The 144,179-nt window shown below is 43.6% G+C and overlaps 1 protein-coding gene across 3 annotated transcripts; it reads left to right on the top strand.

Moving 5' to 3' along the window:
- The first annotated feature begins 44,648 nt into the window (after positions 1-44,648).
- PIP4K2A (phosphatidylinositol-5-phosphate 4-kinase type 2 alpha) lies at positions 44,649-121,082 on the top strand. 3 transcript variants are annotated; one of them, XM_056857002.1, is made up of 10 exons: positions 44,649-44,803; positions 70,140-70,237; positions 71,854-71,950; positions 87,559-87,711; positions 101,517-101,663; positions 107,041-107,079; positions 111,237-111,350; positions 116,107-116,347; positions 118,324-118,427; positions 120,639-121,082. In XM_056857002.1, the coding sequence occupies exons 1-10, from the start codon at positions 44,657-44,659 to the stop codon at positions 120,717-120,719; spliced, it is 1,221 nt and encodes a 406-aa protein (XP_056712980.1). In that variant the 5' UTR covers positions 44,649-44,656; the 3' UTR covers positions 120,720-121,082. The 3 variants fall into 3 exon arrangements, with proteins under 3 accessions (XP_056712980.1, XP_056712982.1, XP_056712981.1); XM_056857004.1 differs by lacking the exon at positions 87,559-87,711; XM_056857003.1 differs by lacking the exon at positions 101,517-101,663.
- The last annotated feature ends 23,097 nt before the right edge of the window (positions 121,083-144,179 follow it).

The following is a 144,179-nucleotide window of genomic DNA, read 5'->3' as shown; positions in this document are numbered from 1 at the left end:
GCCGGCTACCTGAAACTGACTTCCTTTGGGATTGAACTCAGTTCGTGAGCAGAGCTTGGACTGCAATACTGCAGTTTACCACTCTGTGCCACGGGGCTCTTATAGCTATGGTACCCTTATGTTTTACTCTGCGGCACAATAGATGCGTGAGGAAGAGTAACTGAGACTGAGAAAACGGCACAGGGGTTTATCCCTCCTCTCAGCACTTTGTCGTTGATCTAAACCAGTGGTTCCCAAACCTTTTGGGCCACCGCCCCCTTGGTCCCACAGACTCAACCCCAGTGCCCCCTATCCTATCCTATAAAAAGCATTATTCAAAATAGGGGTTTGCATGACTCACTAAAAAAGATAATAACAATAACATTTCAAAACAGTAACAATTGTACATCTATTCAAAATCAAATTAAAACTTTTCAGTTAAAATTTATTCAACGAAACTGATGTACTTGATCCAGTGGTACCAGCACTTCAAAGTCTGGAAAAAAATTCTGATAGTTTCCACCAAATTTGCCAGCATGGTGCTGTAGCTTGATCTATTGTAAATTAGTGAACAACACAGTTGAAGGGGCGCCCCCCTGCTGCCCTCTTGCCTCTTAGTGCCCCCCTAAGTAATCCCACTGCCCCGCAGGGGGTGGTACTGCCCACTTTGGGAACCACTGATCTAAACTAAGCCCTCTACATCTGCCTCCAGCTTAAAAAAAAAACTGTCAAGGATCATAACGATGGGTCTCCAGGACTTTGTTTTTAAACCCTGAATGGTAAGAAGGACAGATGATAGATGACACCATCATCATAGATGGTGAAATTCAAGGGGGCCATATGAGTTACCCGTTGCTTACCTGTTGCTCTAGCTGGGAGTCCAGTCTGTCATGTTTGTTTGCCATTTCCTGAATATAACTTTAGCCTCAGTCACCTTTTAGGACTGTGCAGCACATCACATGATTTTTCATACGCAAGGGAGCAGAAGGTATTCTCTTTTCTCTCCCAGTTATTCTTTAGCCACCCGTTTTGACATTTTTGTTTGCAGCATGGAAATGGTGGGATAGAGCTTTATTCAAGAAGTCCCCTGCTGGGAAAAGTACTGTCTGAATTCAGTTTTTCTGATCTGTTACTCATCTGAAAACTACAGAAACCCAAATTGATACCCAAGAGCATTAGGAGAAACACACACACAGCCCAGATCAAATTGTTGAAACTATAAAGACTGCTTTTACTGCAAACATGTTTCATTGTTTTCTCCAGTTGAATCTGAGACAGCAATGTTTTCTGAAAACAATTATGTTTCCATTTGAATAGAAATGCCTATATTGCATATGCTAGTCCTTTGTAGAGGCAGCAACATAAAAACTGCTTCCACATGGTGAAAATTTTCCATGTTCCTTCTGTTGCCACTGCAAATGTAGAGGCACTTGCAGTAGCAATGAATGGATCACACAGGCACTCTTCATGCCTCAGTCCCCTATATCCACCCTCCCAGCACACACCAATGGAGGACGTTTCTGAGATTTTGAAAGAACATCAGTAATTGACATATCACTATAGTGATATAACAATTAACAATTTTGTAAACGTCTGAAATAGTGGTGTGAGAGATGTCAGCTGTAGCGGACACAAAAAAATGCCTTATATTGAATCCATCAAAGTTAGTATTATCTACACAGACTGGCTTCAGCTCTCCAGGGTCTCAGGATGAGGTGGTTCTCGTCACCAGTACTACCTGATCCTTTTAATTGGAGGTGTCTGGGATTGAACCTGGGGCCTTCTACATGCCAAACTACCTCTGAGCCACGGGCTCACTCCAAACAAGGCAAGGAAAAGGATGATGATGTGGGCAGGAGTTGTGTAGCTGCCCTTCCACATGGCATGCGAAGGCCTTCGACAGCAGTCATTCCCAAAAGAATACCCCAAACCAAGAAAAGATCTTAGCAAAGTAGGAGAAAACATGGAAGTCGGTAAAAAATAGGATGTTGTAGATGATGATTTTTAAAGGAGCACGGCAAAAAAGCTAAGGCAGAGCAAAGCATCTTGTGTGTAAGTAGCCAAAAGCCTTGTGTGGCATAAATGTGTTACCATTTACCAAAACTTTTTCTAGCATTCATGATGTGGTTTCTCTTCTTGTGTTATTTCTCGTAAGTTCATTTTAAAGCAGTTTAAGAGTGCCTTGCATCTTCACTGAATGCCACAACAAAACAGTAGAACTGCTTTGAAAACTGACGTTCCATTGTAAATAACCAAACAGCAGGAGTTCCTTCTTGACATCATTATGAAGGGTAAACAGACATGTTAATCCTGTTTAGGGAATGTTTGGTTGAGGATGAAATAAATCTCCCCCTTATTAATAACATTAATACTCAGCTTTTATGTCATGATTTTCAAAGTGTTCATATACATTATCTTCCTGTAATTCTTTCAACAACCCTAAGGCCTTTTATGCATGGCTGTTTCCCTCGCGGTCACTCCTCCGATGAACTCTGGTCTTTGTTTTGATTATGCATGTCGTTTCTGACCATCAGAGGTCACCTCACTCTCCCCTTGCATTTCCCGGCATTTTGCCTGTGTTTTCAAATTCAAGATAAAACAGGTCTCTGAAAACATGGGCAAAACACGGGGAAATGCAGGGGGAGAGCTAGGTGACCTCTGATGGTCGGAAATGGCATGCATGATCAAAACAAAGACCAGAGTTCATTGGAGGAGTGACCGCGAGGGAAACAGCCATGCATAAGCGGCCAAAAAACAGATCCGTAGTACCACCCCCATTTTTTAGATGGTGGTTTGAGACTGGGAGACAGAAGTTTGCCTAAGAATACCTAAAGGTTTCGAGGGAGAAGGTATGTTCAAACCAAGTAGTATCTTCCTGTCAGGGATGCAAGGGGGCATGTGGGGGTTTGTCTAGGGTTGCCAACTGCCAGGTAGTAGCAAGAGATCTGCTAATACAACTGATCTCCAGCCGATAGCGATCAGTTCACCTGGAGAAAAATGGCCGCTTTGGCAATTGGCCTCTATGGCATTGAAGTCCCTCCCCAAATCATGCCCTCATCAGGCTCCGCCCAAAAAAACTCCCGCAGGTGGCGAAGAGGGACCTGGCAACCCTAGGTTTGTCTAAGGTGGGTTTCCCTTCCCAGGAGCCCTCTAACCACACACTTTTTCTCCTCTCTTCAGTCCTGGAGAATGCAATGGCTTTAAACTAGCTGACACCACTCTAGTCTGGGGGTTCAAACTAGGGAGAGCCCAGAGTATCCTCAGAATACCTCCCCTTCATTCTTCCAAATTGCTCCTCTCCACCGGTGAGGGTGATGCCAGGTGAACAATTGAGCTTAAGGTATGAGGACACAAGCAGATTAAAAAAAAACTGCTTTATTGAACAAGGTGGGTAATAACCAAACAGGTGGGGGTGGGGAGCAACAACTTTAACAGGGAATAGATTTTCAGTCAAACTAAATCCATAAAGAGGCAGGCAAGAAACCAATAAATCTTCCTAAGGCGGGTGCCTCACTGGTCCCAACCATAACTGGCCCTTCCCAGGTCCAACCCACCCTCCTTGGATGAGGGACCCTCTCCTGCTGGCAGCAGTCTCTCTACCACTTAGTTTCTGAGAGCATAAGGACCCTCTTCAGGGGTGCCCAATGTCAAGGTGGATGTCTGGCAAGTGTAGGCCCAGTGGGAAATTTCCAGCAAGACCCTAGGCTTCTCTGTGGGAGAGAGCTTTCCTTGATGCCTATTAGGCCACTCATTCCTCAGTCTTAGGCCCAGGATCAGGACAATGTGCATCAGAATTTTTTCCTTAGCATTCTTCTCTGAGAACGTTGATTGTAAATATGTCTCTAGGGTTGCCTGGTCCCTCTTCGCCGCCGGTGGGAGGTTTTGGGGGCAGAGCCTCAAGTGGGCGGGGTTTGGGGAGGGGAAGGACTTCATTGCCATAGAGTCCAATTGCAAAGGGGCCATGTTCTCCAGGTGAACTGATCTCTATTGGCTGAAGATCAGTTGTAATAGCAGGAGATCTCCAGCTAGTACCTGGAGGTTGGCAGCCCTAGCTGTCTCAGAGATCAGTATCTGACATTCATTTTTATTCGATTTCAATGTTTGATACTGAAATATTTGTTATACTTAATATTCGACATGGAGGGCTATTATAACTATGGCTGGCAATTTGATCACATGTGTTCAGGCTATGGAATAGTATCTGGTATTTGACTTCCAAGATTTCATTTTATATTTAATTGTCAATATGTATTTGCTGTTTTATAAATATTTGATGGTTGATATTTAATATTAGTAGAAGTGTTCTTTGTCTGAAAATTACACAGTGCCAAATACTAATATTAGTCTTTGATGCCTAGGCACCGCACCCTATGAACTGGATTATCTGGGATTAATCCCGATCCGTATGTGCAGGAGCACATGCTTTGAATAAGGTTGCCAACAACGTCTTGGTGAAGTGCCTGGTTGTCTTATAGAGTCCAATAATAGACAACAAGGAGGAGGTTAAGTTAAAACCCAACAGTTCTTTATTTAGCTAAACACAGACCTGGGGTGAAATAACCGCAGATAAGATGCAGGGTTACTCACCAGAGAACAAAGGAAGCTCAGTATCATTTATGCATTCGGATGGGGCAGGCCCATAGCTGCTGACAAGCAGATTGATACACAAAAACACCAATACACATTAGGTGTCTACTCCACATTTATTAGCATAGCCTATAGATATTGCCCGAAGGCGTCTCTAAGCAAGTGCTAGGTCTTGTGATCTTAGTAACCAGAAACCACATTCCTGAGGATGGATGTAATTCAAAGACACTGTTTTCTGCACTGGTGAAAGGCCGTACCAGGCAAGCAATGTAATCTGTTGGCCTCTTATAGTTGTGGATGCCAACGTTCCCAAAGCTTCCATGTGTGTGCGTATGAATACATAGTGTTCTATACCAGCCCTTATATCTGGGAAATTCCTGGAGACTTGGTGGCCATGCCTGGAAAGGGCAGAGTTTAAGGAGGGGAGGGACCGCAGCAGGAATGTGACATCACATCATGTGATGCCACATCAAGGTCAAAGGTCAGCTCATCCAATTCATTCCCTTCCTGTGAGGTCATTTCCTCCCACCAAAAAAAAATATCAATTTTTAAATTTAAATAGCCTGCCACATATCACTCTGTCTAACAAACCTCTGAAAATATTCCGGTTTTTCTCGGTATTAAGGAGAACAATCTAGTCTGAAGAACTATTGGAAGGTGCTAGTCAACAACAGTCTCGCTTGTCACTGTGCCCAATTAAGAAGACAACAAAATAGCAAAGTGGCCAATGGAAAAAGTTATGGGACAGCAGATGAGAATAAATTTGGACAGGAAGGAGCTAATTGACTCTGCTCCAACTGTCTAGCTGCTTCCCCTCCCCCATTCCTTAAAATAATTTTGACAAAAACTACTTGCATATTTTCACATTTATTTCTACAACAAAAAAGGAATTCCAGGAAAGGGATGGTTGATCTTTGAAGAGGTATTGCCCTCATACTGTATGCCTTCCTATAAATATGGGTCAGATGTAACTGTTCTTTAACTTAACTGTGAATATGGTGGTTTTGTTGCAAAATAACATAGTTTAAAATTATATATAATTGGCAAGAAGAAACATTCCTATGAGTGCTAAAAATTCTGTCCAGATTGATTCAACCCAGACTAATGTGAATTTTCAGAAAATCTGAAACCCCTAGTAACTTGGAACATCATCTTTCATCTTCATTTTATAAATGTCTTTAAAAAGCAAAATCTGTGTACACCAAAGCCCAAGACATTTGAAAGATTTATGCTTTAGAACAGTTGTGTACTTTGGGTTCCTGAAGTAATCTTTACCAGTACAGGACAGCCTGCTGAAGAAGCCATTTTTCATTTCCTTAATGATTGGTGCAGACTGTATATCTGTTTTATGTTGTATGCTCTGCTGTAAATTATAAAGATTATTAACTAACACTGAAGTGTATTTATTATATATGTTGCAATGGAACAGTCTGATTCCCCCCTCTAATATTTGTGTGAGTGGTTTAGTGTCATGGGGTGGAGGTGGGGATGCTAGTCCCCCAGGGGAGCAGGGGGTTCCCTTCCCACCCCTCAGGAGAAAATTTACAAAAAAAAGTTTTTTAAGTGGCTGTCGGTCCAATGCTATGATGTCACTTCTGGGGAAAAACTAGACGGGATGTCACACCTCTCTAGGAATTGCCAGAAATTGTATGGTAAAACCATAGAGATTCTGGCAGTTCCTAGAGAGGTGATACCACTTCTGGTTTTCTGTTTTCTGGTTCACTTGCACTTTTACCCCCAGATGTGACACCATGCTGCCTGATGGCCACCCCCCCCCCCATATCCCACTGGAAACCCTAGCTGCAGCCCCTGTTGGGTGCTGTTAGTTAGATTTGTTGATGGCATGAGATGTCCTGAAACCAGTTGCTCCCATGACCAATAGCCATGAGCAATGATTGGGCCATAAACAAACTATTTTTGGATGTTTTGTTGGTAAATGTTCTTCCAGCTAAGAGCCTTGTGTCCTAGTCATTCACCTGGTTATCTGCACTGCAGGTCCAGTCAATCCATATCTCAAGATATGTGCCCTGTAAATTATCCCTTTAGAAAAAAAGAACAGATCCCCATCAATGTTCCCATAATTCAAATAAAGAGACATCAAAGAGGGCAGGTCTAATGACAAAACTGTACAGAAACAATGTGCCCAACAAACCAGGGGGGGCAGTTCTTTATTTTATAGGAACAAGTTGGATTCTCTTCAAATGTCTTACAATGGGGTTAAAAACCTTTGCTCAACTGCAGTAATTTATATGCTGCTAACCATGCATTCTCTCCCCCCACCTCCAAAAAAATTATTGGTTGGAGGACCCTATTACTAGCAGCAGAAGTAAACAAAACATTTGTGTTGCGTTCAGTTTTTCTCTAATCTCCCTCTAAATTACATTGTTCATTTTAAATATGCGCTCGTAAGCTGAGAAAGTGTTGCTTATGTGCACTTCTAGTGCTGATAAGCAAGCGGGTGAGATGTGCTTAAAAGAACCTTGGCTTAACCCTCTATATAATTTGCCATTATTGGAAACTAGTTGGGATGATTACTGGGATTTGGGGTTCCCCACACATCCATTGTGGCAGAATTCAAAAAGCAGCAGGGAGCCATACACATTACTCTTGACTAATTGGGTTGAGTATGGGTCACGCTATGACTCTTTTATTCCTAAATACGCCTAAAAGCCTCTCCTTGCTTTGTTGACTGTGTTTGTTTCCATATTTCATAACTGGCTGGAATTGTCTTCTTTGGAAGGAAATAAAACATTGAAAAATATCAGCTAGTAGATAGCACTTCCTTACACGCATGTATATCACTTAATTGCTTATTACTTGATGACTTGCAGATGAATGGGTGAGCTGACTAACCAGAACTGCTGCCTCAGACTGGGGGTCCATATGGGCTAACATTCTGTCTCCAGCAGCAATCAGCAATATGCTAAGATGTAATAAATATCCCCGTTCTGCCGCTAGCCCCTACCATCCAGCAATCAGATGCACTGCCTTTAAACGAAGGATACTTGAACACATGAAATTGCCTTATACTGCAAGACCATTATCCAGGTCAGTATTATCAACTGCTGAGGTCAGCAAGCTTTTATAACTGAAGAGTTAAACTACATGGAAGTTCAGAGGAGGAAATCCACAAAGAGCTAGTATAAGAAAGCCTATTTGCATAACTGCCTAACTGAAAATATAGCACTTAGCGTTACTGATAATTGACGCATTGATCCATAAAGTTTTCACAGCCCAAACACTGGTTGATGCAAGTCTTTTATTAGGAGGTTGTTCACACAAGATCTCACAATAATTAATCAATATATGAAGGATCACCCTGTGCGATTGTTTTAGTGCACTGTCATAAATCTGTACATGGTTCACACTTGGATACCTGGCAACTGTTCCCTAACAGTTGGCTCTAGATCTATTGGCTGCATACTCCTGGTCTAATCTGACTGGTAGTGGTTCTCCAGTTTCAGGAAAATTTCTTATCACCTACTACATGATCCTCTTAACTGGACATGCCAGAGATAGAACTTGGGACCTTCTGAAAGCAAAGCAGGTGCTCTACCACTGAGCCGGGGGCCTTCTCCCAATTTGATTCATTTGGTTTGTTGTGGCAAATGTCAACTATCATACTTATTTTCCATGAATTTTTCTAATTCTTTAAGGCACCTGGTTGGACACTGTGTGAACAGACTGCTAGACTTGATGGGCCTTGGTCTGATCCAGCAGGGCTTTTCTTATGTTCTTATGTTCATGTGATTGAGTGCATTTCCCAGAACATTAGTGAACCCAACACCAAGGCAAAGGGCTTGGAAAATGGATGCTTCCAAATGCCTCATCTAGGGGTCAGCAGAGCAAAGGAGAACTGGAGAATCAAGGTCATACCATTCTGCCATGTGCCTTCTGCTTCCTGTGGGAGCAACCCGAAAGAAGGAAACAAATCATGGATAATAGGGGTTGTCCCAATGGCAAGGATTATTGCCAAGTACCGATGGGAGTCAGCAAGAAAATGGATTGGGGGTGGGAGTACTCAACCCCTTGGACCAATCAAGAATGGGAAAACTGAAGAGGGTGAGCTTGTACCCCTGACACTTCCTTTGTCCTAAGGCAACAACCCACATCTCATATGGAGAACTGAGATCTTAAGGAAACTGGATGTTCTTATTTCCAGAACATGACTGGTGTTTAACAATAAACACTACTGATTTCAGAGCGCCCCAGCTCCAGGGTAGAACAGAGTGCATATCTTCCCAGAAAACCTTTGTTTTGAAATTGCAATCTGGCAAGTTTCCTGTGCTCTTTACTCCTTAGAGAAATTAGGTGGTTTCCACACAGGCAGGCTTGTGTGGTTTTCCCGTTGCTGTTGCAGCTGCTGATACAACACAGCCGCAACAGGGCTTTCTCATGGCAGATTTCACCGCAGTTTCCCTGCCGTAGCCCTTCCTCAGCGGATGCCCCCCTACCCCCAGGCCGCTTACAGGTTTAAAAATATCAGCAAATGATTAATGTTGTATCTATAGAATGTTATAACAATGTGGCCGTACCAGGTTTTCTGAATTCCCAGCTCTCATCATTTTTTTAAAAAAGCATGTCTCTAGCCCCTTTTGTTGTAGACATGGTGTCAATGAAAATAATTGGCTGCAATGAAAGCCATAGTCATTTCCTAGCATCAGAATCATAGAGTTGGAAGGGGCCATACAGGCCATCTAGTCCAACCCCCTGCTCAATGCAGGATAAGCCTAAAGCATCCCTGACAAGTGTTTGTCCAGCCACTGCTTGAAGATTGCCAGGGAGCAGGAGCTCACCACCTCCCTAGGCAGCCGATTCCACTGTTGAACTACTCTTAAACTAAAAAAAAAAAAAAATCCTAATGTTTCTGCCTGTAATTTATACCAATTATTGCGAGTCTTAACCTCTGCTGCCAGCAGGAACAGCTCCTTGCCCTCCTCTAAGTGACAGCCTTTCAAATACTTAAAGAGAGCAATCGTGTCCCCCCTCAACCTCCTCTTCTCCAGACTGAACATTCCCAAGTCCCTCAACCTTTCCTCATACGATATGGCGAGGGTTGCCAGGTCCCTCTTCACAACCAATGGGATATTTTTGGGGTGGAGCCTTAGGAGGGTGGGGTTTGGGGAGGGGAGGGACTTCAGTAAATAGAGTCCAATTGCCAAAGCAGCCATTTTCTCCTGGTGAACTGATCTGTATCTGCTGGAGATCAGTTGTAATAGTAGGAGAACTCCAGCTAGTACCTAAAGGTTAGCAACCCTAGATATGGCCCCTTGAAACTGTTTCTGCTCCTTTGTGACAGAAATTCAACCTACGCCTTTTTGTTCTGCTGCTTCAGATTGGTCTTATGCTTGCCAAAGATACCAAGGAGTAAGAAGGAAGGAGTAAAACAGCAAATAAAGGTATAAAAACAAGAATACAACTGAAGGCACTAGAGTTGCCAGCTCTGGGTTGGGAAATATCTGGAGATTTTGGGGGCAGAGCCTGAGGAGGGCAGGGTTTGGGGAGGGGAGGGACTTCAATGTCATAGCGTCCAATGGTCAAAGCAGCCATTTTTTCCAGGTGAACCAATCTCTATCGGCTGAAGAGCAGTTGTAATAGCGGGAGATCTCCAGATACTACATGGAGGTTGGCAACCCTAGAAGGCACCCATCTGCACCTAGCATACAGTATGCTGGTACTTCCAACAAAGTGAATATGTTTGTATGAAAAAAAAAACTTTAGGAGATGAAAACAATTCACAGTAAGTGGTGTGACCCCTGCCCCAATGGAACCATAAACAAGGTCATGAGATACTCCTTACTGAGACCAATCTAAGTGGCACAAAACAGTGAGCAAGTTTTTGGGTTCTCCAGAACTCCAGAACAGTTCTTCAGTCTAGATATTTAAAAACACAAAGAGGAGTGGACAGAGATACTTCATGCCATAATATTGAGGCCTTTTGTCTGCATTAGAGTTGCCTGGATATATTTGAGAATTACAATACTTGAGAATTACTACAGAGATCAGTTCCCCTAGAGAAAATGGCTGCTTTGGAGGGTGGACGCTATGCCATTATATGCTGCTGCGGTCCCTCTCCTCCCCAAACCCTGCCCTCCCCAGGTTCTACCCCCCAAATCTTCAGGAATTTCCCAACCTGGAGTTAGCAAACCTAGTTTGCATCCAGGTGCAGACACAACTTTGAATTTCTTAGCAAGAACTAAAAGAGGAACAAGCAAACTAATTACAGAGAAACTGTGGAGGGACTTCTTCCCCACTTGTCCACCAGACCTGGAGAAGAGACAGCACATCATATGAGTCAGCCCATAGTTGTAGTGTTTGGGCCAAAACCCAACTCACATTAGGGGATCTATGATCAGTTCTCTCAATTTTAGTGACAGCAGTCACAAGGGGCAATACAGATTCTGGGGAAGGGGGATTACTTATCTCCCCATCTTGTTTATCTGATGAAAAATGTCTCCCAGGCTACTTTAAGTAGGGATAGGTGGGAAAGCCAGGTACCGATACTGTACGAACAATAAGCCTGTTCCTACTTCTTTCAACTCTCTTCTTCTTGCCAATAAAAATTTAAGGTTGCGTCTACACGGGGAGAGTACCCTTCAGTCCTAAAGCATGTGAGTGTGGTACATGACACACTGTGTGCTATGTTATAAATGGGGACAAATCTGAGCTCCCCGGGCTGATTCACATAATCAAGTGGCCACCATGAAAACTTTGTATCACACTGTGCTGGGAATTCTGTGACTCTTGGGGGCTGTATTCCAATCATGATTGTGGAGTACATGGAGAAAGGACTTCAGCCTTCCCCCCATGCACCATTTTTGCTAACTGCACCCGCTCCTGGGAGCATTTCAGTTCACAAAAATGGTGTGGGGAAGGAAGGCTGAAGCCACTTCTCCATCCATATCACAACATGCTCCCTCTGCATTAAGACCTCAATGGTATTGATCTGTGGAGTGACAGCCCTGTATTCTAATCTTATTGTCTTGCCCTTTTCTTATCATCATCAGAGATGGGTGCTTTCCACGCATGAGTAATGTGTGTGGGTGTTGGTTGGGTAGCCATGCAGTTGTTCAGGGTGCTATGGGAATGGTTGTCATTGCTACACTTCTTCTTTTTTGTCTTTGTCTATTGTGCTTTTGACATTGCCGCTGAGAAAGCATAGGATTCCCAACTAATTATGCTAAGCCTGTGTCTATTTTGGCATACCAGAGGCTGCCTTAACTGGACCAAAGCACTACCTTGCTGATCTTTACGTGCACAATTCTCATTTTAAAAGGAATAATGTACAGTGTGCTGTGTTAATAAGCAAATAAGGTGCTGCCGCTCTTCAAAAGGTATTTACTTAGACAAATGATACAGTACAAATCCAGTTACTTTTGAAAACCTTCCTCCAGAACAGTGAAAGTTGTTACAGCAGACACATTTAGCGAACAATGTCTTTTCTATGTAATTGGCAGTGCATGCATTCTAAAACATATTTTACTTGCTTTGGGTAAGCAACAATTATGGAAATGCCTTAATAAAGTACATCTTTCACAGCTGTAATTCTGCATATTAAGAACCTTTCATTCTGAAAAGACCCATTTTGAAAGTTGCTTACTGTCTCCTGTGGGTGATTAACAGCATTTGTTTTGGGAGAAGGTTGGCCGCTTTGAAATGCAATCTTAAACAGTTACATCCTTCTAAACCCATTGATATCAAGCGTGCAATTCTTTTTAGGATTGCACTGTTAGTTATGCTGTTTCAATAAAAAAAATTTTTTAAAAACACCAGAATGAGCTCATGTAACTGAAAAGTCATTAATGTATTCATGTAGTAAACATCGGGTTTAAAATAATTTTCTTTGAAACACAAAACAGATGGCATGTTAGTGTACTGAAATTTTAACCCTTAGTCCAAGGACAATTTATTCTGTTCACTAGGCTAGTTTCATTGCAATGTAAACACATGAGGCAGATACCAGTGAACTTATGTTTCTCATTCTTCTTTTGATCCATAATGGTTGGACTATTTCGCCCCCATTATAGAATCATAGAGTTGGAAGGGGCCATACAGGCGATCTAGCCCAACCCCCTGCTTAATGCAGGATCAGCGTAAAGCAGGGGGGGGAACCTTTTTACCACCAAGGGCCATTTGGATATTTATAACATTATTCGTGGGCCATACAAAATTATCAACTTAAAAATTAGCCAACCAAGCCCCAAGCAGGTAGCTGCCCCATATGACACCCCCCCCCCGCATGGGCAAGCAGGCAGGCATCTAATTGGTGGCACACTTGCCCATCTGGTAGCACAAGATGGTCTGTTGCGCCAGCCAGGCATAGCTGTCCAGCTGCGTGCCGGAGTTGCTCCTGCTCCACATAGTCGGGGCCGGATTCTACAGCCGGCTCCTGCTACCTCCACCTGCAGGGGTGAAATGAGGACACACTGGCTAAGAACTCGCTCTCCCTCCATTGTCGCCACTTCCCCCCCAGCCCTCTTGTAGTACAGAGGGAATACGTTTCTCCCTGGCCTGGATGGGAAAGGGTTAACACAATTTCTTGGGAGGCCCTAGCAGCTCCATAGCTAACGACTCTTCTGCAAGGGGGGGGGAAAGGTTCCTTTTCTCAGCAAAACAAACTCACATCTGCCTTGAATAGAGGCTATTCCTGTCTGCGGGACAGGGCGGATCACCAGTCTTCGATCCTTCTGAGCTAGAGATCTGCCAGGACCCACAAAGGGCCAGACCAAATGATTTCACGGGCCTTATACGGCCCCCGGGCCTGATGTTCTCCACCCCTGGCCTAAAGCATCTCTGACAAGTGTTCATCCAGCTGCTGCTTGAAGACTGCCAGTGAGGGGGAGCTCACCACCTCCCCAGGCAGCCGATTCCACTGCTGAACTACCTTTTCTGTAAAACAATTTCCCCTAATGTCCAGCTGGTACCTTTCCGCCCAAAATTTATACCCATTATTGCGAGTCCTATCCACTGCTGCCAACAGGAACAACTCCCTGCCCCCCTCTAAGTGACAGCCTTTCAAATACTTAAAGAGAACAAGCATGTTCCCCTTCAACCCCCTCTTCTCCAGACTGAACATTTCCAAGTCCCTCAGTAGAGTTGCCAACCTCCAGGTGGTGGCTGGAGATCCCCTGCTATTACAACTGATCTCCAGCCAAGAAACATCAGTTCGCCTGGATAAAATGGCTGCTTTGGCAATTGGTCTCTATGGCATTGAAGCCCCTCCCCTCTCCAAACCTTGCCCTCCTCAGGCTCCACCCCCAAAATTTCCAGGTATTTCCTAACCTGGAGTTGGCAACCCTATCCCTCAGTCTTCCCTTGTAGGTTTTTTGTCATCTTTGTTGCTCTCCCCTGCACCTGCTCCATTCTGTCCACATCCTTTTTGAAGTGAGGCCTCCAGAACTGCACGCAGTACTCCAGGTGTGGCCTGGAGTACTTTCCATAAGAACATAATGGTGATTTCCACACTGGGATGGGATTTTGTGGTTTCCTTGTGGCAGCAGCAATGGGAGTTCGCATGGCAGGTTTCTCTGCCCCAGTCCCCCAGAAGTGGCCACTGAGACTTTTGCATTTTTTAAAAAAACAATTGGCACTAAAATATCTTTATATCAATATATTGCAGTAACTATAGGTATAGCAGGTTCTCTGAATTGCCAGCTTTCATTAAGAAAAAAAAGTTAGGCTTGAGCTCTCAGTCAAAGGACTCCCCAGGTTGTTCCCACTTTCTGTTAAAGTAACAGAACATACAGTCATCAATTTAAAATGACCAGCAATAAAATATTAAAACAATTATATACCACCAGCAGCAAAGAAGTATTTAAAAACCCCTGTTGTTAAAAGGTCCTTTGCTGCAAGGATTGATGTTAAAATACCCACGTAAAAGGCAGCCTCTAAACAGGAGGGGAGGGGGGATAGGGAGGCTGTGTGTGCGAAAGGCCTGGGTGAAATAGGGTTGCCAGGTCCCTCTTTTTTGGGGCGAAGACTGAGGAGGGCGGGTTTTGGGGATGGGAGGGACTTCAATGTCATGGAGTCCAATTGCCAAAGCGCCCATTTTCTCCAGCTGGACTGATCTCTATGGGCAGGAGATCAGTTGTAATAGCAGGAGATCTCCAGCTACTACCTGGAGGTTGGCAACCCTACAACCAAGAAAGCTCCACTCTGTGCTGTAACTGTTCTTGCTCTGAGGGCAGAGACTATTCTAATTCATAAAGAGGCATCAACTTAACACAGAGCCATTCGCAGACCAGAGAGCTGCAAGGGTCTCCTTTGTGGCTGCCTTCACTTCCCAGGGAGATTGGCTCTAACAACACACTCTTCTAGACCGCTGTTTGGAACCTAATGTGTAATTAGAATTGAATGTTCTCCTCTGTTTATCAATAATGCAGATTCAGCCCAGCTCCTCTGCTGTTTGTGCTACTATTATTATGCAGCACAATATGTTCACACTGACAACGCTGGCCCAATTAATAATTGATAGCTGATCTAAATGAGTCTGTCACACTGAACAACTGCTTTAGTCACAAAGCCTGTGGTTTGGTGTTGGTAGACAGGGCCCGGTTAGCGATCAGGCAAAGCATGCTATAGATTAGAGTCGGAGCCATTCTGGAAATCCACGCCATTGCACCTCAGTTGGAGGGTGATTCCATATGAGATGTAGTTCTCTTTAAATGGCTCGCTGGTCAGATCACGGTGTCCGGTGCTAGGACATAACATATCACATGGCAATGGTCCAGCTGCCAGGAAAGGTGCGTATCGTGATTTGGAAGCAAAGGCACTACGTTTGTTTGTGACACATACACCATCTTCTCCTCAAGCTGAAGGGTTTTGTTTTTTGTTTTTTATAATGATGTGCACCTAAGGTTGCCAGATCCCTCTTTGCCTCCGGCGGGAGTTTTTTGGGCCGGAGCCTAAGGAGGACAGGGTTTGGGGAGGGGAGAGGCTTCAATGCCATAGAGTTCAATTGCCAAAGCGGCCATTTTCTCCAGGTGAACTGATCTCTACCAGCTGGAGATCAGTTGTAATAGCAGGAGATCTCCTTCTAGTACATAGGGTTGGCAACCCTATGTGCACGGCACTTGTTCGCTGTGCCTTGTGTCAGTCACAAAGCTAGGCCGTCACCGTGCCTTTGAGCAATGACTACCTTTAAATTTTATACACACACAAACACACTGCCTGAAGTGGGAAAGAGAGGAGTTAGGCTACAGTTGCCAACTCCAGGTTGGGAAATTCCTGGAGACTTGGGCGATGGATCCTGGGGAGGGTAAAGTTTGGGGAGGAGCGGAACCTCAGCAGGGTATAATGCTAAAGAGTCTACTCTCCAAAGCAGCCATCTTCTCCAAGGGAAGTAATCTGAAGACTCAGAGACTTTTCATTTTAAGCGGAGACATGATAGAGGTTTATAAAATTATACAGGGGGTAGAGAGAGTTGATGGAGATAACTTTTTCTCCCTCTCCTATAATACTAGAATTTGAGGGTATCCAATGAAGCTGATGGACAATAGATGCATGACAGATAAAAGGAAATACTTTACACAATGAGTGATTAAAACTCGCTGCTAAAGGATGAAGTGATGGCCACAGGCATAGACAGCTTTTAAAGGGGATTAGAAGAAGAGGAGGAAGAAAAAGAATTGGTTTTTATATGCTGTCTTTCTCTACCTTTTAAGGAGAATCAAACCGGCTTACAATCTCCTTCCCTTCCTTTCTCCACAATAAACACCTTGTGAGGTAGGTGAGGCTGAGAGAGCTCTGAGGGAACTGTGAGTAGCCCAAGTGTCACCCATGTGGCTTCATGTGTAGGAGCGGGGAAACCAACCCAGTTCACCAGATTAGAGTCCACCACTCATGTGGAGGAGGGGGGAATCAAACCCGGGTCTCCAGATTAGAGTCCACCACTCTTAACCGTTACACCACGCTAGACAGATTCATGGAAGATAGGTCTATCAGTGGCTACTAGTCATGGTGACTACAGGGAACCCTCCACATTCAGAGGCAGTAAACCTCTAAATACCATTGAGGAGACAACATCAAGAGAAGGCCTTGGTCTCTATGCTCTGTTATTGGCCCTCCAGATGACCTGGTTGGCCACTGTGTAGGGTACCAGCTGGAGATCTGGAGATCTCCTGCTATTACAACTGATTTCCAGCTGATAGAGATCAGTTCACCTGGAGAAAATGGCAGCTTTGGCAATTGGACTCTATGGCATCGAAGCCCCTACCCTCCCCAAACCCTGTCCTCCTCAGGCTCTGCCCTAAAATCCTCCCGCCGGTGGTGGAGAGGGACCTGGAAACCCTACCAGTGTGTGAAATAGGATGCTGGACTGACAGTGCATTCCTAAATAGAGTAACTCCAGTCTAAGCCCATTGAAATGTATGGGTTTAGACTGGAGTAACTCTCCTTAGGAATGCGCTGTAAATGGTTTCCAAAGCTGCTGTTTAAAGCACTAATCCAAACAGGAACTAAATGAAAATGCTGGAGTTCTACAGTAAAGGCTTGTTTCTGCCAATGCATCAGATGTTGCAATTTTACTGTGGAAACAATCATACTTGTATTTATTTTAAATCTCCCTCCCACACACTAATGTCTATGATGTCCAAGCAGGTTGTTCCTCTTATACACAAGCATCCGCAACACACCTAAACACTCTAATCTGAATTTCTTGCTTGTTTACAAGATTTATTTGTTCTAACACTCTCTTCCTGACTAACTCTTCTCTTGAGGAGTTAAAATAAACCCAGTTGCCAGTAGGGAGTCTTGTTTACATTCCAGATTTCCACAGTGCAGTTTTTGGAGTGGACCATAAAGCTTCTGAAAGTGGCCAAACCAAATTCATCCACTGTCGTAAGGGATTCAGACTTGAGCATAGGGTTGCCAACCTCCAGGTAAGGCCTGGAGTCCTTCCAGAATTACAACTGATCTACAGGCAACAGAGATAAGTTCCCCTAGACCACTGGTTCCCAACCAGGGGTCCATGGACCCCCAGGGGTCCGCGAGAACTAAATTAAGGTCCGCGAAACAAAGTTATAAACCCATAATAAATTAATATTTTCAATTAAAAGTTCTCTATTATAAAATATATATATTCAAATATAATTCTAAGTTTAATGTTTAACTAACAGTTATGATTAAAGTTTATTTTCAAATTCCCGGAATTTTTATTTTGAACCTTGGGGTCCCTGCACTGAACAAAAAAGTCCTAGTGGTCCCTGGTCAAAAAAAGGTTGGGAACCACTGCCCTAGACAAAATGGCTGTTTTGGAGGGTTGACTCCTTGCTGACCTCACTCCCCTTCCCAAAACTCCACCCTCTCCAGGCTGTAGCCCCAAATCTCCAGGAATGTCCTAACCCAGAGCTGGCAACTCTTACTTGAGCATCCAATTCCACATGGAGGGTTTTTTTTTTCCACCTTCCAAACTGAAACTTTTTTGAAGATGCGGGAAGGATTTCCACCCCACCCCCATTGTATGTAATTGCCCTGTTCCCAGGTCGTATCCATCTTCAAAGTGCTCTTTCCCAAACCAGTTTTGCTCCTTATCTTTTTGGAAAGAACACAGCCCAAACATGTTAGCAACCAATCTGGAAAGAATGTTTTGCATCCATATCTGCACCATTTTCCTGCCATCAGCCCCTTACAGGAGTCATTTTTCCACAATTTTTCCCTACTGTGCAACTGGAGGGCTTTTAAACAAGTGGTAACTGTTTTAACACTATAATGATCTATTGCCACTTGCCTTTTTTCAGATTTTAATAGAACCTTTATAGCACTATAGTGCATGTGTGAAGAAAGGAACAGAGAAAGAGGAGGACGTCACAACAGTCATGACTATACTCTCAAGATCCAGTGTGGAATAAATGGATCACACGTGGAAGAGAAAAGCTGGGGGAATAATCCAGGGAAGTATGCAGAAAACTCCCACATGTTGAAGCTCCACCGCCAACATGCACGCCCTTGCATTTGTAGCAGCAGTGAAAGCAATACAGAAGCTCGCTGCACCGAAGCAGCCCCAGCAGCAAATGTCAGAGAGGCAGAAAAGAGGCCAGGAACACATTAAAGACTAACAACTATATTGTGGCATATATCCAGGAACATTGCCTGCTTTGAGTAATCGTTTTTTATTTTCCTTCATTCTTAGTAATGCTTACATAATACGAGGATAAAATTTGATAACAATGTTTCCTAATCAAGGTGCCAGTGGCTTATCTGGAAAAACAGAAGTTACTAGATGAAGGTAGAATTTCCTCTGTCTTTCCTTAGAACAGGTTGGCACAATCCAGGTTTGCTCAATCCAGGTTTGCTCTGTCTGCCTAGACAGAGGTTGTCGTCTCAAGAGGATTAACATATGATAAAACATCACATTATAGCTTTTGGACCTTGACTGAATAAACTTATCCAATGCATGTGTAGATGATGAGAGGGAGGGCATCTTGGCCATCTTCTGGTCACTAGGTGTGGGGGGGAGGTAGTTGTGAATTTCCTGCATTGTGCAGGGGGTTGGACTTGATGACCCTGGTGGTCCCTTCCAACTCTATGATTCTATGATTTATTAGACAAAATGGTCACATATTCTGTGTATCAGCGGAAGACTTCAGGTTTCAAAATGGCCTCAGAGGCACTCATATTTATCTGTGGCATGAAATAAATATCAGGCCAAGTACAGCATAATACATTTGAGTTGCTTACCTGCATAAGACAACATTGTAAATAGAGTTTAAAAAGGAGGACCTACAAGGAATTGCGGGTGTAGATATGAACAACTGAAGAACCCTATCCTTCTGTTAGGCTGCATTCAGAAATCACATAAACTGTGCTTTGTAAGCCTTGATCACGCTCCCGTTGGTTGTGATGTCTGACTGTATATCATAAAACAAATCAGGGTTTGTTGGTTGAGACCCATCTTGAATTTCAAACTAGGGCTTATAGCTGGCTTGCTAGTTTATACTAATTGTGATTTGTTGTGAATCTGAATTCACAAACTACAGTTTGTTGGCAGGAATGGGTCTAGATGCGCTCTGCATTTATATTTGCAAATAGATACTGTCAAGGAGGTCCGGCCTGCCCTCCAGCAAACCGGTTCCTCCTTGGGTCAAAAGTTGCCAAACTCCCCACTGGGCTTCAGGACTCTCCCTAAAGCACAATGCGGGTAGACTCTGCTACCTTGTCGAGGAGACTCGGTCTGCTCTCCAGCAGGCCGATTCCTCTGTAGTTCAAAGTCACTAAATGTTTCCCTAAGGAAACCCAAATTCCTTACTGTGCCCCAGGATTCCCCCTTTGAGCGTAGTACAGGTATTTCGCCACCAGCTCTCAATTCCAAAAGGCTGGCTTTCCCAGGGATGAGCTGAGAGCTACTCTTCCCCAGCCAGTTTCCCAAAAGTCAAAAACAAGCAAAAACCGTCCCTGCAGAGTAGAGCTTCTGCCAGGGGAGGCTTATTGCCACAAAACCCTAGGGTAGGTGGTTTCTCACACACACACACACTCAGGCACTTGGATTTAGCCCTGAGACCCAAAAAAAGGTTTCTCAGACTTCAATATAAAGTCTATAAGTTTATTTAATAAAATGTGCTCGTTACAGAAAGGAAATTATTTGTGAGGCAGATAGCATAAAAAACAAGAAATCTAAGCAATCTCTAACTTCACAGTAGTTCTTTAAGTTTCAGGCAAAATAGGCAAAGTTTCCAAGAGAGTAACAAATGCAAGGTTTTAGTTGATTTATAGTTACCAAGACCCAGTTCTGGTCCTAACACGCAGAGTGTCAGCCCTTCATGGTTCCCAGATGATGATCGCTTGGAGACATGACCAGCATGTCTCCCTCCCAAGCTTCATGATTTTGATTAGAACAGAGTTCATATTTATCTCTCCCATCTCATTGGGTGATGGCCATTCCACCCAATGAGATGTTGGGGACGCAATAAACTTGTAAGATATTTGGCATGACACCTCTAGGCCTTTTGAAGTTACAGATGTATTTGCATCTCTGCAGCAATACAAAACATCTGGGCTCCTTCAAGCTTTTGAGATGTCAGGCTTCTAACAGGATTGTCACCAAGAGAACAGATAGCTGATTTACAATAGGAAGGCTTTGAAATGGAGGTGCTTTGAAGTGGAGGTGGCAATGCCTCCGGTCTCCACACCTTTCCCCCCAAAGTGAAGTGGCTTCCCATGGGAAATGGAAATGGTTTCCCACGGGAATGGTTTGTGAGAGAGAGCTGGTCATCAGCTCCTAGTCTGATATCAAGACATTGAAGACATAGAAGGCCGCAGCCTGAACCAAAGTTTGGTGATCAGAAGAAGAGCAAGGTTGCTTTTCTTTACAGATACATATTATGAAGGCATGTGAAGTCTCCAGTGCCTCTGTCTCATCCCAAGGAAAGCAAACTCTGTAGTGCTACCCCTGGGCTTTTTATTACCCAGGGAAGATGTGCTGAGTATTAAATCAAGATACTAGGTTTGCCAGCTCTGGGTTGGGAAATATCTGGAGATTTTGGGGGTGGAGCCTGAGGAGGATGAGGTTTGGGGAGGGGAGGGACTTCAGTAGGGTATAATGCCATGAAGTCCACCTTCCAAAGTGGCCATTTTCTTCAGGTAAACTGATCTCTGTTGACTGGAGATCAGTTGTAACAGAGGGAGGCCTCCAGCTACCACCTGGAGGTTGGCAACCCTACAAGATACACATGTCTATCTCTGCACTGCAGACACCTTGGTTTAATGCACCTTGGCTCCTTTCTGCTTGTGGCAGCAGTCATTGTGGGTTTTTAAAATTAATTTTAGGGCAGTGGTACTCTCTCCGCGGCTTACAGAAAGCCACATATACAAGCAGCATAAATCATAAACTGTATAGGAAGGACATTCCCCTTGCTGGGAGGAAGCAAGAAGAAGAAAATACATGATTAATGCATAGGGCTGCCAGGTCCCTCTTTGCCACCGGTGGGAGGTTTTTGGGGCAGAGCCTGTTGAGGGTAGGGTTTGGGGAGGGGAGGGGCTTCAATGCTATATAGTCCAATTGCCAAAGTGGCCATTTTCTCCAGGTGAACTGAACTCTATCGGCTGGAGATCAGTTGTAACAGCCAGAGATCTCCAGCTAGTATCTGGAGGTTGGCAAGCCTATTAATGCAAAAACTGGGACCTCACAGCTTTCCTTGACGTCTGAATGCAATCCTAGAAAAATCAGGTAGCACAACCTGCATCAGATTCCCAAAGAGAGTTACTGTGTTCCAAGGTCCCAAGGCAGGGGAACTCCGTCCTCACCAAACAGAGCAAGGGTGGCAGGGGTAAAACAGAGGAGCCAGAACGACATCCCACTATGCCTCAACGTTATTTGGTTTGCTTAGCCAGAAGCGATGTCTCTGTGTCGCGGGATCCTCTAGAATTCTTCCAAACTCTATGTTTTTTACCATAGCGTTTCAGGGAAACCCCACAATGCCCAATGACATAGTGGCATCACTTTCAGTTATGCAACCAGAAATGAGCTCACATACACGTGAATTTCCATTCCCCCCTTCAATCCCCTGTGGTTGCCAGCAACACTACTCCAAATTCAAACTGCAAAAAATCTCCTTCTAGCCATCTCTTTGTCCCTCTGATGGATATTGCAGACAACAACCAGCAAGGAACATTCAACCTCCTTTTGTTAAGTTCCCATCCCCTTTCAAGGCTATTGGGGAAAAGCACAGCCAATATATTTCTTTTGTGTTGTCAAGTCACAGCTGTCTTATGGCGACCTCATAGGGTTTTCAAGGCAAGAGAGGTGGTTTGGCATTGCTTGCCTCTGCATCAGGACCCTGGTATTCTTTGGAGATTGCCCATCCAAATTCTAACCAGAGGCAACCCTTCTTACTTTTTGAGATCTGATGAGATCAGGCCAGTAAATAAGACCTATTTAATATATGAGCCAGGCGGTGCCTTTTCTTCAACACAGCAATTATTTGTCTCTACTTAAAGTTCAGTTCTCCCATCTTATCAAACTGTACCTTATCTATGCAGGCTAATTAAAGAATACTGTATACAGGTAAAATATTTGTATAGATTTTTTTGCTTCTGTTAGTCCTGCATAGACAATAAAGAATAAGCTTCCACTTCACACTTGGTCAACATAGCTATTTACACAGGGCCGGCCCAGTTATGTACAAAAGCAAATTCGATCAAGGGTTGCATAGATGTGAGTAACAGAAACCTATTTTGTCCTGTACCAGCTTATGTCACTTGAGTGAAAAGAAAAAAGGTCATCTTGGCTTCCATCCAAACACAAGAATGAATTTGTGAAGTTTCAAACCCGGAGCACAAAGCAAAACCCTCAACACAGAAGTATGTGGATCAAATATAAGGTTGCCAGCACCGGCTTGGAAAATACCTGGAGATTTTAGGGGTGGAGCCTGAGGATGGCAGAGTTTGGGGAGGAGAGGGATTTCAGTGGGGTATAATGCCATAGAGTCCACCTTCCAAAGCAGCCATTTTCTCCAGGTGTTACCTGGAGGTCCGTTGTAATAGTGGGAGATCTCTAGCCACCACCTGGAGGTTGGCAACCCTAATCAAATAGGGGAGGGCATTTTCTATATACAGTGAGGGAGGAAAGTATTTGATCCCCTGCTGAATTTGCCCGTTTGCCCTCTGACGAAGAAATGACCAGTCCATAATTTTAATGGTAGGTCTATTGTAGCTATGAGAGACAGAATAACAACAGGAAAACCCCCAGAAACCCAGAAGACAAAAGTCAGAGATTGATGTGCATTATAATGAGTGAAATAAGTATTTGATCCCTTTGCAAAAGATGACTTAGTACTTGGTGGCAAAACCCTTGTTGGCAATTACAGAGGTCAGACGTTTCTTGTTGGTGGCCACCAGGTTTGCACACATCTCAGGAGGTATTTTGTCCCATCCTCTTTGCAGACCCTCTCCAAGTCAGTAAGATTTTGAGGCTGATGTGTAGCTACTCGAACCTTCAGCTCCCTCCACAGATTTTCGATGGGATTAAGGTCTGGAGACTGGCTAGGCCACTCCAGGACCTTATTGTGCTTCTTCTTGAGCCACTCCTTTGTTGCCTTGGCCGTGTGTTTCGGGTCATTGTCATGCTGGAATACCCATCCTCGACCCATTTTCAATGCCCTGGCTGAGGGAAGGAGGTGCTCACCCAAGATTTGATGATACATGGTCCAGTCCATCGTCCCTTCGATGCGGTGAAGGTATCCTGTCCCCTTAGCAGAAAAACACCCCCAAAGCATAATATGTCCCCCTCCATGTTTGACGGTGGGGATGGTGTTCTTGGGGTCATAGGCAGCATTCCTCCTCCTCCAAACACGGCGAGTTGAGTTGATGCCAAAGAGCTCAATTTTGGTCTCATCTGACCACAACACTTTCACCCAGTTCTCCTCTGGGTCATTCAGATGTGCATTGGCAAACTGCAGACAGGCCTGTACACGTGCTGTCTTGAGCAAGGGGAACTTGTGGGCTCTGCAAGATCTCAGTCCTTCACGGCGTAGTGTGTTACCAACTGTTTTCATGGTGACTATGGTCCCAGCTGCCCTGAGATCATTGACAAGTTCCCCCCGTGTAGTTCTGGGCTGCTTCATCACCGTTCTCATGATCATTGCAACTCCACGAGATGAGATCTTGCATGGAGCCCCAGACCGAGGGAGGTTGACAGTTAGGGTTAGGGTTGTCACCTTCTCACCAAGCTGCTTGGCAATAGTCTTGTAGCCCAGTCCAGCCTTGTGCAGGTCTACAATCTTGTCCCTGACATCCTTGGACAGCTCTTTGGTCTTGGTCATGGTGGCTACTAGTTTGGGATCTGATGGATTGATTTCTTCTGTCGACAGCAGAACCCTAACCCTAACCCTAACCTGGCTAGTTGATAGGGGATCAAATACTTATTTCACTCATTATAATGCACATCAATCTCTGACTTTTGATTCTGGGTTTCTGGGTTTTTTCCTGTTGTTATTCTGTCTCACAGCTACAATAAACCTACCATTACAATTATGGACTGGTCATTTCTTCGTCAGCATGACTGTCTTTTCCAGTGACTCTTGTCTCATGACGTGACCAAAATACAACAGCCTCAGTTTAGTCATTTTAGCTTCTAGGGTCAGTTAAGGCTTGATTTGATCTATAACCCACTGATTTGTTTTTTTGGCAGTCCACGGAATCCGTAACACTCTCCTCCAACACCACATTTCAAAGGAATCTATTTTCTTCCTATCAGCTTTCTTCACTGTCCAGCTTTCACACCTATACATAGTAATAGGGAATATGATGGCATGAATTAATCTAGTCTTGGTGGCCAGTGACACTCCTTACACTTCAAAATATTTTCTAGCTCCTTCATGGCTGCCCTTCCTAGTCTCAATCTCCTTCTGATTTCTTGGCTGCAGTCTCCCTTTTGGTTGATGGTGGAGCCAATTTCCTCATTGTTAACCTTAAAGTTGTGTAATTCTCCTGTGGTCATTACTTTTGTTTTCTTGATGTTCAGCTGTAGTCTTGTAGAGTTATACTTGATCTTAATCCCTGAGATTTTATGGCAGCTGTTTTGTAGTTGGTTCCACAACAGAACAATTATTTTATGGAGGAATGGTCTATCAAAGGCTACTTTTTTGGGGGGGGGGGTCAAGTTACAGCTCACTTATGGCAATCCCATAGCGTTTTTAAGGCAATAGACAATCAGAGGTGGTTTGCCATTGCCTGCCTCCATGTCACGACCCTGGTATTCCTTGGAGGTCTCCTATCCAAATACTAGCCAGAGCTGAGTCTGTGCACAGCAGAAGTCTATAGTTTGGCTGCTTGAGGAATAAGTTTACACTCAGGCTTATTACTTTAGAAAAGAAATAGAAGTTCTTTATTGTAGGTGAACTCCATACTGGATAGGAAAAACAGAGTAAAGGCTTCTAACTAATTAAACTAAGATGGAGAGAGATTGAAGAGCACATGTCCAGACCTCATGGTGGACAAAGGGAGAGAGAAGAAAGGAACTGAAAGGAAAAGGAAACCCCTAAGACAGGGGTGGGGAACGTCAGGCCCGGGGACCGTTTAAGGCCTGCGAAATCATTTGGTCTGGCCCTTCGTGGGTCCTGGCAGATCACTAGCTCAGAAGGATCTAGGACTGGCGATCCGCCCCTGCCCGCAGAAAAGAATAGCCTCTGTTCAAGGCAGATGTGTGTTGCCAAGAAAAGGAACCTTTTGCCAAGAAAATGAACCTTTTCCCCCTTGCAGAAGTGTCATTAGCTATGGAGCTGCTAGGACCGACCAAGAAACTGTGTTAACCTTTCCCACCTGGGCCATGGAGAAACGTATTGGTCGGCTAATTTTTAAGTTGATAATTTTGTATTGCCCGCGAATGATGTTATAAATATCCAAATGGCCCTTGGCGGAAAAAAGGTTCCCCACCCCTGCCCTAAGAGTAGCATTCTGGGTAACAAAGGGACAGCAGTGGGAGTGGTTAAAAGGAAAAAGGTCCTATCTACCCCTATACTAACTAACTCTCTACTGCCCTCCCCAGTAGATCCAAGGCCTGTGCTATGATTAAGCGACATTGCACAGTCCATTCCTTCCAACACTGCTTCACTTGAGATCTGATGAGATCAGGCTAGCCTGAGACTATCCATGTCAGGGCTCAATGGCTACTAGCCAGGTTGAGTTAAGGGAACCTCCGCCGTCACAGGCAGTAAAGCTCTGAATACTAGTGCTAGGAGGCAGCACCAGGATAGGATCTTGGCCTTAGGGGTGCCAGCTCTGAGTTGGGAAATACCTGGAGATTTTGGGGGTGGAGCCTGAGGACAGCAGAGTTTGGAAGGGGGAGGGGCTTCAATGCCATAGAGTCCAGTTGCCAAAGCGGCCATTTTCTCCAGGGGAATGGATCTCTATCACCTGGAGATCAGTTGTAATAGCGGGAGATCGCCAGCCACCATCTGGAGGTTGGCAACCCTACTTAGCCTCTATACCTTGTTTGTTGGCCCTCCAGGACACTGGTTAGCCACTGAGTGAAACAGGATGCTGATCTGAATTGACCACTGGTCTGATCCAGCACAACTCTTCTTGTGTTCTTATTTGTGATCACAATTACTCATTCTAACTCTCCTTCTAGTGCCTGGTTACTAACTGAAATGGGAGTTCTTGTGCCTCTTTTATACAAATCTGTTCAGAAATAAAGTCTAACATTTGTACAACAATAATGGGACTATAACAGGTTTGTCTTTAGGTATTTTTTTGTCTGCTTGATTCTATCAAAATTGGCAGACAGGAGAAGAATATCATACCACCATCTGTTGTTGGCATCACGACTGTGGTAAACACCTCAAGTACAATTCAGAGAGATGAACAGAAACTCACCTGGGAGCAAAATCCAAGCTACATTTTCCAGCAATTGGTTTCATCTACAGTCTATATTTAGAATAAACAGTACTGTTCTCCACCCCTGCAGAGCTCAGGCCTGGTCTATACAAGCAGTGGAATGCACTTTTATCACTGCAGACTGGAGGGGTGATTATTACATTTTTAACTGTTCCATCACATTAAAAGAATATTGCAAGGGACAACAACCAAAACTGAATCAGGGAGAAAAGTTATGTCCTGCTTATTCCCTGATATGCTAACTTCTACTTCACAGAGAGTTTTCTACAAAAGGAAGCCTTCTCGTTCCCACCTCTTTCTATTATATATGTAGGTAGGGTTGCCAACCTCCAGGTACTTGCTGGAGTTCTCCTGCTATTACAGCTGATCTCCAGCCGATAGAGATCAGTTCACCTAGAGAAAATGGCCGCTTCGGCAATTGGACTCTATGGCATTGAAGTCCCTCCCCTCCCCAAACCTTGCCCTCCCCAGGCTCCACCCACAAAACTTCCCGGTGGTGGCCAAGAGGGACCTGGCAACCCTACACATACTCACCTAGAAGTGGCGCCACGTGATATTGTTTCTACCAGACTTTGCCCCCTAAATGTTCCTGCCAGCAAAAAGCTCCTGGCTGTCAACCCTACACAGAGAGAAACAATATCACCTAAAAAATAACCCATTAAGTGAGCCTCTGTTACAGGGATGGGATGTTTTTCTCCAGGCAGTTAGAAACCCCATGTAACCAGACAGTAGACCTGAGGTAATCTCTGCCAGGGCTTCCGTCTTACAGTCTCACTAGATGTTTTAAGTCTTACATCTTTGAAAATAAATCCTGAATGCAGTGTATGTGTATACCCCACTTCTATCTGGTCCTCTGTCCCTGGTAGAGACTTAAAATTCCACCCAGGGATACTTTCATCTCAAATAAGCCACATGATGCTTTCTCACGTGAACCATTTTTCAACATCTACTGAATCACCATTTCTGTATGCTTGTTGATGCACTCCAAGAACTCTTAAAAAGTTACTAACATCTATTCTTCCCTTTTAATAAAATACAGATTTTTTTCCCACAGCAAAAATTCATTCTTCTGTATGCTTTCTTGTCTTGACAGTAACAAAAGTCTTCCTCTGTACCTAACACATTTACTGTGCTATAAATTTCCCTGAACTCATAATTTTGGCTGCAAATGGACTAACTCTGGAATCAATCTTAATACTTTCCACCAACTCACATGGAACAGAAGTCAGTTTGGGCGGTGACATGTGTAATTTATTGCATTCCAACCCCCACTCAGATCCTGTTTAAAAAAAGGGGGGGAAACAATGGGCGAAAACGCACGGGCGCTTGAGCCTCCTTTCTTCCCTGTCCCAGCCAGGATTCAGCCAGGATCGAACGCACGAAGGTGCGTTCGATCCTGGCTGAATCCTGGCTGGGACAGGGAAGAAAGGAGGCTCAAGCGCCCGTGCGTTTTCGCCCAATGTTACTGTTCAGTCTTCTGATATGGGGAGTGAGCTTTAATGACGTTACATATTGTAGTTAATAGTTTGTCAACTTCCCACAAAATCTTGGAGAACTCACAGGTCAGTGCATTGTGGCCATGGCAATAGGAAACTTTCTAGTTTAACAACTAGTCGTAACACTTTGTTCTGGGTGACCACATTTTCAGATGCACCACCAGAAAAGAGCAAAGTAAATTTTATTTATTTATTTACATTATTTATGGACCACCTTTCTCACAGGGACTCAAGGTGGATTATTCTCTGGTCTTTTATGCATGGCTGTTTCACTCACGGTCACCCCTCCGATTACTTTGGGTCTTTGTGTTGGTTATCCATGCCATTTCCAACCTTCAGAGGTCGCCTCGCTCTCCCCCTGCATTTCCCCGCATTTTGCCAGCATTTTCAAATTTGAGATAAAACGACTCTGAAAATGCAGGCAAAACATGGGGAAATGCAGGGGGAGAGTGAAGTGACTTCTGATGGTCAGAAACGGCATACATAATCAACACAAAGACCCAAAGTTGTTGGAAGAGTGACAGCGAGTGAAACAGCCATGCATAAAAGACCCGAGTGTGTCAGTACAACCAACAAAATGGGACATTCAATAACCAAATGCATTAGGATTTTAGAAGTCTGGAACCACCAGAAAGAACTGAATCAAGTGTAAATTAAAAAAAATGGTTCCAGTATTTAAAAAAACTTATTCTAAACATGTTTACCCAGAAATTGGTATACTGAGTTTAATGGAACTTATTCCCTAGCCAAGCAAAGCAATAAATAACAGGTACTATTTGCCTCATATGGGAACTGGTATTTGCTTTTCCACAGACCAATAAACAATAGGTGCTATTTTCACAGAAAGCTGGCTTGTACACTTGGGAAAACCTCAGAACCTCCCAGGCTAATTAAATGTCATTTAAAATAGCAGGAAAAGGCCTTGGGTAAGGAACTTTGGTCACAATCCTGCACATAGTTAGTAGACTGTAAGAGGATACAAAATTGCAGTCAAAGTTCCTCAGTGCCATCTAAAGCAGAGTTATACCCTTCTAAGCCCGTTGAAGGGTATAATTCTGTTTAGGTTTGCATTGTAAAATCTTTTAAAGAAATGGAACTGTCTTGGAGCTGCCTAAAAGGCAGAGACTGAAGAAGAGGATCATTCCAAGCCATGAGAGGTAGCTCTAAATACTGTGTGAACAAAAATATCTGAATGTACCCATGCTACTTAAAAGTGCTCTTCTGCCCCTCTTCTGCTGTTGGTGTGCATGGATGAAAAACAGAAGGGTGGTTTAAACACACTTGAACCAGGAATTAATGGATGGCCATATACAAAGGTTGATTTTTCAATCACATTTCAACCTTCTTGGGTTTTACAGTGCATGTGTGAATTTGGCCTAGGAAGCTAGTATTCTGTTTCCCATTCCTTGGAGGAAAACAAAAAGTCCCGTGCCTTTAATACAGGTTTAATGATTTATTTCCCAGGTGGTGTTACTCCATGTCATGAAAAGCTTCAGTTTCCTACTTTCACACATTAAGCCTTTGTTCAAGGGGCAGGATATTATTCTCCAGGTCGGTCGGCAATCCTAATTCCTCCCACCACTTAATGTTGCATCTCTCTAATGTTGTGTGTTCTCTGCTCATTCAGTGGCATGGAACTGATTCAACACCATCATTCTCCAGATTGCAGTGATGTTGCATTTCTGTGACTCCACCAACACCCCAGTGACTCAGGCCCAGATGCAGCTTAATTAGCCTGGGAGGATCTGGGGTTGTCCCCAATGTATAAATTAGTTTGTGCGAAAATAGCACCTATTGTTTATCGACCTGTGGAAAAATCAAATACCAGTTCCCAAATGAGGGGAAATCTAATATAGAGGGAATTTAAAAAAAAAAAAAAATGAATAAACTACTTTGAAGAGAAACCCCAGTAGGAAAATAGGCTGAGAGTTTTTAAATAATCTATATGGAGAAGGCCCTGACCTGGATAGCCCAGGCTAGCCCGATCTCGTTAGATCTCGGAAGCTAAGGAGGGTCAACCCTGGCTAATATTTGGATGGGAGACCACCAAGGAATACCAGGGTCGTGACTCGGAAGGAGGCAATGGCAAGCCACCTCTGAATGTCTGTTGTCTTCAAAACCCTACAAGGTTGCCGTGGGTCATCTGTACTTGATGGCAAAGAGAAAAGAGAGAGAGAAGAAGGAAACAATTCAGCAGAGGATGCTGTTTGAAAGAGAAGGCTTGAATGGAAATGAAAAACGGTGGAACAGGATTAGTGGCAGGTTTTCCTGTGAGGCCAGATTGATCACCAGAGTTTCGCTCGCCAGCATTGTCCATGCCATGTGAGGTGATAACTAAATGAGGTATGTTTTCCCCCTAGGGTTTCCAGGTCCCTCTTTGCCACCAGCAGGAAGTTTTTGGGGAGGAGCCTGAGGAGGGCAGGGTTTGGGGAGGGACTTCAATGCCATAGAGTCCAATTGCCAAAGCGGCCATTTTTGGCTGGAGATCAGTTGTAATAGCAGGAGATCTCCAGCTAGTACCTGGAGGTTGGCAACCCCTCTAGCCAGAGAAAGAATGCATCAGAGAACTCGCTTCTTGTTTCTGTACCAGAAAGGACACTGCTGAAGAGCCAGCTGCCCAAGCAGTGCAGACAGGACAGAAAGGACACTCTGGCCTCCAGCTATGGTCAGAGTTTCTGAGCACTAATAAGCTGTTTTTTGTTTCTGTGTTTGTTTCTGTATTACATTGAATCTGTTGTTTGTAAGCTCTCTCGGGAAATGTTTGCTCACAATGTGGGCGAATAAATCTTTAAAACAAACAACATGGGGTTTGCATTTTTCACACATCAGAACCGATACTTATACATGTAGAACTGCTTTTCTGTTATTGCACATGCCCACTGACAGCAGGAAAAGAATAGGAAAGAACCTGACATGGCAGATGTGTAGTGAGTTTCTGTGATATACTTACATATGTCCTGATAATGGTCATTTATGCATGGGAGTTTTACCTGAGGTTTGTTGCTGGCTGGACCCACACTTTTCAGTTGGAAATCTCTGCGCCAAGCTCTCTCCAAGCTCAAATCAAGTCCCACCCCTTTAAATGCTGCTTTGTGATTTGCTTACTTTGCAGTGCTCACTGTGAGGGAAGATTCCCCACCCCCAAAACCCAACTGCCACATAAAAAAGCATTTTAAGAACAAAAAATCAAAAAATTGAACAATCTGAAAGGAAGGGGAGGGAGAGAAATCCAAACCTTGGTTTAAAAAGCCTTTCTTTTACTCAGAAAAAGCCCCCAGGAAGCATTTGAATCCCTGCCTATTTACACACTGCTTTGTGATTGGCTGTGAGAGATGCCATTCTTCCTGTGGCCCGTGGTTTGCCTTCTGCACAGAGATTTCAGCCGGGCTGAGCTCAGGTGAACGGGAAGAATGGGAACACCCGGACCATGCGAGGGCTGGCAGTGAGGTCATTTCTAATGGGTGGAAAACACAAAAATTCTTAGGGACAATCTTGGCCAATGTACAATGAAAGAGAAAGTTCTCTCTCTCTCTTAAAGAACTGGACTCAGTCCATCATATTCTCTTGCGCTGCCCACTCTTTGCCCAACAGCGCTTGCAACTGATTGGTCCTCATCTACAGGCCCAGAAAAACTCAGCAGACATGAGTACTAGGTGAGTACTGAGCATGTCGCTGAGTATCTTGCTATTCTTATGAAGAGAGAGAGAGAGAATGGTGGTGTAGGATAAGAACTGTGACTATAGATATATACCAGTGTATTTGTCATTAAAGGGTTTGGATGGCATTATCTGCCTGTTAAGCAATTTTATTGAAGCAGATGGATAGCTCATGAGAGAATATGATTTTCCTTTGGTGTTTGTATTATCACATGTTAAAATGCTGTTATTATGCTGTTATCACATGTTAAAATGCTGTTATTATGCTGTTATTATGCCAATAAAGGTTTATGTATGTATGTGCTAATTCATGAGACAAAGGGGGTCTTAAATGTTGATCTCCCCACCCCATCCCCCAGTATCAGGGTAAATTACTTGGATTCAAGAGTGCAGAGACTTGACTATCTGATCAAGAATCTGGGGATTTGCCTTATGAGATGATGCTAATGTGGGTATTTTTGTGAGGTGACTCATATGTTTTGGCTGATCCTCATCTCCTTTGTGCTCACAGAACGCGTAACTCTGCATAACAATTTCCTTGTCATACAGTAGGTGTAAAAGAGGGGCATGAAACACCCTTGCCTTCCTCTTCTTCTTTTCCCCCCATGCTGGGTTTCTCCCCCTCTGTCTCTTCTCTTTTCTTTCACTCCTTTCAGTTCTTTGCCTCAGTTCAGCCCTCCTCTTGGCTGCCTTTCCCCCAAACATCAATTTTTCTCTTTCTTGTGTGTGCCTGTGTCTTTGTGCAGTCTGCATGCATGCCCTTCTCCTGCATACTAAGACGGGATCCAGTACCACAATGGGCTCTCCACACTGTTAAAGCGTCTCTCAGGCAACTAAAAAGGAAAAAAAAAAGTTAGGGTAGGCTAGAAATGCGCGCTCTGCCACTCTCTTCCGGTGCCACTTAGATCAGATTCAAATATGACACTGGCTGAAGCAAAAAGCACTTCCCTAGGGGACTTGGCATTTGCACCACATCTTGTTTAAACTGGGATGCACGCACCCTGTACGAAGCATCGGAACCGACTGGGGGGATCCGGGTTTGCGGTCCCACAGGGGGGTGGGGGGAGGAACGGGGGGGCAGGGGGATGGGGGCCCCGGCTTACCGGCTGCCTCAACTCTTCTGGGCGGCGGGGCGATGGCCCGGGGGGGCCCGGGCCGCCCCCTCCCCCCCTCATTGGTGGGGGGTGTACGGGCACGAGTTCTATGTGGGGCTGCCGGGGGGAGTGATGGTGGCTGCCTGCTCCCGTCCGCCCCCGCGGCTGTCCCCTCACCCCCCAGGTGACCAGGTGGGCTCTGCTGGGGCTGTCACGAGGCCGGCCCGGGTCCAATGATTTCGGCGCCGGCCGGCAGGCTGGGGGGGGGGGATAAAACGCGGCCCTGTCCCGGGCCACGGCCATTCTTCTTCCCACGCCATTTGTCCCGCCCACCCTCCCCTTAGTTTTTGGGGTATGGTTGGGTTGTCTGTCACAACTGACGGTTGGCGGTTTGGGCATGGGGCTGGATCCAGTTTGGGGAAAAGACGGCCTGCGTGCCCCGCTTCCCACTCTGGGGACCCTAATAAGGGGTTTGGGGGGGAGGCCAGGAATGGTTAAGCCTGGCTCGGGGGCTGCGGTTGGCCTCCTCCCAAGTGGCAGTGGACCACACAGTTGACTGCCGTCCACGTGGGGCCCAGCATACTGCCATCTCAGGCTGTGCCCAGCAGGCGGGTTGGGTGCAGGGTGTTATCAGCTGACGGACGGGTCAGCTGATCCCTGGATCCTGCCCTTCATGCTTGCCAATGCCTAACGCTGTAATCAATAAAGTTGTGGCCTTTTTACTCCAGCTTCGGTGTGCTAGTCATTCTTGGGTCAGGTCTATGCAAATCAGTCACCAGGGTTTGGGGTCTCCCCTGGGGTGGCAGGTGTCCCCTTTTCTCCCCCCCCCCCACCGTAGGGCTGGGGCCGCAAGCAGTTACATGTGCTGCATAGCTGCTCTGCACATATCGCAGCCCTGTTTAAGCAACACACTGAGCAAGTGCAAAGCCCAGTAGGGAGCCCTTTTGCCAGAATCACATTTCAGTTGAACTACAGAGGGAGCTCAGAGTGGGGAAAGTATTGACAGCAGACTGATACGGTACCTCCAGGGCGGAGGGATCTCAAGGATCAAGGACGATGGCTAAGGGAGAGAGGAAAGAGAAAGCTCGCACCCAGTGGCAAGTGGCTGGAAAGGAGATGAGGAAAGGAGGAGGGAAGAAAAAGCAATGACCTGGCTAGCTGGATTTCGTCAGATCTCAGAAGCTAAGCACGGTTGTCCCTATCTGGTATTTGGATGGGAGACCTCCAAGGAATACCAGGGTTGTGACGCAGAGGCAGGCAATGGCAAACCACCTCTGAACGCTTCTTGCCTTGAAAACCCTATGGGGTCACCATAAGTCAGCTGTGACTTGACAGAAAAATTAAAAAAAGGGAAAGGTGGGGAGATAGACTATGATTCTGCCATAGGAAGGTTTTTGTATGCCATTTTCAATTGCTTTCAGAGGACAGTTTGCAAGAAAGGGACATCTCGGTGTGTTGAACATCTGCAACTTGCCCTGGGGCTCTGTCAATCGCTCTGCTAGTCCACAGCAGGGTCACCTGCGTTTTAGAAAGCAATGCCAGCACAAAACTATCCATGATAACACTGAACCCCCTCCATACCCCATGATAGTTGGTTTCTGTTCTGTTAGTTTCCCCATTATCGCCTTCCTTAGGTTTAAAAATCTGACACACACACACTTTGTGCATCTAGGACTCAGTCAGTCCAAAAAACTGTTTGTTCCTGAGAAAATCATCATTCTACAAACAAGTGTAAATTGTGTGGTTATTATCTAGAACAGTGGTAGACCAGAGTCCAATTTCTGGTAGACCCTCAACTCCTTGATTCTAACTCCTTGGGGCAGGAGCCTGTCTCCTTCTTCTCTGTAAAACACTATGCACAGTGATGTGCAATGTGCACCTCATATGTATGACCAGCAAGAGAGGCTTATGGCAACGTGCCCTTTGCTCTAAGAGAGGGAAAATGTTTGGAAAAGCAGCATCCTCCCTTTATGCACATCATCTGCTCCTTCCTGTGCGTGAATGTTTATTTCGTAGCCTGGCCTTGTGACCTTGGGGTTTTTAAATTTTCAAATCATCACCTGCAATGTGAGAAGTTATTTGACCCTGAACTATTGCTCTTCCTTCTAAAGTCTCACAGGCCTTCTTTCTGTGCTGTTTGTATATATTATTATCACATTGCCTTGAGGGTATTGTCAGACACAGGTATGATTCACAAGTGAGAATCACACATATGTATTTAAAAAAAAATAGTGTGAGAAACAACACTTAGGATACTGATGAGGGAATACTACTCCTGCCAAGTGGGAAAATAAATGCTCTGCCTGCCTTACCTTTTAAAAAAATGTTTAATGATTGTGGATAGTAGCTGCCAACGGAAAGAGAGTTGTACAAATGGCATTACCTCTTTCCTGGACTCTGTCAAGGCTGGAATAGGACCAGCGGCTGGCTGCCCTGCTCCTTCTGTAAGGTTTTGACCTGGTTCTGAAGCTACCAAAGCTAGGAAATGTTATCCTGTCCTTAGAACAAACATTTAAGGTTATCTGTAATCTAAGAGGCTGCCTAGCTCCCTCGTTCCATCTTGGGCTGAAAAGGTACAGCCGTGAACTGGAGAAACGTCACAGCTCAACAATACATACACCTGAAGAGCCAGGCAAATGAAGAATAGGATGTCACTTAGAAGTCTGTATTCTGCCTTTAACCCACTCAGGATAAGCTTGGGTCTGCATAAAGAAACCTTTGGTCTACCTGCTGGTGCTCATTGCTGGGGGCTATTCACAGCTGCAAAACAGACGGGAACATGAGGAGAGATGAGCATTCAGATGTTAATTAACAAAACCACTAATAAATGGAAAACAATATTTGTTAATATTATTTTTGTTGTGTATGCAGCGTGAAGCTGGAATCATGTTGAGCTTGGAGCTTCTCCAGGCTCCTGTGCTTGTGTGTTCTCATTGGCTCAAGGGGTTGCAGCCGCCCAATCATGGACTTGGGGGGCGTGGCCCCGTGTGGCCGAGTGGGCATATAAGCAGGGGTTTGTTGCACAGTTCTCTAGTTCTGTTCTTGTCCACCTAATAAAACAGTTGCTGTTGGAACTCCGTCTCTGGTCTTGTGTATCGCCCACGCATACATACTAATTTTAATGAAAATGAATATTTAAATAACCAATTAACATTAGGTAATCTTTAGATCTCTTCATTATTCTGGTACCTGGCTGCCTGGTTGTCATCTCCTCGCTCAGCAAGCCAGACACTTGTTGTCCAGCTGAGGAGTTGTCCAGCTGATACAGACCTACACGTGCATGCTAATTGGGAAATTCCTGGAGATTTGAGGGTGGAGCCTAGGGAGGACAGGGCTCGAGGAGGGGAGAGACCTTAGCAGGGTATAATGCTATAAAGTCCACCTTCCAAAGCAGCCATTTTTTCCCCAGGGGAATTGATCTCTATTGTCTGGAGTTCAGTTGTAATTCTGGGATATCACCAGGTCTTACCTGGAGATTTGCAATTCTAAACCTGGCTGAACAAGCAACGGTTGCAACTGAACTGGAGAACCTTGCTCTCATCAGAAAGCACATCTTAGATTCTGATACCACAGGTTCTCAGTCAGGATCTGCTTTGGTCTACTGCAGATAAATACTAGTTGATCCAGACAAAAGGCTTTAGGCAATGCGAACCACTAAAGCTGAAATATAACCTGCAGACATAGCCTGATTGTATACAGTCTCTCATAGGGAGAAGTCCCGCTGATTTCAATAGGCCTGAGAATGCATAAGATTGCAGCTTTAGCACAGAGAGGGGCCCACTGAAATCGACAGGACTACTCTGCTGAGTAAAGTGTACTTGGTCCTCTGATTGGGGGTGGGGGCAACATTTTAAAACCAGATTTTCGTTCAACCAGAATCTTTAGCCATCCTTGAGATTTGGTATTGCCTCAAGTACCATTTGGGGAAATCTTAGGGCTCCTGTGGCATGCAAATGCATGTTTCTGCAGCCAGACAAGCCTTTTTGGTTTTAAAAGCCTCTTCGGGAAGGCATGATTAACAGTGGAGAAGCAGCAGGGAGGGAGCAAACAGTTAATCTTCTCTCCAGCTGCCGTTTCCCCAGCTCCTTTTCTTCCTGGAGGTTTAAAATGTGGGCAAACAGTGCGTTTTAAAGCCTGTGCGGAAGGGGAGGGCTGCTGGGGGGGGGGGGGAGCTTGTGACTGGGGGAGTACAGGTGGGATTTAAATCCCAGTTTCTTTTCCATGATAAAATTCACCCTCCCAAAGTTGCTTTTAAGTTTTAAAAAGCTGTTGGACTAAACAATGTACATTTGTCTGTATCATGTAGGTGGCCATTAAAAATATCTTAAGCAGCTATTAGCACACTTGGCATGGCATTGGCTACTCAGAGACTAAACTGCAGGAAAAGCGAGACACAAAAGCAGTTAGAGAAGGCAGCAAGAGGCTTGCCAGCATGGTGCAGTGGTTAAGAGTGGCAGACTCTAATCTGGAGAACCGGGTTTGATTCCCCATTCCTCCACATGAGCAGCAGACTCTAATCTGGTGAACTGGGTCGTTCCCCCCCCCACTTCTACACATGAAGCCGGCTGGGTGACCATGGGCTAGTCACAGAACTCTCTCAGCCCCCAACTACCTCACAAGGGTGTCTGTTGTGGAGAGAGGAAGGGAGGGAGATTATAAACCAGTTTGATTCTCCTTAAAAGTAGAGAAAATCGGGATATAAAAACCAACTCTTCTTTTTCTTGCGGTGTAATGTGCATATTTCGAACTTGGCTCGTTTCTTTTGTTCTCTTTCTGAGTTGACTTCAGAGTCGACTGAAACCATTTCAATATTCTGCACTTCTGCTTCTAAGCAGCATAATTCAATGCATGCTCTTTGGGAAGGAAGAGCCAACGTGGATGTAATGGCAGCAGATTTGCCAGGTTAAAGATGAGTATGCCCTAGAGTTGCCAACCTCCAGATAGAGACTGGAATTCTCCAGGGATTATGACTGATCTCCAGACCACAGAGATCAGTTCCCCTGGAGGAAATAGTTTATTTGGAGGCTAGGGTCTATGCATTACGCATGGCTGAGGTCCCTCCCCTCTGCCCCCACCACGAAGAATCCCCTCAAGGAATCATGCAAAATTACAGCCGCGCATTAGCTATGCACAAAGCTTGCTAATGGCTATGCAAATAGGAACGAAGGAGCAGGCGAGTGGCTGGTGGCTGGGTGGAATTTCTCCTTTTGCATCGGGACCATGAACAAAATTTTTAAAGGTTGCATTTTAAAAAACAGCTTTGAGCGAGCATCAAAATTGACCCTGCATAAACGGCCACAGTAAAATCCAGCTGCAAAGAGCATTGAAAGTGGATTGAAAGTGCATTATTCACGGTGTGTGAAAGCACCCTATGCCATCACATCCCTGCTGAGCTCCTTCCTCTCCCCAAGCTCCACCCTTCCCGGGATCTGGCCCCAAATCTCCAGGAATTTCTCAAACCCAGAGATGGCAACCGTACAGCCTTCTAAGTCAGTTGAAGTCTTAGAACAGGGGTGGGGAACCTTTTTCCTGCCAAGGGCCATTTTCACATTTATAACATCATTCGGGGGCCATACCAGGTGTAGATCTCCCCGTGGGGGGAGAGAGGCTAGGGTTGCCAGGTCTCCGGCCACCACCTGGAGGTTGGCAACCCCAGGGGAGGCCACGCAGAGAAGGCCTGGAGGGCTCCCCCGGTCCTCCCGCCCCCTCCCAGGCAGGAGGGCAGCCAGCGGTGGACCCGAGCAAACGAGGCGCCAGGGAGGCGCAGCCCGCGGTCGATCGGCAAGGGAGGAAGGAAGGAAAACAGAGAAAGAGGAAAAGGGAGAGAGGGAGAAAGAAATGGAAAGAGGGGGAGAAAGAAAAGGATGGAGGGAGACAGAGAAAGAAAGAGACAGGGGGAGAGAAAAGCCTCACACACACACACACACACACCCGCCGGCCCCACGCGACCTGGCCCCAGGCTCCATGCCCTCCCCGCCCCAGAGTCCACAAAAGGCCCCCTGAAGTCCGATCGGCTCCTGCGTGCATGCTCTGCCTCCGGGAGCCGCGGGCCTCTTCCCCCCCTTCTCGCTGCTCAACAGCCGACAGACAGCAAGAGGGGCTTACAGTGTGCCCCTGAGTTCCTGCACACTGTGACTATAGGGGGCAACCTTGGGGGAAGCGTCCCTCTCCCTCCTCTCGCCAGCCAACGGCTGTCAGTCGGCGAGAGGAGGTCCAAAGGGCACCACAGCACCCCTGCAAGCCATGGCCCCAGGAACACCCTCAGGGAGGGCCACCCTATGCCAAGCCTCCGCGGCGGGGCCCCGGAGCTCCCGAGGGCCACAAAAAATGTCCTCGGAGGCCGCATACGGCCCCTGGGCCTGAGGTTCCCCATCCCTGTCTTAGAAGGATGTAAGGCAGTTTAGGATTGCACTGTAAATCCACCCCTGCCCATAATAAACTTCCCTGCTATCTGCCCCCTCATATAACTTTTTTCTCAGCTGGGTTCCGATATCTGAAATGAGCCCACCTGGGAGAAAAGCATCTGGGGATAGGGTCTACCAGAATATGTGTAGTGAAGGGAGGGGAGGTCAAGTGGACTTCCTTTTTCCTCTTTGATCAGACTCCCACCCTGTTTTCTATAACTGATTGGGAAGTTCTTGGTAGAAACAGTAGATCTGCTACTGTTTTTTGTCCCCATGTGCTTTACTCCCAGATAAGCATGCACAGGATTGCAGCCTCCATGTTTGATTCAGTCGGAGAAAGCGAGTTGTATCTCAGGGAGGGCACGGGCTGTAGGATGAACAGCATTGCTGAATTACCCGTTGCCTTGACTCGGCAGTTTCTCCAGCAGCAAAAATGTACTTCCTCTGCAGTTTGCACACTCTGACAGAGCCGACCTATTACTGGCTTGCAGAGGAAGTATTGGCAGCAACTTCAGCTGCAAACGTAGGAAGGGACGGGGCAGGGTACAGAGGGGGGAAAACCACAGAAGAAGTATGCACAGGCAAAAGGGCAGCAGCCAACATTGTACTTTTCATTGGTGCGCATGCAAAGTCTGTCTTAGTTCCAAAAAGAGCTGTGAGCAAATAAAGGCTCTTGAAGACTATTGTGGACTGCTAACCTCAGGTTGAAGTCCTTAGTGCCATGGTATACTATGGCACGTTTTCCAAGTAAATCCAGAAATTCCTGGAGATTTGGGGGTGGATCTTGGGGAGGGCGGGGTGTAATGCCATACAGTCCACCTTCTTAAGCAGCCATTTTCTCCAAGGGAACTGTCCTCTGTAGTCTGGAAATCAGTTGTAATTCTGGGACATCTCCAGGCCCCATCTAAAGGTTGAAAGCTCTACCTGGTAGCACAATATCGAGCCCTATAGATCACTATATTAAAAATAGGCACACTCGCTAATGTTTGGCTAGCTAAAAAAATAGCCCGATAAATGAAAAATACAGTTTTACTTTCTGTAGACAGGGGGTTGTTTTTACAACAACAAAAATGAATCATGCATCCCAATTTCTAGGTAAAAGGTAAAGGTCCCCTGTGCAAGCACCGGGTCATTCCTGACCCATGGGGTGACGTCACATCCCAATTTCTAACCAAGTTTAAAAGACATACCACTGATTTCTCTGGAACTTACTTCTGAGTAACTTGCATGCAGCATCTTTCTAAAACAAAGGAACTTGCCAATGAGAAACAAGAGTACAGAAAACAGATGACCTGGCACTGCATGTATTTAGGTGTGAGAAAAACATCTCTGATGAACTCTGTAAAGTCTGCTCAAGATGAAAAACTCTTTTTGGCACAAGCCCCAAACCGAGACGTTGGCAAGGCAGTTGACAGGAAGAATGGGAAATCTGGCACTGGCCTCATAAGCTGAGCCACCCTTCAGATGAAAACACCGGAACTTATTCAAAACACAGATGAATATATTAGCCTACCCTCTAGGAAGGTCTGCTGGATTCAAGTTAAAAGTGAGGTGGGGTAATGCAACAGCAGCCATGATCTTTCCAACACAGTTTTCTGTGTTGGACAGATCCAACAACATACAGTTATACCAGTAGGGTTGCCAACCTCCAGGTGGTGGCTGGAGATCTCCTGCTATTACAACTGATCTCTAGCAGATAGAGATCAGTTCACCTGGAAAAAATGGCTACGTTGGCAACTGGACTCTATGGCATTGAAGTCCCTCCCCTCCCCAAACCCCGCCCTCCTCAGGCTCCACCCCAAAAATCTCCAGGTATTTCCCAACCTGGAGCTGGCAACCCTACCAATTAATCAACGGGCATCCTAATTATTTGAGTAGGAGAATGTTTATTAGGTGATTGGCTTGCTGTTTTGGTATGCTAGCTGGTAATGAATGATGAGCTAATTACTTGCTGTTCCCATGCAGTTCCCACAGTTTTGTTCATAACAAGATGCTGCCATTGCTCCCAACAAGGGATAGAAGTTGCCTCTTCTAGATGCAACATCTGTTTCATTTCCAGGTTTGGACTAAAAGAAAATCTCTGGGTGCAATCTAATAATGCCCCCACCTGGAATGGCCCAGGTTAGCTTGATCTTGTTTGATCTTGGAAGCTAAGCAGGGTCAGCCCTGTTCAGTACTCAAATGGGAGGCTACCAAGAAAGACCACCCAGGGCTGCTACACAGAGGCAGGGAACGGCACACCACCTGTGTTCGTCTTTTGCCTTGAAATCCCTATGGGGTCGCCATAAGTGGCTATAACTTGATGGCACTTTCCATCCCCAACCTAATAATGTTTCCTCATTCAGTGTTTCATTTGATGTTATTATATTAATCTATCAGGTTCCACACTTACATTAATAAGCTTGGGTGGCATTTACCAGTACTTACTGGGCTTTGGGGCTTGTCCAGATGAATAACAGGCCTATCTTGAACTATTCAAGTACAGAGTTGCTATTCTGAACATTACAGTCTATGGGCTGATGATATACAGTGCAATCCTTTTGTATATTTGGAATGAGACATAATGTCACCCTTCAAGTAGCCCCTGTCAGAGGAAACAAGCCTGCAGTTTGATCAACCCTTCTATCATGGAGCAACTTGCCTGGGCCATTTAGCCATTCTTCTTGGTTTACTATCATGCTTTCAGGGGGGGTTTAAGATGGTGTTACAAGGACTTCTTCCCTCTCCTCAGGAAATGGAGGAGCCACTGCCTATCTTTCTACTGTGAGACAACTACTGTGATGATATTGGAGGCAAAGAGCAATACGGAGGGGAGGGAAGATACTCCTTGGCTTCTGTTAATTCCTTCTTCTTGTTTATATCCAAGTCTTCTCCAAGGAGCTCAGAATGGGGTACTTGAATGAGGGGGATCCTATTTGTTTCCCAGCAATCCTGTGAGGTGTGTTAGGCTGAGAGAATATGACTGGACCAAGATCCATCCAGTGAGCTTCATGGCCCACACAGTGATTTGAACTTAGGTCTCCTCCATCCAAGGCCAGTCCTTCAACCACTTTACTTTCACTACACCACACTTGTTTGCTGTCCTTCAAGACTACAGCCGTGCAGCTGTAGTTACAATGTTTATATAACAGTATCAGGTGTGGAGTATGTTTTGACAGCATCATATAACACGTAGTTGGCAACCTTTTTGTTTGAAAGCTGCATGACAGACAGCAGCATAAAGTGTACAGGTAGAGTTGCTAACCTCCAGGTGGGGCCTGGAGATCTACCAGAATTACAACTGATCTCCAGACTATAGAGCTCAGTTCCTCCTGAGAAAATGGCAGCTTCAGAGGGTGGACTTTATAGCATCACATCCCTGCTGAGGACCCTTCCCAATCTCAGCCCTCTCCAGACTCCACCCCAGATCTCCAGGAATTTCTCAACTTGGAGTTAGCAACCCTAGTTACTGCTTTCTGAAGTGCTATATTGTCATACTGGGTACAGTTGAGCATGCTACAGTCCTGCGTGTCACTCAGGAATTCAGAGTGGGAATGCTCTACCACAAGTTGTTTATATTCTCATTTATTTAATATTAATTTAATTAATATTCTCATTTATTTAAATATTTGATTAATCGGATGAGAGGCAAATGATTACATTTTCCAATCAGCTAAAAGAGAGCAAAGCGAACGTTTTCACATATAATTTCTATTTGTAATAAAAAGACCCTGACCTGGATTGCCCAGGCTAGCCTGCTCTCGTCAGATATCAGAAGCTTAAGCAGAATCAGCCCTGGTTAGTATTTGGATGGGAGACCACCAAGGAATACCAGGGTTGCTGTGCAGAGGAAGACACTGGCAAACCACCTTTGTTAGTCTCTTGCCATGAAACCCCCCCCCCCAAAAGGGGTCCCATAAGTTGGCTGGCACTTCACACACACAAAGGCACAAAAATGCTCTACCGATAGTTGTTAACTGTCAGCGAGGGCACCCAGTCGGGCCCCGAATAAGCAAGCTCCGTGTTCTCCCCCCCCCCTTCCCGGTCTCGTGGGAAAGTCTCTTCAGTTTTGGGAGGAAGGGGCGAAGGCCGGAGGCACTATACTTCTACTTCAAAGCATTCCTGTTGTAAATCAACTATCTGTTCTCAAGGTGTCAATTCTGCCAGAAACCTGGCACCTCTAGAAACTTGAAACTCTGATGTTTTGCATTTCAAAGATCACGTGTAATTAATCCTAGTGTGTGTCTCCTATATAGATAGCCTGTATTTTCCCCATCGGTATTCTGTCCTTAAGTTTGTATAGACCTACTGACCCGTTTGCTTTCTTAATAAAACTTTTAAAACTCTCTGCAACGTCTGGCGTGAAGTTTACTATTGCTGAAACGCAACGAGGTACTGAAGCCTGACATCAACATTCTCCCTTATTTACATTAATTCCGTTCATATTCTCATTTATTTAAACATTTGATTTGCCGCATGAGAGGCAAAGGATTAAATTTTCCCATCAGCTAAGAGAGAGAAAGCAAAGCGAAAGTTTCCGCTTATAATTTCTATCCCACCAGTCCCATTGTGGGAAGTACCCAGAAAAGGGCACCAAGCAAGGGAAAAAGGAGGGGGGGGAAGAGACGTCGCTTTCCCCTAGAGCGCATGCTCGGCATCCGCACGCGTGCGCACTAAAGCCAACGGCGCTTACTTAAACATTCCCTGCCGGGCGCGATGTCTCTAGACGACGGGGGGGGGGGGGAAGAGAGAGAGAGAGAGAGAGACAGGGGAGGAGAGGCGAGGCGAGGCGGGGCGCTTCGTCGGCGAGCGTGCCGAGATGGGCGGGCCCAAGCGGCTGGCTGGGAGGGGGGTGGCGGCGGGCCCGCTAGTGGGCGGGGCCTGCGGAGGGAGGGAGGAGCGGGGCCATTTCAGTGAGCGGCAGCGGCGGCGGCGGCGCAGGCGGCCCCGGCCAGGATGCGCTTGGCATCGTCCGGCGGCGGCACTGGCAGCTGCGGCAGCGCCTGCGACGAGCCCGCCGCTTCCCCCCTCTTGCCGCAGCTGCTCTAGGGCCCGCCTGGCTGCTCGTCTCGGGGTGCCGCGGAGCCCCTCCTCTTCCCTCCGCGGCCGGCGGCTTCTCCTCCTCGGCTCCCATGGCGGCCGCGGCGGCGGGCAACATCGTGTCCGTTATGGCGAGTAAGACCAAGACCAAGAAGAAGCATTTCGTGGCCCAGAAAGTCAAGCTCTTCCGGGCCAGCGACCCGCTCCTCAGCGTCCTCATGTGGGGGGTGAACCACTCGGTAAGAGCCGTTGGCTTCCTCGGGGTGGGGTGAGGGGAAAGGGGGCCCCGCTGGCTTCCCTGGAGCTGCGCCTCTCCTCCTGTCAAAGCGGGCGGGGGGAGGGGGGGCTCTTCGTGAGGCCCCCCTCCCCCCTCCCCCCTCCCCCCTCCCCTTTGCATGGTTCTCTTGAAAGCAGCGCCGCTGCCCGTTTGATCTAGCCATTCTTCCCCCAGCTCTGGTTTTTTTTATATATAATTTTTTTTCTTATTAAGTCACACACAATTTCAATATTGTCATCTTCAAAGTTACATAAAATAAAATAATTTCAAACTAATCAGCCTAATCAGTATTGGCTTTTTCTGACTTCCCCTCCTCTATCAAATTAATATCTATAGAGTCCCCTCTGTATTTACTTTCTAATTCATTATAATTCATTATATCGTTTCAGTAAACTACATATTATCTTCTTGCATATTAATTATTAAATACTTCATCCTTTCAGCATTAAATACTTCATCCTTTCAGCATTAATCGATTGAATTAGATTAAGTCATTAGATTAATTCCCCCAGCTCTGGAAGGGAATTTGTGGCCCTCCTGGAAGGTGCTGCAATCTTTTCTGTACGCCTCCCCATATCGGAGCCCTGCCAGGGACTGAGGCTAAACGGAGCCAAGGTTACTGCTGAGGAATAGCCTTGTTCCTGTGCTGCAGCAACATTAGATGGGAGCCCAGTGGCCCTTAAAGAGCCACAGAAATTATTCTGCCATAACATCTCCCCTCCCCTCTCTTTTTTTTTTGGTGGAGTGTGTAAGCTATATAAAGAGCTATGCTTTGCAACTGTCTGAGGGATGTGCACTTAATGCTTCTGATGAAGCGAGCGCTGACTTGTGAAAGCTTCACAGTGGGTAGCCGTGTTAGTCTGCAGTAGTAGAAAAGCGCAAGAGTCCAGTAGCACCTTAAAGACTAACAAGAATATTTTCTGGTAGGGTATGAGCTTTCGTGAGCCACAGCTCACTTCTTCAGATCTGAAGAAGTGAGCTGTGGCTCACGAAAGCTCATACCCTACCATAAAATATTCTTGTTAGTCTTTAAGGTGCTACTGGACTCTTGCCCTTTTCTACTACTTGTGAAAGCTTATGCACCAATAAATATTGAGTCCTTTAAGGTGCCACTGGATTCCTCTTCAGTGTCCACTTAAGAAGGGGGGGTATATTGGGGGGGGGAGCTGGCTCGTGTATAGGGAGAGGTTTGTTTGAGAGGCAGTGGCAAAGCCTTTCTATGGGCACCTATGTGCCCTTGGGCATATGAGTGTAGAAGCGTCTTGCCCTTGGAGTGGGGAGGTGGGGTAAATAGAAGCAGGAGGGTGTTTCAGAACTGCTGCTTGCTTCCCCCTCTTTTTGAGGAGTTGGATGCTTTTACTCCTTCATTCTTAACGGCTTGTATGGTCAAGGTTGTCGACATCCCAGAGGCTGGTAACTGGTGTACCATAGCTATTGCATTGGTTAGTTAAATAAAACCTCTTTGTATTTTTGAATAGTGGATGCTGGGAATGTACAACACAGGGCGTCCCTACGTGGCCTGTGAGCGTCTGCTTGGTTAGCCGCTGCTGGAAACCCAATGATGTACCTTGATCTGGTGCAGTGAGGCAGTTGTCTTCATAGGCCCACTGGTGATGCTTTTTCTCCCAAAGAGTGCTCAGAATCGCCGTAACAAATACCTCTGGTACGATTTATGGTGAGGCAAAACTAGATCATTGGTCAGAGCTGAGCGTGTTTAGTCACTGGGCTAATAGCTTTCCTGCTGTCCATGATGGACATGTTTTGCTGAGTGTCTGTAAAAATGTCAGGCTGCAAAGGAGCTTGGATATATCGTGCACATCCACAGCAGACAGCCTTCCTCCTAGCGCCCCCCCCCCCCAAGCATAATGTGTATCATATGGCTGGAAGGCAGGGCACTTAATGGTGTCTGTGCTAAAATACTGCCGTGCTTGGAAAGATAGAGGTGTTGCTACCTTGGGAATGCTGCAGTGTCCTGCCTCTAAACTGGCAATTGCTGTTAATTTACCTGTGCGCTCTCAATCTGATTGGGCCAAGGAGAAGGGAAATATGAAGCTTGGCTATTGTTAGGAGGATCAGAGGAGTTGGTATATCAGCATGGGTATTGGCTACGATTGCACCATCTGATTTCAACCAAATGTGTGTGTGTGTCTCTAGATAATTCTTGAGAAGAGCTACTTCTCAAGTAGTGCACTTGACAAATTTTTCTGTCCTTTGTTATGTAGTTCTGCTTTTCTGTGCAGTTCTGCATCAGTTGCTAGCATCTTGGATGATATTGCCTATCTGAAACCTTTTTTTGGAGGGTCAAGAATTTCTAAAGAAAGATGCATAATGTCCACCTGGTTAGAATCATAGAGTTGGAAGGAACCACCAGGGTCATCTAGTCCAACCCCCTGCACAATGCAGGAAACCCAAAACCACCTCCCCATGGTTAGATAAGTGATGTTTTATTTATACAAGTATGTTTGTACCTGCAAGATTTTTTATGATGTGCCGTTGAAGAATTGCACAGGAGCGGAAATGGTACGGTCTTTTTGTCACAGTCTGAATTTCTAGTGTTTTGTGCTTTGCTTGCTGCTGCTTGTTTTGTACAAAACCATGTAATTTTTTTTTAAAAAGAGAAAGAGTTGGATGACTGACCTAGACTGAAACCATGTATTTCCTTCAATTGTTGAAGTCCTTTCTCTTAAACATAACAGCATATCTGTACTATTACTCGTGTGCCTAAATTTTTACCTGCTGAGCTTTCTACAGAAAACTTCCTTGTAGAGGCTACTTCCTTCTAGATTCTCCCCCCCCCCCGCCACTGTGCACTAACAACAAAACATCACTGAATTTACCCTCGCCATGTCTTCAAAAAAAGAAGCAAAACGGCACTGCAAATTAGACAATTTAGACATACATACATATATATATATATATGTACTACCTCTCCAGAGTTAATGTATACAATACGAAGGTCTCGAGCACACATTCAGTTTTAGTGATTCTGGGAACCCAGAACCACTGCTCGGAATGAACAAGAGGGTGGACTTCTTTCCATGCAGGGTCAGCAGGAGCTGCTGTTGGAAGCCAGTTGTTGAGCCCCAGACAGAATAGAAGCAGGGGAAAGAGCCTACTCTTCTCTCCCCCCCTTTCTTTTGGGGGTGGTTGGGTCTATAGGCAGTTGGAGGCCCACAAGTGTGGGGCCTGTGGAGCTGCCCCTGTTGCTCATTGGCTAAGGCAGCCCTTACAATGAGATCCTTGTTTCTAATGACCATGGGCAGCTGAGAGCCAGTATGGAGTAGTGGTTAAGAGCGGCGGACGCTAATCTGGTGAACCGGGTTGGTTTCCCCGCTCCTCCACATGAAGCCTCCTGGGTGACCTTGGGCTAGTCACAGTTCTTTGAGAACTCTCTCAGCCCCACCTACCTCTCAAGGTATCTGTTGTAGTGAAGGGAAGGTGATTGTAAGCCACTTTGTGATTCCTTAAAGGTAGAGAAAAGCAGGGTGGAAAAATCAACTTTTCTTCCTTATGTTAGGTTTGTTTCTTTCTTTCTGCAACATTTTGAAGGGTCTTTAGAGACAAACTAGGATGTTACTTTCATAGTGAGGTGAACAGTATAAAACAGCTCTGTGCTGCTGGCTATTGGAAGCCTTTGCAAGTGGAGAAAAGTGCCTTAAATCCTTAATTCCCTCCACTCCCAATTTGTAGATAGCCCCTATTAAAAAATTGCTGGTCTAGGTGGAATCTTAACCTGTGTTATAGTAATAGTAAAATTATACTGTAACTTTCAAGTATTTTTTACTTTGTGGGAACTGAGTAATGGTGATGCCGTACTGCATGTGTCATGTGTGACATTTGGTGATGCCCAGAAGTAGCACAAGATTATCTATGTACTGAGATTTTATTCAGTGAGAATATTGGCTATTGCAAACGTGGTCATGTTCTGTCTTCTCAGCAGCCTTGTTCTTAAAAGCCAGATGTATTGGATATAATACCAAAAAGAAAGGTGTAGGATGACAGCTTGAGCCCTAAACCTGTTGCTGTTGCGTAAGCAGGGTTCTTGTGACATTGTTTAGTCAAATGTTTTGTGAATATTGGCCTCCGGTTTATATGCTACCAAAAAAAAACTATGGTGGGGAAGGGGAAATCATGAGAAAACTTTGTTTTTCATAGTTTAAAATTTAAGCACAATATCTGAATTTCTACAAATTGCATACCAAGCTGACCATTAAAATCAGTTTCTCTGTAGTATTACATGTACATTACAAAAACAAAAACAAGCATGCCAAATAGGGTGAGAGACAGAAGAAGAAGAGTTGGTTTTTATATGCTGACTTTCTCTACCACTTAAGGAAGAATCAAACCGGCTTACAATCACCTTCCCTTCCCCTCCCCACAAGCAACACCCTGTGAGGTAGGTGGGGCTGAGAGAGCTCTAAAGATCTGTGACTAGCCCAAGGTCACCCAAGTGGCTTCATGTGTAGGAGTGGGGAAACAAATCCATTTCACCAGAATAGCCTCCGCTGCTCATGTGGAGGAGTGGGGAATCAAACTCAGTTCTTCAGATCAGAGTCCACTGCTCCAAACCACCACTTTTAACCACTACATCACACTGGCTCTCTTCTTCTTTGAGAGGCATGTGCTCTCAAAGAAGAGGATGAGCTCTCAAAGAAAACAGGGAAGTGGTTGGCTTTCTGCCCCTTCCACAATGTACCGTAACCTCTGACTTGTTTCTTTCTTCAAAGGTAAAGGTGAGTTGGTATCTCAGGATGAGAGAGAAGTGAAATTGTTTCTCTTGATTACAGTAGCAAATATCAATTGTTGATTATTGTTAGTAACTTTGGTGTTAATCATCAAAACTGACAAATGTAATCTTCCCGGATAAAGATTCTTTGAGTTCTTCATAAGCTCTTAACATTTCTTAACTAGAAAATTCCCCTTTACTGTGGCTCTCCCCCTCCACTGAGTTAAACCAAGAATCTACTAAACCAGAATACAAACATGATGGCACAGAACCAGCCTGATCTGAAAACAATTAGAACTTGGATACATTCAGTAATTCCTGCAGAGTTTCTAATAATGTGGCCTTATGGGTTGACCTCCGAATGTTAAGCTACCGTATATACTCGGGTATAAACCTACCCAAGTATAAGCCGACCCCCCACAAATTTGAGGCCAGAAAAGGGAGTTTCTTATTGACCCGCGTATAAGCCGAGGGTCAATAAGAAATTCCCTTTACCAGTAATGCTGCACTCTAAAATGGCGGCCACCATTTTAGAGCGCAGGGATGATCTCACCTCTGCCCCAAGTTCCCCTCCCGCCGGCCTCCCGGGCCCTCCCGATCCACCCCGACCCCAGTGCCATCCAAGGGGGGGAGGGGGAAGAGCCCCTGAACCCCCTACTCACCGGGAGAGGCGGCGAATCGGCAGCGACGCGGCCTTCCTGGGCCTGCAGGAGGCCCCTCCAGGCCGCTGCCGGCTGGGGAAAGGTGCGCGGGCCCGGCAGCGGTGGGGCCTTCCTGCGCCTGCAGAGGCCCCTGCAGGCCGCTGCCGGCCGGAGGAAGCCGCGCAGGCCCGGCGGCGGCGCGGCCTTCCTGCGCCTGCAGGAGGCCCCTGCAGGCCGCTGCCGGCCAGAGGAAGCCTCGTGGGCCCGGCGGCGTGGCCTTCCTGCGCCTGCAGGAGGCCCCCCCAGGCCGCTGCCGGCCAGGGAAAGGTGCGCGGGCCCGGCGGCGGTGACGGCGGTAAGTTCCCTCCCCCCCTCCTCCCCCCTCCCTCCTCTACCGTATTGACCCGCGTATAAGCCGAGTTCGGCTTTTTCAGCCCTTTTTAAGGGGCGAAAAACTCGGCTTATACGCGAGTATATACGGTAATTGAATTAAGAAAAACTAATGCAGAAATATTTTGGTATAGAAAAGTGAATATTGAATTCTGCAAAGCTTTATTTTCTTCTTCATGGTGTGTATGAACTGCAAGGGCGAGCATCTCCATGTTAATGTCAACTATATTGTTATCTTATTACAATTGCTAAAAACACTGTATCCATAGGTGTAAAATTAAAGTATCTGTTGGGAACTGTTGAAGAAAGCAAAATGTAAGAAAGGCTATTTGTAAATCTTATGTTCTTGTAAGTTGAAATGGTGTTACCTCAGCAATTAAAGCACCTTTTGACAGAAGAATGTATCTGAGTGCATTCTTATAGGCTGAGAAGCTTCATTCCCCTCCCCCCAGCTTCTATGTGCTCTGTATTGTGTTTTGCAAATGCCTGGGGGTCTTATCAGCCCTGCACCACAAAGAGAAAAAGGTAAAGTCTATGAGTAGACTATGATCTAATTTTCAGTTTCCCCATGGTCTGTATACAGTTTCAAAACTGGATTTGGGGCTGGGTGGGGCATCGTTGGACCCTCCTAGAGCTTCTGCATTTCCCATGCGGCAGACAAAACGTCCTACTCCTATGGGTGGGACTAGCGCCCCCTCTTAAGGCTATTGCCACACGAATATGGGCCACTTACGACCCTTTACTGCTTCAGAATGCACATCTGGAGAATTGTTTGTGAAGTTTCCATGACCTGTTTTTCAGGTCAGTAGCTGTCCCTTGTGTGCATTTTGAGGTGGTTAAGGGGCCGCAAGTAGAAAGTCCTTTACACCCTCATCTAGACAGGAAAGTATGTGTCTGGTGGAGGGTTCTGTTCAGATTCTCTAGGAACTGAACTCTTTGTGAAGACTGCTTAGGGCTAGTGGGACATTCAGTTAGGCCAGCTAGTATTGAGTGTGCAAGTTTTTCACTTTTTGAAGCTTGCAGACCTCTTTTGGTCTTAAGGATAAAAGCGCTAATAGACTTAAAGCCAATACATATACAGGACTTGGGACTTTTCTGTCCAGGACTAAGAGAATAAAGGGAGCACTGAACTACCCCTGCTTGATCTTCTCCAAAATGGATTCCATCCTTTCAGTTAGCTTTAACTGTAGTTAATAACAGTTAATGTAATATGAATGAGAGTTCGCTGTCAAGCAAGGCGCAAAAACAAGGCTTGAAGTTGAAGAGGGGTTAGATGTAACCACAGCCAGAATGGTGTAGTGGTTAAGGTGTCAGACTAGGATAGGGTGGCTTTCCACACTTACACATTCATGGGAATCTAGTGATCTTATTGACCAATCGCCTCCCTTCTCTGGTACCCTCTTAGTAACATGTTTGATTGGCACTTCATTAAATTTATTAAAAAGAAAATGTCAACGCAACTACTCTGCGCAGTAATGGGTTGAGCAAGCTTACTAGGTAAAGGTGCATACATGCAATCCACTGTCCCTTAGCTAAACATACCCTGACTGTTGCTATTCTAGGGTAGGCTCTTTATTCTTAAAGTTATAGTGTTTTATCAGTCATCTATGATGAGTCTTTGGGCTGCCTGCCCCTTTGTTAGTTCCACATGGCTATGGCAGTCATCAAGATGGAGCCCAGGTGTGAGAGCTCCTTCCCACTTCTCCAAGTAATCCCCAGACAGAATTACCCAAAGTGGACCTCATTTTCCTTATGTCCAGGAGAATGTCTGTCTGTTCACCCCGTCCCCGTGGGTTAATCCTCCTCTTGTCCCAGGAAGAGATACAGTCTAACGTTTGGCATCCCCAAGTCTTTGTCAAGTCTTAGGTGTCACCTTCCTGCCAAAGCCTGAGATGATCCTTCGCTTGTTCTTTGTTGGCTAGAAACATGTATAGCTAAGCCGTAAGTACTAGATGCTTCTAAGAGCCATCAGTGGGATGGAGGTGCTCAAGAGCAATTAACCGCTCTCCTGTTTCCTGTCCTGTTTGGTAACCCCGGAACTCTCAGCAGTCCAAAGCGAAGTGCATTTCTCCACAAGAACATTTTTCTTTCGCTATTCTCAGGTAAAACCGTTTTACCTAATACTAAGCCGTAGGAAATATATTTAGGAAGGATTGTACCCCTGGCTGTAATTGGCCAGCTGTTCTCTTATGTTCCATTTATTGCTCAGTAGATTACCTTATTTACATTTGTAGTTAGGAGATACTGAAAATAGCATTGCCTTCAGAATGTAGAATTTATAATTCTGTATGTGAAGTTGACTTGTTAGGAGTCATACTTATATTATTACTTCACACTGTCCTTGTCTGGTGCAGGGGTTGTTAGATGCCCAGATCTCAGAAACTAAGCAGGGTCAGCCCTGGTTAGTATTTGGATGGGAGACCACCAAGGAATACCAGGGTTGCTGGGCAGAGGAAGGCACTGGCAAACCACCTCTGTTAGTCTCTTGCCATGAAAACCCCAAAAAGGGGTTGCCATAAGTCGGCTTCGACTTGACTGCACTTTACACAGACACACACGGTGTAGCGAGTCAGACTAGAATCTGGGATACCCGGGTTTGGATCCCCACTTTGCCATGGAAGCTTGCTGGACCACACAGGATCCAATGATTATTGACTCGGTGGCAAGGGTTTTTCCAGCTCGTAATTAGAGAACGCAGTTGTTACTCTGCACCATATAACAGTTAAGTCAATAATAACCAAGTAACCAATTTAGTGGGATTTTCATGTTCTTATAAAAATGATCTTATAGTAAATTTTATCGTATGATATCTGCATGCCCTTACATAATGATTTTACTGCAAACTTCATTGTACGATTTCCCTTTTAATGCCAATAAAGGCTTTTGTATTTGTTTGTTCAGAAGCTTGCTGGGTGACTTTAGGCCAGTAACTCGCTCTTAACCTAACCTACCTCATGGGGGTTTTGTGTGGAGAATGTTAACTGCTTTGGGTCCCCATTGGGGGAAAGGTACAGTAGAAATGAAGTAAGTAAACAAAACAATGCATAGTGGAAACTTGGTGACGTGAGGGGAAACTGAAGTCCACTGATGAGCAATTTGGATTTTGTGGTTAATTTTTTTAAATGGTAGAATGGGTAGTTGAATCAAGCTGCAGTTGGCTTCCCATAATATATCTGTGTACCATGGATGAAATTTTCTGGCAAAAGTAGTCAGGGGTCATTGTTGGCGAGTAATACTCTGCCTGCTTATGAAGGAAAACATGATCAAGAGCACCTTGCAATTCTGCAAAGTAGTTGTGGCTACAGGTTAATTATTCACTGTTGGTACTAGAAAAGCTTTCAGTAACATGATATTTCAGTATGGCATAAAGGAAAGGCATCTTGGTACTTGCAAGCAGTGAGATGCTGCTTCACATGTTCATTTAATGGTGGGTGAGAGCCAGTGGTCTAATACTTGGAATAGCTTCATGAGATCGACCCTGATTGGTTTCCTTAAGGGTCCTTAACTCCGTAACCTAGAGAAACTTGCAAATTTCACATGAAAAACACTCAGTAATTTAACCTGTGTACTTCAGAAGGCTTTAGTACAAACTGATCATCTATGCTCTGGCCCTCTTGATTGGGTATAAAGATCATGGTGTGTATCAATTAGCAATCTTGTTTGCACCCAGGGTGGATGTGGATGTGTACTTATAAGCTTACTTATAAGCTATAAGTAGGAACACTTGATATAATGGGGTATGCCAGTGTAACTTGCATGAGCCAACTGCACTGTTGTCATAAGGCTCATGCTATCAGTTGATGAAGATGGAGACTGGATGAAGGCCATACTGGATGATGCAGTAAACATTACGTGTATACATGGCTTGACTCTTACCAGCTATACTTTGTATAATAGAAAGCAGGAAAATGTCTTGTTCATCTCTTAGAATGTAGCACATATTTTATTCCCTGATACTATGGCCATCTCTAGAAACTCCAAGTGGCAGTGATTTCTAAAATACATTGCCTGGTTTTTAGGGAAGAAGAAAAGTTGCTTTTTATATACCGACTTTCCCTACCTTTTAAGGAGAAACAAACCAGTTTACAATCTCCTTCCCTTCCTCTCCCCACAACAGACACCCTGTGAGGTAGGTGAGTCTGAGAGAGTTCTGAGAGAACTGTAACTAGCCTGAGGCCACCCAGCAGGTTTCATGTGTAGGAGTGGGGCAACCAACCCGGTTCACCTTATTAGAGTCCACTGCTGATGTGGAGGAGTGGGGAATCATACCCGGTTCTCCAGATTAGCATCCACCGCTCTTAACTATTACACCATGCTTGGGGTGGTGTTGATGGCCTGCATTAAGAAAACGTAAGTGGGGGGTGGCAATTTTTCCTTATTCCCCTTCCCCTATGTTGCTCCTGAATGTCAGTACCTTCACAGAACAAAATTTCATGGGGCTAATTGGGCTGCAATGGGAGGGAGGAATCAGCAGAATTTGCCACCCCTCTTAGATATAGCCATTTCAGTGGTACCCTCAGCATTGCATGTGAAACGTCTTTTAAACTTGGAGCAGGGAAATGAAAAGGTGCCAAGTAATCTGTAGTGTGTTCCCTGAGGCTGCTAGTAGTTAACCAAATGACACTCTGAATTGACTTGAAGGAACTGAATTGATATAAAGCAGTTAGATTTTGCTGCATTACAGACATTTTAAATATCTTCTTTTTCCTGAGCAGTGAAAATGCCAATGACCTATTCTGTGAAGTATATAATCTGTCATGTAAGAAATGTTAGATATTCTAGAAGTTTATTTTAAAAGGTGCTACACCATTCACAGGGGGAAGGGGAGAGGGTGAAGGAATATTCATGTCTGGTCTGCTGACTTTCTAAAACTGCCAATGGTATGTTGACCAGGGAGGGAAGGCAGCCTGGTATAGCCCGATCTCGGAAGCTGAGCAGGGTCAGTCCTGGTTAGTATTTGGATGGGGGGCCACCAAGGAATACCAGGGTTGCTATGCAGGGGAAGGCACTGGCAAACCACCCCTGTTAGTCTCTTGCCTTGAAAAACCCATAAGGGGTCTCCTTAAGTTGGCTGCGACTTGACAGCACTTTATATCTATATACGCACACACAGTATATCTATATACGCACACACAGTATGTTGACCACATACACGCACTGCAGTTGAACCATATAAGCAAATTATTGCTCTCTTCTGAATTTTTTTAATTACAAATTTTGTTTATTTGTTTATTTTTATTTTTAATCTTACAATAAACGAAAAAAAACACCATAGATATAACATTACTAGTTTCCGTAGTGTAGCGGTTATTAGGTTCGCCTCACGCATTTTATGTAGCACACTGTGGCTACTTCAGATCTTGTGACTTTTCTCCACAGAAAGCATGCTCCATGGAGGAAAAGCTGTTAATCCCTTATGTAGACCCTCTCATGAGTGCAGAGATCTCTTCCTTCAAGCTTCAGGAACTAGTTTGTGTTTCTACCTCCATAATGCTTCTCATATGGAAAATGCATGACCTTTTCAACAGTCCGGAGTGCTGGTTTTTTTTAGGTCTTCACAGCAATCCCACCACAACAACTACAAATTCACTGAGCTTCAGTAGAAAATGCTTTCTTTTACAGTAAACAAGTTAATTTGGTACCTAAAATTCTTTGAGTGTCTAAATTTAGAGAAGAGGCAGAGAGATGAAAGCACAGATGGCAGTATGCTTTCTTCTGTTATTTTTTTTAAGTGGGGAAAACATTGGCTCCTGTTTTTATTGATCAAAGTTTTGTGCAGTTTCTCTTCCTGCCCTATTCCTTGCTTGTTCCCTATTTCTATGAACACTGGAATGTTTGTGGTAAATACATGCTTACCAGGGATATTTGAGAGACAAGCATATATAACATCTCTATTTCAGTCCAAATTCCCGTTTCTAGTAATTGCTTTAACAGATCAGTAGGGAGGCCCCTGTCTCTTTCTAGCCATTGAAATTGCTGGCAAAACTGTGTGCTTATCTGATAACCCTATTCTGTCATTGTATCTGCCTTATTTTCCGAGGCGTAGATTCTTGGAAATGCTTGATTTGTGTTTGGATCACTAATTAGTTCACAGCTGCCAACATTTGCTATTGCTAATGTTTATTTTAAATGCACGTCAACATAGGGGATATTATGATATGTATATGGTAGGGGATATTATGATAGGTATATGGTATGTAGAGTCTATGGGGGCAACTCAAGAAAATAGGAATAATCAGAAGCTTGCCTAAAACAGAATGAGTTGGACTGGACCAGCTAGAATTTGCCTAGCTTGCCAAGGGCCTCTGTGGTCTGTTTGGGAAGATATGTTTCTGTACGTTTGTCAACCTGTTCATTAAGCCCCTTGCCATGTATGCAGAAAGCCACGTTATGATCACGGGACTTGATTATTGGAAGTCAGAATTCAAAGGCAAATGTAGCAAAATGACCGTGAGGGGGGAAGCTGGGGGAATATCTTTGATAATCAAAACTTAAATTTGGTCCTGATTGCCAACAAAAACAACAGTTAGTTTGAATCAGTACCTCAGGTACTAAGGAAGAGCACGCATCCTGACTGCTGTCAATCTAAGTGTTAAGCATCTTCCTTACATAAAAAGGTGAGATTCTCAAACAGCTGAATGGTAAAGTTCAATAGTAAACTCTGAGCTTGTGGAAAATTCAGAAAAATGCAGAGCTCTTGACTTCTTTTCAAGGGTTTTGCTGCATCCTTGAAAACTAAAAACTCGCCATGTTAAAGTAGCACTTCATTGTTCTTTTGTCTGGCTCTTATATGCATATGTGTCATACATAATTCTTGCTTGACTCTGTCCTTATTTAACAACTGTTTATATGTTCCTGGAAATATTTATTTCTGTTGATATGGGTAACTGAATCTACTGGGCTAATTAGTCTTTCATCCTAACATACTTCAGTTGGTTAAGATAAAATGGAAACGAGAATCATGTACACTGCTCTGGATTCGTTGAGTGAAAAATGGAAATTATTTTTAAAGAGGTGTGGTTTGTGGTTATCTACATCAACTTTATAGTGGAAAGGGCCCTTTAATTGTGACTCCAACAGTAGGGGGCTGCTGGGTAACAAGAGGAAAGGTTCAAGGGGCAGGGAAATTGACCAAGCCCTGAGAGAGAAAGGCATGCAAAAAAATAGGTTATGGCTCATGAAATCTTATGCTCCCGTTTATTGGTTCATTTTTAAGATGGTTTTTTCATTTATCTCTGAAACAATCCATTACACTTCGCCTCTTGGAGGTATACTGGAGCTCATGTAGCTTTTCAAAGCCCCTTTTGTTAGGCATTTTAAGGAAGCTGCCAGATACCGTGATAACTCAGGTTTAGTTTTGAAGATTAAGCTTCTTTTACAATATTGCACACACAGGATAAAGTTGCTGCTGTCTCTTTTACCAGTTGTATTAACAATTCAAAATAAATATTGCCATTTCAAATTGACGCTTTTGCAACAACTGCAGGTAAAGAACAAAAATGGAAAATGTATCAAAGAATAACAGGCTACTTATGAAAATATTTCTAAAACTTTAATCTTAATCCAACCACTGTATTAGATTGTTGGAATGGCCTATTTAAAGTGCCTTTCAGAGACTGTAGACTGCCTTCAGTAATGTACTTAATTGTGGCAAATTTTCCTTTCTCTGTTAAGGATTTGAATAGGGTAGGCTTAAACAGTTCGAGAGCAAGGGTAACCATTTAAATTTATGGCTGTGTAGTTGGCAGAATTCTCCTTCCTTGGGGCATAAAGTTTTGTTTTTAGTGTCCTGTTTTGTCCTTGCTTTTTGTCATGCATTACATTTTGGTTTTGCGTCCTTGCCAACTCAGTTCGTCCTGAAAAGTTGTGTATTAAATTGACTCATTCTTTTTAGGAGTTGTATAATCTGCTGCTAGCCTGTTGATGGTGAAAATTCTATGGCATCTAGAAGTGTGATTGTTTCTCCGCTGTGTTCCTTGGTAACAATTTTTGCAGTGCTATAACTATTTAGATAAAGGCTGATTCGCATTAACTGCAAGTTCTTTTATTGTCTGTGTAGAGTCTTCCATGCCATAGGTCATGTGAGGTGTCCTTACCAGTTCACAGTAGCCACAAATGACTATGTGGATTTTTTTTCTTTGCCTTCTGTTTTATGGAGGGAGGATATAGTAGGTAACAGCATAAAGAAAAAAGGTCTTATGCTTATTAATAATTAAGCATACCAAACCTAGTGGTAAGTAGTAGTGAGACTTGGAGAGGCATACAACCATAATTAAGCCTAAGCTTTTAGAATCCATGTTTGCTTATTGTGGTGGGGTGTCCTGAAATTCTTGCTGAGACCAGCAACGGGGCCACCATTTTGAGAAAGAGTGTTGAGTTTGCCACCACAGGAAAAATAAAAGATCATTGTATTATTGCTGGTTCTTATGTTCTGTAGCATGTCTAAAGTATACACTTCCATTATATGTTAAATTGCTCCCTGGAAATAGTGTCAACACATTGATTAGACCGACTGGTTTGGATGACTTGGAATAAAATGTGCTTTGCCTTGAATGTTCAAGTCTATTCATACAATAGCTATGTAATCAATGGGAAGTAGTAACTTGCTATCCTTCAGTCACGCATGGAATGCAATAAAACACAGAAGCTGGCTGTTCCAGCTTAAGGCAGAATACTCTTCCAAACTGACAGACCAGTTGTCCTTTTGAAATCCTTTCCCATTAATCTAAAATGTCTGGCAGTTCAAGGTGTATGAGGAAGGCTAATGATGCATGTGAAAGTAGTAGTCTCATCCTGTGTGTGAACTTCTGGACTGAAAGGTGGCACAGTCGTTTTTCTTTTTTCTTTTACCCTTACAAAATGGGTTTAAAACAGGGCTTTGGCAAATCCCATCTCCCAGGTCACCATGATGCCAAATATTTTCAACAATGATTTGATTGTCATGGCTGTTTAACAGACTGGATAAGTTGAATACACTAACTGCTGTGTGTACACACGATTGTGTTTACGTGACTTAGGGGGAGGCCTGCTCAGAATACCTGAAAAGCGCACGAGTGGCAAGTTAACATGAGACTCATTCTTGTGGTTGACCCCCATGGAGAGTCAGAGACAGCAAAGGAGGGAACTTTTATGCTAATGACTCTTCTTAGTTTCTTCTTTAATGTAAAGGGAACTTAATACAGCTGATAGGCTCACTTGAAGATCAACACAGAAGAAAACAATGGTTTGTGTCCAGCTAGTCAGTTCCAAATCCAGAAATGGTTTTGCTTCTTCAAAAGAGGAGATTGTGGTTTTCACCACTTCCCCCCCCCCATTTGTCGCAGGACTTAGTGGGCTGCAGCAGGAGGGAGAAGTGGGAGTAGGGAAATCCTACTCTGCAATATTCACTCCAAATCTTGGACATCCTACTTAACAGGAAGACCTGCCAATGGAAACTGTGGGACTGTGGAATAGGATTTTTTCTCTCCATCTATTAAAAAGAAAATGGCAGCCCCCCACAGTAAGGATAGAAAGTGATTGGCAAAAGAATGTTCTGTACTTTCTGCTATAATTTTTTTTTTGCCATCAAGTCACAGCTGACTTACAGCGACGCCATAGGATTTTTCAAGGCAAGTGACATCCAGAGGCGGTTTGCCATTGCCTGCCTCCATATCACACCCCTGGTATTTTTTAGATGTTTCCCGTCCAAATATTTGAGAGTGTGTGACTGGCCCAAGGTCACCCATCAATTTTTCATGGCAGAGTGGGGATTCAAACCCAGATCCTAATCTGACACCTTATCCACTACACCACGCTGGCTTGTAAATCTAAATTCTTAATATGCACTTGCTATCATGTATGGATGTGAAAATTGAACAGTAAAGTAGGTTGACAGAAAAAAATTGATTAATTTGATTTGTGTTGGAAAAGAGTTTTATGGATATCGGAGACTGCAAAAAAAAAAAAAGGTGGGTTCTAGATCAAATCAAGCCTGAATTCTCCCTAGAAGCTAGAATTACTAAACTTAGCCTATTGTACTTTCTTCACATAGTGAGAAGGCTCATTAGAAAAGACAATAGTGCTAGGAACAGTTGAACGCAGCAGGAAAAGAAGACCCAACGTGAGATGGATTGACTCAGTCAAGGAAGCCACGGCCTTCCGTTTGCAAATCCTGAACAAAGCTGTTAATGATAGATGGTTTTAGAGATCATTCACTCACAGAGCTCCTGTAAATCAGAAGCGACTTGATGGCACATACACACCATAGACCTGTGTGTTATATATTTTCTGCTATTACTGGCTGATAGTAGCTTTATTTCCTAATGTGGATCCATCAATCTACTCTGCATTTAATTCTAAACAAAGCATGAAGAATTTTTATTGTACAAATTGCAGCATTGATTACTTCTCCAGTATGTGTGTTTGCAGTACTTTTCTATCTTTTCCCTCATGTATAAGTTTCTAAAACATGCAGTAAATTGCAGTCTGTTTTTCCCCTCTGGAAACCAGAATTACAGGCTGCCCAGCTCACTTCCATAATATTTATCTTCCTTAGTGCAATATGCCATGTCATTATAGTGGGGCAGTTCCACTGTTCTTTATAAGTTATTTTTAATTTGGGGTTTTATTGCAGTTGGTTCTGGAAGAGTGCCAGGTAGCTGGCCAGTTAAGCTTCTAAAACATAAATGTATGTTTTACAGTATCTACAAAACTAAATATTTCCTTAGAATAGTACAGAGCTGCATCTGGGGGAAAATTGCTTTGTGATGGCAGTTGCCAGTATCTTCCCTCCGGCTTTCACAGTGCTATTGAGTACCCTGCACTTTGGAACTCAAACTTCCAGAGGTCTTTCCTGTGCCCTAGACCAATGAACTTTAGATACTAAGCTGGAAAATGGCATACTTAAAAGTATTAACCACTGAACTCCTTTATAAAAAGGACCAGTCTGAGTTTTACGAAGCAGCTCACGTAATCATTCAGATACTTGCTGATCTGGATAAAGGTTATGCAGCTGCTGCCTTTATACTTTAGTATCCTGAAGGTCTGGGGAAATGGACAGTGAAAGTGCAAAGGGCTTACCTACACCTGAGGACAGCTAGCGTCTTGGGCTGGGTATTATTTTCCAGTTTGGACTTGTTTAGCCTTTCAGCTGCCAGTTTTGTGCAGTAAGCTCTTTAGGTCATGGGGGCCAAATGGTTAGGCAGGTTGTACACCTTTTGATTAGACTGGTGAATCCTAAAGCAGAACATCTTGAAGAGGAAACTTCCTTTGTAAAGAAGCAATTTTGTCTTTCCTATACAAAATAAAAGCAAAAAAAGAAGAAGAAAAAAGAAGGAATGACCACAGTATACTTCTGTTCTATAGTATTAATATTTGAGAACAGGAAAGTTTTTGTTCTTTAGAATCTTTTAACTAGGAGCCACACTTTTCTTATAGGAAAAGGTTAAGTGAAGTCCTGTTTCTCTTGAACGCCATCAGGCATTATAAACATGGTTATGGTTCATGTGCTGTTGAATTACATCAGGCCCACACTGAAATGGCTCCTGGGTTGGAAACAGAAATAAGAGTGGCGTGAATGTTACTACAGCAAAGTCCAAAGTGTCTTTGGTGTCCTGGGAATAGTGAATTTTCATTCCTTCATCATCAGGAGAGGGCAGTGGGCACAGACAATAGGAGTTATGCTCTTTCCCTCTTCTAGCAGGTGAAAAGTGCATTCCATGAAGTTCATGATTTTTAAAAGAAGCTTGTTTGACCTTGGGTTGAATGTTACCTTAATGCAAAAACTTTCCAGACAGGAAGTTCAAATTAGAATTTTAACAGATGGAGATTGCCAGCATCTGGATGTTGGAGCTTTTAGAAAGCTTATAAAGCACAGGCGTAACCTTTTCAAGCCATGCTGCAAATTATTTGGATTCCAAAAGGGATCTTATAACCCTGTAGTAGATATATTACACCACAAGTATTTCTTGGTGCTCAAAGTATGTTAAATTGGTGGTAGCGTAATGTTGCAAATACTAATAAGGCTGAAGAGGGTTGCCAGTTTCTGCCTCAACTCTAGGAACATCCAGCATAATGGACTGGAGTTTGCATACTTATGTTCATCCACTGCAGCGATTCCAATGTGGTGCCTGTCATTATTTTTTCTGGCACTTGCGTGCTGCTTGGTTCAGGAGCCTTGAACAGGACAAAAAGAAAAAATGCTACTCAGTTAGCTACTACCATGTTACCCAAAGAGCTGAGCTGACCCTCCCAGCTGGTGCATCAGATATTATTTTATTTTATTTGTTTATAATCCACCTTTCTCACTGAGACTCAAGGTAAGTTGCACAGTGTAAGTCACTGCAATCAACAGGTTGGGACATCTAATAAACCACGTCATTGGGTTAGGATTTCAGAAATTCAGAAAGCAAGCAAAAATCTGAAACAAAACGTTAAGTGTTGACATGACACATTTAAATGATGCTGAAATTACATAGAAGGATTATACATACAGCAGCAGCACTATAAGCAATAGAATAGTCTATAGTCCCTCTCCCTTTATTAAAATGACTTCCTGAACCATTTTGTTATAATATAACCCTGTTTGTTCCCTGTGTAAAAATACCCTCCTGAATAATTCTCTCAACCATAAAAATAAACTCTGTGGCCCTGCCAACCTCTCCTTGTAGCCGTGAAGGCAGCAGATCCTCTTCCCCTCCTTTGGAAATTTAATGCCAAGTATTCTGTTCCTCAAAACAAGGAGCTGAGCCATTTTCTTCTACTTCCCTGTTGCAAGAGATCTTAAGAATGCAGGAGGCGTGGTGTATCTGCAGGAAGTGACCATCTGGAATCTGTTGCTTTGCTCACAGGATAGAGCTTGACCTGGAACTAGGGATGCCAGCCTCCAGGTGGGTCCTGGGGATCTCCTGGAATTATAGCTCATTTCCAGACCACAGAGATCAGTTCCCCTTGAGAAAATGGATGATTTGGAGGGTGGACTATGGTACTGTACCGTTGGGAGGTCCCTGTCCTCCCCAGGCTCCACCCCCAAATCTCCAGGAATTTCCCAACTTGGATCTGTCAACCCTGTGGCCCCTCCACCGGTGGCCAGAGAGGACCTGGCAATCCTACCTGGTACCTTCCAGTATTCTGTGATCAGCCCTGACTTCTATGGTAGCCATTTTGTGATGGTGTCTATTATCCTTTCTCAGAATTTGAAAGCCCTGGCAGGTTCAGCAAGGTTTGGGGACTTATACTTTCATCAGGTCTGACTCAGGCTTTGTGTCTGCACCCTTCCCACTTAAGTGGGATGCCTTCCCTTCTCTGTAGATATGTCACGTGATATTGGTGAGCTTTGCAGTCCCAGTGAATAGGCTTCATGGATGAAGATACAATAACCCACCAACCTAGATGGGGCCTACTATTACGTTGCTCCTCTTGAACTGAGTCCTGATTGAGGGAGTCAGTTTATCTTGTGTGAACAAAACAAACTCAAACCGCTTCGTTTGTAAGTTTCTCTCTCCCCCCCCCCCCACATTTCCTTTACCTTACCAGTGAGGACTATTAAAGTAATGCACATTATTTATAGGATGGGTTTAACAGTTAAGCTGCATTACAGCATCCTGCAGCTTCAATTTGAATTAAACTGCAATGGGAAGGAACAGAAACCCGTCAGACCTACTTAAATCTCAGGTAGCATGAGCCTTCCAGTTTATCTGTTCCGGGTGGGATGGTCTGGTCTTTTATGGCAGCTATAAAGCTGGAAACATGTTTGAGCTTACAAAAATATTCAGATTCTGTATTTGTTGCCTAAAGATTTGCTCTAGCTGGGTGTGTGTAATTCCTTGGTTTCTTCATTATTGTTGGGGAAGGGGCATCCCTCTGAGCAGGCTTCTGTAAACATGAAGCTTTATTTGGGGCTTCAGTGGTGTGCAAAGTTCGGTTCCTCATCAGACTGTTCATGTCCCCGTGTCAAATGAGGAGCCATTTGGTGCCTGGACTTCCCAGACTGCAGTTTTATATGCTGATCTCTGCCACAAAGCTGTCTACTCCAGTTGGCAGAGATTGAGTTCCAATTGCAACACAATGGGAAATGGGTCCACTTTTAGTAGCACGAGAGTCCCTCCACAGCCTGTAAAGCATTTGGAATGGAGAGATGAGAACTTACCTTCCCCTCTCCTCTCGTGCAAGCGCATGTATTGGAGGCTGTTGGTACTATCTGCCTGCATTAAAATGAGCCCATGGAAGGAATGGACTGAGGCAAAGCATGGTGGTGGCATTTTTAAAGCCTGCAAGCAGCATGTGTTGGACCACACACCAAACACGCACACCTGATTTTCTCCCTTGGCTGAGCGGGCCCACAGTTGCTGCATTTGGTTTCACTGAGTTGAACACATGAAGCTGCCTTATACTGAACCAGACACTTGGTCCATCAAAGTCATATTTGTCTACACAGACCTGCCAGCGGCTCTCCAGGGTCTCAGGCAGAGGTCTTTCCCATCACCTACTTGCCTAGTCCCTTTAGCTGGAGATGCCGGGGTTTGAACCTGGGACCTTCTGCATGCCAAGCAGATGCTCTACCACTGAGCTACAGCCCTTCTCCTTGGGACGTTCTTGGGTATGGCTAGCTTAAACATTCAAAGTAAAGGCTAGAAAGGCCAGTGTCTTTTGTTTTCTTGGTGTCAGCAGCTGCCCAAGCTGAGCTCTGTGGCTAGCCTGTTCTGCACCATGAATCCCATGTGCTGCTGACCTTGCCTGCCTGTATAGTGATGATCTTTGCTGTACTTGCAGAGCTTGTTTAGCTCTTGAACGGGGCTTGGTCACAGGCTGTCTCACCTCTGCTGTTTTAATCCTAGATTTCTGCACAGACTTGTTCAGGGAGTAAATAGGTACAGCTTGCTAAATAGGAGCTGCAGTTCAGTATGTGTGTCTGGGGGGGATCCCGGTAAGGCGGGGGGTGGGTGGGGGGAAGCAGAGGATGGTGCTGTGACTCCTATAGAAGCTGGAGACAGGGAGAGATCTACAGATTGCTTAGGCCAGGTCAGGGCTTTGCATACAGCCTGGCTGGACTTGGGGTGGGGCTGGCATCTATAAACTGTTCTGCTGGGAAGTAAGCTTAACAAATACCTGAGCAAGGGAATAGCTTTAAACTTGACAATCTTCTGTCTGCGGTACTAGGTTTAAAAGCTCAGGTTAACTGGAGCGAAGATCTCTCTTGTGCAGTCTGAGTAACAGAACATGATTTCCCCCGATACTCCAGAATGTAATCTTCAGGTTCTCCCCCCACCCCACATCTGCACACGTGCAGTCCTACATTCATGAATTTGAATATACCTTGCTTCTGCTCCCCGGGTTACTGGCCTACCGCAAAAGCCTCCCAAACCCATCTTTTCCTGACAGGTTCCCATCTGAATGAGAAGTGTGGAAGTATCAAATCAAGTATAATATCATCTCAAGACTTGCTGATCCTGCATTAAGTAGGGGCTGGACTAGGTGGCCTGTATGGGCCCTTCCAACTCTATGATTCTATGATTTTAACTGTGGATTATTTTAATATTAAATAAAATAATTAGTGTAGAGAAAATGTCAGGAAATTGATTCAGTCTCAGACATTTCCCACTTGTCAGAACGTGACCAGGTTAAGTATAGTGTGGCTAAGCTGGTAGTCCCATAGTAGCCACATGTACTACCCAAAGTGATTTTCACAGGGCCCAGTATAGTGTATAAACCAGAAGATTCAATACCTAGGTCTAATAATACTCTAGCCCTTGAAGCTCTGAAGTATAATTTCTCATGCCACAATTTCTGCTGCGGTATTTGAACATAAGAAGCTGTATTCAGTTGAACAACTGGTCAGCCTATCCCAATAATGTGAGCTCTAACAAGAAGCAGTTTCCTTGGGGAACGTTTTTCCCAGTGCCACTACCAAAGCCTTTTTTTATTAAGGACACCAGGAATTGACTGTAGTGTAGACCATTTGCTGTGCTACTGAATGGTGACACCTCTCCCTAGCTCCTCAGCTTCCATTAAAAAATTTGGTTGTGAAAAGCTGTTTGGGTTTTAAGCATTTAATATTGTGGTCCATGTGGAAATTGTGAGGATCTTATCTTTCACTGAAGAAATCCTCCCAGTTTAAAGCAACACAGTACAGCTTAATCATTGTTTATCAAGAAACAGCATCTTTGATCACCAGATGAGACAAAAAACTCCATTCTGCCTTGTTACACAGAAAGGTTCAGTAGTGGTTGCCTCCTCTCAGACCTTGAAGCCAGGCACCAAAAGTCTTAAAACAATTGATTCTTTTTCAGTTTCTGCTGGCAGTCTGTTTAATTAAAGATGCTGCGATTGAACCATCCGAGAACAAAGGCTTCTCAAAGCTTGCCTTGCTGTGCCTGTCTCCATTGTGTTTAATTCCAAGCCATCTATCCATGGCTAGTCAAGCACTGGTGGTATTATACTTTCTATAAAATCTGTAATCTAGTATGCTTTCTGGAAGTAATGTGGGTTGCGTACATGACTTAAATGTCACTTCAGCAATTAGCAAGAAATGTTGGAGGTATGTTAGCACAAATAAATGAAGAATAAGATAATCCAGAAATAGGAAATAGTCTTAAGCTTCTTCATATAGGGTGAGATAACATCAAATACAGGCAACAAAAATCTTGTGGTATTTCGGCCTAGGGGAGGATTAAAACAATTTGAAGTACTGTAGAGACACCTGGCGCTTGCACAGGGGACCTTTACCTTTAGAGACATTAGAATGTCTTTATAGCTGGGGTGTATCACAGTCTCTGTTTAAACCCATTAAACTATAAAATAGATTTAAAAATGATTTCTCTGTTAATAGTGGAATTTAGCATGGAAGATGTCTTGGGCAAGGTGCTCAAACTTTCTATCATTTAGGCAAACCTGATAGGAAAAGGTTCCATTTTATAATAGTTTAAAATCAGGAGAGGAGCGATGTTCCTCCATAGGAGTTTCCAGCCTGTTAACAGGGGAAGCGTAATTTTGGTGTCAAGATATATCTTAGGTTTCGTTTGTGCAAATCTGACTGTGCAGTTCTAATGTTGTAAGTTTTCCAGTGTCCATGTTAAAGGCAGTAGGAAAAAAGGAAGACCCAACATGAGATGGATTGACGTTGGCTCAATAAAGGAAGCCACGGCCTTCAGTTTGCAAGACCTGAGCAAGTGTATTAATAGTAGGACGAAGGTCGTTCATTCATAGGGCTGCCGTAAGTTGGAAGTGACTTGATGGCACGTGTTCTTTAATAAACAGATGAGATATGGTACATGTACATAGTGGAAGTTACCACTAAAGCTACATCCACTGTGCCCGCTACCTAGTTCCCCCAGGAGTTCCAAGTCCTGCTTCTCATCTTAGCCCTCCTGCACCACCTTATTTTTTACTCACTATTGACTTTAATTCATAAGAGCAGCCAGGAGCTGATGCCTTCTGCTAGCCCTTTAAGGTTGTGCTGGCTGCTTCCCTTTTGTTTTGAAACCTTATAAAATTCAGTTTAAAGGTTAAGTATATTTATGCTTATGTTCCCCTATTTTCCATACTTTTCCACTTCTGTGTATATGCATCATTAGTTAGAATAGGTTGTTGTGTTGAGTCAGTGAAGTTCAACTTTATAAAGGTTTTACTAGTGCAGTTAATGGGAGATTACAGTATAATCCTAACCAGGGTTTACACCCTTATAAAGCCATTGAAGACAGCGGGTTTAGAAGGATGTAACTCCTTAGGATGGCACTATAGTTTTATGGAATATCTGTTGGATATTCCAAGACTATGTAGGCATAGTCCACATTCAAGATGTATTTACTTTATTAACAATGCTGCCCAAGTGGTAAAATGCATGTGTTCTACCATGTTTGCCATCAGAAAGCGCAGTCTGTGAGTCAAATAAGGTTGCGACTGAGAATATTTCAATGAGGCATAACAATATTTGCTTGAGAATGTCAGTTGTCACGCAGTAACTTTGTGAAAGGTAGGTATGATGTAGACTGTTAATGGGAGAAGGTGAGAGTTGCAGGGAAAACTGTTGCTGTGTTGACTGCAAAACCTACTGTGAATTTGATGCAGCTCTTCCAGCTATGTAAGAAATGGGTTGTAAAAATAGTTTTGTGTGAAGGAATTTGCTCAATGTTTTTTGTTTTTTGTTTGTTTCTGTGGAAGATGACAAATTTTCAGGAGTAAAAGATCCAGCGTGATCCAGCATGACTTTTCTTATGTTCTTATGATTTTTATTTAAAGCACTGACAAACCCACCTTTCTTCTCCTTACAGTTATTAACAAAATCACAAAGCAAGTAAAATAAAAACAATGAGTTAATAAAACTGTAGCAATAATCCAAGCAACAGTAGCAACAATAAAACCAAATGCTCAGCCCTTCCTTCTTGGCCTTTGGTGGAGTTTTGCCCCGATAAAGCTTCACACTGCTTTTACTCTGGCCTTCTTTTCTGGTGCGTGCCTGTGTTGCTCCACTCTTTTAGCCATTTTCCTTCTAGCATGCCTGTCTCCTCTCACAATAGCATAATGTCCTCCAGGCACTGAGCACTTCCTCCTCTCTCATTAGCTACTTCTTGCCCCAATTCCCTGCTTCTCTGCCCATTTTCTCTTCCAATTGCTTGCTGTGTACCCTTCATTCAGCCACTTTCTGTAATTCAGTCCCACAAAGCCATTCCTGTTCCAAGAGCTAGTATGAGGTTATCAACCAAAACTGAACTGTCCACAGTGCCTTCTCTTGTAGAACCTGGACCACCAAAAATGACAGCCATGTTCCCTGAGATAGTTGGAATGTGTGTGAATATTCTGTGCCTTCACACCAGCTCAACCAGTCTGTCTCAAACATCTTCACCTCTAGAAATCCAACATAATATATGCAGTTCTAATTTAGATGGTGCTACTCAGCACACTTAATTTGGTAGCAGTTTCCACTGAAATAAATAAAACTTGCACCCAGGTTAATAGACAGGTTTAAGATTGGGGTATTGGTTTTCAATTATCATCTATTTAATTTCTTTGCTGTTGCTTTTTTAAACAGAGGTGACCTTAAGAAATGTGTTCAGACTACGTTAATCCCAGAGAAGACAGGGTATTCATGGCCCTCATTAGCAAGTTTTGGGATGAGGTGGCAGTGAAGTCAAAAGAAGATGTACATGCCCATGAGTGTGATAGATTTCATGCTGGCCTTAGGTAGTTGTTTCATACCAAAATGGTAACAAAAGAAGACTAGGATGAGGTTCAAGTAAAGGTAGGTGATGCAGCTGGTACAGTTGACATGTTGTAGGCGTTGCCTGACCATGATCTCAGTAACCAAAAATCCATGGTAACGTTGTATTGAAGAGTTTGGCTCAGTTTTTTGGGCTTTGAGAGCAGGTGTTGTACAAGCCAGAAAAAAAATTCCAGTTCGAATCTTTCCTTGGGCTTTTTAAAAAACACACAAGTGAAATGCTGTTTTCAAGTCCATAGTCCCAACACAAAAACAACAACAACAACAAATCTATAGTTGGTTTGTCAAGAGGCACCTATTTCAAATCTGAGATCAAATTTCTCTAAACAGTTGCATTTTCCCCCTGTAGATCAATGAGCTGAGCCATGTTCAAATCCCTGTTATGTTGATGCCGGATGACTTCAAAGCATATTCAAAGATCAAAGTGGACAATCACCTTTTCAACAAGTAAGTGAAAGGAAGTACAGTAACACTCCTTCAAATTTTAGTAAGAGTTATAAATTCTAGCTTTATTTGCGTGTGGATGGAAGAAAAGTTTTCCTGGTAACCTTGGATTCTCTGATGTGCAAGAAAGGGTAACTACAGCCAGCTGAGTGGTAAATAATTTCCGTTTTGTCCTGTGGAATGCTCTTGTCTGTAAGACTGTAGTATATAAATGTTTGGAAACAGATTCTCATTTGCCATTTTTAAAGTGCAGATGTTCATTGCATATTGTTTCAGATTTCTAGTCTATTCAAAGTCTAAGAGCAAAGTAGCAATAAGTTAAAAGCATGCATGCACTATCCAATTTAAAACCAGCTTAATGCAGTAAATACATAAAACAAACATCCCTGCTTGTTCGTACTGACTTAACCTAGTTCCTAAAAGCCAGCACAAATGAATTTTCCCAGAGCTTCTAATACTGTCTCTTTTGTGTACGTGTGAAGAACCAGAAAAAAGGTCTCCTCATAGTGGCAGCAGTTACTAAGAATGCTTTTTCAAATGAATCCTCAGGCTGATCTGGCAAACATGATGCGTCCCTTGTTGATCTTGGGGTTATGAGTCAGAGGACAGGGTCTCTTGGGTATGTTTAAACCATCTGTTGAGCATTTCATAGGTCAAAACCAGCACTGTTTCTGGAAGCAGATAAGACACTCGGCACGGTGATGTAATGTCCATCTGATGATGCATTGTCACCAGGAGATGAAACTCCAACAGGTCAATCTTCTTCCAGGGCAAACCCCCCGCCCACAGACACACACACATGCAATGTATTGTGTTTGACTAGTGTTAAGATTGCCATGGCATGAATGACTTGGTGCTAGATTTGAGTCATGCTTATTGAATTTTTGTCTGATTCGGGGAAAACTGCCGTGTCTGCTTGGTCCTTAGAAGGGTAGAACTGTGTTTGGTGTTGCACTGCCAGTCATGAAATTGCGGCTCACTGATGGATCTAGGTGCTGCTGCCCAGGCCGAGAACCACATTAACCAGGGGAAAGTTGATCCTGTCCGCGGAAATCTTTTTCCTTCTTGCGTCACCGGGTCTGTCAGCAACTACTACTGCAGGCCTGTCTGGATTAACATTCAAGCCTGAAGAGAAGACTGAGAAGGGACATGATAACCATCTTCAAGTACTTAAAGGGTTGTCATATAGAGAATTGTGCCGAGTTGTTTTCTGTTGCCCCAGAAGGTCGGACCAGAACCAACGGGTTGAAATTAAATCAGAAGAGTTTCCTTCTAGGCATTAGGAAGAATTTTCTAACAGTTAGAGCGGTTCCTCAGTGGAACAGGCTTCCTTGGGAGGTGGTGAGCTCTCCTTCCCTGGAGGTTTTTAAGCAGAGGCTAGATGGCCATCTGTCAGCAATGCTGACTCTATGACCTTAAGCAGATGATGAGAGGGAGGGCACCTTGGCCATCTTCTGGGTATGGAGTATGGGTCACTGGGTGTGTGTGGGGGAAAGGTAGTTGTGAATTTCCTGTATTGTGCAGGGGTTGGACTAGATGACCCCGGTGGTCCCTTCTATGATTCTATGATTCTTTATTTGCTCTGTTTGTTTCACTTTGTTATCAAACCTCTGTTTCAGGGAAAACATGCCAAGCCATTTCAAATTCAAAGAGTATTGTCCAATGGTATTTCGCAATCTGCGCGAGAGATTTGGCATTGATGATCAGGACTTTCAGGTAAGGTTTCCTATTTTGGCAAACATCTATTTGATAACTTGGAGTGCTGCTGATCATAAGCAGGGAAAAATGTGTAGATGGAAGCTTAGATTGGGATCATTTGATTGCAAATTTATGTAACTTGAAGGAAGATGTGCTCTTTCCACCACATGGTTAGAGTTTCTAGCTTCTTGATTGGTAGGTAAAAGTAATCCTCTGTGTGAGCACTAGGTCATTACTGATCCATAGGGTGATGTCACATCCCAACGTTTACTAGGAAGACTTCGTTTACGAGGTGGTTTGCCATTGCTTTCCTCAGTCATCTACAGTTTACCCCCAGCAAGCTGAGTACTCATTTTACTGACCTTGGAACGATGGAAGGCTGAGCTGGTTACCTAAAACTGACTTCCGTCAGGATCGAACTCAGGTCATGAGCAGAACTTTTGACTGCAGTACTGCAGCTTACCACTCCTGTTCGTATCTTTTTAATGCACTGACCAAATCTGCAACCACTGTACAGCCCGTTCCTCCATTGGATCTCTTTCTCATTCTCCTCTGACTGTTGTGGCCAGCAGGATTCAGATTTCACACTTCAGTAGGAAGGGCAAGTTGGCGAAAGTGAGGCAATCTGTTATATTTTCAGGTGAAGCTTCAGATAAATTATTGGAGAGTGATTTCCTCATAACCTTGTATAACCCTTTTGGCTAAGCTCAAGCATCTGGTGAGGCAACAACCCAGGAGGCACTTACTTGGTCCCCTAATGTACTACCTCCCAGGAATCGGTGAAGTGGGAGACATCCCAAGAAGAGCTACTATGGCATGTGGGTGAAGTGGGAGACATCCCAAGAAGAGCTACTATGGCATGTGAGTGGTATAGAAAGACTCTAGTTGGCCTGAAAACGCAAAGAAGAGCACAGCGTGCACTCAGCAAGGGAAGTCCTGGATTTCTTGAGACTTTCCCAGGAGGACTGAAGATTATCCGTGTAAGGCAGAGCAGCACAGGGACCAAGCAGAGGAGCTTGGCAAGGTGGAGGTGAAGCCAGGCGAGGTGTGAGCAGCAGGTGTCGCCTATCATTGGTTCAGTGTCTGTGCCCATTTTTTGGTTGGCATCAGAAACCGTTATTTTTAATTTCAGGAGCTCTTAACCACTTACAAGAAACAAACACCTTTCTTGAATAAATAACTTAAGTTACCTCTTATCCCATCCACCCCACCCAGTGTCTTGCCATGCTCACATAGCAACGAAACGGTACACCCCCCCCCCCCCAGTCATTTAAGTATGCTAAGCATCACAGTGGTTTTGAAAACTCTCCATGGAGAATCCCAGGTGGGCAGGTCTGGTGGGTAGAGCTGGGAGCACTTTGAGGGAAAGGAGAGGCATCAGCTGCCACTGGTATTTTTTTGGTAAAAAATCTTTCATCCTTGAAATGAGCTGTGGTGTGTCCTCATTTGGAATCCTGTGTGCAGTTCTGGTTGCTGGGTCTCAAAAAGGACATTACAGAGCTGGAAAAAGTACAAAAGAAGGCAGCCAAGATGATTAAGGGGTTGGAGTTCCTTTCCTATAAGGAAGGGCTGAAGAGTCTGGGACTTTTCTGTCTAGAGGAAAGATGTCTAAAGGGGACATGGCAGAGCTTTAAGTTGTGTATGAGGTAGAGAAAGTGGATACAGAGAGCTTTTCTCCCTCTCCTGTAATATTAGCGCTCAAGAGCTCCTAATGAAGTTGTTGGGAAATTGTTTCGGAACAGATACAAGGAAACACTACTTTATTCACAATGGGTAGCCATGTTTGTCTGTAGCAGTAGAAAAGAGCAAGAGTCCAGTAGCACCTTAAATACTAACAAAATTTCTGGCAGGGTATGAGCTTTTATGAGCCACGGCTCACTTCTTCAGATCTGAAAGCTCATACCCTGCCAGAAATGTTGTTGCTCTTTAAGGTGCTACTGAGCTCTTGCTCTTTTCTACTATTTTATTCAATGAGTGAGTAAATTGTAAAATTTGCTGCCAGGAGCAGAGATGGCTTTAAAAAGGGGGGTGTGTGTGTGTGAAAAAAGGTTGTAAAAAGTCATCTGGGCCCACACAAAATTAGACAGATTCATGGCGGAAGGGTCCATCAATGGCTACTAACCATGGGAACCTCCATATACAGAGGCAGCAGACCTTTGAATGCCTCCATATACAGGGAACCTCCATATACAGAGGCAGCAGACCTTTGAATGCCATATACAGAGGCAGCATCAAGAGCAACCCTCGGCCTCTGTGCCCTGTTTGTTTGGCCCTCCAGGGTAACAGGCTGGCTGCTGTGGGAAACCACTGGTCTGATCCAGCAGGCTGTACTTATGTCTTACGAAATGGAAACATTGCAAATTAAAAAGCCTGCTTTTGCGGATGGGGATGGGGGTGAATCCATGTTTTAGGTGGGCCGTGATGTAACCTCAGTTAAACTTATTGAAAACAAATGTTGGAGATCTTGACAACTGCAGTTTTCTTACTGAATGCAAGAAATGTAAATGGCTATGGTTCCATTAATCACGCTAGAGGAATTTATTTTGAGACCCCCAGCTGGTTTCTGAAACCCAAATAAGGGTAATTTATGCTGACATTTTCTAGACGAAGAACATCATGGAGCAATGTTCCATCTCTCTTCCGTGTTGTGTGACAATATTTCATTTTGTTTAATTTTTCCTTCCACCATACTTGCCGCTTCTTCTTTCTCCTGCACCATATAATAAATCCCACTCGTGCACATACCCACAACAGTAAACCTGCTGAAAGTCAATCTTGTAAATTACCACATAAAGAAAAAGGTGTGTCCAATTGAATCAGAGGGCTAAGCTGGAAGAACAATAATGATGTTTTATAGGTGCAATGGGTCGTCTTTAAAGGGTACATTTGCTGCAGAGAGAAAGGGTCTTTCCACAGACTCACCCACTGAGTTTCTCTTGTCTAGGAGAGTTCCTTAACCCTTGCAAATTAAGCCCTTGCCAAGGTACTCTATATCTGGGCTCAAAACAGCATGCTGGGAGGAGGCGGGAGGGCTAAGGAGTCCCAAGACCCTACTGCATGAATGCAGGGTGCTGTCACTGAAGAGCCAGTGCATTGTAAGGGTTAAGGACCTGGTCAAAGACCTGGGGAGATGCTGCTCAACCATGAAGGTTGCTGGGTGCCCTGGGCACTTGCTTTCTCTCTGCCTAACGTACATCACAGGCTGGCTGTGAGGATAAAATGGAGAAGAGGGGGAGATTGCACATGCTGCCCTGAGCTACTTGGACAACGGGAAGGATGGTAATGTAATAATACCTAGATACAGTTGTATTTGTGGGCACCCCCAGCCCAAAAATCTCTGGAGCTATTTATAGAGATGATGACGGGCTTGGCAGTTTCCCTCCTCCGCTTACACGAATAAGAGTCCCTTCTGCTTATGCAATGGGATTGTTGAATCTAAGCCCGTAAAGAACAAAATTAGTACAAGCTTTTGGGGAAGCTTGGTTGTTGTTTTTTACATTTGTGAAAAGCAGACTACATCATTCTACATGGATAATAAAGTATGTATTTTCATCTTGGTTCAATTTGTTTGGTAATGGGCATATCCCTATTAAGAAAAAACCCTATTAAGAAGGCTAAGATTCACTGACAAGACATTGAAAAATCCTTTAGCAGTCTCTCCTGGGAGAGCTGAAGATGGGAATAACATATTCTTATTTAAGAATCTGACTGTTAGATTTTTTTTTAAAAGCATGTTTTGATGCAATTGGATTTTCTCTGCACTGGTTATTTTTTTTTGTTAACGTAGCCCGTCTATAAATAGAAAATCTCTTGCAGTGCTTCCTAAAGATGTTCAGGCTCAAACTACACATAGTGTTAATCACATGTAATTTTTCCCCTGACATTTTCTATTTTTATTTAAAGCAGCTGCTAAGGCTGCCGTCTCCAATGGGAGGCTGGGGAAGGCATCTCTAACTCTTCTCTGCAGGTTTTCTACCTTCATTTCACCTTCCCAGCTGCATTTGGCCCTGGGAGTGTGTGTGCAGGGGGGAGGGAAGAACCCATATCCTTTCACCAACAGGGCCTATATACCTAGGGTGGGAGCAATTTTGAAGCATGGAGCCTGCCCCCCCCCCAACATCAGTCTGCCATTGAAGACTGCAGTTTCCTGATTTCTTTAAGTAATTGAAAAGAAAGAAAAGTGGTAATTCGTATAGTGGACATCAGTCTTTGAGGCTACAGGTAGAAGGAAATAATTTAAGAGCTTGGCTTATGTATTGCTTTTTTTTGCTTATGTATTGCTTTTTGGAATATTGCTTATGTATTGCTTTTTGGAATATTGCTTATGTTATTGTTTTTGGAATATTTATATACTGTGCTTCCGTGACAAATGCCCAAGGAGGTTCATAACAATGTAATAAACGTGGGGTTTGTTTGTTTTTTGGTATAGGTTCACAACTAATACAAAACAAAATCACAAACGCCAGGAAAATCCATTAAAATGTTAAAAGCATTCCCAAAATGTTAGCAGCAGTAATTAAAAACAAAGTAAACCAAGTTTTAAAAAATCTTGGCATGCCCAAATGCTGAAAGACAGAAGGGTGAAAACAAAGTTCATCGACCAGTCAATGAAAAACCAGCTGAAATTAATTATTATTTTTAATGACCTGGTGCTGAAAACGTCCAACCAGGGGCCAGTTGTGTGGGGGATCTGTTATGCAGGAGCAAACCCGGGTCTGCCATACAGTGTACTTTGACAGGGCAATGTGGCCAGCCACACCTCTCTGGACAATATTCCCATATGATTCATGTTAGCTAACACATTTTGTCACATTCTCGTTCTTCCTGCTGTAACCCTTGAGCCTCCTCTCCCACTTCAAAAGGGTGGCCCTCCAGAACAGTCTGGGGTGAGGCACTGCAGACAGAAAGGGGACATTTGGAGACCTCGGAGGCCAAGAATGTAGAAAAATTCCGAAACCAATAGTGAAATGCCTTTTTTTATTTGAACCATCCAGAATAGCACAATGTAAGCTGTCGAGTTCTCGATATCAGACTGGATGTTAAACCTTCCCCCACCCCAAAAAGGGCAGATGTTTCAAGGCACAGTGGTAAAGGCCCCAGTGGTAAAAGTCTATTTGGATAAGGGGCTCTTTGAAACATATGCGTTTAATAGTGAAATGTTACATGGTGGAAAGGTAAGTACTTAGGATGTTCATAGCTTTGCCTGCTATTAGTGATTTTCTAGCTCTCCATGGTACCAGGCAATGGCCATTTCATGTACTGATGAATAATGGCTGTACTTCTCTACTTCGAGATTCCCGTTCCTGATACAGTCTTTAGCGGGGCATTATTAACACAAAGTTTTTGCCCTGTTTTCAGAAATGCATTTCAATATTTGACTTATTTGAGAGAGTTTCAGGCCACAAGGGAACTAATTTTTGCTAAATCCAACCTTTTATAAATTATCCTAGCTGTTGCTTCCTTTCGTTCCACATTCTGACTGAGTGCTCCAATAGGCTTTGCTATTTGACAGCCTCTTGCATTTTGCCTTAAGTAAGCTTAGGGAGGAAGTGCAGTGACTATGACAGTACTACAGTTGAAGACAAGGATGTGAATAAACATACATGCTGTGATTGGGTCTCACTGCAGCTTACTTAATTTTCCCCTGCTGAAAAAGTGGGTGGATGCGAACAAGATGTAATTCAACAAGGATAAATCAAGGATAAATGCAGAGTTCTACGCCTGGGTTACAAAAATGAGAAGCACACTTACTGGATGGGGGAATGCACTTCTGGGTAGCAGTGTGTGTGAGCAGGAACTTGGGGTACAGGTGGACTCTAAGCTAAAAATGAGCATCCTGTGATGAACTCGCTGGCCAGTACATCTGTACAACACACAAGCAAGAAGAGTCTGTGTTTGCGTGTTGGCTGACCAGTTGACATATGTCTTTGAGTGTGCATGCACACTTTTAATAGTTTCAGGTCAGTAGCAGTGTTGGTTTGCAGTAGAAGAGCAAGATTCAAGTCCGATAACACCAACAAGATTTCCAGGGTGTAAGCTTTCAGTACCCAGCTTGCTGGGGGTAAAGGGAAAATGACTGGGGAAGGCACTGGCAAACCACCCGGTAAACAAAGTCTGCCTAGTAAACGTTGGGATGTGACATCACCCCATGGGTCAGGAATGACCTGGTGCATGCACAGGGGACCTTTTCCTTTTTAAGCTTTCAGGAGTCAAAGTTCCCTTCATCAGATACCTGACAAAGGGACCTTTGTTTCACAAAAGCTTATCCCCTGGAAATCTTGCTCGTTTTTAAGATGCTGCTGGACACATTTTAGAAAAACTCTTGGTTTTTCTGAGCCGCATGTTAAAATATTTAAAAACAAACTAGAATTAATTTTGATCTACACAATTACTTTCAGTTGTGCAGTTCAAGAAGAACATGGATGGGTGGCTCATTTCCCTGTTTGTTTAAAATAATTATCAGTATAATTAAAATAAATGCTTTCCCCAAATGTCTTTCGTTTTTTAGGGGATGGATGCTAGATGTGCTTGATAAGTTGTTCCAGAGGGTAAATATAATGTTCTTATAACGCAAACTTCTAGAATCAGTCTGCAGGTAATGTTATTGTACTCCAAGCTGAAAGCCATTTAAGGAAATTTTTGCTGCCCTAGAGTTTCAAAAAACAGATTTTGTATTAAGCTGTATGAGCTGATTATCATGTGAATTAGTGTATCAGTTTAAACTTTCTATCTGATAGTTCAAATGCTGCAAGTAGTTGTGTTTTGATACTTGTAAAAGAACTACAGAGAAAAGCATCAATCTCCAGTTACCATAAATGCTTTAGGCTCAAGGGTGATGCCCTAAACCTAAGCACACTCAGTTGTAAACACACACCCTTGGATCCCAGTATTGCTTTCTCTCAAATAAGTGTGTTTAGGGATCTGTCCGAATTATTTTTATAGGTGATGCAGAGCATTAATTCTTGAAAAGTTTACATTAACTGAAAAGGCTAAATGGTACTGATTTGGATTGTTTGGTTAATGGGCTTCACTCTGCTGAGAGAGACAATCGATAGCTGTCAGACCACTGCCATAAAAGTAGGACAGTCATTAGCAGATGACTTTGACCTTTATCAGGGAAATGACGTACTGGGTTTTAATCAGTATGCTTCCAAAGAAATAGTAAAACATCTCCTTTGGAAATAAGTCTCTTCCCAAACACACTGTCTGAGCATAATAAATCCTAATCAAAATATAGGTGTTTTAAAAAAAACTGTTATGGTGTAGAAGCTGATCGTGATGGCCTGTCCTCTAAATTTCATTTAGGGCCATTTTTAATATATGTATATATATTATTTTTATACAAGTGTTCAGCTCCAACTTGTGGTCTTGGTCAGCAAATTTCAAAATATTTAGTTCGGGAGAGGAGGAAGCTCAAAAGGCCACATTCTCCACATATTTTGTAAGAGAAGTGGGATGAAGTTGCCGTTACTTCTGCATTTTAATTCTGCTGCTGCAAACACAAATATGTCCCCGTCTGCTTATCTTCTTCCGTGACTTCATGTTTAGAATCTGCAAGTCCTCTTCCTCAATTTCATTATAGCCTCTGAAGAAATAATCCAGTTTCCTACTTGAGAACTGAGCTCTACCCTGTTGGGTATCAAGCTGCCTAAGATCACCAGATATTTGTTAATCAAAGGCAATGGGGAAACTCTGCAGTTTTATTCACAGAATGGTACCTAGTGCCTCTTCCTCCATATTCCACCTTCCTGCCAAAAGAGCAGCTAATCTATATCTTGGCAATTACAGGTATAGAAAGCCAGGGAGACTGAGGGCAAACTATGTGGTCTTGCAATTTTGTTTTTAAGTACATATTGTTTTCTAGTGGATTATATTATGTAGTGAATTTAATATACATAGTTCTTGAGATAAAGGCCAAGATGTGGAATTGTGGAACTCTCTGCCCCAAGGTGTGGTGATGGTGGCCAACTTGGAAGGCTTTAAGAGGGGAGTGGACATGTTCATGGAGGGTAGGGCTATCCATGGTTACTAGTCAAAATGAATACTATTCGTGATGCATGCCTATTCTCTCTAGTATCAGAGCATGCCTATTATATTAGGTGCTGTGGAACACAGGCAGGATAATGCTGCTGCAGTCATCTTGTTTGTGGACTTCCTAGAGGCATCTGATTGGCCACTGTATGAACAGACTGCTGGACTTTATGGGCCTTGATCTGATCCAGCATGGGATTTCTTGTGTTCTTATGACAGAAAATATTTATTTAAATGTTTATTTAAAATTTTTATTTAATTTTTTTTGTCAATTCTTTCTACCTGTGTATGCATCCTAGAGTGTGAATGATAACATACAGCTACATGAAGTTTTTTATAAAACAAACTAAAACAAAAAAAGTCTAAGAGAAACCCCTGCAGCCCAAACTTCTCAGAAACAAAATTCAGCTGACGCTTCACAAAATACACTTCTAACCAAACAGGTTTTTGCTGATTTTCAAAAGACAAGCAGTGACGGGCCCTCCCACAGGTCTGTCTTGCATAAAATAGGTGCCCCCAACTCAAAAGACCATGTGGTCTTCCTGCCTCCTTCAGATGGTGGGAGGACACAGACAGAGCAGGGCAGGTTCATAGAGAAGTAGGTCGTCCTTGAAATATCCTATATCCAGACCATGTATGGCTTTATAGGTCAAAGCCAGCACTTTGAAGGGGGGTTGGAAAGAACCATTCATTGATGAAGAGTGAACAATACTACAGTCATACTGGCCAGATTTATTTATTAATTTTTTATCCCACCCTTTCCCCACCAGGGTCAGGCTCAGGGCGGCTACAGACATTTATGTTAAATAAAGGATTAAAAGATACTTACAAATAAAACCATTAAAACCTCGACTTAATAAATGGTGCTAAAAAAGACGTCGTCCCACACCATCATGTGGGTGTGTAATAGGAGGCAGAAGAAACGACGTGGTACAGATCCTTAGAGGGTCCAGCAGGGGAGGCCAAGCAACCGTCACGGTCCTCAACCATAGGCCTGGTTGGAACTGAGCCAAGGCCCTGTGGAACTGAGCCAAGTCCCACAGGGCCCGGGTCTCACATGAGAGAGAGTTCCAGCAGGCTGAGGCTAGGGCTGTAAATGCCCTGGTCAAGGACAGCTGGACATATTTCGGGCCAGGGATTACTAGCAAGTTGGTTCCGGTCGATTGCAGCACTCTTTGGGGGGTATAATGGGAGCGGCAATCCCGCAGAAATGATGGTCCTGGACCATTTTGGGCTTTAAAAGTCAATACCAAAACCTTGAACCTGATCCCGGAATTCAGTCTGGAGGCAGGGCAGGGCAGCTGGCGGAGCACTGGTTGTATATGTGATCTCCAAGGGGCCCTGCAAGGACCCGCACTGACGCATTCTGGACCAGTTGCAATTTCCCGAGCAGTCTCACAGAGTGGGTCACAGAACTTGACTTTGATATTCTGGAAGATGCATGTTAAGTCAATTTCCAGCTTGTATCTGAAATCTCCTAATGCTTGTAACACCTATTCTTTCAAAGGGTCCGTTGCTTCTCTCACAGGGCTCCTAGAAAGCCATGTGCTCCTGGAAAGCATAGCTTTAGGAAAGGCATTTCCAGTATGTTTTTGTTCCATAGATAAACGTTCCAGAACTATTCAGGCCCTGTGCGATGATGCTTCAGCTCTTCCCAAGTGAAGTTCTCCATCTGACCAAAAAACCCTCTTAAATCACTGTTCCATTGTTATATACATTTTTGATTGTCATTGGGAATATGTATATATACACAACAATGAGATGTCTGTCACCAAGTTTGTGATCTTCCTTCTTTCTGAAAGAAGAACACTCTAGTTATTTTGAGCTGGAGATACACGGCTCAAGTCTTACTTCCGTGAAGTTATCAGTCCTGGTGCTAAAAAAATGTTTTACCTATGTGGATTCTAGGCTAAGAAGACAATGCTTATTTGAAATTCAAAGCTGTTGAGAAGTAGCAACCTTACATTATGTGATTTTTACTCGGGGGTGAGTGGTGGCTCCTCAAAAAGGGCATCTGTATGAGGAAGGACCATGACATCCATCAAGAAGCTGTGCCATCCTTATTTCAGTGAATCTTCACTCCTGTCAGATATGTCATTTTGTTAAATGAAGGTTTAAATCTTATATTGCTGAAGTTAATTTATGTTTTTTATAATGCTTTGTTTTGAAACAGTACTGTGGCTTTTGTAAGGGGAAAAAAGCTATCCTGAGATTTTTTTTGGTGTTCTAAAACCTTTTCAGCTATTAACACAATCAACATGTAAATTAAATATATTGTGTGCCTGCATCCATAATCTTTTAGTCTTACAAAACTAGTAATTAAAATTTAATGATATTAATATGCCAATGAGAAGTTTAAAAGATTGGAGATTAGAATGGGCTAATTAAATTGACCTTTAAATCCTCCCTACCCTCTTGGAGTCTGTTGGTAATCCCTAAACACCCATAGTGCAGATAAACTTCAAAAGGGAAATGGTGGTGCTGCTCTTCATTTCCCATCCTGCTGCCCCTTACTGTTCATTGAGGAAACTTTAATGCAGCAGATGCTTGGTTGTTAAAGTTACCAGGCCAAGAGCAGTCTTCTAATATCTCTCCGAACAGTCAGTATGTGCAGTGAAATGCTGAGGCCTTCTTCCAACTGCGCAGTTCATGTAGTAAAGGATCATTTTTTGTTTTGTTCTGAGGGAAGTCCCCCCCCCCCGTTACATTGCTTCTTGAGTTTGTCTTCCCTTCCCTCTTTTAATTAGGGTTTTGGAAGATCATGGCCACTAAAGATCACTTTCCCTACCCCAGGCCTTCAGTCATCTGCCTCTTCATTGGTCTTGGCTCAGGCTTGTCCAAATCTTCTGCCTGACCAGCTGTCCCATTTCCTCTCACAGGCTGTCTTGCCGCCTTTTACCTTCTCCCTTGTTTCTTCCTTTTTAATCAAGACCTCCTGCTGTCTCTAATGATCTCCATCCTCCCTTTTTTTCTGTAGTAGTAGCAGCTAAATCTCATTGGGGACCTTCAGTGCTCTACAGTCCACTGGATCTTAGAAATGTATATTCAACTTATTTGGAAGCAAACGATTTCTTGATTCCTGTCTGCATACTTTTGCCACTGCTAGGTATAGTTTTGATGTGTTGTAGGGTCTTTAGCTTATAATGGTATGGGTCTGAGTATAGTAATTGGCCTTTCTCATTCTTTTTTTAAAATTTTATTTCGTAAAAAAAAAGGGGGTACAGAAATAAAGAAAGGGAAGAAGGAAAAAAGAAAATTTTGACAATACAAATAATAAAAAACATTCTTATAATGGGGAAGTAAATGGGTTCATGTTAAATGAAACACCTGCTACGGAAAAAATTCGTAATGCCATGTAGTAATCTTAAAGGTACTTTTGTGTATTTTGTGTTCAGCAGATCTGGACCTTTCTAGTACCTGGCTGGGGAACCACTTGGTAATTCCATGTAAACTATTGTGAATTCCTTGAGGGGGAAAGTGAAATACAAATCTAGTAGCATTTGTAGTAACTATAACGTTTGTCTCAATGCTGCACTGGAATCTTGGAAGAAGATACCAGCTTACTGAAGAGAATGACAGCGAAAATGTGTGAAGAGTCTTTGTTTCTCAATTAGGTGATGAAATCGTGATACATACACAGATTATCTTTATATCAAAAGCCACAAATTACTTTAAACCCATGCAGGCTATATATAGTAGAGCTAACAAGTGTCTCTATCCCTCTGGTATGGGACATGTGCTTGGTTTGATTGAAGTTGTAAGTGTTAAAGGTCAGATTAAATTTCGTGACCTTCAACAAATGCTGTTGCTGACTGCTCTCAGCACATATAGACAATCTCTTTATTGACCTGTGTAAAGACATGGTGACATTTTCAACCAAAGGTTGCTCAGAAGGCAACTATTAGATGGATTAGTGATGGGGGGGCAGGGTAGAGGTGTGTTCAAATAAATTGGAATGTAGCTCAAACAGAACTCGCTGAACATGTTCCATATGTATAAGTAGTTAACAGTGTAGTTTTCTTTCCCTCTAAGGTGACCTCCATAAAAGTAGTCAATTTGTGAACCAGAAAGCTTGTTTGTTCTCCTGAGATCAAAAACCAGAAGGCATTTAGCTTCCTGAGTGAATGTGGTGTTGAGGCAGCTGTGTTTCATTCTCAGTAATACACAGCAAAAGGAGACTAGTAAAGCTATTATACACTGTTGAGTTTATGAGCTTGATAGGTATTTTAATCACATAAGTTGAGCTGCTAGTATACAAGGAAAGATCTGGTCTCTGGTGACCGTTCTTTGCCATGGGGCTAGTTCAGGAACTTGAAACTTTCTGAGGTGATGCATTCTAATCATCCATAGGGACATGTTCACAGGAAGAACATAGTAATACAGCTCAGCCCTCCCATGAATCCAGCTGTGGCCACCTAGAATAGATTTCTGGAATCACAGTTACATGCTCTTGTGTTCTAATCTCCTCATTTGGAAGCTTGCACACACAGAGAATTACTGAAGAATGGGGAAGTAATTAGGGCCATGAATATTGGCACTCACTATTGCTGTCCAGTTGCCCACCATGGCATTCTGTGACAGAGGAACTCTGGTCTATGCAAAAAAGCATATACTAACATTTATGATGAGGAGCCCAGGTTCTCAGTGCACTACTAGAGGGAGGTCTACACCAATGGGGAATCCTGACACCAAGTTAAGCTCATTTGGAATGAGGCTAGCGCTTTAGCGGGGCTTGGCTTGTAAAGATTTCTTGGGGGGTGACTTCCTGAATACCCATTTCAGGCCCTTCAGTTAAGAGACTCTGTGCCACTGCTGGGTTCCCTTCCCTGTCCCTCTGACCAGTTTTTACCTAGACTAGATTTTCTGTTGTGGTTGTTTGGGAAGCCTAGTTTGTATACTCGGCTTCCCAAACATTTCTGCTTTTTAGCTTTTGGGTTTTTTTAACCATTCTGACTCATTCCTAAAAGACATATTATTGTATATTAAGTTAACTCTACCACAGTGTAAATAATGTTCAGTTAAACAGCCTGTACCTACATTCCTGGCACCACATTGTGATGGAACAAACCTCGTTTAGACCATATCCTCACTCCTTCAGAATTACACTGTATCTTGAACAAAGTGCTGTATCTTAAAAGGATGCATTGTGTTTTTCTGCTTCTTTAATCTTCATCATTCTTAAAATATACCAAGAAGAGCCTCTTGCTGAGACTAGCATCCTTTAAAGATGCAGAGTATTAAATTGCTAGGCATAAACCTGTATTTTATTTTTTATTTAAAAGGCTGTCTTGCAGAAAGCTAGCACATTGGTTAATCTGCAGTTTGCTTTTTTCATGTTTTAAAAGAGCATATATTAAATTTCAGCTTGTGTTATATGTGATGAGAGAGATGGAAGGTAGTTGACTGTTCATTGTCTGTGATGTGATATAATGGATAAACAGCAAGCTGTCAAAATTCAGAGGTAATAATCTTTTTTATTATTCAAAGAACACTTATATGGGGATTGATTGATCTCTGCAGTAAATTGTAAACTTCACTTTGATTTGAAGAAAATTCAAGAAAAACTTCTATCTTTATGTTGCAGGCAGTTTGTTTAACTCAGGTATACTGGATAGTGAACGGATCATATGGCACAAACACAGTCAATTTAAACTAGAGCTAAGCAAGAATGAGGTGGGGGTGTATTTCTCATACACTTTGGGGAAGAGGATGTGAAAGGAAACACAAGTGCATGTAGCAAAATCGTGTTCCTGATAAGGACATAAGAAAGGCCATGCTGGATCAGACCAAGGCCCATCAAGTCCAGCAGTCCATTCACACAGTGGCCAACCTGGTGCCTCTAGGAAGCCCACGAACAAGACGACTGCAGCAGCATTATCCTGTCTGTGTTATCCTGAGCTCCTAATATAATAGGCATGCTCCTCTAATACTGGAAAAAATAGGTATGCATCATGATTAGTATCCATTTTGACTAGTAGCCATGGATAGCCCTATCATCCATGAACATGTCCACTCCTCCCTTAAAGCCTTCCAAGTTGGCAGCCATCGCCACATCCTGGGGCAGAAAGCTCCACAATTTAACTATGCATTGTGTGAAGAAATACTTCCTTTTACCTGTTTTCAATCTCTCACCCTTCAGCAAATGACACCCCACGTTCTAGTATTGTGAGAGCAGGAGAAAACCTTCTCCCTGTCTGCTCTCTCCACACCATGCATAATTTTATAGACCTCTATCATGTCTCCCTTTGCTGGCCTTTTTTCTAAGCTAAACAGCTTAGAAAAGCTTGTCTCGCTGCTGCAATAGTTTTTGTTGGTATCTACCCTTCAAGTAACACTGATGTTTTCACACAGCCAGTTTTGATTAATTACATGATGACATCATTGTTACTAGGAAATAGGGCTGTTTTCAAACAACTGACCTCTGGGGCTTTTCTGAAAACATTGGGCTTGGGGTGGGGGGGATGATGCATAAAAGCTTCTCCGCACTGTAAATATTCATCCCTGTGCATTCATCCCTAACTTAAAGATACTGATAAAGAAAGCCTGCCTTGGTCCTTCTAATGTACCACAACATCTCTGGTTTCTCTAGGGATGTTACAACTTCACTTTCAAAATAACATTTCATTTTGCAAAATGGGAACTGTTTCAAAGTGTTGATAATATAGTCAAAATAATTTCATTCTGAGGGGTGGTTGTTTTGGCAATTGCGTTATTAAGGTAAATGTCAGTGGTTGTAAACTTCAGAAAGTTCCATAGGAAACCCGACCTGAATAAACAGGTCGGGCATTGTGGACTTACCCGGGTGGCTCTGGGGAGAAGAGGGGGTGCCCTCGAGGCGGGGGGGGCGCTCGTCCCACGAGACCCTGCCGGCCCCGCGGTCTTCCTGGCTGGCGTGGGGGAGTGAGGTCAGGTAGCCACCTGACCCCGTGGGTTTCCCCGTGCCTTTAAAAAGTGGTGCGTGGCCAGCCACCGTCCACTTTCCATGTGGGGCGGCGGCGAGTCTCGGCCACCCTCCCTATTTTGTGATGTTGTATTTCTTTTCTGTCACAGCTTTTGGGCTGTTTTTGCATGGGGTCTGATCCAAGATGGGAAGAGGTGCCTTTCCTTCTCGTTTGTGGGGACCCCCATAAGGGGTCTTGGGATGGAGTACAACACCGTTGCCCAGCTGCGAGGCTTGTGTTCGGTTCTCCAATCCCAGGTGGCGCTGGCTCCACACAGAGATTCCTGTCCGGTGGGGTCATTAAGCGCTACTCCGGTGGTTGCCCAACAGGCATTTGGGCCGGTTATTGATGCTTTCGATAAATCGGATGACAGGATGGTGATCCGATACTTGGATCCGTCCCCAGGGTTTCCCGCCAACGCTCCATTCTGTTGTGATCAATAAAAGCTGTGGCCATTTTATTACCCAAAAAGTAAGGTGTATGTGTGTGTTTATTTTGCTGTTTTATGTAACTCTGGGTGTTGTGGGTTGTTTTGCTGTTCCCCCCTTTTCTCTGGGGAGCCATTCGCCCGTGGGGCCACAATTTGATGGTGCAACAAGGTTTGAATTCTGCTGTTAACTGACACCATTTCCCCTTTTTCAATTTATTCTACAGAATTCTCTGACAAGAAGTTGTCCGCTTTCAAACGACTCTCAAGCTCGCAGCGGTGCCCGATTTCACACCTCTTATGACAAAAGATACGTCATCAAGACTATAACAAGTGAAGATGTGGCAGAAATGCACAACATACTGAAGAAATACCACCAGGTAAATTAGTTCTTGTTTTCAATGGGAAAAGAAACATAAGGATGAATGTTTTATGCAACATTGTAGGAAGAGGAACCTTGAGCTGCAAGTTGCTGCCGTTTCTGCCATTTTGTTATGTAACATTCAAAAGTTCTTGATCACAAGTAATCCTCTTTAAAGCAATCTGTAGAACTGAGGCCTTTTGTGCAGGGACGTTTCCCCATGGTCACCCACGCTGACTGCCTTGGGGCTTCCTCACTCTCCCTGTGCATTTTGCCTGCATTTTCTAGATTCTGGCTAATCAGGAAAATATAGGCAAAATGCATGGGGAGTGAGTTGACCTCTGACCGGCAGAAAAGGCATGCATAATCAAAAGGAAGCCCCGAAGCAGTCGGCGGGGATGACTGCATGGAAACATCCCTGCATAAAAAAACGATGTCGTTGTTGCCCTAACCTGGATTGCCCAAGCTAGCTTGATCTGGAAGCTAAGCAGGGTCGGCCTCAGTTAGTACTTGAATGGAAAGCGGCCAAGGAAGTCCAGGGTTGGTATGCAGAAGCAGGCAATGGCAAACCACCTCTGAATATCTCTTGCCTTGAAAACCCCCTGAGGGGTCACCATAAGTCTGCTGCGACTTGACAGCCCTTTCCAAAACCCAAATCATCATCAGTATGTTTTTATTGAGACTTCAGAAGTCTGCCCCTAACTGAAATGAAACATGACTATGCATCTGCTTGTTAGTCCCTGGTTATCCTGGTGCCTCCCCCTGGCCCTTTCCTTAAACTCCACATTTAGCTTGTAAACTCCTTGAGGCAGGGACTTATCTTCTGCTAACTCTACACTGTAAACTTACACCAAGAATATGAATAACAAATGCAATGTCTTGCTACATACACGGGTGGTATAAATGCTGATTCTGCCTTGAAGTGGTGTGTTAGGTACCGTTGATTATGATAATGTGGCGTAAGCAGGTACCAGGAAGTGGGATGGCATTACTGGGCTCAGTATGTATTGGAGCTAATCACATTTACACTACAGTGATAAAACCCATAAGAGAGTTGAATGGAAATGGATTTATTGGATCTAGAATTTAGGAACCTGTTTAAATGCCACTGCTTACCAGGTGATCATGTGAAATACTGATGGAGAAGGAACTAAGCACATGCAAAGTACTTTTCTCTGTTTATCAAGCAACAGTAACATATTCTTATGCGTATGTGCAAAATGTCTTACAAGTTTTGTAAAACCTGTAATATCCGCATCTGGCTGCCTGTGTCTAGCAGGTCCATCTAAACTGGCGTTCTGTTTCACAGGATGTTATAATAAATCCCTGCACATTTCCTTCCAACATGTAGTGTGTGAAAAACATCAGTCGAGCTGCTTTAAACAGTTTTCAGAGGTTTGCAAATACCTGCCATTTTTTTAAATGTTGCCCCAGCAGGTTTCCAGGGCAATCATCAGCATAGGGCAAAAGCAAGAGAGCCTAGGGACATGAGCTGACACTGATCCCTCTCAAAGGGGGATCATAAGCTGACCTTGAGCTTCTGCTCTCTTTGGTCATTTATGCATGGGAGTTTTACCTGAGGTTAGTTGCCGGCTGGACCCACACTTTCCAGTTGGGAACCTATGCACCACCAGTCTCCAAGCTCAAATTAAGTCCTGCCCCTTTAAATGCTGCTTTGTAATTGGCTTACTTCACAGTGCTCACTGTGAGAGAAAGTTCCCCCTCCCAAAACCCAATTGCCGCATAAAAAAACATTTTAAGAACAAAAACAAAAAAACAAAACAAAAAAAAGGAGCAATCTGAAAGAAGGGGGGGGGAATCCAAGCGTCAGTTTCAAAATGCCTTTCTTTTGCTCAAAAAGAGCTCCCAGGAAGCATTTGAATCCCCGCCTCTTTACACTCTGCTTTGTGATTGGCTGTGAGAGAAGCCAATCTTCTGTGTCCTGTGCTTTGCCTTCTGCACAGATATTTCAGCCAGGCTGAGCTCAGTGGAGAGGGAAGAGTCGGGTTAATAGAGGAATGGGAAGACTCGGACATTGTGAGGGCTGGCAGCGAGGTCATTTCTAATGGACGGAAAACTCATAAAGAACTCCAAGGAAGAACCAAGTCAGACAGGGGGCAAACATGAGTCCAAGTACCCATGCATAAATGGCCCTCGTCAAATTAAAGCCAGCCTTCTTCCTCTACTGAAAATCTGACACTGGAGAGTGGCAGTATGCCTGCCTAAGCCTAAAAACAAGGCCATAGCTATGGGATCAATATTCTAGCCTTGTTTGCAGGGGAGTTTCCCTCAGTTCTAGTTCAGTCAGTTGGCACTCCAGCTTAGCACTTGGGTAAGTGAAGAGACATAGTCTGACAGGTTTCCTCAGACTTTTTAAGAACAAGGTTAGATGTAAGCCGTGGTTAGTTTTGACTTCCTCTCCTGCTTTTCTTGATATAACTTCTCCCCTTTTTTTAAAGAGGGCTTTGAGAGCTTTGGGGAGGGGCTGAGGCTCAGTGGTAGAGCATCTGCTTGGCATGAAGAACATCCCATATTCAATCCGTAACATCTCCAGTGTAAAGACCTCTACGTGAGACCCTGGAGAGCCGCTGCCTGTCTGAGTAGAGAGTAGGAATCAATGGTCAGTTCTCACAATGGCGGGATGTGAGCAGTGGGGTCCCTCAGGGATCTGTGTTGGGACCGGTGCTTTTCAACCTGTTCATCAATGACCTGGAGTTGGGGTTAAACAGTGAAGTAGCCAAGTTTGCAGATGACACCAAATTATTTAGGGTGGTTAAAACAAAATCTGACTGTGAAGAGCTCCAGAAGGATCTCTGCATACTGGAAGAATGGGCATTAAAATGGCAAATGAGATTCAATGTGAGCAAGTGTAAAGTGATGCATATTGGGGCAAAAAATCCCAACTTCACATATACACTGATGGGATCTGTGCTGGCAGCGACAGATCAAAAAAGGGATCTTGGGGTGGTAGTGGATAGCTCAATGAAGATGTCAACCCAGTGTGCGGCTGCTGTAAAAAAGGCAAATTCCATGCTGGCCATAATTAGACGAGGAATAGAATAAAACTGCCGATATCATACTGCGCTTGTACAAATCCATGGTGAGACCACACTTGGAATACTGTGTATAGTTCTGGTGGTCACCACACCTAAAAAAGGATATTACAGAGCTTGAGAAGGTACAGAAAAGAGCAACCAAAATTATTAGGGGACTAGAGCAACTGTCCTATGGGGAGCTGTTAAGACACTTAGGGCTGTTTAGCTTGGAAAGAAGGCGGCTAAGGGGTGACATAATAGAGGTCTATAAAATTATGCATGGTTTGGAGAGAGTGGACAGGGAGAGGTTTTTCTCCCTCTCCCATAATACTAGAACGCGAGGTCATCTGTTGAAGCTGGAGGGTGAGAGATTCCAAACAGATAAAAGGAAGTATTTTTTTCTCACAACGCATAGTTAAATTGTGGAACTCCCTGCCCCAGGATGTGGTGATGGCTGCCAACTTGGAAGGCTTTAAGAGGGGAGTGGACATATTCATGGAGGAAAGGGTTATTCATGGCTATTCATTAAAATGGATACTAGTCATGCTGCATATCTATTCTCTCTAGTATCAGGAGCATGACTATTATATTGGGTGCTGTGGAACACAGGCAGGATGGTGCTGCTGCAGTCGTCTTGTTTGTGGGCTTCCTAGAAGCACCTGGTCGGCCACTGTGTGAACAGACTGCTGGACTTGATGGGCCTTGGTCTGATCCAGTAGGGCCGTGCTTATGTTCTTATGATGGACCAGTGGATTGATTCAGTATAAGGCAGCTTCATACGTTCCTGTGAGCTTGTTCTGACTACCAGATCTTTACAGCTCTCTACAGCTGCCAAACCTTGGAAATCCTTGGGTTCACATGCTCCTTCCTTGCTTCTTTCTGTGTGCATGGTTCAGAAATTATTCACTTCTGCATCCGTGACAAATCAGTTTGTCACTTTTGTCTGAACTGCAAACTATGGCTGCTTCTCTTGCTCTCCAGCTTGAATGATTCCTTAGCTGGAGGCAATTTGAACAAAACACACAATCAAAATATGCGTCAAAGGTGCCATTTCCAGGCATACTGGGGGAGGACAGACAGGAAAGTTTCCAAGGCTCCTTCCCCTAACAAGAAACCATGGGAACGCTCATTAGAAGACACCATACGGAATATTGATATTTTCATTCTTAAAAATGCCAGTTCCAATTTTTGGATCAATATTTTAAGCTTAACTTAATTGCAGAGCAGTTACTTACAAATTAACAGCACAAATTAAAAGCAAAATATAGTGGCAGCTACTCTAAGCTTGTCCCCTTCTTTTCTTCTTCCATAGAAGCTGCTTTAGTAGTGCTAAGTAGGGTTGCCAACTCCAGTGTGGGAACTTCCTGGAGGTCTAAGGGGGGTGCCTGTGGAGGGGGGAGGGAGTTTGGAGAGGGATTTCACCTATAATCTATGCATTACCATGTTCCACCCTCTGAAGCTGCCATTTCCTCAAGGGGAACTGATCTCCAGTATTGGAGTAATCCTGGGAGATCTTCAACCCCCCCCCCCCGAAGGTTGGCAACACTAGTGTTAAGACATCTGTTAATAGGTTCTGAGCCTTTGCTTTTCACAGGTGAAAAACAGCTCTCTTTAGCTTGCTGTGGAAGGGGGTGGGTGCTACAGTTATGTGGAAGTGATTCCAACCATTTAAATGTAAGGTATATTCAGAGGCAAACCTCTTTAATATGGCAGTGTTGTTTTTCCCCTCTATGTTTGTTTTTCCACATGTAACATTCTTATGCCAACAAAAAAGCATATGTAGGACTTCAGGTACTCAAATGTAACGTTCTTATGCCAACAAAAAAGCATATGTAGGACTTCAGGTACTCAAATGTATGTTCAACTGTACCTTTATATTAAGTTATTTATTTTACTTACGACATTTCTATTCTGTCTTCCCAACCAAATAGGAGCCCCAAGGTGGCAAACATTAAAACAGCATTTAAAGTAAAGTATAGATAAAATAATTCAATGAAAACATATAAACACGGCCACATAATGCCACCATCATGGAGGAGGGCCAGTAACAGTTATTGGGGGTATGCCAAAGAAAACAAAGTCTTCACCCATTGGTGGAAAACAATTATAAAGGGAGACAGGTAAAGGGAGTTCTCAGGTTTTGGTGCCATGTCTGAGAAGGCCCTTTCTCAGGTTGCCACCCATCTAGCCTCAGATGGCTGGGGCACCTGAAGTAGGTCCTCTGAAGATGACTGCAATGGACGGGTAGCTTCATATGAGAGGAGGGGAGGGGCTGTGGCTCAGTGGTAGAGCATCTGCTTGGCATGCAGAAGGTCCCAGGTTCAATCCCGGCATCTTCTGCTAAAGGGACTGGGCAAGTAGGTGATGTGAAAAACCTCTTCCTGAGACCCTGGAGAGCCGCTGCTGGTCTGAGCAGACAATACTGACTTTGATGGGCCAAGGGTCTGATTCAATACAAGGCAGCTTCGTGTGTTCATGTGTCCTTAAGGCATGCTGGCCCCAAGCAAATTGGGAGCTAGTGTAGATGGAACAAGTCTTAAGTGATTCGGCCCCTACAACCCACTCCAGTCAACATTCTGGCCACAGTACTCTGTACCAGCTATAGCTTCCACATTGCATTGCAGTAATCTAGATGTTACCGATGCATGCATCACAGCAGCACAATTTTCCCTCCCAGGAAGTGTTGCAGCTGGCTCACTAGCCAAAGTTAGTGAAGGACATCCCTGGCCACCGCTGTCACTTCTTTAACCAACAGGAGGCCTGGATCCAGCAGCTCCCCCAAGCTATGAACCTGCTCCTTTAAGGAGATAACAGGAGATATCCCCATTCCTGGGTCAAACCTTCTCCTGGTTATCACCTCCGTTTTGTTGGACTAAGTTTGTTTGTTAGCCCTCTTCCATTCCAAAACTGCCTCCAGGCCACGTGTTCAATTTCCACAGCTTCCGTGGGGTCTGTTGGAAGTGCAAGATAGAGCTGAGAATCATCTGCATATTGGTGGCAACTCAGCCCAAATCTCCAGACGACCTCTCCCAGCAGCTTTACGTAGATAGAATCTTGTGGGACCCCACAGGCCAAAGGGTGGAGCGGCAGTGTCCTAGCGCCACACTCTGAAACGTACCTTCAAGGTAGGACCGAAACCTCCACAGAACAGAGCCTTCCAGTCCCAACCCCAAAAGGCTGTACAGAAAGATACCATGATCAATGTGATCAAAAGCTGCTGAGATGTCCGGGAGAACTAACAGGGTTGCACACCTGTTCATTGCCAGTACAGGTTCACCAGGGCGACCATTTCAGTCCCATAGCCAGACCTGAAACCAGATTCAAACAATCCACTTCATTCATTAATCCCTGAAGTTTCCCGCCCACCATTCATTCAATCCCCTTGCTCAAGAATGGTACATTTGAGGCTGAATGGAAGTTAATTCAACTCTCCTAGGTCCAGAGTAAGTTTTTTTTAGAGGCGGAATTACCACTGCCTGCTTCAACGTAACCGCTCCCCCTTTCAGGGAGGCATTAGTGCCACTTCTGCTACTAAGTTATACTGCTTCTACTGCCTCCGTTCCTTAGACAGTAAAATGTTTCAAAGTGTTACATGAACAGGTTTTTCCAATCCCATTTTATGCTAAATGCTTTTTACGAATGATTCAGTTCACTGTCTTTGCTCAGAGCAAAGTATTGCACAGCATATGTTAAAGGCTGGCAGGGCAGAATTCTCAGAGTATGCTTGATTTTGGTGCCTCACAAGCCTTTTACATTTTCATTTTGATTCTAGGTTACTAGTATGGCTTCTAATAACTGCTTACTTGCACCAAGCAAGATATACAATTATAAAAATTTTTAATTTGCATGTCTTATAAAAAGTATACTTAAAACTGGTAACATGACAGATATCTTATGTGTGTACTGTTCTTCTGAACGACTAAAACCAAAGGCGCTTGTAACGCTGAACTAGTTCTTTTAACCAATGTTGTTTGCAGTGTGCTACATCTCTGTTTTACTGTAGTAATACAAGAAAGCCTAAGGACAATTTAAAAAAAAAATGTCAACAGGGTGGCAGTAATTAGAAACAGTATAATGTCGAAAATGGGAATGTGCTTTTACTTTGCTGCAAAAACTCCAGTGTATTCCTGTACTGGAGAAGGGCTGTAGTTCAATGGCAGGGTCACCAAGAAGGTCTCGGGTTCTAATCCCTGGCGTCTCCAAGTAAAAGAACCAGGCGGTAGGTGATGTGAAAGGCCTCAACCTGAAGCCATGGAGAGTCATTGTCAGGCAGAGGGGACAGTGCTGACCTTGACAGACCAATGGCCTGACTCAGCAGAAGACAGCTGCATGGGTCCATCCTGCCATCATAGAAATGGAGTAGGCATTGAATGGCCACCCGCTGAAGAAGCCTTCTAGCAAGGCTTAACTGGGGATTGTGCAGAAATGTGAGGTTCTTGCAAAACAGTTATTAACTTCAATGGCTCTTGTGGGGAAAGACATTCTTGGTGGATAGCATTTTTATACAGCCAAATTTGGTTTCCAGAAGTGCTGGGATGTATGCTCTGATCCTGATCGTTTCTCTATCCAGCATGGCTTAGTGGTTAAGAGCAGCAGATACTAATCTGGAGAATCGGATTAGATTCCCCACTCCCTCACATGAAGCCTGGTGGGTGACCTTGGGCCAGTCACAGTTCTCTCTGAACTCTCTCAGCCTCACCTACCTCACAAGCTGCCTGTTGTAGGGAGGGGTAGAGAAAAGTGGGGTATTAAAACCAACTCTTCTTCTTCTTTTCCTAAATAGTAGAACTATTAATTTACATCCAGTGCTATGCCAAGATCATGCAAGTTTGTATACCTGTTGGCTATGACCTTCTTTCTCGAGTTAGCATTTGGCTCCCAGGGTTATTATAATCTAATAATCTGTATGTAGATTTGGTTTTAATAAACCCTGCTGTTAAATAAGTACTGTTCTCACCTTGAATCATTTACATGGGATAGGATATTGATCTAATAAAAAAAAATCAGCGGTCTTTGTGCTCGTTTATGTGAGTGTGTTTTTTATTCATTCACATTAACCAGTGCATTTTTTCAAATCTATAAGATTTTGGATCTCAAAGGGAGATGCACTTTTATCAAAACAAAAGCTGAAATGCTTTGGAGGAATCAGACTGGAATTTGCTGAGGGGATCAAAGTGTAGGGCAATGCCAAGAACAAAGTCGATAGAGATATGATCTCTGATTTGAAGTAAAATTGTGTGAGCAGCACCGACAACTCCAGGACTCTTGATAGACACCCTCGGCACAAAAGAACAGTGTAAAAAGATGACAGTTGGATTATAAATCTCTGACACAGATGAGGGTTAGGGTTTTTTTGTTTTTTTTTTTAATTGTAGGAAAGTTCCTGAGGGCAGCTTGAGCAGCAACAGATAATAATGATGGATCTCGCTGAGTTCTGTTTATCAACAGTTTGCCCTGATGAAGCATTCTTTGTTAGCTCCAGCGTAATGCAGCCTTGAACATCAGACATAGCGTTGTACTGATCCTTCAAAGTGTACATTCACCTGTTCCTGCTATTACCGCGCAATGCCTCCAAGTGCTTACTTTCCCACTGTGCCTGCATCATGACTGAACTTGACGGGCTGCCCCTGTGTAGAGCTGCTACATTCTTGGAACCTGGGTAAAGCTTTTCCACTCTTGGCAGGAACAGATAGCGAGCCACAAAACCTCAGCTGTCAGTAGGTATGTTGTGGCATATCCCTTTGCGCATGGTGTATGTATCTTTGCCAACATTTGTATGAGGTGCTGCAGAATGTGGCAACATGACCTCTACTTCGTGACGGTCAGGTGCATACTTGAGCAGGGACTTGATCTTATTCTGAACAGAAACTTTTATAGTGCCAAGACTGATTCCTGCATACGAGCCAGGGAATTCTTCTGTTTTACCAGTGTGCTCCCCCCCAACCAAAAATAAATATGTAAGCACTGGCAGTTGGTTGTTTGGTTTTGGATTGGGCTTCTTTTGCATGCAGCTTAAATTCTGCATGGATGTATCTTTAATTGTTTATACTTGTGTTTCTGAACATATAATTAATTTCCCACTGTGTGTTGCATTTTTGTATGCCCCATAAAAAGGTTGTTTATTCCGTGACACACTGACATGGAACTAGGTATCTGTCACAATTGGGGCAATGAGTAATTAATGCTTACTCTTCCACTTGGTATAGGTGTTGTTTTGAAACCAGTTTCTCCAAATCATGTTGTGCTTACTAAAGAAATCAGGGAAAGAGTGCAGTTGTATTTTAGTCTTCTTTTGGTAACTGTGGAGATCCTCTTTCCAGACTATTATAAATGCCGCAAGAGTGCAGATAATTATTGCCTTGATAATTCATTGTGTTTTTGTGTCTGTCTTGTAACGCTGCAAGTTTAATCTTTTCATCGGTTGAATGACATGACCGGTTAAATACTTTTCTCGTTAAGCAGTCAGTCTGTGAAATAAAATCCCGCTGTGCCACTTGGCCTGATAAAACAATAGCAATAAAACCATTGAGCGCAGGCAGAATTCATTTAGCAAAAGTGGACCTAATGGGTCAGACTTGTAATACTAATTGTCCAAGGACAAATGGACCCTTTCTAGGAAGGATAAAAGAGTAATAATAATGAGCAGTAAGGCCTAATGCTGGCTTTTAATAAATAGAAGTTCTGTAGTATCCTGTTTGTCAAATAGAGGAGGGGGTGAAGACTTCTGTATTGCCAGTGGGCTAAGGCTGCTGTGTACCTGCGGGGCCACCTCTCCCAGTACACTCCCCCCCCAAAAAAAAGAGTGTTACCCTCAGCTAGTAATAACTGACTGGTGGTCCCTGGCTCAAGAAGCCTTCGGCTGTCCTCAACTAGAGCCAGAGGATTTTTAAGCTCTGGCCCCAGCATGGTGGAACTCTCTATCAAGTGAGACCCGGGCCCTGTGGGACCTGGCTCAATTCCGCAGGGCCTGCAAGATTGAGATATTCTGCCAGGCCTATGGTTGAGGCAGGCATGGTTACGTCTTAGCTGGCCTCCCTACCTCTGCCCTTACTTCCATTTCCTCAGTTGTTTTGGGTATTTTTTTTTGTTTCTGCCTTCCCTTCTCTTTCTCCCCCCCCCCCTTTTGACTGGTTATCCCTGTTATTGTCATTTAATGTTAAGGGCACCAACTGGAATTTTAAAATTAATATGTTTTTTAATTATAGTTTATATATTATATAGTATGTTTTAAACTGATTGTATTATTTGGTTGTTAGCTGCCCTGAGCCTGACTATAGACAGGAAAGGGCAGGATAGAAATCTAATAAAATAAATGGGGACAGTGGCTATCCCATCCCCCCACCTTTGATTCTTCCCCTCTTTCCCCACTTCTGTCAGTCTCTCTTTTTCTCCTCAACCCTCTCTTATTGTCTCTCCCCCATGTCTATTACTCCTTCTCTCTTTCTGCCCCCACCCCACCCTACCCCTCTTTCTTTTTCTCTTTCTGACCCACCAACCCATCACACTCTTTCTGCACCTGATCTGGTCAGATCTCAGAAGCTAAGTCGGGTCGGCCCTGGTTAGTACTTGGATGGGAGACCACCAAGGACTTTCAGGGGTGCAGCAAAGGCAGGCAATGGCAAACCACCTTTGGTCATCTCTTGCTTTGAAAAACCCTGTGTGGTGTCCTTAATCGGGTTGCGATGTGAACACATGAACACATTTGACGGCACTTTCTACCAGCAATGGACTTTGGGTGTTAAAAATTACTCCCTCCTATATTATTTTGTTAACAATGCAATTTGAGATAATCTAGATTTATTACGTGGTTATGGAACTTTTCAAATTTGGTCCATAAGTTTAAGAATGAATAAGGCTTGGCTTCCTGTCTTGAAAACCTCTAGACTAACAAAGACTACAGTCAACAATAGCCATGCAGATTAGCTTTGGATTTCACACATTAACAGATCACTTCAGGATACAATGGTTCCATATTAACATACCACACCCTCATTAGCACATTATCTTGATACTTACAGGACAATGGTTAGCACATTACCTTTGTTACTTTTTGCAGGACAATGATTCAGCTCAAACCCAACCCCTTTCTGACTATATATTACTCTTCCTACACACTTGACACTGAGAGACACTGTCCTTCAGTGTTACTCCTCTGAAGATGCCGGCCACAGCTGCTGGCGAAACGTCAGGAAAGAAAATACCAAGACCACGGTTACACAGCGCAGATAACCTACAAGAACCAATTGGTCCGTAAGGAATCTGAAAAGAAAGCTATGGGGAAAATCTATTCTGATACAACAGAGCTCGCTGCATCTGTTCAGAAGGACACACTCATGTTCTGTACATCACTTTCCCCCCTTGAGATATATTCAAGCATTTACTGGGCACCACTTCCATACATTTTTCAGAGAAATCATTTTTCCTTGCATGCATTCAAAACTGGAACAGCACGTGTGTGTTTTTTCACTGGTTATCTTAGAGATGAATGTAATGTTTGAAACAATGCTAAACGGAGACAGGCAGTAATAACTGTCTAAATCATTGTTCTTCTTTTTCTGTCTTTGAGCCAATTTGAAACAAAATATTTGGCTTATGCCCAAAGTAAACCTACCAGATTTCCCTCCAATTGAGGATTTTGTACGGGTGCATAAGTAAAGCTCATTATGACTAAAAGAGAATTGCTAATTGAAGTATGAGTATAATTTATTCTAAGCGAATGGTTACCAGTTTCTCTTTCAGCAGACAGGCCATTAAAGATTTTAGTTGATTTAATTTGGACTGTAGTTGATTAAATTTAATTTCTGTCATATTTCTATTTATGTGTTGCTGTCAAGACAGTTCCTTATGCTGAGGAACTAATCTAAAATTTGAGGTAGAGACCACAAAGGGAAGGGAGGTGGAGAAAAATCAAAAGGATATGCTTTGATTTCAAGTAGGAAAAGGTTGTCAACTCTAGGTGGGGCCTGGAGATCTCCCTGAATTACAACTGATCTCCAGATGAGAGAGATCAGTTCCCCTGGAGAAAATGGCTGCCTTGGAGGGAGGACTCTATGGCATTATACACCTCTGAGGACCCTCCCTTCCCCAAGCTCCATCGCCAAATACCCAGGAATTTCCCAAGCTGGAGTTGGCAACACTACTTTAGGCAAAGATCCAGTTGGGGTGGGGGGAGAAAAGAGTAGTGATGTGAAGATCCAGAAAGGAATGTGTGACATTCCCATGTGTATAAGTGCAATTTTACTAAAGCATTTTTACACTTGGGGAAGGTATCTTATCTATGTAAACAAATCTGATGGGTTTTGATGCACAGTTTTTTAGATTAGTGTTTTTGTGATTTAATACAATTTTAACTTCTTTATAAATAACATTGGTATTCCCATATGCAAGGGTGTTTTTCTTTTGTACCTGGAGCTCCAGAGGGTAATCATAGGGAGTCCTGCATTCTGTCTGAGGTCTGGAGCAAAGGATTTTTTTGAATCTCAGAATTCAGTAGGATCAGTTGAGTCATCTTCTCTGGTTGGTGTTCCTCAGCCCCTTTGAGTATGCATCGACTCCTCATGGCTCCAGCAGGTAATGGGGCCTGCCATGGTGTCTTCCTGCTGGTAAGATTCTGGTGAATTCTGGGTGTTCAACCTGGGGTGCAGTGGTCCTGATGACTCAGAGGATGTCCCCTCTAAGTCAAGTCCTGTGTTGAGAGACAAAACTAGGCAGTTTTGGATTTTAAAATATATATTAGCTCCTGTAAAGTAACATACTAGAGCAATAATAGTTTCAAAATGATGTTGCTTTCAACTACGTACTAATAGATTCAGTTGCCTTTTTTCTTATTGCTGAATGAAAGGGAATAATGGGTGAAATGCAAAATTGCTGCTAGCTTTGGATTCAAGTGAGTTTTTTTCTTCTGTTTTAAAGGAACTCTTTCCTTCTGCCCCCCACCCTTTATTTAACTTGACATCAGGAGGGATTCTGTATGGCCACTACAGCAACACACTAGTGCAGTCCCTTGCAGCTTATGGGATACTGGAAGGCCCCTAGGGGTCTTTTGAGGGTGCTGCTGCTGAAAGGGGTAGTTGAATGTTTGCTATGTGCCTGGGCTCTTCTGGGGACCCATAAGAGTCCTGATATAATTTGTCTTTTCATTATCTAGTATTAAAAATGCTTGGGTTAATATGTTAAGAACATAGCTCTTTTTTGAGTGAAAACAAGCCAAAGTCTTGCATACTATGCACTGTGTTTAATCTACTAGTTGACCCAGGGCGTGATACCTATTTTGATAGCTCCCATATATCTGCAGGTGGCAGGCTCCAAGGCGGACATCCTTTTTTGTGAGGCAATGCTGAGATCTTAGAAGTGAAAGTACATAGTTTCTACCTGCTGGAAGTGAACTGTGTAATCATGAGATGCAGATTTGAGGTGAGAACTAGCAGAGAAGGGAATCGGTAGGTTTATATGGAGTCTAAAATGTTCGTGAGAAAAACAACCCAAAGAGATTCCAAATAAAATGGAAAAATCTGTTTTCACATTTCATCTCTGTGTTGAAGAGCCTTCTCAAAATGTGCAGTTTTTTGATGCGATATGGCCCATGGAGCGCATAATAGTGGAGGAAAGAGGGTGCTGTAGAAGCCTCTTTAAGTGCTTGTTCACAGTAAATATATTCGAGTGATGTGTCTGAATCTTGTATTCTTTTTAATCTGTCACCTTTATGTACCTGCACAACAGATGTCCTACACTATGTATCAGGTAGGTACTAAAAATCTAATATATTCTCTGTCCTTCTGTTTCTCTCTAGTTTATAGTGGAGTGTCATGGAAACACACTTCTTCCCCAGTTTTTGGGCATGTACCGGCTCACAGTTGATGGAGTTGAAGTATATATGATTGTTACAAGAAATGTGTTCAGCCATCGCTTGTCTGTTTATAAAAAATATGATCTAAAGGTAAGCAGCATCTTTTAAATATGAATACTGTAGTGGTTCAAATAAGTTGAGAGAAAAAGAGATGCAGATGGCCATTTCTGCACAGGTTATCTGCCCTGAGTTCAATCCTTCATAAGAACATAAGAAAGGCCCTGCTGGATCAGACCAAGGCCCATCAAGTCCAGCAGTCTGTTCACACAGTGGCCGACCAAGTGCCTCTAGGAAGCCACAAACAAGATGACTGCAGCAGCACCATCCTGCCTGTGTTCCACAGCACCTAAGATAATAGGCATGCTCCTCTGATACTAGAGAGAATAGGTTTGCAGCATGACTAGTATCCATTTTAACTAATAGCCATGAATAACCCTTTCCTCCATGAATATGTCCACTCCCCTCTTAAAGCCTTCCAAGTTGGCAGCCATCACCACATCCTGGGGCAGGGTGTTCCACAATTTAACTATGCATTGTGTGAAAAATAATTCCTTTTATCTGTTTTGAATCTCTCACCTTCAGCAGATGACCTCACGTTCTAGTATTATGGGAGAAGGAGAAAAACTTCTCCCTGTGCACTCATGACTGGTATCCATTTTGACTAGTAGCCATGAATACCCCTCTCCTCCATGAACATGTCCACTCCCCTCTTAAAGTCTTCCAAGTTGGCAGCCATCACCACATGCTGGGGCAGGGAGTTCCACAATTTAACTATGCGTTTTGTGAAGAAATACTTTTATCTGTTTTTAATCTGTCACTCTTCAGCAGATGTCCCCACATTCTAGTAATTATGAGAGAGGGAGAAAAGCTTCTCCCTGTCCACTCTCTCCATACCATGCATAATTTTATAGACCTCTATCATGTCTCCCGTTAACCGCCTTCTTTTCAAGCTAAACAGACCTGTTGGGAAGCAGATTTTTTCCAACTTTCCCACAGCATCATTATGCATTTGTGTACCTCCTGGGGTTTCCCTGGCTTTTCTCCAGTCTTTCTCAAACCTGGTTGGCACCGAACCTTTGGGGAAGATCATAGTAAAGCCTGGATAATTGCTTTGTGGGTGTGAAAATCCAGCTTTTCCCACCCACATGGCAGCCATTTTCCCTAACCCTGTTCCAGTAGCAGCCATTTCCTCCCCTGCCTCCGTAAAGCTTATTTTTTTGGCCCTATAATATTATTGAATTGATACATGTTGAGTATACCTTATCTGGACAGCTTGGGACCAGAAGTGGTCCATATTTCGGATCGTTCCAAATTTAGGAATTTTTGCATATACATAATGAGATATCTTGGGATGGGACCCAAGTCTAAACACGAAATTCATTTATGTTTTATATATATATTTTTGTACACACTTCATACACATAGCCGGAATGTAATTCTAAACAATATCTTGAATAATTATATGTACATTGAACCTTCAGTGGCACTGCTGAGGGCCTGTAAGTAATGCCTGCCTGCAGGCTCAAAAGGTCTGGTTTTCGGATCAGTCTAGATATCGGATGTGTCCGAATAAGGGATACTCAACCTGTATAACGTTATACTGGGTTGTGTACCGGGTTGTCTGAACTAACAGTTTGCATTTTTAAAAGAGTAAGTCTCTAGCCCTTTCCGTTGCAGAGATATGCTTTTCCCCTTATATCTGTGCTTTGTAAGAGGCTAGAGAGTTACTCCTTTTTTAAATGAAAGCTGGAAACTCAGAGAACCTGGTATACATATTGGTATAATGTTATATTGATGTAGCATTATTCTAGGGCCTATTTTTTTTAATTGCAAAAGCCGGAGGGGGTGTGTGGCTTCTGTGGGGCTAGGGCGGGGAAACTACTTCAGCAACAGGGAAACCAACCAAACTTGTCCCCATGTGGAAACCACCAGTTTCTGTTGGGTATTTCACATATAAGTACTAGCTACTGCCATATTTTAAAATCTAGCAAACAATTTTGCTAAGCTATGATTACTAAAATAGAATTTGTGGCTTATCCCCCCCCCCAAATACCTTTTATGGAAATAAGATAATTTGAGCTGCATCATGTGTTGGAAAGGAAGTGGTTTAGCAGAAGTATGCTAGCTAAAAGTAGATAAGTGTTAATTAAGGGTTGCAGTAGAAGCCATTTGAGGGGAAAATGAAGAGGCTGTACTGCATTTTTAATGCATTCTGATGGGTACTACATCTTATTCTGCATTCAAATTTCTTTTTGGTAACCAACTGAACAGCTTTAATAAGTTAATGCAAACCCCCTCTGTGTCTATCTGGTGTTTTAGTGTGATTCTTTTGTTTATTGAAATAAGTTCAGCTACAGTTGGGGATGGGTGGGATTGAAAAGCCACACTATGCAAATGTCTGTTAAATGTTAACCTGAGCCAAATATATTTAATTTCTCACAACTGGCAGCCTATCCATGTCTTGCCTTACAAGAAGGAATGTGGTGAAGTAAAAGGCATCTCAATTGGATACCGACTGGCCATTCTTTCAAACAGACAGTTCTCAAAGGCAGACTGACCTTCAGTATACCTTATTTTAACCGGCTGACACATGCTATATCAGCAAGAGAAAATATATTGTACACATTCACATATGGTTTTCATTATTTTTTTAAATCACATTTGCTGAGATGGGCTTAAATGCAACTATAAAGTGGAACCTGAAATATCAGGAACCAGAATATAAGCCATATACTAAAATGTTGTAGCACCCGAACACAAAATAGCATGTGTGTGTTTATTGGCCTAGTTTATTATTGTGAATGACAGCGCTGAGGTTCTGGAGTCAATAAAATTACCGGAAGGAAAAAGGAAGGGAATAAAACCCAACCTAAAATACTCCCAAATATCACCGTTTAAAAGTTGTTTTATGGCTTTCTTTAATAATTTTTACGATGGTTGTTTTTATAATTTTATGGTATTGTTTTTACTTTGTAAGCCACTACATCTCTGGAGAGGCAGAATGTATAGTTTCTAAATACTGTGTATCCTAGTCTACAATTGTAACTATATTTTTATTTGAAATTAAACTTTTCTCACTTCCTGCATTCTCGTACTGACAAATGCAAACTGGTGTTTGGGTCCATTTTACAGAAACAAAAAACAAGGAACTAGACATATGGTAAAAATATAGATGTCGTCAGTGCTAGATTTCTCGTCCTTCCCCCACTAGTTACTACTTTGGGGATTCCAAGCTGTTCTTCTCAATGACTCCCTCTTTCAAAATTCAGTTTTTAAACATTCCTTCTACAAAGCAACAGTTTTGTAAAGGTGACTGGAAATATTGAAACTCTTGCCCTGATTTGTTGTTGAAAATGCATTGGGTTTGGGTCCCGTGACTGAAAAAAAACTTTCTCTGTTGGAGGAAAACTCAGAACAGAGGAAACCCTTCTGTGATAAAGGAAGTCTTCTTTTTCTGTGGAAGAAAACTTGGTGGAAGTAAGTCACAGGGTGCAACTTTGTGTGCAAGAGTCATAGAATCCAACCCTGTGTGCCCTGCAAGTATTTGGCAGGGAGAAAAAATGGCATCTAGTATTTATGCTGCTGGAACTGGACATTAACCCTGCCTCCATCACTGTCCTGGGTTCTTCCCCTCCCCTAAGTGATTGGTAGATAGAGGCCAAGGAAACACACAGTATGATGATGTTGCAGTATGTAGTGATGTTATGCTCGATACTACCAGGAAGAAGTGAGAAAGAAACTCAGAGGAGACAACATTTGGTGTCTTTTGTAACGAATGTCAGAGTTCCCCACAGTGCGGCCTGATTGGTTTTGAATGTGTTTAGTGAGTTATTGATTTCCTTAAGCTACAATCTGGAATCAGTTCAGAAGTTTCTATTGGAGAAGAAAGACAGGGGGCAAGTTGCATGAATTAACAGATTTACTTGGATGTAAATTCCATAATACAAGATGCTTGCTTTCAGGAAGAAGGCCCGTATGTCTTGGAGTTGCTACCATGCTCCTAGAGCACATAGATGGCTGCTGAGAAAGGGAAAAAAAGAAAGAAGACCAGTTTTCCCTCTGACTGAGGAAGAAAGGGGGAGAGAGTGAAGTGTAAACTTTCAATGTTAACTGGTGTGAGATCCTTGTGTTTCTTGTTGGCAATGGGGAGAGTAGCGAGGATTTACTTTACAAACTGGTAGATTAAGTTCAGAGCCAGCGTGGTGTAGTGGTTAAGAGCATCAGACTCTAATCTGGAGAACCAGGTTCAATTCCCCACTCCTCCACATGAAGCCTGCTGGGTGACCTTGGGCCAGTCACAGTTCTCTCGGAACTCTCTCAACCCACACAAAGGCAGGCAATGGCAAACCACCTCAGCTGTGACTAGATGGCAAAATCACACACACGCAGATTAAGCCTAGAAGCTGCTCACCACTAAACCACTGATGTTGCTGAGCACATGAGCAGAAGCACTTGTTTTGAACATTTGTTTTTGTAGGTGTTAATCTTTGCTGTGCAATGGCATCCAGAGACACAGGATAGTCTCCATAGGTACCACAGAAACAACAAAAGGACCAAGATTCATATATCCATGTATTCCTTTGACTAGTTTCAGAGTTTGGGGGGGGGGGAAACTGGGGGATTTCAGAAGTGTTTGTGATGTGGCACGGAAGGGTCACAGGGGAGAAAGCAGACATCCCCCTGGCAAACCCCTTTGCATCAGCCTGAGCATCTCTTTGGATCCTTGCCAGTGTAGTGAATAAATTCATATTGCTTAGCATGTATGTTGCCAATTATCCCTAGATAGACTATTCTGTAATTGCAATAAGTAGATACAATTGGTTTTGCTGGCAGTCCCTTTACAGATGAGGGCTTGAAGATTTATTTCACCAGAAAATTGTAGTACAAATTAAAGGTGATAACAGTACGATGAGGGAAATCCAGATCTCCACAGTGAACTATTATTTAGTTACAGACCTCCTGTGACCTCTGTTTCACATGAACACATGAAGCTGCCTTATACTGAATCAGATCCTTGGTCCATCAAAGTCAGTTTTGTCTACTCAGACTGGCAGCGGCTCTCCAGGGTCTCAGGCAGAGGTCTTTCACATCACCTACTTGCCTAGTCCCTTTAACTGGAGATGCCGAGGATTCAACCTGGGACCTTCTGCATGCCAAGCAAGATTCTCTACCACTGAGCCACAGCCCCTCATAGAGCTACTGGCTGAGATGTCATGATTGACTTCCTTTTTTTTAATACAGTGGGTTTTATTACAGTTGTCATGGTGCTGTTCTGACATGGAATTGTGTTGGAATTATTCGTATGTGCTTACATAATCTGAACGATCTTTTGTAACTTTGTGGTATGTGAAAAAGGAAATTGCTCATGGATCTGATGAAGTAATTCCACACTGAATAGTAGAGCTTTGCCATTAAATGTTTGTTCCCCATTGCATCATACATTACAGATACAACTTTTCTGTTTCAGGGTTCAACAGTAGCAAGAGAAGCCAGCGACAAGGAAAAGGTACACCCAAGTTATACTTACTTAGCTACCCAACTTTTTGAAAAAAGACCAGAAAAGTGGCTGTACTGCATAATTATTCTGTAACTTCACACTCTTTATGTACATTGGGAAGGACCATAACTGCAAAACAAAAGTCCACACATACTTAGGGCTCCTCTTGCCAGCAGTGGAAGATGACATCCAGCAGGCGATTCGTCCGCTTATTTTATCTGTTACAAAGAAATGCAAGTTAGATAGCATTTTGAAGGAACGTTGAAAAATACCTCTCACTATCACCTTGTCCTTTCCTTTTGACTTGTTAAGCAAAATCTTATTATATGGGTGGTGCTTTTCTATATTTGAAAGGCAACTGCCCCTAAGAAGATCCTTACTGCAGTGTTTTCTAGAGCATTGTGCAAGAGAAGTCCGACGAAATCCACAGGTGATGGTCTGCTTGAGGAAGAGCTTCTATAAGCAAGTTGACAGAGTCCTGATGGCTGTAAGGCCCACCACTTGCCTCTTGGACCCGTGTCCCTCCTGGTTGGTCAAGGCCTCCCAGGAGGTGGTGCGGGGCCCCCTGGGAGAGATTCTCCCCGATGTTATTTAACATCTACATGCGTCCTCTTGCCCAGCTTGTCCGGAATTTCAGATTGGGATGTCATCAGTACGCTGATGTCATCAGTACGCTGATGACACCCAGCTTTATCTGTTGATGGACGGCCATCCAGACTCTGCCCCAGACACACTGGCCAGGTGCTTGGATGCCGTGACTGGGTGGTTGAGGCAAAGCCGGCTGAAGTTAAATCCATCGAAGACGGAAATCCTGTGGCTCAGCCGGGGCGGCCTTGGGTTGGGGTGCCGACTCCCGGCTCTTGACGGCGTGCTGCTAACACCTGTGCCCGCTGTCAGGAGCCTGGGTGTGACCTTGGATGCCTACTTATCTATGGAGGCCCAGGTCACAGCTGCGACCCAGTTGGCTTTTTTCCATCTCCGCCGGGCCGGGCAGTTGGTGCCTTACCTCTCCCGCCCCGACTTAGCTACAGTGATCCATGCGACGGTCACCTCCAGGCTAGACTACTGTAACTCGCTCTACGTAGGGCTGCCCTTGAGGCTGACTCGAAAACTCCAGCTGGTACAAAATGCCGCAGCAAGGCTGCTTACTGGGTCCTCGTCGCGGGCTCATATCACGCCAGTGCTTAAACAGCTGCACTGGCTCCAGCTGGAATATCGGGTCAGATTCAAGGTGCTGGTTATTACCTTTAAAGCCTTACACGGTCTGGGACCTTCATATCTGTGGGACCGCCTCTCCTGGTATGTTCCCCAGAGGACTCTTCGTTCAGCTAATAACAATGTTTTGGTGGTCCCCAGCCCAAGGAGTGTCCGGCTGGCCTCGACCAGGGCCAGGGCTTTCTCTGCTCTGGCCCCTGCCTGGTGGAATAGCCTCGCTAGCGAGACCAGGGCCCTGCGGGACCTCAAAGAGTTCAGCAGGGCCTGTAAAACAGAGCTATTCTGCCAGGCTTATGGTTGAGGCCAGCTATGGTTCCTATATATAAAGACTGGCCTCCCTAACCTTCCCGTTGTGGTTAACACCTTTTATTCCATCTGGTGCCTTCCATCTGCTCGCCTAGCTGGGTTGTTGTATTGTGACTCGTTTGTTAGAGGTGCCTAGGTAAATTAGTATAATGATTATGATTTTATAGGGCTATTTTAAAATGTTTTAATGCTTTTATTGATTAATATGACTTTTATATTCTGTAAGCCGCTTTGAACCTGGCTTTGGCTGGGAAGAGAGGGGTAACAAATGGAAATAATAAATAAATAAATATAAATAAGCAAGCATATACGCCTACAGAGCTTGTTATAATGCTGGAGAAACTCTGAACAAGTGCCTCTGGAACCTCAGTTACCATTTTCCTTCTGCTCACAATCCTTTAGAACCAGCCCAACCTAGAGTTGTATGGTTTTCCCCTTGGATAACATTCCAGCAATAATGGAACTGCTTTATGCCAACGAGTATTGAAACGTACTTGGAGAGGCATTGATTTTTATTTATTTATTTTACAAAAGAGCAGTAGATTTCAACAGCTGCCAAATTCTGACAGCTAGTGTTTTGCCTCCTCTTTCCTAAATGTGTATAATGATAAAAGACGGGCACCTTAAAGATTAGCAGACATTTTATTCTCACATCAATTTTCAGGGACTTGGAGTGCTAGTCAATTAAAAGCTTGTGCTAGATTTAAACCATGTTAGTCTCTAAGGTGCCTCAGACTCCTGGTTATTTGTACTGCAGCAGACTCACTTGGCTACTCCTCTGCAATTATATAGGGACTTGTTGCTCTTACTCTTGGCTTTGGATGGTTTGGCCTCGGACAAGAATAGTATGGAATTCACCAGCCAGTCTCTTAAGGATGTCCTGCTCTCTTCATTGTAACATACATGTTGTTTTTATAGCTCTTCTGGGGTTCTAAGCCTGTTGCCAGTGGGCAAGCTGCTACAGTATATGTCCTTGCGTGCGTACTTTCGTATCACTAGAAGTCCCATATTCTAGATCATTGCAATCCAAGTACTAGAACTTGCCAGCGTGGTGTAGTGGTTAAGAGCGGTGGTTTGGAGCAGTGGATTCTAATCTGGAGAACCGGGTTTGATTCCCCACTCCTCCACATGAGCGGCGGATGCTGATCTGGTGAACCGGGTTGGTGCCCCCACTCCTACACATGAAGCCAGCTGGGTGACTTTGGTCTAGTCATAGCTCTCTTAGAGCTCTCTCAGCTCCACCTACCTCACAGGATGTCTGTTGTGGGGAGGGGAAGGGAAGGTGATTGTAAGCCGGTTTGATACTTCCTTAAGTGGTAGAGAAAGTTGGCATATAAAAACCAACTCTTCTTCCTCCTCCTCCTCCTCCTCGGGGAGTCTACAATAAAATCATTAATCTGTCTCCTACAAAAGGAAGTGGCAAGCAAGATTAATATATTCTTAATACAGTGGGCTAGAAACGGTTGCCACTTTAGCCTGGCACAAATAAAGTTTAACATGTTGAAGATGCATCTTTTTCTTAATGACATTTATTGATTTACTTCAATTATCCCGGTGTTTCCCTCCAATTCGGACTCAAAGCAGTGTGCATTGCTTCTCTATTTAATCCTTGCAACAACACCATGGGGCAGGTTAGGCTGAGAGCGTGTGACTGGCCCAAGGTCACCCAATAAGCTTCCATGGCAGAGCAGGCATTCGAACCCGGGTCTCCAAGATCCTAGCTAGACCAACACACTAACTACTGCACCTCACTACTTGGCAGGACAGTCTTGATGAGACAGCTCTAAATCTCCTACAACAGGAAACATCTTTTCTTCGTAGCCACTTGGTTTGTGTTGCCACTGCTGCTGGGACCAGCGTGTGGAAACTCCCTTATTTGCTGTGACATAAACTCATTACTTATTTCCCTGACTTATTGCGCAAGGAATTCTTCAGTCTCTTATCCAACAAGAATTATAAAAACGGAACCTTTTTCCAGCCAATGGTACCAGAATGATTCCTATCACATTCACTAATTCCAGACTCTCTCCACAATACATTTGCGGCTGCTGCCGGGTTGAGGAGAGCTGTGGCTTATTTGCCCACTTCAATTTTATGAGAGTGTGCAAGCTTCATTGCTAGGCCGGGTGTTTTGATAGGGCTGCTGTTGAAACTGGGCTGCCGTAAAACTGCTTCAGACCAGCTGCTGTCACAAGGTAGCTAAGTGGTTGGAGCTTTACTTCTTTTTCAGCTCTTGACAAATAGGAGCTTGCACCTTGCAATGAGTATTGACAAGGAGGTAAATAAAATGATTTTTTAAAAAAATACAGATCAAGCAGCACAATGTTTCCTTTATTTTCTTGCTGTGAGTTCTCTAATTGGCTTAATGTAAGCAAATCAATCATGAAAGCCAATTAAGGCACTGTTCATTTGTAGGAGGAAAATACGATACAGATGTATCTTTGGGTGCTGAGTCAAACTATTCTTTGCTGTGCGCCCTGTTGCCATAGCTCATTAATGCCCTCTTGTGGCGTTTACTTTGCATTTTTGATTATTCTGGCTTCATGTCCGCTACAATCGAGTTGTGCCTGCTTGACCAAACGTGTTGTGTTGTGAGTGCATTTCTAAATGGTTCTTAACCTGCCAGCTTTTTTCTCTTGTCTTAGGCCAAAGAACTGCCAACCTTCAAAGACAACGACTTCATTAACGATGGTCAAAAGATACATATTGATGAAGCCAACAAAAAAATGTTCCTCGAAAAGCTTAAAAAGGATGTCGAAGTAAGATTGCCATTTGGTGGACGCTGAAGTATGACACTTTTAGCAGGAACGGGATACGCATTAGCAAATCTGTAGTAACATCTGTCATGGTAACACTTACCTTGTGCCTCACAGATACTTGAATTGAGCTAAATACTTTGGACAAAAATGTTTGAAGGTTTAAGAGTCACCAATCTGAAAATTGTTTGCCCAGATGTAGAATGCAAAATTCCATAATAGATAGTTGTTGTTTTGCTGGTGTTTGAATAATATGAGAGCTGCATAGCCCTTAAGTCAGGGATCTCCAACCTTTTCGAGCCTGTGGGCACCTTTAGCTGACAGAGTGTAGTGGGCACAGCCTCAAAATGGCTGCCGCAGGACTCATAGGGTTGTCCGCTCTGGGAAATACCTGAACATTTTTGGGGTGGAGCTTGTGGAGGGTGGGGTTTGGGGAGGGATGGGACCTCAGCAGGGTATAATGCCATGGAGTCCACCCTCCAAAGCAGCCATTTTCTCCAGGGGAACGGATCTTGGTCTCCTGGAGATTAATTGTAATAGCAGAAGAACTCTAGGTGCAACTCTATGCAAGAGCCAGAGCCAGGCACAAAAATGGCTGCCGCAGCTTACCTTTAGTCAGTGGTTAAAATCCTTGTGCTGTGGTGGGAGCTGCTGCTAAAGCAACATTTTTAAAAATCTGCACAGCCAATCAGAAGTCTTGCTGGGCAAAAGTGCCACCTGGCCCCACCCACTTTCTAAAAACACTTGGGCAACAAGGAAGTTGCTGGTGGGCACTTTGTTGCCCACTGGCACCATGTTTAGGACCCTTGCCGTAAGTATTTCCGTACTATAAGGGTATTGGAAATATTAGACCTTCCTGCTAGCATAGGGAGAGTGTTAAGCTTGGCTTGTTCTTTAGAAGATGAGGGTATACGTATCTTGATGTATCTGAAATTGACTTGGGAAGAAAAGAGAAGAAATATAACCTATAAGCGTTGTTTGTGAGGCTTGTTTTCCACTTACTTTCTCTTGGAAATAATTTAATCTGTTACTATCTTCAGTTCCCCCCCCCCCCCCGCCCCGTATCATTAGATCTAAGGTTGAATGCCCATCTGTATTAAACATAAGGTGGTATCAGGTCTCAGTTGTAGATCATTGAATGTCTGGAACTGTGTTGATCACATGTTGAGTTACCTAGTTATATTCCTGATCAGTCTGAGCACAATACATAGCTGGTCCCTCTGTTGCGTATTAATTGGGAAAAGAGTAATCTCAGGGTTCTGCCTTTAGGTTTAAAATTGTTTTAAGGGTGCTGGATGCTGTGTTCTCAAATACTTGAACGTTCTTGACACTCTGAACTGGTAAAATGCACCATAAACACTTGGTTTGTCTCTGAAATATTGGTCAAATTGTATTTCTACTATTTAAAATGGCAGTAGACCCTTGGAAGGTTGCTTGCGTAATTATACTCAGAGTGGCTTCTACAACATTGCTGCAGTTTAAAAATTCATGCGGTATGCAGGCAATTATTGTGAAGTAGCTCAACATCTCATGCTGATAATGGAAAGCCAGGATTGAGTCTTGGTTTTGTTTAATGTTTGTGTTTCTTTTCTTTTTTTCCTGGTTAAGGAATTTCAGCTAAGCAGTTCAGCAGAGATGCTTTGCTCCAAAGAATGAACAGCATTTATATTTATCTAGCCTGTTGAAGTCTGGATGCATTTTCAAGAACTATATCTTCCTGAATCTTTAGTTACACTTGTAATAATTCTCCAGGTCACAGTCTTTTTTTCTTTTAACAACATGCTTTCTTCCTCTAGGGCCAGTCTTTTCTGAAAATTCTGGCCTCCTTTTCTCTTGAAAACCCTGCTTGATTATTCACAGTCTGGCTGGCTACCAGCTGCACTCAGCCGAGACATGACTAATCGACATGCCCTCATGTCAGTCTCAAGGCAGTTTTTAATTTATAGAGAGCTCATATATCTAAATGTGTCCTATAAAAGGATTTCAACATCCCACCGCTCTCGTCCTTCTTCTCTTAAGATTGCTCTTCAGTTACAAGATGGAAACGTCTTGTTCACGCTGACTTGTCAGTCTTCCTTCACTTAACAAGCGTCTTCCTCAAAAACCCACCAGTTCAACCATACTGTGCCCAAGTCAATGCTGCTTCTTTGCAGACTTGGTAAAAATGTACTTGTCCGGGTAGGGTAGGGTAGGGTGGAAGACTGGTTTCAGACTCAGGCCTGCGGTTCTCATCCTTGCAAATTCTCCCTAGAGGCCCATGCCTTTACACTCCAAAGTGCATCTGTATCATCAGTTTCTGCGATCATGCATGTGCCCAGGCAGAAGTTGGGATCTTATAAATATAGGAACAACCCTCTGAATCAGACCACTGGCCCATCTAGTCCAGCATCTGGTTTCATGCAGTGGCCAGCCAGTTGCCTTGGAGGATCAAAAATGGGGCATAGTGGTCAGGACTTTCTCTTGATCTTGCTTTCTTAGCACTAGTACTAAGAGTTTTACTGCCTCTGAATGTGGAGGTTGCCCTTAATCACTGTGGCTGGTAGCCGTTGATGGCCCTCTCCTCCACGAATCTGTCTAATCACCTTTTAAAGCCATCTGTGCTTTTTGCCATTACGATGCCCACTGGCAATGAATTTCACAATTTAATTACTCATTGAATAAAGTGGCATTTCTATTTTATTTTACTCCTTTTTATTCCCACCTTTCTTTCCAGTGGGGACTCCAAGTGGCTTACATTGTTCTCTTTTTTTCTCCATTTTATCCTCACGAGAAACCCTATGATGTAGGCTAGGCTGAGAGGGTACGACTGGTCCAAGGTCACCCAATGAGCTTCCCTGGCACAAGTGGGGGTTCGAACCTGGGTCTTCCAGATACTAGTCTGACACTCTTAGCCACTACACCATGCTGGCTCTCCACACTGGCTGTTTCTTTTTGTCTGTCCTGAAAGTATTGCCCATCAACTTCATTGGGTGCCCCCTAAGTTCTATTGGGAGGGGGGGAGTCCTCTTGCATAATTTTATAAGTAGTATATCCCCCTTTTGTCACCTTTTTTTCTAAACTGAAACGGTCCAGACTCTTCATGTCCTCGTAGGAAAGGTGCTCTAATCCCTTGATCTTCTTGGTTGCTCTCTTCTACCCTTTTCATGGTGATCAGGAGCAAGGACAGCAAGGATAATTCCAGTTGTTCACAGCTATTCCACCTCCCCCCGTTTACATATCTACCCGTAGTCTGCACTTGACCCCTTACCTAGAGAACTTGTTTTGTGAGTACCTTTGCATGCTGCATGGAGACAACCACATTTGTAAGAGAACTTTTCTTTCTCTCTTGCATAGGTAATTGCATGATCCTTATGTGGAGGGATACATGAGTTCCCACCTTTGGATGTTATCCCAGAAGTGCAAGGGAAAATGTGACACTTTTTCAGTGGCATTTGACAATGTGCAGAGTTGTAACAACTCTCTAGGTCTCCTGTGTTTGACAAGCTGCTTTCTTCCTCTAGGGCCAGTCTCGTCTAAAAATTCTGGCCTGAAGTGCATTCAGATATTAGGGCCATGCTTTCAGATATTTCCAAACTGAAACATTGCCCAAAATTCACTGTTTGATTTCAGACTGGATATTTCCACTCTGAAACTTAGTAGGGGATTTTGGAGACAGGTTCGGTTCACAAATATTTGAATGCACACCCCTAGTTCATATAGCAGCCTACCTATTGGCAATCAAATATTTAGAAGTAGTACGTTGAATTTCCACAACCTGTTTAAGGGTAACTCCAGTCTACAAAATTTTTAATTGCAATATAAATCCCCAGGAGAGACTAGAACAGCATCAACTGGTTCAAGAATGCTCCTCTCTCACTATTCAATTTTATTTCCTTCACCATTGCAAAATTATATTTTAGCATGTTGGGAAGTTTCAGACTCTTAAATTTAATCTTCAAAACCTCTCCCGTCTTGTTTGCCCCTCCTTTGGCAGAGACTTTGGCATTTCAGTGAGCTGTGATTGTACAGGGCATGCCATTTTCGTTACTTATACAGTGGGATGTTTATCAAACTGTGCAGCTACTGATGAAATGATAGTTTTAATTTTTAAAAAAGCTTCCTTTTCTGGGTACCTGGTTCTTGGTCAAGGATTTATCAGGCTGTTCTACAAAACCAAAACTGGGGTAGTCAAGCTGATTAACAACATGCTTGAACTTTCAAAAGCAGAAGCAGATTCCTTTCCTAAGATAGCTCATTAAGGTAGATCATTAAAAGACTATGTTGGTAAATATGACTGTACCAATGGAGGAGGACTCTGTTGGTGGGGATTCTTTTCTCCATTGGAGGAAGACTTGGTGGAAGGGTGTGGTAGAATCCATCTTTCCTGAAGGTAGTTGTAGGATCCAATTCACAAATACTAATGTGTGAGAAATCAAGCTTTGTATTGTTCTGGAGTTTTGGTACCAGCTACATTTTTAAGAGTGGGCATGAAACGTGTTCTTTTTCTGCAATATTTCCCCAGATTTCTAGCTATTATAGGTGGAGCTTGTAATTTCAAAACACTGAGGAAAATCTGCCCCATTTTTCTTTCACAGCAGTGTGACATTCTTGACAGATCTCCCAAATTTTGCATTAAGTCTCACTTTGGTTTTCACTTGTCGAAGCTGGTTGTAGTCCATTTTTCCTTAAATGGAAAAACAAACACTACTGTTTTCCTAATTGGATCTCGGATTCTTTGTCTTCTCCATGGTAATTGACGCTGTCCTTTATCGCCCTGTAGTTCCTTGCACAGTTAAAACTCATGGATTACAGTTTGCTGGTTGGAATTCATGATGTTGAAAGGGCAGAACAGGAGGAGGTAGAATGTGAAGAGAATGATGAAGAGGAAGGGGAAAGTGATGGAGCTCACACGACTGGAACCCCTCCGGATAGTCCAGGAAATACACTGAACAGCTCTCAGCCGTTGGCTCCAGGAGAATTTGATCCATCTATTGATGTTTATGGAATAAAATGCCATGAAAGTAAGTAGTTTTGCTATAAATATTTAGAAATGGAAGACACTTTGATTCTTGCATCAGGATCTCTGAGCCTTTACAAAAATCAGACCACAGAAAGGCAAATCTGTGTTAATGTCACACGTTAATACTCTCTCTTTTGTTTTTTACATAACTGAAATTAAAATGGAGGACCCCAATTGTGGCTTTGTGTGGCTTTGGTATTTTAATATATTTAGATGTCCAATTACGCAGAAGAACCATTCACCTATAGCACAAATTGGTACTATACCACTTTTTACAGTATTGTGAAAAGATAGTCTTAACCTGCGGAAGAGCTCCGTTTTGCTTTGGAAGATAGGGCTACTGAACATCACTGTTCTTTTCAAATAATTTCATAGCTAATTTCAGGCTGGCTCTAGCCAGCTTGTTAACTCTCTTCCTTGCTGCAGTGCCCCCCAAGCTACATGGCTCTCGAACACACCTGTCCCATGATCCCCAGCATAGCCTTTTTGGATAGTCAAGTGGGACCTCTCCTCCCTTTTTCAGCAGCAGAAAAGAAGATTGGATCCAGCACTCGGCCTTTATACTTCTTTAGCATCTTGAAGTTCAATTCTAGGCTTCCTTTCTAAACACTCTTGCGTGCTTCAGGCACCTCTGCCATCTGAGGGAAGATGGTTGTCAATCCAAGAACTGGCCTTCTCAGTTATGGCATCAAAATTATGGAATTCCCTCCCCAGCTAGATCAGCCAGCAGGGGAAGACTTCTCTGCTTTGTTTGGTGTTGCCTTATTGGCCCTCCTTCCTGTTCATAAGTATATGTCTTTGTGTTTGTGTTTTATTGAATGGTTTTTTTTCCTTATATATATATATATATATGCATTTTACAATTTTTTCTGAAGTTTTGGCTGTGTGCTGTCGTGGAGACCCTGAACTGGGTGGACAGGAAGCATAAATCTTTTAAATAAATAAATGTGTTCATGTGAACCTAGAATAAGCTCTCAAACCAAAGTTACCACTATTGCCAAAGTTACACATGAAGTTTTATCCCAAATACAGAAGGAATATCACTGATGATAGTTAGTTTGGTCTTCTGGGTTTTTTAATGGCTTATAATTGTCTTTGTAAATTAAATGAAATCTTCATGGTCATGCTTTCCAGTCTAAGTTTGTAGCGGCCCATAGTTGGCCACCTGTCTTGATCTAGAAGTACTTCTCTAACTTAATATAATTCCTGAGTTACTTAAGAATCTTCAAGCTTTATGTTGTCAATGAGAGAAAAGGTTGTAGATCTTCCGTAAGACCTTTAATAAATTATTTATTTATTCGATATTTGACCCTCCCTTTTCAGATCACGGTCGGACTCAGGGTGGCTTACATCAATTAAAATACAATATCTTAACAATAAATACATATCATTAAAACCAGTAATACATCTTGTCAGTTAACCAATCAAACCAAGAGTCCAGTGACACCATTTAAAATTGGTATTGGTAGCATCCTAGCCAGGTGGGAAGGTGGAGATTGAACAGTTCAAAAGATGCAGAAAATGGCAGGTGGCGCAGCAGGTGCGGGGAGGACCATCGCTTCCCCCAACCATGGGTCTGGCAGAACAACCCCATCTTACAGGCCCTTCAGAGTTGAGTTAAGTCTAGCAGGTCCTGGGTCTCAGCAGACAGAGAGTTCCACCAGGCCGGCACAAGAGCCAAAAAAGCTCTGGTTCTGGTTGAGGACAGCTGGATATCTCTCGGGCCTGGGATCTCAAGTAAGTTGTTATTTGAAGAGTGTAACGCTCTTTGAGGGGGATATCAGGACAGGCTGTCCCCTAGGTAAGAATTGAAAGTTTTGAAAACCACCAAGTTGTTACAAGGCAAAGGCCATCAACTCCACCAGTTTCTTGTTGCCTTTATTTATTCCAGATGCCTTCCATCAGTTGGTTGATTTTCTATCCATAAAGTATGGCTTTATTGGGTTTTTTTTTTCCAAATGTCTTTCTTTTGTGCAGATGCACCTAGAAAGGAAGTTTACTTTATGGCCATCATTGATATTCTTACTCACTATGATGCAAAAAAGAAAGCTGCTCATGCTGCAAAAACAGTCAAACATGGCGTAAGTATCACTTTCAGCGGCAGGTTCCAACCCTGCCATTCTCTTCAGGTCTTAACTGTTTGGTGCTCTAATATAGAATAGCCTGCATGGGAGATGGCTTCATCTACTTTCTCCCTTTCACCAATCGCTGAAAGAAGCTTTACAAATAGCTTGGGGATTTGTATTGTTGCCTGTGTGAGTTTACTTGCTGGAATATAATTGGAAGTGATTTCTTAATGACATTTGAATCCTTTACTTAAGAAAGTATGGATGATGAAGTATTTGTTTACAAAGCATTCTTAGAGCCGCTTGACGCGTTGAGCCTAATCTGTGGATCTGTTCATATTCATGTGGCAAAGGGTGTTTCTTTCCCATGTGATTTTTTTTTCAACTGGTTGAAATGTCCACAGATTTCTACTTCTGCCTTAGGGTACCCTTTCTGGAATAAAATGTATGGGGTAGGAATGGGGCCACGTGAGTTTAATGTTGCCTATTATTTATCTGCCTTGATTTGGATAGCCTAAGCTAGCCTGATCTCGTCAGATTGCAAAAGCTAAGCAAGCTCAGCCCTAGTTAGTATTTGGATGGGAGACCACCAATGAAGGCCAGGGTTGCTACACAGAGGCAGGCAATGGCAAACCATTTCTGAATGTCTCTTGCCTTGAAAACCATGCATTGGCTGTCAGTTGACAGCAAAAAAAAATATCTACTGGGGATTCTGTTGATGTGTGGGGAGACTACTTCCCTTTGTCTGCCACTAAGATGCTGCAGACCTCCTGAAATCAGAAAGGGGGAGAAAGTAAATTGAGGAAAGTGAATAGAGGCGCTAACAGGAAGTGCATTCAAAGCATGATTGGCAGGAGAGGTGGAGAAAATAGAACAGTACAGTCAATGGAGAAAAAAGAGCAAAACCTTCTAACCACATCAAGGATATCAATGGGGAATTCATGCATGCGAAACTATGCATTCATCGTGTATGTGTGTAAAGTGCAGTCAAGTCACGGCCGACTTATGCCAACCCAGTAGGGTTTCAAGGCAGGAGACTAACAGAGCTGGGTTGCCATTGCCTTCCTCTTCATAGCAAACCTGGTATTCCTTGGTGGTCTTCCATCCAAGTACTAGCCAGGACTGACCCTGCTTAGCTTCTGAGATCTGACGAGATCAGGCTGGCCTGGGCCATCCAAGTCAGGACATGCATTTATTATATCAGTTGGTTAATTCTACAGTTATCTGTGACTAACACAGATAATTATGAATAGAGAATGAGGAAGGGGCAAGTGGAAGGGACTTGGGTTAGTGGACGGGTATAGTTGGCAGCAAAAATTTGGAGAGTACTAGCCTATGGGAAGGCATTATGGCTCAGTAAGAAAGAATCTCTGCAAGTCCCAAGTAAGAGGGAATGGTTGGAGCATTCTAAAGACCTATTTTACATGATTAATCTAACTATTTTACTAAATGAAAAATTCGAATTGAATTAATGTGTAGAAATCCATTCTTCAGTGTATAAAGGATTGTAGAATATACTAAAGTTACTCCTTATGTATTTCTGATATTTATAAAATATGGTTACTCTGTAATTAATTGTATAAAAGTAATAATTTTTTTTTAACCAAGGTGGCCCCAAGTTCTACCTCTGGCCTCTTCATTTTAGAAAAGGATCAGGAAGAAGGTGTGCAAAAGACTTCTGTCTGAGACTTTGGAGAGACACCCCCATTCTGGAGAGACAATAATGAACACATGAAGCTGCCTTATACTGAATCAGACCCTTGGTCCATCAAAGTCAGTATTGTCTACTCAGATCGCCAGCAGCTCTCCAGGGTCTCAGGCAGAGGTCTTTCACATCACCTACTTGCCTAGTCCCTTTAAATGGAGATGCCGGGGATTGATCCTGGGCCCTTCTGCATGCCAAGCAGATGCTCTACCACTGAGCCACAGCCCCTCCCCAATGACCTTAATAGACTAATAGTCTGGTTCAGTATAAAGCAGCTTCGTGAGAATTACCCACTAACTCATGTGTCCCTGTGCTTTTTCAGTGATAGTGCCCATTCTTTGGAACAATCTTTCTCAGGGGATGTGTAAATCTCCCTCTCTTCTGGACTTCTGTAAGGTTGCAAAACCTACCATTCAGAGAATGGGGTTCAGTGACTATATTTTTATGAACTTTATCCAAGTTGTGTTTGTCTCTGAGATGCTACAGGCTTTCCTTTTCTCTCTTTTTCTTCTTGTTTTTAGGCAGGTGCAGAGATTTCCACAGTTAACCCCGAACAGTATTCAAAACGGTTCTTGGACTTTATTGCCAACATTTTGACGTAACCTATCACGTTCCATTGGACAGATAATAAGGTCTGGGAACAGCAGCAATAGCTGCAAGTGTGTAAGGGACAAAAAAGCTTCTTTTAAAAAAGGAACTCTCAAGTGCTATCTTGCAGAAGGCGGCCCCCTTGGTTTACATCTGCTGGCCAAGATGACTGACTGGGGTGAAATTTTCGCTTTTAACAGCTGCCAGATACGCTCAGCCTAGTTCTAGCTATTTCTGGTGTGTGTGTGTATGTGTGTATGCGAGTGTGCGTGCGTGTGCAAAAACCCCTACAAATATAAATTAACTAATTAATAACATAGATCAGCGTTTTACTCGGTGTATTGCGACTGCGACGCTCCAGATTCTAGCTGAGATGGAACGAACGAGCCAAGGATTGGAGGGGAAGGAACGGAGGATGTGCATGTTAAATCCCACAATACTGGCATCGAACTGTAAACTGTGGATCAGTTTATGCTTTGAATGGAAAGGTGCAAGACCATTTTGGTGATGAGGATGATGACCTTACGGTGAATGCTCCACTTAAAAACAGCCCTGCATGTTGGCACTCTTTAAGAATAGCGGCAACATTGTAAGCTCCGTGTGCTGGAAGCTCTGCTTTTGGCATCTTTGCTCTCTCTTTTTTTTGGTCTTCTCTCTTGTTTTTAATTGGCCCATCACAACAGGGAACAGTCTTCCAGCAACTCAGAGGTATGTCTCTTGTTTTACCAAGACCTAATAGCATAATCATACTCTGTGTGGTTTTTTTTTTTTTTTACCAAGAGTTAAAGTATTGCTGGGGTGGGGGGTTGTTAGCGATAGACCATTGTCGTACCATGTGAAGATCTACACTCTACGTTTATTATGTAGGAACTGATCATGCTAAGAAGGAGACCAAGTACACTTTTAAGAGGAATTGCCTCATTTGGGGGAGGGGGAAACAAGTAGCATTGTTTCCCGCCACATAAACAAAATGATAGGAAGCCTATTAACTTGTGGCTGATCAAAACCAGGACCTTTCAGATGCTTACATTGTGCTGTTATAATAATTTTATTTTTTAAAAATTCCTTTTTTAAAGCCCTAAATTTTTACTGTTTACATTAATAGGAAAACAGGGATGCTTTTTGAGTTTGTGCACAGTATGTGAATACGAAGTTTACATGTAAAGTTATTTTACAGTGCAAATGAAGTAATATCTTGAAGTGTAACACGCAGTAATGTACTAAAGTGAATTTTTTCACCCACCTCCATGATAGAAAATCTTTTTCAATAAACAGTGACAGATTTTTTTTAAGTGTATTAGGTGGGTTTTTCCCCCATTATCTTAAATGACTGGCTTTGTGTTTCTCCAAATTACGTTGTATGATTCATTGCCTAAAAGTGTACTGCCACCTAGTAAGCAACCTGTTTAAAAACTTTTAATAATGACCAATTTGGGGAACAGGTTCCAAGCTTCTAAAAGGACAGAATTAGAAATGCTTAAATATATATATATTCTCTACTTATACACTGTGCTAAAATTGTGCCTTTTTACAATTCTTTGTCTGTTTCAACATTCATGAGCAGCAACTCAGAAAAAAAAAGAACCGCACTCTCCCTTGCAAGGTATAACTTAGCCCTGGAGTGCCAGGTTGCCTTCTCCAGTAACTTCACGCCAGCGCTGTTCAGGCTGCAATTGTGTATTTTGTCTGTAGTGTTGACTTCATAGAGCGCTGATAAACTAGCAGCTGATCTTGCTATTGTATGCGGCCAAAGGCAATACCATCCTTATTACTCTGTACGGATTTTTTTAACATGGTTTTGTTATCCTTCTAGTGATGTTAACAGTACTGTTACATATGTGTACAATTCTGAACTCTTATGTATTTAAGTTGACAATTGTGGTTTGACTTCTGTTTTTTTGTTTGTTTTTAATTCCTTTCCCCATACATGCACACCCACATTTATCTCTGGCACCATGTGAATGTTTTTTAATTTCTTACTATACACAGTGGCTACTTAAGGTATGATGAGACCACAAACCACTGGGGAACAATGAGGTACACATACATAAAAAGAATAAATATTCCATTGTAGCCAATTAGTGTATGCTTTTTATGAGCTTACTACAAAGCCTTCATTTTTCTGTCTGTAACAGTCTCTTGTCACTCATGACTGTTGGGTAAAACTGTCCAGGGAGAGGGTGGGGAAAGATCACACTGTATTGCCTAGTTATAAAAATACACTCCAAACATGACTAAGGCTTTATAAAATAAAGCACTTTGATGACTTGCTAGGAAAATCCTTTGTCCCTTTTTCTTTTTGGTGTGCTTTCAGCCACTTTTGGAAATGATACTTAAGATGAATGTATAACTTGGATTTCAGAAATCGAAGGTTTTTCACTGGACTACGATAATGTTCCTGTATACACATGTACATATGCGTGTCTCTGGCTGTGACAGTCTTTTTAAAAATAGTCCATCCTGAGTCCTGCCAACTTCATTTGCTTTATAACATTGCCATGGAGTGACATAAAAGGTAAAGGTCCCCTGTACAAGCACCAGGTCATTCCTGACCCATGGGGTGACATCACATCCCAACTCTTACTAGGCAGACTTTGTTTACGGGGTGGTTTGCCAGTGCCTTCCCCTGTCATCGTCCCTTTACCCCCAGCAAGCTGGGTACTCATTTTACCCACCTCGGAAGGATGGAATGCTGAGTCAACCTTGAGCCGGCTACCTGAGTCAACCTGAAACCGACTTCCATTGGGATCAAACTCAGGTCTTGAGCAGAGCTTGGACTGCAGTACTGCAGCTTACCACTTTGCGCCAATGGGGGAGTGACATAAGGTTTAGTAAAACCTGAAACTGGCAACCTTTAGTGATATACAGCCCTCCATAGTTGTTAGCTACTGAAGGGCATCACATCCACAGTAAAGGTTAGCTGTGTTGTGCCCCTTATTTGTGGATCATATAAGGGGATGAACTTGCTACTTTAGTGTGGAGGCCTTTCTCCAAGGATGGTTGCACCCATGATCTTGATCAATATACAAGAAGTGGTCTGAAAGTCCACAATGTAGTTTCTGTGCTGAAACTAAGCAGGTTTTGCTCAGTCCAGTAAGTTGCCTGTATGGGAAGCTACCTGGGAGCTATATGAAAACTGTTCAACAAAAGAGTAGGTGAGGGGCATATGTGTAAACAGACATAGATTCTGGAATATATGTTTCCAGCACTAGACAGAGGGTGAGCACAGCAGTCCAAGAACTGAATCTATGAAAAACCCTGTGTGAGCAAAGTTTTTCTCACCCATGATAGCCTGAGTAGTGTCCCAGAGGGTACTTCTGGGTCAAACTAAAGGTAACAGCAGCAAACAAATGTGAGTAAACAAGTAGTTCCTCCAGCCATTGGTGCAGTTTCCTGCCTTCCGTCCCCTTCCTGTCGTCAATCCCAGGTGGTCTCACCCAACTCTCCCCAGGACTTTTCCATGTATCCTCAACAAATTGCGCAACCTTTCACACCAAACTGGTTTGCAATCCAGCTCATCCTGCCCATTGCACCACCACCCCACTAAATCCTCCCTACCCACTCCTTGCTCTGCCATGCCACTTTCCACCCAGCTGTTAATGCATCCAATTACACAGTATGAAGCTGACTGCATGCCATGTCCTCATTCTGCTGAGTGAGGAACCCTAGGGGCTCTGTCTCCAATGACATGTTTTATTTTGGAGTCTATGCACGTGGACATTAATGTCCTCACTTAAAAAAACCCAGCATTAAACATAGTGTATGTGTGTGTGGGAGGGTGTCTGATTTAAAGAAGAAAAGGGATATGCAGATGGGAAGTATGGATCCCTTGCCCACAGTGTGTGTCCTTAAAACCTGCATCCTGAAATTTTTTCTTCATCAGTACTGGATGTGGGCATGACTATGAAGAAAATTCTTCTGGGGCACAGATTGTGTGTAGGTAAACTGGTGCGGGGGGGGGGGGACACCACGTCTTGTTTTTGCTTTTTAAGTTGGACTCCTCCCACACACTTTGTTCTTGATGGGGGCAGACCTGGGTCTAAACACACACTGATCTGCAGCCCTTGGCTTGCGTTCAACAAGAAGCCCAAGGTGGACTGGACTTCTGTTTCCCATTCAATATGCTCCTCCCCCACAGCTCTCGTTTGGCCCTCTAGCAACTGTTTTTTACAGAAAACTTGCTATTGTAACTTGCATACTACTTGTGAGGTGGAGTGGGTGGGTGCGATTTTCATTTTTCCTCTGACAAAATAACTGCCATTCATGTGCTAGGGAAATGCACATAGATGGGCTATATATATGAAGGGGGGGAAGAGAAGAAGAGTTGGTTTTTATATGCCAACTTTACCACTTAAGGAAGAATCAAACCGGCTTACAATCACCTTCCTTTCACCTCCCCACAACAGACACCCTGTGAGGTAGGTGGGGCTGAGAGAATGTGACTACCCAAGGTCACCCAGCTGGCTTCACGTGAAGGAGTGGGGAATCAAATCCAGTTCACCAGATTAGCCTCCGTCGCTCATGAGGAGTGGAGGAATCAAATCCGGTTCTCCAGATCAGAGCCCACTGCTCCAAACCACCGCTCTTCACCACCACACCAGGCTGGCTCTTATAGGGCAAAGTTATGGGAAGGGTAAAGCTTGAGCATTGAAATAAGAAAGTTTGGTTATGTCATGGCACACCCAGCATTTATGGGCACAAGTTCTCTAGGTGGCAGATGTGCTTTTCCAGCAGTCATCATGCTGGCTGCCAGGCAAGCAGCTTCCATATCCTGGTGGCTTAATATCTGTCTTCAATATTTGGCATTTCCAAAGTGTGCCTGCCTGCTTCATACGCTACTCAAGCACCAGAGGGCCCGATGGCTCATCCTGGTGAGATGATGAAAATAGACATAATGTAGTTAGGAGGAAATTTACAATCTGTGTCTTGGCTTCTTTTTTCTTCCATGCAATCCCTAACCAGGTGAGTAAACAGCTACTTCGGGGTGGGATGGGGAGAGGTAATTTATAGTGATTATTCTTCCTTCTTTTGTGCATAATTCCATGCTTTTCTCCATGCCTTTCCTTCTCTTGGATCAATTTTTATTCGGAACTTTGCTTAAGTCTAATGGGAAAAGATAAATGGCTGGAACCTCATGGGTAAAGGGCTAGATGAACTCGATATGGTAAGTTTACATTTCTCTTGACTTTCATCCAGCTGCCAAAAATAACATCCGGGAACTCTTGCAAGTCATTCCACTATGGAATGATGCCGGTAAAATAAGTACTTCAAATTAAAGCCAAAAATAACGAGATGTATTAAATTCCAAATATGTGTCTTCCTTCCCCAACTATTTATTCAACATACAATCAGAACCTCTTTTTCTTCTAGAACATACCTGAGTATCTGACTTTGAACTGAGATAACTGCTTTTCTGTTTGCACTTTTTTTCTGGTCCTGGGAACGCCTTGCCATTTCTCTCATTGGCACAACTCTCAAGCATCAACCATTGCCTGAGGCCTGGTTTATGCGCTCAATAGAATGTGGTGGATCATACCACTTCAGGCTGCAAGTGACAGGGGCTGTTTTTGGTGGTTTCCTCACATGAAATACTCCCTGCAAAATTTTTTAAAAACCACACACATCTTAGGGATAAATCATAGTCCTGCTCACTCCTTCCTGTGCTAATTTTCTGTTTGTAAGGTACTTGACATGCTGAGGAACATCAACACATTTAATCCTGTGTTTGTATAGTTGAAGCCACCACCCTGTTTCCACCTTAGGCCAGCATGGCGTAGTGATTAAGAGCAGTGGTTTGGAGCGGTGGGCTCTAATCTGGAGAACTGGGTTTGATTCCCCACTCCTACACAGGAAGCCAGCTGGGTGACCTTGGGCTAGTCACAGCTCTAGAGCTCTCTCAGCCCCACCTACCTCACAGGGTGTTGCTTGTGGGGAGGGGAAGGGAAGGTGATTGTAAGCCGGTTTGATTCTTCCTTAAGTGGTAAAGAAAGTCGGCATATAAAAACCAACTCTTCTTCTTACTGTGCTGTATAGTAAGTAGGGTTGCCAGGTCCTTCTTCGCCACTGGTGGGAGATTTTTAGTGTGGAGCCTGAAGAGGGCAGGGTTTGGGGAGGGGAGGGACTTCAATGCCATAGAGTTCAATTGCCAAAGCAGCCGTTTTTCTCCAGGTGAACTGGTCTCTATCGGCTGGAGATCAGTTGAATTAGCAGGAGATCTTCTGCTACTACCTGGCAGTTGGCAACCCTAATAGTAAGGCCTGATTAATCTGTAGAGCCTACTCCAATGGCTGTGGTATGAAGCAAGCCATGCTGAACAGTTTTGGCAACATCTGAATCTGAATCATTTTTGTATGAACTTTTAACATATTTAGGTGTTTGCTGTTTCACATTGATTTGATGGGTTGGCTCCTTCCAGCTTTTCTGCTTCCAAGAGAGGGCGGGGAGGAGGGCCGCTTTTGACCACCAAGAAAGCTACGCCAGGGACCATGGAGACTTTGTGTACAAAAGGCTCACATTAAATATGATCAGAGTGTAAGTTGTATACTTCTTGGGATCTGTTTGAGTTTATAACCAATTTACTTCCTATATGAATCTTTTGGTAGCCCCCTCCCCCCAACTCATTTGTTTCTGTCACAGAACTGAGATGTTCCTCCAAGGGTGAGATGACAGACTATGTTGGGGCATCATGACTGATTGACTTTCCTGCTGCTTGTGTATTTCTAAGCAGCACCTCTCCTTCACATTAGCAGGCAGTTGCATACGTCTACTTTATGCCACAGGTATTTCCCTTCTAAACAGAAACACTCCCAATCTGTAGTTCCAACTGCAGAGACCGTGGGACAGGTTTCGTGTTCGATCCCTGGCAACTCCAGTTTAAAAGATATCTTGGATGCAAGGAGTTGGGAGAGACACCAAGAGAGCTGTTGCTGGTCAAGAGTGGACAGCGCTGGACTACATGGATAAATGACCAGACTTAGTTAGGGTAAGAATGCTGAACTGTTTACCACTCTGTCTTCCACTGAAAGGGATTTCAGCATAAAGGCAGAAAGAGATCACTCTTCATCCGTAAACAGTCACAGCCAATAGAAATATTCAGGTTTTGTTTGAAACCGGTCCTTTTCTCTCAGCGGTTTCAAAGCCCCTCACTTTGTTTTTCCAGGCCCCTTCCCACACCTGTTCAGCTGGAATTTATCTGGAATTTATTAACCCAAGCAGGAAGTTCCTTCCCACTTTGGTGCAAAATCCCTTCCCATAAAGTGAGACTGATTAGAACTTGGGTCAGGGTCTTTTGCTTTTGAGTTCTGACCCTTTAGAATAAGCTACCCTTTGGGACCTGACCTTGCAGGTCACATTCAGACAAATAAAACATTTCTTGGAAACCTGCTTTTACAGTTGGCTGATAAGGGGTCTCACGACGTTGTTTCAGAGGACAGAAGCCTCCACAAGGAATGCGCAGTTTGCCATTAGGCATGCTGCAAACTTGAACATGAGCACAATTGCCAAACAAGCATACCTGGCTCAAACTGGGCTTTTCTGCATGCACAACTTGTTCCTGATTTTCTCGACAGTTGGTCCACAAGCCTTTTAATCGGGAAAATCATTCCACATTCATGCCCTTTCCTCTGAATCCCTTCTGCTGTAGAGTCGGCATATTTCTTCCGTACATGGCCAAATAAGCAAGAATATCCAGCAAGGGTGCCGGGCATCACCCATGGATTCACTGATAGTGTCACAGCACCAAAAAACCCCCTCTTTAAAAAAATTTCTTGCACATGGAGTCTAGTGCCAATGCTCAGAAATGCTAGAGACCTTTTTCCTCCACTAAAACTCTTGTCACTGGTGATTCTCTGGGTACTGATTGGACAATCAGTGCACATGTGGAAGGTTCAGAGAAGAGAACATTCAACAAGATGGTTCCCAACTCGGCATTAGCTGGAGCCATTTTAAATAATATCTGCAGCAAAACTCTTTCAACAAGTAGCGATTACCAGAAGCAGTATCCCCACAGAGCAGCTGGTGCAAACAGCTTCCCACCCCGCCGCCATTTTTTTTAAAGGACATGTTTAGCGATAGAATGCCGAGGGGAAGGCATACGCACATGGGGAAGGGTTGGGGAACAGAACACGGCTCCTGAACTGGTGTTAACTCGTGCCATTTTAAATAGTATGTGAAGGATTGGCGTCTCATACACACCCTCAAGACAAGTGATTTCTTTTTTTCAGGTACTAAATATTGCTACATCACTGGAGCATTGAAGCAATAGTCTTAGCAGTTTCTGAATTCCCACTTTCATTTTAAAAGTAAAGTCTCTAGCCCTTTCCCTCATGGAGATATGCCTTTTTCCATAAATCTCTGTGAGGGGCGAGGCTAGAGACTTATTGCACGCAGGCAAATTCCTTGGCATTCGGTCGCTAATCTTGCATGTTTTTTTTTTAAAGTTAAAGGTTCAAGGATGCCCCAGGTAGAGAGGGGAAGGCGGGAGGGGGCATGGAATCAATTGGGGAAGATGGGTGTGGGTGGGCGTCAATGGGCGGTGAAGGAGCCCCAACGGAGCATTTCCCCATGTTGAGTGAAGCTGACTCAAGATTGGCTTGAGGAAAAAACCTCATAGTAGAAGTGCTTGTAGAAAAGCTGAGGAAAAATCAAAGCTACTTCTTTAGGGAGCAAAACATAAGGAAAAGGGGGGAAAGTCACAGTAGTTCAGGACCAAAACCGACAAAAAACACACACATGTGGAATGGGCCTGTCTTACTACACAACGTGGGCTCCTCATCAACATTTCCCCCACTGCACAGCTTTGCACCTGCACAGTTGCCATTTGGTTGTTGCAGTTTGTGTTTCCATATCCAATTACTGGAGAAAAGGCAGTGGCCCCTGGTGTCTTGGTTGCTCAAGTCATTAAGAACATAAGAAAGGCCCTACTGGATCAGATCAAGGCCCATCAAGTCCAGCAGTCTGTTCACACAGTGGCCAACCAGGTGCCTCTAGGAAGCTCACAAGACAACTGCAGCAGCACTATCCTGCCTGGGTTCCACAGCACCTAATATAATAGGCATGCTCCTCTGATACTGGAGAGAATAGGCATGCATCATGACCAGTATCCATTTTAACTAGTAGCCATGAATAGCTGTCTCCATGAACACGTCCACTCCCCTCTTAAAGCCTTCCAAGCTGCAGCCATCACCACATCCTGGGGCAGGGAGTTCCACTAATTTAACTATGTGTTGTGTGAAAAAATACTTCCTTTTATCTGTTTTGAATCTCTCACCCTCCAGCTTCAGCAGATTACCCCGCGTTCTAGTATTATGGGAGAGGGAGAAAAACTTCTCCCTGTCCATTCTCTCCAAACCATGCATAATTTTATAGACCTCTATCATGTCTCCCCTTAGCCGCCTTTTTCCAAGCTAAACAGCCCTAAGCATCTTAACTGCTCCCCATAGGACAGTTGCTCTAGTCCCCTAATCCACATTGCCTGGCATAATTGCCTAGTATAATCACAGAACTGAATGGTTCCACCTTTGCTGTCAGATGCCTCCTTTACACAATTAACATTAAATAGAATATATTGTCTACTTTTTGCACTTGCATAGTCAGCAGCATCTATTTGAGAACCAATTGTACTATTAGGTGGCTTCACAGGCAGACAAAAAAGCACACACAAGACTCCTAAATTGTACGTCTCAACTAAAAAAACAACTCTCAAACTCTATTTTCTTTTTGTTATGTGCCTTTAAAAATTGGAAGTGGCCCTGGCAGACCAATGGCATGGTGGAAATGGTGGCTGCAAGAAAGAAAACAGCTGGTTGGGCACAATAACACTTTTATCATGCTAGGTGTTCCAGCTTGGTAACATCAACATCCCGTTCCCAAAGCTACCAGCTTGTCCATCATAAGCACGAAGGAATCTTGTGACACCTTTAACATGCTTTTATTCTCCTTTAAGCTTCCGTGGACTGGAGCCCAGTTCGTAAGATTTAGTGGGACTCTAGTCCACAAAAGCTAGTGAGAGTAAACTGTGCTAGTCTAAAATGGCTTAAGGCTACATGTCTTATTACTGTGATAGACTAATGCAGCTATCGATCTTGAATTAACAGGATCAAGGCAGCTCAAACAGAAGCATGTGCGAGAATTACAGAGTTACCAGATGAAGAAATTGAAGGGGAAGAAGGAAGATGATGTGTGAAGCTTGTTATTTGTAGACTGTGATCTACCAGTAATAACCAGGCTACGTCACGCCAGATCTTTTTAAGCTCCTCATTTTGAAGCCACAGGGAATCCTCTCTGCCGGTGCTCCCCTGGCTTAAGTGTAGCTCTCAGGATGAGCCTTGTCTTTTCCCCTCATCCTGTTTTCTGGGAAGTTCCCACCCCTGCAAGGGCTGACCCCATTGCTATGGCAACCACTCTAGCTGCCTGGGCTGCAGCTGCTTCTCTCTAGTAAAGTCATAAATAAGACGGCTGACACAAATTGCTGCTGATTGAAAAATGTAAGTAGTGATTTCTCTCCCAGCCTCGGTGTTCCTCCCCGATAAAACGGTGGCATCAATTTGTTGCATGCAACCAGGTCTTTGTGTAGCATTTTTAGGGTTGGGTTTTTTGGAATCCCCATAGTTAGGTGACCTCAGCCCAGGTACAGGTTGAGACGTCAGTGTATGGCATATGTGGGGCAGCAAGTGACTGTGATGGGCTGCCGTACCCTCTGGGAGAGCTATTTTGTCACTGGCTGCATATACACCCCAGGTGGAGCCTTTTTGCAATTGGTCCCAAAACTCTGGACAAGAAAATAGATTTCTCAAGCCTAATTATCTTCCCAGGTCTGTGGTACAGAATGGATAGTCATACTGATTAAAATAAAGCAGTAACTTGCTTGGAACTGATGAGCGGTGGATTCTAATCTGGAGAACCGGGTTTGATTCCCCACTCCATATGAGCGGCAGACTAATATAGAGAGCTGAATTTGATTCCCCATTTCTCCATATGAGTGGCGGACGATAATCTGGTGAACTGGGTTGGTTTCCCCACTCCTTCACATGAAGCCAGCTGGGTGACCCTAGGCTAGTCACAGTTCTCTTCGAGCTCTCTTAGCTCCACTTACCCAACAGGGTGTCTGTTGTGGGGAGAGGAAGAGAAAGAGATTGTAAGCCAGTTTGATTCTCCTTAAAAGGTAGAGAAAGGTCGTCTATTCATGGGTTCTTTGACTCACGTTTGCCCCCAGTCTGTCTTGGTTGTTTCTTGGAGTTATGCATGAGTTTTCCGTCCATTAGAGATGACCTCGCTGCCAGTCCTCACAAATCCCAGGACTTCTCGTTCCTCTGTTAATCAGTTTATTCCCTCTCCCATGAGCTCAGCCCAGGTGAAATCCCTGTGCATAAGGCAAAGCGCAGAACACACAAGCTTGGTTTCCTTCACAGCCAATTATAAAGCAGCGTGTAAAGAGGCAGGGATTCAAATGCTTCCTGCTTCCTCGGAGCTCTTTCTGAGCAGAAGAAAGGCTTTTTAAAACCGAGGCTTGGATTTCTCCCCACCCCCTTTTCAGATTGCTCTGTTTTTTGTTCTTAAAATGCTTTTTTATGCAGCAATTGAGTTTGGGGGGGATTTTCTCTCACAGTAAGCTCTACAAAGTAAGCCAATTGCAAAGCAGAATTTAAAGGGGCGGGAACTTGATTTGAGCTTGGAGACTGCTGGTGCATAGATTCCCAACAGGAAAGTGTGGGTCCAGCCAGCAATGAACTTTAGGTAAAAACCCCATTCATAAATGAGCAGAATCGGCATATAAAAACCAACTCTTCTTCTCTTACCAGTTGAGACAAGATGCTGCCAGCTGATTGCATCTGAAGAAGTACGCTCTGAACTCATGAAAGCTCGTGCTGGGATAAATGTTGTTAGTCTTTAAGGGGCTTCTGGACCAGCCAGCTCAGAAAAAAAGAGACTTGGTCTTTTATTTATTTAGATATTTATACCCCATTTTTCTCCCCAAAGGGGACTTGAAGTGGCTTACTCATTCTCCCCTTGTCTATTTTAGCTTCACAACAACCCTGTGTGGTGCGTTGGGCTGTGAGAGCAAGTGGCCACTAAACACTAATGATCAAAATAATAAAAGTCCACATAACATAAAAGCAATAAACAAAAGCAATAATTGGTTCTCGTAGGTTATCCGGGCTGTGTAACTGTGGTCTTGGTATTTTCTTTCCTGACGTTTTGCCAGCAGCTGTGGCCGGCATCTTCAGAGGAGCAACACTGAAGGACAAAAGCAATAATATTGTCGAAGGCTTTCATGGTCAGAGTTCATTGGTTCTTGTAGGTTATCCGGGCTGTGTGACCGTGGTCTTGGTATTTTCTTTCCTGACGTTTCGCCAGCAGCTGTGGCAGGCATCTTCAGAGGAGTAAAGATGCCTGCCCCAGCTGCTGGCAAAACGTCAGGAAAGAAAATACCAAGACCACGGTCACACAGCCCGGATAACCTACAAGAACCAAAAAAGCAATAATAACCAACCACATTCCATTTTTTAAGTCAGCAAACAATCCAAAGGACCACCACAATATTAACCGTTCAGGACAACCTTCAGAACACTGCCAGAGAGAGAGAAAGACATACACACAGGAAATGGAATCCCACAACTTTGACACCACCACCAATAGGACCTTGTCCCATGTAAGCACTTGCCATAGTTTCAAGTAGCATGTCGCTCAGGCGAGTTGTGTGGCCTTGAGTCATGTGGTAGCCACCGCTGCCCCTGGGTGAGGCACACAAATTGCATGGTAGCAAATTGCCCAGTAGTTGCTGCTGGGGCTAGCCCCAATGAGCCCCCCCCCCTTCACAGCAGGAGGGAGGGATGCAGGGGTGCACTGGTCAGCCAAAAGAGTTATCTTGATGTTTACTGTCAGAAACCAAGGCTGGCAATATTGTGGTTGTCTAACAATACCCACAATGGCCACTGATTCAGAGGGCATTCATCTCTTAAAGGTACAGGGTTGCTTCTATTATTTGGGGGGTTACCCCCGGTGTGTGATTTTTTTTATTTTTTACATTTCAGATCTTTCTTCAAACTTGGGGTTTTTCCTCAGGTTTGTAGAAAGCTCTGTCTTGTCTGTTCATAGCAATGGGCAAATATTCGCCAGCCTGAACATGTTCTTTGGTGGACATTAGGGACTGGTATTCTCGATCTGGAAGGGCTTGACAATGACAATACCCACACAGTTTGCTTCAGACCAAGGTCTGAAAATTGCTGGTCGCACAGCACAGGAACCAATGCAATAAGTATTGTCTCTGGGACTTCCTTTTGTCAAGTGCACACGAATGTTAATGAACTGTGTGTGTTGATGCAGACAATCTAGTTGTAACCCTGCTGTTTTGCTGTCCTGTTTACAAATCCATGGGGGGGGGGTTTCCTCTTCGCATCACAGCTCAAGATGTTCTCCCTGTTCTCCACCAATAATGTAACTGCAATGTTAACAGCAATGCCTTTTAGTAAATAAGCATATCATTTATGTTTGTTTGTTTGTTTTGTTTTCATGGTCCTGCAGCCCTGCCAGAAAAGTTCTGACTTCTGGTGTCAAGGAGCTATATAAAATTCACCGTGTCCTTCCATCGTCTGCAAAGCATATTTATTGGGAAAAGACTGAAAACCACAAATCATCCACAATGATTTAATTGCAAACTGTAACTGACAGATAACAATTTTTCTAAAACTAACTTTAAATACTGTGGTTTCCCACCTACAGATACATGGCCTTTATTAGACCAGCGAAACCCACAGTTAAATATTATCTTTTTCTACTGCGACAGCACTCAGCACAAATTACTTGATCTCTAAGGTAACCAGTAAACGGCTCCTGTTAAATCATTTGCTTATTTCCTCTGTTGCCATCTGGCTTTTCCTTCTAAAAATTGGATCCCAAAGGAGTATACTTTTGTGCTCCACAGCAATCTCGTAGTACATTTCTGTGTACTGTTTTGTAAAATGTTCTTCATGTTAAATTGTTTAGGTTCGTTTCCGCTAAAGCTAGTTACAGATCTGTTCTAGACACTCTAAACATTTGTATAAGTTCCCCTCCTCCCAAAAAACCATGCATCTTGGAAATTATTGGATTTTTGGTGGGTTTGTGCTGGAGTACTGCTCAGTAGGACCCAACCTAGGCATTTATTGATGCCCTGACTTGTAAATCATGTAGGGAATATGGATTACCTCCTGAGAGTGAAGCAATTCAGAATGCAGATAGGAAGTTCATGATGGACCACTCACTCCTCTGCCTGTGGAAAGTTTGCCTGGCAGGGAGTCTAGTCTGGTCCAGTCTTCTCCCTAATACCTTTCTGGCTAGGGGAGATTTTTACATGCATTCCATCATACTAAAATAGTATCGTCCCAAGAGATCCTTACCACATGGCTTTTCTGGAGATGTAACATTAAAAGAAACAAGTTGGAGACTGGGAAGGCTGTTTCAGCAGTCTTTCCCCCAGAAAATGGTTCACTAGACACACCTGATGGGTAATTCTGGCCCATGCAGAAAACATGCTTGCTGCAGAGATTTATGGAGAAATTCGATAGTTTCTCTTTTTGGAACATATTCTGTGTTTTCAGCTGTGTGCTGTAAAGCTGATAGCCACTATGGGACAAGCCCTTCAAACTGCTATCCCGCTGAATCAAAATTCGAATCCAAATAATTTTAATAATTCCAGAACGCCTTATTTTAGTCTACAATTTTACAAAATATATTCATGTTCTGGAAACAAGCTTTCAGTCTGCTGCCTGTAAAAACTACTCATTTTATACTGCAGTGGTTCACTTTTCCTGGGAAAAACAGCTCTCGTCTATTAAGAGGTAAATATGTGACTCTTGCGTTGGCTCTGTTCACCCACACGGGACCCAAATATGCAATGGAGCGTGCAACAAATGGCATCAGGGAAATGAGCACTTCCCTTCCCGTGTTTCGATAAAGGTCACTTTCCATCCTGGAGAGAAAGGACACATTTGCATTTATCACTTACGGCTCATTGTCCAAAAAAACGCTGTCACAAACTAAACAAAAGCCAAATCGCCTAGCCCAAATGTGCCTGTGTTTAGATGGGCCTTATCTGACTGGAAATGTCTAGATCTCTAGTCTGTGTCACAGCCAAAGACGTGACAGTGTCAGCTGAGGCAGGTTTGGGTAACCTTAAATGTCAGAGCACGGCTTCTCTTCCTTGGGCTGCTTTGAAGGAATTAACCTCTCTGTAAACAATGAGGTCTTAGGCTAGAGCCAAGCCATTGTGGTTGTCTCTCTTCTTTTACAGAATGGAAGGCAGCTGAAGAGAGACTTCACTGTTCATGGTGACTACTTCCAGAGAGACAGCCATGCTCGTTTGTTGCAAGCCAAGCATGGTCATGGTTATATTCATCCCATGTATTGTTTAAGAACATAAGAAGAGCCTTGCTAGATCAGAGCAGTGTTCCATCTAGTCCAACATCCTGCTTCACACCATGGCTGACCATTTGACTTGGAGGGCCAGCAACCAGGGCATAGAGGCCAAGGCCTTCCCTCCATGTTGCCTCCTAGCACTGTGTTTCAGAGTTTGCTGCCTCTGAATATGGAGGTTTCCTTTCGTTATAGGGAACTGATAGGCCTCTCCTTCATGAATCTCTCTCATCCCCTTTTAAAGCCATCTATGCATGCTGCCATCACTGCAATCACTGACAGTGAATTTCACAATTTAATTCCACAATTTGAAGTCTGAGGCTCCCTAGTCTTTTCTCCTAGGAAAGGTACTCCATAAACCTGTTCCAAGGATAATAATCAGACAAAAGAAATGTGTGTGGACACCTCAGGAAACAATGGTTCATTCAAACTACTTCCAACAAAACTCTGGCCTTTTTGTATGCATTTTATCTGCAGACATGCTGCTCAGTATTGCTCATGCCCTATAGAAAAAAAAACTGCAGCAACTTCTTGTAATGTGAGCTTGGGTCAGAGTCCATTGTGCATTCTGTTGTGGTCAGCAGGGACCAGGACACTGAACAGACAGAGCTCCCGGATGAGTTGGCAGTAGAGGCAGAGGCTGGGCCTTTTACCTCTTCGGAAGTTAGCAAATGGTCTCTATCAAAGCCCCCACTCCTAGCATGAGTAATGAGGAGGAGAGACAGCTGCAGCTGGTAGAATCCCCTCTGCCTGTAGCCAGGCTGAGGGAAAGACTACGCAAAGATTTAGACACCCGCCGCAGGAATGCACGGGAGTATAGGCGAACACAAAGCCTTGAATACTGACAGGAGCCCGGCTAGGTAATTAGTGGCACAAAGGAGTGCACCACCAGAGAACCACATATTCCGGGCTGTTGGGAGGTTTCTCTGTGGAAGCAACGATTCAGTTTCCGGACTGCTTCGCATCCACTTCGGCTTCTGACCCTTTCTCCGACCGGCTTGAATTCCTGGAACTCTGACCCTCGGCTTGATTCACGACTCTTCTTCTGGACACGTTTGGATTCCTGTTTTGATCTCCACTGACTCGACCTTGGACCGCACGACTACCCAGCCTCCTAGCCCCGCCCGGGACTTGACAGATTGCTTCCACCGCCATCTTCTCATCCACCGGCTTACCTCACAGAATGAAAGCCGCAGCTGGACCTGAGATGTCCGCCCTGCTGCAGCAGGTATACCAACTGACCCAGGCAGTGGCTCAGCTGCAGCAACAACAATCACTCCCACCAGCTGCTGCTATTCCTCCTCCCAAGTGCCCAGTAAGCCCCCCAGAGAAATTCGGAGGTGACGTGGGGGAGTTTACTGCTTTTTTGGCCCGGTGCAAACTTTATATCGAACTGTGAGCACGAGATTTCCCTTCTGATAAAACCAAGGTCTGTTTTATCATCAGCCTTTTAAAGGGGCAGGCTGCCAAATGGGCAACTCCTTTGTTGGTGGGCTCTTCTTCTTTACTCACCAACTTCCAGGGATTCCTAGACTATTTGTCTGCTGCTTATGCCAACCCACAACAAGCAGCCACGGCAAACCGGAAAATAAGGGCCCTAAAGCAAGGGAAGGAGTCAGTAGCCCATTACACCACTGAGTTCAGGCTACTAGCTCAAGATTTGAGCTGGAACGAGCCGGCCCTGATGGATCAATATGTGGACGGGCTGGCTTATGAAGTCCTTGATGAACTGGCCTGGGTTGACCGCCCATCCACCCTCCAAGACCTTATTACCTTATGCCTCTGTATCGATGGCCGCATAGAGGGCAGTCGCCAAGCTCGCACTAGCCGTCGGTCCCCAGGACCATCCAGAGCTACGGCCTCCCTGCCACTCCCCGCGTTCCCTAGCACTGGAGACGAGCCAAAACCCATGCAGCTGGGAGCAGCCCGGCCTCATCTTACACCCGAGGAGAAAAGGCGACACCGAGCTCTGAACCTCTGTCTGTACTGTGGGAAGGCCGGGCATTTCTCATCCAACTGCCCGGCCAAACGCCCCAGCCCTGGAGCCACAGGACATCTGGTAGCAAACCCCCCCCCCCCAATTCTGAATGGGCCTGATGGCTTGGGGCTTGTTTTTGACTCCCCTGAGCTCTTCGCTCAGGGGAAGGCCCATTCCTGATCCCCGTCTAGTTTCAGAATCTACAGCTGCCAGTTTACAATCCTATCGCTGATTTAAAATGAGCACTGCGTAGGACCAAAAGGTGCACTATATTTTATCAGCTTCATGTCCTTTTCAATACATCAAATAAAAAAAAACCCACAGCTTAATCTTGCATTAAATCAACATGATGAAGTCATTTGTACAAACTCCAGGAAACAGTAAAGCAAGGGAAAGAGGTTAGGAGAGAGCAAGCGGTGGACACAAAACTCATTATGTTGATGGCAGTATTGTCCTTTCGAGCTGATCAAATAATATCCCACTAGAATTTCATTGATTTTTCATAATTGAGGGAGTACTTCTGCTTCCCAGATCGCTCCCAACACAGACGCTCTCTTGGCTGAGCCCATCATTACCAGCTGAGATTATACAAATAACAATGAGATTGAAAGCAACGGCAGTATTTGCACACAAACGACTTCATAACAAAACAAACACATGAGAGGGTTTTTATTTCAGCTAAACTTTTGATGCTCTTTCCCTATTAAATTAAAACCCTCCTCCATCAGACATTTTTCCCCATAGCAGTGGCTAACATTTCATTCCAGCCTTCATTAAAACTGATCTCTTAAAGCAAAATAATATTTTATCCACAGAGAAACGATTACTGACAAAAATGGCCCTCTTTGCCTACCCTGGAGGATAGGGTTGCCAACCTCCAGATACTAGCTGGAGATCTCCTGCTACTGCAACTGATCTCCAGCTGTTAGAGATCAGTTCACCTGGAGAATATGGCTGCTTTGGCAATTGGACTCTATGGCATTGAAGTCCCTCCCCTTTCAAACCCCGCCCTTCTCAGGCTCCACCCCAAAAACCTCCCGCCAGTGGCAAAGAGGGACCTGGCAACCCTACTGGAGGAATTCCCTTTCTAATGAGAGCAGGGCCCTGTGGGACCTCAAAGAATCCCACAGAGCCTGTAAAATGGAGTTATTCCACCAGGCAAACAGTTGAGGGCAGCTACAGTTTTCCATCAGAAAAAAGTATTATATTATTAGCCGCCCTGAGCCCGGCCTTGGCTGGAAATTGAGGGTGGGATAAAAACCTAAATAAATAAATATCCAAAAAGTGATAAGTAGAATCTCCAAATTGTATTCCTCAGTTTCACTTCTTACTATGCTGAGGCCTGTACTTTTAGTCATAGTGTATTTCCAGGGCCAAACTACAGTTACATTCAAAATCCGTGACTGGATCTCCCAAGATTTATTTTTTCATAAAAGCAGCCATTGGAGGTGGGAACGCTTCAGATTTGGGCTGTGGCGTGGGGCAAGATGAGCTGTGCTACAGACAGCCTTTTTCTCAAGCAGAACCAGAAAGGATAAAAACAGTTTGACTTTAGTTTAACCCGTATCTTACTAGATAAAAATAACTAATAGTTATGTCCTTTATCTCTTTTATTCTTCAGGCTGTTAGTATAATTCCTGCCACATAGAAAACCACATTTAACTGTGTTAAAACTAACGTATTCACTGCTGACTTCCTTATTTAGCAAAATCAAACAATTATACCAACAGTCAAGAGAATTATATATTTCTCCACACATTCCTTGTTTAGGAAACTCAGTGGGTTTCCCTATATATAATGCAAGTTCACGTTTTGTGAATAATCACTTTCATATAATTGCGCACAGCACAGTGTTTCTTGATCAAATTCCCACCCACCACTTAAAAATAACACAGAGAGAGCATTACTGGGTTATTCTGTCCAGAGAAAGGTTAGAGGGCCCGCAATACAATTGTCATGGTTGGGGTTGGGCAGTACCTTTATGGACCTTTATGGAAGCTGTCTTGAGCCCCAGAGGAAAAAGATCTAAAGAAACGTGTCAATCACAATGTCAACTTCCAAACCTAGCTACTACCACTTTTCCATAGGGAAGTATGACAGCAACAACAATAACCATTTCCACTTTGGGTTGGATCCCGACAATCTGATCCATAGGACTCATCCATTGTTTAGAATTATAAATACTTCTATGTAAAATATGTAGATAAAAACTTAACATCTGCAACACACAGCACTTGGCACCATACGTGAGATATCCTCAGGACAAGCCATATAAAAAGTGATCCCTATATGACAGAATAAAATTGTTGGCAGACCATGTTTACTAATATGTCCGCAACATTTTGTTTGGAATATTTTTTAAAATTTAATGAAATATAAATTATCACACCCAGTAGGACTACCCATTTCCCCTAAAACTAAGGAAACAACAACCTAAGTTTCATAACACTAGGAACATTGGCTACAGTAAAGTGAATTTAATCGTAATAAAAGGACAACATCTACCATCTAAGCTTCAGTTATCCAGGAAGAACAAGCCAAAATGGCCATTACTATTGTCTTGGCAAATGTGCCTCCCACACAATTGTAACAAATTAAATGCACTTTTAAGAGGGAATCTTGGGTTGAAATCCTTCCTATAAAGTCTATGGAAATCACTTTAGCCAAAGACTCTACAGTCAACTCAATGTTCAAGGAGAAAAATTCAAATGTGATTTTGTTATCAGGACTCAGCAGCTTGCTTCTGTAAGGGATAGTATTGTAGTCCACTGCAATGTTTACTCTATGTACCGCTGCAATGCAAAGTCTGCGTTTTGTCACCCTCTCTTTATTGCTTTCATTATTTTCCAATTGCTGTTATTGTGTTATTCATTAGAGAGCTTTGATCGAATTGTTTTTCATATGTTGTAATCAGCCTCGGTCTCAGAGAAAAGGGCAGGCTATAAATGAGGTAATGATAAATAAATAATAAGACAGAGTCAAGTCTTCCAGTTATTTATTCAGATTTTTTAAAACTGGGAACACCAAGGGACTTACAGCATTGTTTTCCCCTACTCCGTTTTATCCTATCAACAACCCTGTGAGGTAGTTTAGTCTGAGAAAGAACTATTGGGCCAAGGTCACCCAGCAAACTTTTAAGACAGGGTGGGGGTTTGAACCCGGGCCTCCTGGTTCCCAGTCCAACACCCTTGACACTGAGAGACACTGACCTTCAGTGTTACTCCTCTGAAGATGCCTGCCACAGCTGCTGGCGAAACGTCAGGAAAGAAAATACCAAGACCACGGTCACACAGCCCAGATAACCTACAAGAACCAATGAACTCTGACCGTGAAAACCTTCGACAATAGATTGAAGTAATTCGACACAGAATTGCAGTGTTAATTTGGTAAGGCCTTCTTTTCTCAGGAGGTGGTTGAAGCAAGAAATATTTTGTGCTCCTTATTCCTACTGACCTAGTAAAAAAGCTTTCACGCTTTAGTGCAATGAGTACAACCACAGAAAGATATAAGGGATCTTGTTTCTTTGCTAATTTTTTCAAATGAGTGGGGTTTTTTTTCTTTACTACTGACAAGGTGTGTGAATTACACGAAGACCAAACTTTATTTTTAACTATACCTTTTAACTCCTGCTATCATTGCTTTTTCCTGGCGAGCATTGCAGAGAGGTTTGTCTGCCTTGTTTCCCTGCTCTTCCTGCTGTTTCTAATGATTTGGGGCCAATCCTAATTTCCATTAGAGTAATCGATTGCAAGACTCCCATTGATTTCAGAGGAAGTTAGGCTGAGCCTTTGATGTTTCCTTGTCTTGTAATTCAATATTATGTTCCTATTCAGGAATGTAAGAAATTGACTTCTTTAATATTTCCCTTTATCCTTGCCCTTTACATCTTTCATCCAAAGTACGGCATAATGCTTGCTGGTATGACCTTACTCCATTAAGAGCTCAGACCTAAGACCTCTGCTGGCAATAAGTGGTTAGAATGAACTACAGTCTTGTAAGTCTATCAACAGCTATAGACATGAGAGTTGAATGGAACCTCCATATTCTGGGGTAGCATACCTTTGTCTACCAGATGCTGGAACCAACTACATGATATGCCAATCTCCATCATACCTGCTTGCAAGCAGGGGTCAAAGAAACTTAAAAAACAGATTTCAGAGACCCAGTGTGGCCCCAGCACATAGAAAATGGACTGTAACCTGTCAAAACACAGTTGCCAGCTACCTGGAGAGGGGAAAGCCCCATGCCCTTAATATAGGCTTAATGGGATATTGTTTACCAGGTGATGTTACTTACCTGCATGCCATGAAAAGCTTCAGCTGCTCATTTCTATGCATTAAGCCTCAAGAAAAAGGTTGGTTTTTATATGCCAACTTTCTCTACCACTTAAGGAAGAATCAAGCCAGCTTACAATCACTCTCCCTTCCCCTCCCCACAACACACACCTTGTGAGGTAGGTGAGGCTGAGAGAGTGTGACTAGCCCAAGGTCACCCAGCTGGCTTAATGTGTAGGAGTGGGGAAACAAATCCAGTTCACCAGATTAGCATCCGCCGCCCATGTTGAGGAGTGGGAAATCAAACCCAGTTCTCCAGATCAGACTCCACCGCTCCAAAACAACGCTCTTAACCACTACACCACGCTGGCTATTAAAGAAGTAGAACACTTTTTTCCCTCCAGGCTGTTGGCCAGCCTATGTCAAAGCCTTCCCCAGCTATGCAGTTGGGTGTGCCGCCATTTCTAAGTATGAATATTACCATATTCATCTTATATTCCTGAATACAAGATAACCCCTCAAAAATGTTATACACAAAATGATTGTTATTAATGGACATAATTATAACTCGTATGAGAATTTAAGATGGTCCCCTCTTTTTTTGATGGCAAATGTGTGTGTGTGGGGGGGGGGACCTTGTCTTCCATTTGTGTAAATACAGTAATTATGTACTTATATTTATATTGCAGCAAGTAAAATGAGACAAGGAACATGAAAAGTGGTTTGTCTTGTACTTCCCTTATGTTTAATTGAATAGAAAACTTCCATGGGCAGCATTCGCTTTAAAAATGGACAGTCTTTTCCACTTTCTAGCCCACATTAACATGTTTTGTGCACCCTGTCTGAAAGATAAAGGTGCTTTCTGTATACTGTGTGCAATGACTCATTATTCACATTTGAGATTTTTGTTAGCGCTTGAGTCCACGATTTATTTACAAAAGAAGACACAAAGAAAGAAAGAAAGAAAGAAAGAAAGAAAGAAAGAAAGAAAGAAAGAAAGAAAGAAAGAAAGAAAGAAAGAAAGAAAGCCAGCCAGCCAGCCAGCCAGCCAGCCAGCCAGCCAGCCAGCCAGCCTCAGGAAACACTGTAACTCAAGAAGACATGGCAGTACACTGAATGGATCTAATAAATGCTGCTGTTCAAAACTCTTTCTTAAGCATGTAGAAGGCGGTGGTTACTTACAAAGATTTAATACATGTTGACCCAGGTTAAGCCAAAGTCAACATTGACTTCGACAAATAATCAGGTTTGACTATAAAATCAGTAGAACAAAAATTTCTTTTTTCAGAGAATGCAAGCTATAATACTAGACTGCAATCAATGAGTTTAGTGTTAGTCCAAAAGTCCTTGGCCAAAGAGCTATTTTAAGAAATCCCCATTGCCTTGTGAGCACCAAATGAGAATCCAGAGTAAGATTCCCCAATTCCTACCCACCCACCTACCCACAGGTGTATATGCAATAATAGTGTGTTTGCACTTGGTTGTTGTTAGCATTCTTGGATGCTGGATACAGCTTCAAGTTTTCTGGTCTGCTGGAGGCAAACCACTAGAGAAATCCTGGTTTTGGACAGCTTGCCTTGAGTGAAGCCTGACCCTTGTTCAGTGCATTGTTACATACTTACAAACATGTTACATACATATTGTCCAAGGCTTTCACGGTCAGAGTTCATTGGTTCTTGTAGGTTATCCGGGCTGTGTAACTGTAGTCTTGGAATTTTCTTTCCTGACGTTTCGCCAGCAACTATGGCCAGCATCTTCAGAGTAGTAACACTGAAGGACAGTGTCTCTCAGTGTCAAGTGTGTAGAAAGATATAGACAGAAAGGGGTTGGGT

The sequence above is a fragment of the Euleptes europaea genome, chromosome 11, assembly GCF_029931775.1.
Source record: "Euleptes europaea isolate rEulEur1 chromosome 11, rEulEur1.hap1, whole genome shotgun sequence".
NCBI classification, from domain to species: domain Eukaryota; kingdom Metazoa; phylum Chordata; class Lepidosauria; order Squamata; family Sphaerodactylidae; genus Euleptes; species Euleptes europaea.
This window is presented reverse-complemented; position numbering and strand designations above follow the sequence as displayed.

Coding starts and splice junctions, on each gene's coding strand:
- PIP4K2A (XM_056857002.1), top strand. CDS start 44,657: ATGGCGGCCGCGGCGGCGGGCAACATCGTGTCCGTTATGGCGAGTAAG. Junction 44,804..70,139: donor TGTGGGGGGTGAACCACTCG/GTAAGAGCCGTT, acceptor TTCCCCCTGTAG/ATCAATGAGCTGAGCCATGT. Junction 107,080..111,236: donor AAGCCAGCGACAAGGAAAAG/GTACACCCAAGT, acceptor CTCTTGTCTTAG/GCCAAAGAACTGCCAACCTT.